We start from the raw sequence: 144,179 nt of genomic DNA on the forward strand, positions 1-144,179 counted from the left end.
AAACTGCTTTCTCCTCATCAGACTCTACTCAGTGCCACCAAGAGACGTGATCTCAATCCCTTGGATGTGAACATGGCATCTCTGCACTGAGAAAAGGATGAAATGCAGTATGGTTTTGCCTAAGTTTAACATATTTTGGCTTCCCAGTTAACACTGCACCTGGATTTATGCCATACTGAAGTTACAAAACGTGTAGACATTACTCACAAGAGGCAAGGCCAATGCTTTAAAATAACCTCAAAGTTACTGGCAGCACAAAGCCTATTTTTCCAACAAAAATGACTTTGCTAAACACGCTTGTGTTAGGTGAATTTGGAGACCATGCATGAAAGTCACAGAGGCCTCTCAAGTTTTGACTCCACGATGAAATGCATTTCTCTTCCTCCTTTGGCTTCAGTATGTAGTTTCCCTTGTGACCTGGCTGGAAAATGTGTGGTTGCTGGAGATGCTGTTGGACTTCCTCGTGAAGGCCAGTCGTTTCTTCTTCTTCCTCCATGGCAGGCACAGGAGCGTGAGTGTAGAGAGGAAGATCTGTCGGAAGTTTGCAGACACCAGGTTGTAGAGGATGGGGTTGATTGCCGAACTGACGTAGAAGAGGACGTTTGTCAGCATGTAGAAGTAGTGGTAGAAGTTGAAAAGAAAACTGCAAGGGCAGATGAAAGATAAAAATCTAAACAGAGTGTAGAGAACTGAAATAATTCAAAGTCACAAGGGTGAGAAAAACGTGACCTAGCCTTTCTTGGCTGGGGACATGATCTCACCAATGGCGCACGAGCCACCAGGAAAACATCTTTGTTTTCAACTGGGACTGGCCAAACGTAGGTCAAATGCCTCTACGAAGGTCCTACCTCAATCACTGGCTGTTAGAAACTTATTTATGCTCTGGGTCCGGACGTGATATTTACCTCATGTGTTCATTTTGTCTTCAAAAATAGTGTTCTGGAAACTGAGAAGCCAGATGGAAATTTGCTTCCGTGTCATGCATATACATTAGCTTGACTTTTCTGGCTGCAGTTCTGGTCTACAGAGCCTGCAGAAGAGCCAAGATCCAGTAACAGATGCAGCTCTCTCCTCCCCCCGGCAGTGAGAGCTTCATCAGCTCATTCAATGGGTCCCTGGGTTGGGATTTGTCTGTAATCTGGGATAACATTCTCTATTCTGAGGGCAAGCTGATGATAGCATAGTTTGAAACATATCCTGACCATCACAATATAATGTCTTCAACTAGAACTGGTTGTAAATGCTTAGGTTTTTTTTTTTTTTCTTATGGAAATACCTTTCCTTGGGACAACTGAGCTCAACAGCTCTGAGCTGGTAAAGCATTTATAAACAACATGGGTCTCATTTTCAGGAAGATGTTCCCCAGAATAATTTATCTCAGTGGAAATTGCAGACCTTTTTGTTAGTCTGAGTACTGTCTAACAAAAGATAAATAGACGTGTGCTGGAGTGCATCACCAATCCCTCCACACCCCCTCAGCACTGCCAAGTACCGCGTGGCCCATCCAGCTCTTACAAGCAGAGTTTCTCTGTGTAGTTGTGAAGAATCAATATAGCAAAATTTTCTCTTCTTCATGGGCAGGCACATGCATTTATAAATGAAGACATTAAGCTGCTGCAAGCTCTTGATTAGCCACCATACTGATAGTTCACCATTCATAATATGCCTGTAAACTCAATGTTTTCCTAGAATTGCTTGTGGCTTTTAAAAGAAGAAGAAAATAAAAAAATGACTGCAACCACGATGCATAAATTCACACTAACTGCAGACAGACTTCTCTACCCCTCTTGCTCAAAGCAAATGCAGTCTTTACATAATTGATTGCTGCTTTAAGTGCTTTTCATATAGGAAAGCAAACAAGAAACAACAGTTTGTCCCAGTGTGTGCCTAGAGCTCTGTTTTCATGACTGAAAATAGGTTTTGTCTTTTACTACGGATGGATGTAGACTTCCATTCAGTAGACTGCTATATCATAAATTACTATTTTGTGCGCTTGGAGTTTATGAAATTCTGATGTCTCACAGTTGCTCTGCTTTTTTGGTATTGTAGATTTTTTTTTCTTTTCCTGTTCATTGCAGGAAACAGACTTGGTCCCAGAGAGAAGAGGGATGTAAGACCATGGGAGAAAAGACACATTTTTCACTGACCGCATCTCATGGTGTCTCAGGGTACCAAGGTGTATATCCCCAGAAAACTTCAGTGATTAATTGCGTATTTAAAATGAATAATTAGTTCCGTGGCTGCTTTGCTGAGGAACCTGGCCTGATGCAGCAGAAAGGCTGCACGGAGCTGCTTGTGTGCCCTTGCACATCTGTGAACAGCACACGTGTATTCAGCGTAGGTGTGCGGTTAACCCTAAATGCTCTGAGTGGCAACTACTAGTATTTAATTTTGATCCACTCCCTGCAAAACCCAGGAAATAACCTGCCCCAGACTCAGCAAGCAGTGCAGTTATTTCCCCGCCTGTGTAATCTCTCCTATCACTACGGAAATGTAGCATCATGGAGCTAAACTGTGTGTTGACAGGAGCTGCTCCATCTTAGGGCCGGTGATCGATATCCCTGCCATGGAGACAGCAATCCACTTTGGATGTATAACCCCCCGCCCCCCGTCCAAATGTCGTGGCATCAAGGGCCGTCAGAGGTGAATATCCATCGCCGTTGTTAATGGGGGCAAGCCTGTGCTCGCAGCCACAGAAGAAGGAGGGGCTGGTGATGCATTTCGGTTCGAGCTAATGCTTCCTTCACCCACACCTCAGGGATTTCGAAGATAAAACTAGGAATCTTAATTTGGCTGGCAATCATGGTAAGAAATCCAAAAGAAAAAAACCCACAAACCAGCAATTAGGAGGTTGAGGCTTTAACCCCTTGCATGGAGAAGGCTCCCAGATCCCCACCTCCAACCCCAAATCCCCCGGTGCCCCGGCAGCCCCAGCTCCAGCCTGACCCCGCACCCCGTCCTGGCATGGGGGGAGCTCGTCCCCCGCGTCGTGACTCACTCTGTCCAGTGACTGGAGGGGACATAGCAAAACATGAGGCGCCGTATGTGATAAGGGAGCCAACAGACCACGAAGGCAATCACCACAGCACCTGCAAGGTATGAAAAAAGCCCATTACTTTTCATGAGCAATTCATCGGGGTGAAAAAGGGACCTGTCTGCGTGGTGTTCATCACCATAAACTGTTTTCCTAAAGCCCCGCTTTGTTCTTCTATTGCCGTTGTGCGAAGAACTAGTAACCCCGAGGGACAACCAGCCTGCAAACGTCTGTAAAAACAAGCATAAGAGAAATAATAAAAACCAGTAATAGGCACAGGGACAGTGCCATTATGAACAAAAGAAGGTACGATACAGGTAAGGACTGCTGATGCCTAATTCAGACACTGGCTTAAACAAAACTGTATTTGCATCTGTCCTTGTGTTTCATGCCCTTGTGGCACTGGGTATTTTGTCCAAAGTACTCGCAGAGACAGTTAGTGTGTGTTTTTCATCCAGGTAGACAGGGAGCCAGGGACAGTGTAATCCCATTAGTTTGTTACACGGAGCCACTGGCCGCAGTCCCCACGGTGCTGGGAATCATTAAACAGCTTCAGGAGCTGCTTTTTGGTGGCAGGGCTCGTCAATATTGTATATATGTGCAATACCCGAGACAGTGATTACAAGACGCTTGGGTCTGGACATTGCCATAATAAAAATGATTAATTAAAGGGTAAGCAGAGAAAGACGATACCTTTTTTTCCTTTCCAGATTCCTGCTGAGGGACATCAAACAATGGAAAATAAAATGCAACAACTCTGAAGGTTAAAAGTGCTGTTGGTGGAGTGTGTTTGTCAATCTATATTAAAAAGTTGATATATCAGGCAATCAAAGGAAAGCTTTGTTTCCTCTTGTAATATGCGTTTCAACCTCTGTATGAAATGACAGGATTCTGGCAGAATCCTAGCAGGAAATAAAGAAATCTCAGTTAAAACATAACACAATAAAAGACAAGAAGAAAATGAAGGCTAAATAAAATAATTACGTTAATTTTTTATCCCAAATTTGCTCTACAGAGAATAAGGGCCGCATCACTCTTGTCCTTTATGTGACCTGTAAAGGGCTAGGAAGCAGCAAAGCTCTCTTACAGGCTACACACCACCAGTGCAATGAGGATTTGGCACGTGGAGGCGAAGGCTGCTTTTCCTTCTGCCTTGGGACTGAAAATATTTATGCGAATATGTCCCAAACCCAGACGCTGTCATCCCACAGGGACTATGCCATAGCCTACAGAGGAGATATGCAGAAGACGTGTTTCCCTTGAAAAACGCGGTCCGGGAGGAGCAAGTCTGGCTGTGGTTGCATCTCCCCATCGCCGTTACTCAGCCAAGAAGCACAGGGAAGGCTTCAGTAACACAGTGGAGAGGGAAGTGTCTGTGCCCTATTTTTGTGGGTGTCATCACTAGCAGAGTCACTGCCTAATTTGTACAGAAATTAAATAATTCCTGGTGTCCAGCTCTGTACTCACAGCCTTACTTCAACTCCATGGGCTATCTCTTTTATTAAACACATAACTAACAATGGAGATGGTTATATTCTTTTAGCATCAGCCTGCACGATGTGTGAGAGCATCTTCCAGGAATGCTGCAAAAGCCATTTATTCAGTAAAGTTTTAGGCAGCTGAAGGGATACATTTTGGAAAGAAGGCTAGAGGGTCTGTTTTCATTCTTTTGTCCAAGTGAATTCATTATTTCAATCTGAATATTTTTGGCTGTTATATGGTCATTGTGATCACAGATGTAAATCATCACTAAATGGCCTGCAGCTCTTCAGATGCCATCAAGTGAATGAATCTGACCTGCATCTGATCCTGCCCTGAGGAGCTTTGCTGGGACTTTGATGGGGAGAGCCCAGAAATGCCATGTGGCACCGGAGAAGCGGGGAGGTCCACCAGGAAGCTCGGAGGGAGCGCTGAACGCCTGCCTTCCTCTTTCACAATTCTGGGTGCCTGCTTTTGGCCACCTCCAGAAATTAATTTCTCTGATGAAGGACCTTTGGTCCGCCCTGCATGGAGCAGTTGACCTATGACTCCCCAGGAGCTCCCTCCCAGGGGCCACAGGAGAAGCAGTACTCTCCAGCCTCTCCCCCTCCATCCATCAGCCTTGGGCTAACAGGAATGAGCCAACGTCACAGCTCCAGTCCATCTGCTTTCCCAGCGCCTGTACAGGATTAGATGGATTTTCAGGCTGTGAAAGCAGCTTCCCAAATGGCTCCCAACACAAGTTCATTTGTGCACATCATAATTTTTGGAGAAACCTCCATGTACTGGCACTTCCCAGCTGCTTACCCCTGCGTGCAGCTCTTTAAGAACGGCAGGATCTGGATTCTTTCTACAACTGATTTTATGAGTCTCACACATCTGCCTGTTAAATTTACCAACACGTTAAATGCAAGTGGTTTTCTCCTGGTAAAGGATCTCTGCTTCTGTTGCTCAGACAATGCTGCACCAAATAATATGGAGGCAGGGATCTATAGCAGCAAAGATACATGTTCAGAGAAATATCTGCTTAACCTCGGCAAATGAATAGTCAATTCTAAGTAATCTGTGGCAATTCTGTAAAATCAGATGCAATCACTCTGCAATTAAAACTCTATTAAACACATAGCTAAGTGCATTGGAGACACTTATGGTCTGATTTTGAAATCCCAGCTGGGTAGCACGCTGCGCGGTTCTGTGCCAGCAGCCTCTGCCACGCAGATTAGGAGACCCTGAGCTGTATTTGTCACCCTTAATCTGTATGTTTCAATTTTACCATACAAGGGATCAAGCAGATTTAGGGTGGCAATCCTGCCCTGTTGGGTCCCCTCCCCAGGGATGAATTTGAAATGCAGGAACATGTTAGCTTTCATCTAACGCAGCGTGAAAGTGCCCTTTTCTGCCTGATACCTGGTGCCTTTGCTGCTCTCTTGTGCCTCCCCGGGCACACGCTTATCAAAACAGATGAGTTGTAAAACAAAAGATGGGCAAAGTGGCTGCCAAAATGATTTATGATTATGGTTACTGGCTCCTAGGACCTGTTCTCCATCATCTTGAGGCTTCACACAGGGGTTTCTTTGGTGGAGTAAGATGGAGCAGGTCAGCCTGGTGGAGCTGAGCACTGCCTGGGGAAGGATTCAACCCAGTGTGTGGTGGGGGTGACTGTCCGGAATGGTGTTTGTGAGGCTGGAGATTTCCTGCCTCTATTTTTTTAACGAAAAATAAACCAGTCCTATCCCTCACTTCTAATTAATTCAGTGTGGTTTTAATAGGAGCAGGGCTGCTCCATGAAATTCTGGTATTTCCCCCATTTAAGCAAACGAGGTGCCAAACCTTCAGGCCCAGAGCTGGGGACGAGAGAGGAGACCCAAGCAAGCTGACCCTGGCATGCCGGTGATGCTGGGGAATGATCCTTCCACTGAACTGCATCTTCATTTCCCTTCTAAATCAAACTCCCAATTTAAAAGTTTATTAAAACCTGAATTATCGCATCCTGTGTCTATTTTGTCTTATAATGGCTCTATTCTCTGTCCATTTGAACCGCATCCCAAGGAAGAAGGGGAGAGGGGAAAGAGAAGCAGTGGAGAGATGAGCCCTTGTTTGTTTATTGCGCAGGAAGTCCTGCAGAGGGAAATATAAATTTTGAGTGACATCTTTTTCATTGTGCAAAAGAAGATTTAAACTGTGCCAGTCTTGATTTTCAGACTAAACTAGATGTGGAAACAATCCTGGAAGTTAAATCATATTAGATCGCACTGAGTATTTTATTTTACCTTGTGTGTATCCTGTGGCTGAGGCTGGGAGACAGCCCTTCTCTAGGGCCAACATCTCAAAAAACTCACGTTGGGTTAGCGTGAGCATGGAGCGATACATCACGTGTAAGAAGTCCCTGGTGGGTGCTCGGTGGCCAGCTTGGCTGAGCGTGGGAGCCACGCTTGGGAGGGATTTTCAGCCCCCCCATCCCTCTTCTGGGGCCATCTGAGGCTCAGTGTGGCTCAGAGCACTGGGACGGCCATGGGTAATGAGCTGCTGCTGCCAACTCACACGGGGCCCCAGGGATCTGCTGCGGTGCAAAGCACTTGGATGGTGTTTTTCTCCTTGCTTTAGCTCTTCCATTCCCTCCGGGGTCATGCTGAGTCACAGCCCTGCGGCTCTGGGGTGGCCCTCGGCAAGGGTATCTCTCTGTCCTGCCCTCCTTTCTCTCCAGGAGAGGGAGAAAAGAGATGCTGCTCCCTCTTTTAACCACCTCCGCTGTTGCTAAGGCCTCCAGAGAAGCTCAGGTCCATCCTTCCTTGATAGTTTTGTTCAGACTCTTTTGGCCAATTTATTTCTTTTTCTCTGCATTTCAGGGGAGCTGAAACGCGTACAGCTGGGGAACAGCATGTTGTAGTTTTGGAGCAAAGGCAGGAGCTTCTTTGGGTCTGTACTGACCCATCTGAACAACATCTCTCAGCCTTTTCTGCATTTCAGCTCATCAGCAGCCGTGTGTCTCCAACGCTGCCCAAGGAATGCACGCTCCAGCTGGTACAGAGTAACGTATATGACATTGTTATGGGGCTCATGTCAGGGATTTGCATTAATGTGGGTATCTGGAGAAACAGTCCTTGTGTATTCAAAGCTCCTGGGTTTTACATACTTACTTAGTGGATGCCATTACAAGAGAATGTCTCGCAAAGGGGAGCAAGTGTCACCGTGCTGTTTGATATGAGAGATGGAAAAAGCTGGGCCAAGTATAGATGTAGCTGGCACTGCCTAGTTAAACCTCGAGACGCTGTTTATATTAATATGATGCACTACCTGACAGGTCGTAGGCAGTATTTATACCAGTGGGCCCCAAACTAGGGATGATGGCAGCTGCAAGTGTGAGTATGAGCCTAGTAAAATTAAAACTGCTTATGCTGGTATTTGGGTCACAAGGCTGCAGAATAAAAGATATCCATAAGAGTCGATAACAACCAACAGAGATTGGGTACCACCAGTATGCACCAGTAGTACTCAGGAGAGCGAAGAAGGAGAAACTGGGAATAGCAATGGGCCTGGGGAGCCCTCAGCTCCTTTAGACACCACTGAAAACACGCAGCATTTGCTGGATGCAATCCCCCTGTGCTCTTGCACATGTTACTGAGCAGTGTAAACATTAGATTTCACTACTTAATTTCCATTCCCAGCAGCCAGAGATCTGCTGTTTATCTTTCTGTATAATTTTCTATCATTTTCCTTCTTTTTTTCCTACTGGCGGAGGATTGTCTCTTTTTGTGTCTCTTTTTTGGATTATGGGGTAGAAGATGCTATCTTGCTTGAAAGGAGCCATGCTCCCCTAAATACTTCATTAATGGCGTCAAGACAGCAGAGTGAAGAGAAAAAACTTTTGGCATGCAAACCCGATGTATTTTACTCAGACTGTATTCTCCAGTCCTGATTTTCAATGGCTTCAGCTGACAGATTTGAAAATGAGATGTGAATTCCTGCCCCTGCTCACACTGGTGATTAAATCGTCCACTGGCACTGGTCTCATCCATAAGGAGCAAGGCAGAAAATGCAGGTTAAAGCCAGCCAAAGAATAGGCTCCAACGAGCAGCATGTCACTGCTGACCCAGTGCAAACTGGGGTCTCTTCCTAGTTTCCTTCTAAGGTAATTAATTTTTTTGGAAATTAAAGAAGTTGCTCGATTCCATTAAAACTTCATTCATGCCATGTCCCCCCCCAGGGATGTCTGGGTGTTTGGAGGAGAAAGAAGAAGAAAGAAAGAAAATTTCCCCTTTGAAGGATAGATAAGGGCTCCTGTCTTCTCCTCACCAGGTTCAAGGCTCTTTCTATTTGGTAAGATCAGGTATAACCCAAACTGGCATCCTCTGCAGCCCCTTTCTTCTTTCCCCTCCACTTTTGAGTTTCACGTGCCCTTTGTTCCTCCCAGAATGGTTTCGGCTCTCCAGGGGACCCTGGGGCTGTATTTACTGCATGCTTCTGCAGTGACTAAGACCCTGGCCAGACTTCGTGTTTAAAAACGCATCAGTTAGCTTTTTAAACACTCACATGGACAGGGTTTAACACCTGGAAAATCTGCTTGCTGGACTTGACCAGCCTTAGGGTTGTCTTCAGAGATGCAGCCGCGAGAGCCTGAATCCCAGCAGAAATGCCTCGCCAGCCTGAGCTGCGGTGCCAGCGAAGGGACGTGTCTTGGGAGAGGAGAAACCAGAGCCTCCCTCGCCAGCCTGAGCCGCGGTGCCAGCGAAGGGACGTGTCTTGGGAGAGGAGAAACCAGAGCCTCCCTCCCCTGAGAGGTGCAGCCGCGGTCCCTTTTTGCTCCTCAGAAGGTGTTTATAGAGCGCTGCGATACTGCTCTCTTTATGTCACTTGGTAGGCTGTAAAATAAACCTACGTGTACAAACATCTCTGGGAAATATATACAACTTACATAGGTAATTTATCCTCTCGAATTTCAGCGTGACACTTCAGCTGTTAAACTCAGCTTCCACTCCCGCTTAATGTCGCAGGGGTTTTGCTGAACTCCACTTGGCGTTGCTCAGACGTTTTATTAGGGATACAAACTGCCATGAATTTAGCTCCTTTCTTGCAAAAGAAATGATTCACGGACAAATCTGATTTCCTTAGAATGTAGGAATTACGCAATACAACTGTTTAAGGAGCAGATTTTCAGACTGATGCTCTTCTGTGTATTGTGGCTGCAAAGTATTTGCTATTTGTTATTCCTGTTTGTGGGATGGTTACACTAAATCTCATAGCAATATTCTCCTCCTGAAACGGATAGCTCAGACTTGGAACATCGGTGAGGAGAAATGAATGAGCCCTTTGAAACATTTATTTAGAAAGGGAACTGTTAATGCACAAATTAATGAAATGCAGGCTGCATGGATACTTCATTAATACTTGACCTTTGTCTAGTATTACTTGAAGAAATGCAGAGACTCCCAAAATCATAATGTAAAAATTCTTAGATGTTCAGTAAAAAAATATGGTTTGACTTCATCTCCTAAAAAGCATCTTACTGAGGCATCACCCAGCCAGCTGTGGGAGACTGAAGGATATTCTTTTAATTGGTTAAACCTCTCTAAGTGCTTTATAATTGCTTTCACTAAGCAGCTTCTGCAACGGAGCAAGTGCTACCTGGAACTGATCACATTTTAATAGGCTTAGCCAACGTCCACCCAGGGACATGCAAAGCCTCCTCTTGATGTCCATCAATTTGTCTCAACATCGTTATCAGAGCTCAGCTGTGCTGTTCAATAACTCCTGCTTTCCATCCCAGCGGGAGCCGATCTGACAGGCAATCGGGGAGGTGTTGAGGGCTGCTCGGAGGAGAATGGGCTGCAGGCTGCTGTACTGATGGGGACAATTAGCCCATGTCATAAAACCGTCCCCTTTCGAGGAGACATTTTGGCCAAACAGTGTTTTCAGCCTGAGCCAAGCTCAAATATGCCCTCAATTTTGAGCAGCTGTTTGGAAATGTGAGACTGAGATGGGGAAGATTTATATTGCTTCCCTCTGTCTGGATGCAGAATGCAATGGTCTGGGCAGCGTACGTGAGGTTTTACCTGCTGAAGGCTGCTAATTCTGAAGGGTGTGTGTGTGCACATGTGTGTGCACATGTGTGTATGTGTTAAAGATTTATTTAGGAAGTTATCAAATGATTGGCCTATCAGGCTATGCCATGAGAGAATATTCACCCTTCCGTGAAGCATCACACAGCGCCCAGGAGACTCAGCTTCCCAGCACTACAATATCGCCAAGGAATAATAACAAAAAATGGAGGTGGTTTATAAGTGGAGAAATGGAAGGAATATTGGATGGATGAAGGAGGGTATGAAATCTCTTGGCGGGAGGTATTTTTAGCAGCAGCACTGGTGCAGACGTTGCCCTGTTATCCTCACAAAAGACCTGGGAAGCTGCCAGCGCCTCGAGCTCTCTGAATTTGGATCCTCACACCTGGTGAACGCTGACAGCAGAGAGGGAATTACAACCAGAAATCACATGCTTAATGAATTAACGAGCTGGCTCCCAGGCAGCAGGGCTGATGCATTTCTTGATCCTGATCTCCCTAATTATTTTGTACATGACCAAAGTCAGACACAGCCAAGAAAATACATAAATGCTGCCAAAGAGGAGGAAAATGATGTTGTAGATGTTTTGAATGGAGCTGCTAGCCTGACCACTTTTAGCTCCTATTTCAGTGTAAATAAATATATAATCTCAGTAGGTCTGGAGGAAGGAAGGAAGGTGTTTCCTGCTCTGATCTCCTCCAACAGCTCTGCACACCACGAACTGCAAAAATTTCTTTTCTGAGCACTAGTTTTCCAAGTCCTGAAACATTTCACCCTTAAAACAAAATCAAGCTCTCTGTACTTCAGGCCAAAGTTCACTTTTGGAGATGGAAAATACTTTGACCCCCATGAAGCTCTGATTTTGTGCCAACAGTTTTATTAGAGGACAAGTGTAATTTTTCTTTTATCATTCTCTTCCATAAACTGGCCTAGACTGCGTACATTGTTTTGACTTCCATGGCTCGCAGGATAAATCGTGTGCATCCTTGTTTATTTTTTGCTGCTTTTCAGACAGCTGAGAGGCCTGGTTTATGAAAAAAATAAAAGTTGCGAGGAACAGGTGACAAAAGTAAATGTGAATCAAGCACCTCCAGTAATCAAGTGCATCAGAAAAATGAAATGAAGCGGGATTTCACTCACACTTGCTAGATAAAAAAAGCCTTTCTGCATGATGCGGTGAATCACAGACAAAACTGACGGTGGATTTCGTATTTGCTGGATCTTCCTCGGTCCAGAAAAGGAGCAAGCGGCCGCTCACTCATTGCCTTCCCAGCAGGGAAGGGAGCTTGGTCCTGCTGCCAGGGCGGCACCGCGGAGCTGCATGTTACCTCTGTGCATCGCTGCCCACGGGGCCCCACGGTGCCACACCTGACCCACTTTTACACCATTTCAGGCTCCAGACTGAAGCCCTTGCTTTTGCTAACTTTTCTCAGTTTTTGCAGTACATAACAAAAGCAAAAATTTGCCTGGAGAAGAAGAAGAAGAAGAAGAAGAAAGTTCAGCTTATTGTTCAAAGAAAGAAGGGCTGTTTTTCAGTGCCTCGGAGGAAACGTGGACCCGTTGGTGAGGGATGCTCTTCCACCACCACCCAGCAATGCCCAGGGAACGGCAGGTGTAAATTTAGGTCTCTCTGTTATTACTCATGAAAAGCTCTCTCCTCTGTACATTAAAAGAGTATACAATGCTAAAAGGAGAGAGAGAGGTGTGGGGTGTTGTGGCGCAAGTGAGGAAAGGCAGCTTCTCACTTAATGGCAGTAGGCAGAAGCCTTAAGAAATGGAAGAAGATAGTGGGGAACCGAGGGACTTGCATGGCCCCGTCCTTGCAGGCTCAGTGCTGAAGCATGGCTCACTTCTTATCCCCAGGTGGATGATGGTTAACCGGGGTGCAGAGAGAGTAAATAACCACAGTCTGACAAGATAGATAGACAGATAGATTTTAGACTGGATATTAGGAAAGATTTCCTCACGGAAAGGGTGGTCAAGCATTGGAACAGGCTGCCCAGGGAGGTGGGGGAGTCACCATCCCTGGAAGCGTTCAAAAAACGGGTAGATGTGGCACTTGGGGACATGGTTTAGTCTAGTCTACCCTTGATTGGTTTAGTGTGGACTTGGTAGTGTAGGTTAATGGTTGGACTGGATGATCTTAAAGGTCTTTTCCAACCTAAATGATTCTATTCTATTCTATTCTATTCTATTCTATTCTATTCTATTCTATTCCATTCCATTCCATTCCATTCCATTCCATTCCATTCCATTCTATTCCATTCTATTCTATTCTATTCTATTCTATTCTATTCTATTCTATTCTATTCTATTCTATTCTATTCTATTCCATTCCATTCCATTCCATTCCATTCCATTCCATTCCATTCCATTCTATTCTATTCCATTCCATTCCATTCCATTCCATTCCATTCCATTCCATTCTATTCCATTCTATTCTATTCTATTCTATTCTATTCTATTCTATTCTATTCTATTCTATTCTATTCTATTCTATTCTATTCTATTCTATTCTATTCTATTCTATTCTATTCTAAATTACAGGGAATTTAATGTCTTCTGGGGTTTTCTCTCATTTTTCTCAGTAGACACTTCCCAGCACAGTGTTCGAAGCTGGGGTGCATGCGGCAGCCTGCCTACGGCATGGGCATAGCGTGTTGCGGGGGACACATCCCTTGTGAAAAACAGCTGGAAAAACCTCATGGAGGTTCACGGTGCCTTCTTTAGGGATTTCTTTCCTTGTTGAAAATGTGGCTGTGGACAGAGCACTTCAGCTGCCAAGAGCTTTGCCATGAAAAGCACTGGTCAGAAAGTTTTCTGCTAACTAACTCTCACCATCTAATGTGCACGAGGACTCTCACAGTATATAGCCAGTACCGGCATACATTAATGGATTTTTCTGGGTACTATTTTTGAAGAGCTTTTGCTTTATCATCTGTCAGTTGAAGCTACCAGTTTCTTTGGTCTTTTTCACAGCTTGTTTAATTAAGCCATCCAGTATTTTGCAGTACAGCTCAATTCCTGGGTGCAGGATCTTTTATTTAACCTTTGAATGAACCAAAGCTCTGCAGAAAAAGAAAAGGAATAAAGCGATATATGCAAGGCTTAAGTTGCTGTTGACTGAATCATTAAAATGCTGGGCTAGTTTTGCTTTTTCAGAGTCTCTGTGTGTGAGCAGGTCTTTTCTTTAGCTCCACATATTGACAAGCAGAAGCAAAAGAAAAGGATTATTTGTGGTTACCCTAAATGTGGTTGTTTGGAAGAACAACAACAACAAAAAAATTGAATATCTCTGTCTTCATCCATGGAGATCAAAGTTCTGTCTAGTTTCTCCATGAAGTTATGAATACTCACCTGAGCAGCTCATAAAGGGCCACTTGTGCTCACAGCTATCGATGTTGTTTGAGACATTGCATGTGCAAATACGAACCCTTTATTGCATGTGTAATGCACATGGATGAAGGTATTTTCCAGAACTTTGGAATTTGACTGAAATATGTTTAGATAGCCAGCCTTCAAGGGGCTGCAAAATTTAGTTAAAATCATATAAGAAGCAGCATTTTAAAAAAAATTTCTGCTGCATACTAATTTGGCTTGGGGCAAAAAAAAAATGTCTTTTTTTAAAATATATTGTGATTAGCTGGGTCAGAATCTGGAGAACATTGGGTGCAATATCTGGTGGGAGAAAGTAAAGTGCAACCCATGGAAGGGTGCACACGTGTCCCTTGGGAACTCTGCTGACCTTATAGTGAGACATTTGGCCCCCAGGAAAGGCAATAAATCGGAGTCACCTTACTCCAGAGCTGAACACTTGACCTGAGGAGACGTTATGTGCAGGACAGGAATAGGGGAATTCTCTCACCATAGACAACACAGCGATCGCCCCTGCCACTGTCTCGCTTCAGGTTTTCAAGTGTGCAGTGGAGTTATTTCTGGGATATTATAAAACATCAGGTGTATGGGATTACACGAGGAATGTTTTGCTATCAAAAGAGTGTTGCTATTATCAGAGTTTTGAAGAGAAGAAACATTAAGAAGAGTCTGAATTGATAAAAAGTATTTTGTTTTTAATCTGAGTCATTTGGCCTTTTTTTTTTCTAACAGAGAGGAAAATTGAAATCTGAATTAAAGCTGTGATTGATCATGAGAAACTCTTTTCTCCTGCATGTGTATCTTCAGGGGAAAATTGATTTTCCACACACCTCTAATGAAGCAAAGAGCACCTTCAGAGCAGCTCCTGCTTTTACCTTGGGAACAGGGGAAGGAAACCACCAACACCAGGTTTCCAAAGTCTCTGCTTGTAACAGCCGAGAGGAATGTGCACATCTAATTTACCATGGGCAATGCCAGTGGGGCTGTGTACCCTGTGCTATCATCTGCTGATCTGCTCAAACCCAATCCCACAAAACGAGTTTGGTTTTAAAACTACATCAGTCCTCTGGGTCACAATCAGAGCCTAAAACCAGTATCAGCCAAAAGAGAGGTGTTCAGGCTGGAGCTGGCCAGAAATAGAAAAAGAAATAGGAAAACTTGATGTTACCAAGTTGTTTCTATTTCACAGAACAGGAAATATATTTTTTCCTTAAATTTGAAATTTTCATGTATCAGCTTCTCCCCCATTGAGCACAATTAATTAAATAATACTCAAATATCTCTTTAGCTTCCTTTCTCTATATGATTTTTTTTTTTCTTATCCTTTAAGGGAAGATTAGGACTCAGAAAAGTGACTCTGGGAGAAAAAGAAAATAGATGGTAAAATTCCCTAGAAAACTCTTGGTGACTCAGCAAGAAATAGATGAAGAAGGAAAGAGACCAAGAAGACAAACAAGTTTATTTTCCAAAGTTTGGCACTTTGAGACAAGAATTGGACAATTTTGGCAAATGTCAAGGCATTTGGGGGCAATTTTGGATTTCTGAAAGGAGATTATTTTCATTTAAAATATGTTTGGGGTGAAAGCGTTTACCAGTTGCATCCTATTACTCTTCAAATCATATTTACTTAGACACCTCTAGCCAGTTCCATGCCAAAATATGTCAATACTTACGTAGGACCCTCACACCGTGCTTCAAGGCTTGCACGCGGCTGGGCTCCATGGACATACTGAGCATCGTCTGCTGCCCGCCAATGGTGCAGACCTGGTTTTCCTGGGCAGCCTGCTTGAACATGACCATGAGCTGGTTGGCGATGATGGTGTTGAGCACAGAGATGACGACCATGGGGAACACAAAGGAGATGAAAGTGTTGACCTGCGGGGGAGAGATGTGGCACAGTCAAGGGATGAGAAGGATCAGTGGAGCAGGAGATTGTGTTTTATTTCTCATGGCAACAGAGAAACAGCCGGCAGTGGAAATCTTCTCCCTTCTCTTACTGTGCTGGCTTTGGCTTTTGAAGGCTTATTGCACAGAGGGAAAACTCAGCCACCACTGACATACATTCATTCACATGGGTCAACACTCAAAAAAGGCAAATTCATTCACATCCAGTTATGTTGTCTTCCCCTTTTCAGTGCAGTTCATTGCCAGAAATGTCTCCACCGAAACATACCATTGATCTTTTCATCTTGTGAACAGCAGGATGCTTCTTAGCTTTCATTGTGTATAGCGTGACTTCTAAATAACACTGTGTTAGTGTAATTTTTCTTTATTATGAGTGCTCCTTGGGATCTTTTTGACTTTCTTTTTTGTGTTCTGCCCTTTCCTTGTAGATTTAATAACAGCGTTTTGTTATCTCATAATCAAATTATCCAATAAACCTTGTGCCTTAAAGGATTAAAATTGATCAGAATAAACAAGTGGAAGTTGTAATGTTTTTAGTACAAATTATTTGATTACTACAGTTTTGATAAAATTAAATGGAGGATCAAATTAAGCAGTGATTGAATCAAGTGGAAGTCACTGTTTGTGCCAAATAATAGCAGGAAGGCTTTGTGAGGGCCTTCTGCGCTGTCTAGAAACTCCGCTGGAGCTGAGCTTAACAAAAGGCAGCCCAGGGAAGCAGGGGCATGCGTAGGATTTGCCTGCGTGTTTGTGGCAAGGCTGCCGTGGTGGGATGGCGAGCTGCCGTGCTAACCCTCCGGGCAGCACGGAGGGGCTGCGTGCCCATGGGGCTCGTCCTCTCCACTGTACGGCTCAGGAGGAGGCTCAGCACATCACTGAGATGAGCATGGGACAAATAAAAGACCCCTCCAAGTTTTAAAATTTCAAAATATTAACAAGAACTAAACTGTTTGCTCCAAATCAATGTGGAAGCAATTTTATTCAAAGTGATAAAATGACAAAACCGATAAAACTACTAAAACCGATAGGGAACTTTGCCCTGAGGTAGGGTTACAAGGCATGCTAACTTCTTCCCCAGATAGCCACATATCTTGCACCTCAGTGCTCTAAAATACAGAAGCAACCCTGCACCCCAAGCCAACCACACGTCCCTCTGCAGACTGCAAAACCAGGAAAGCCTCATCTACAAACGAGTGCTCCGTCTGCTCGGTCAAGACATCCCCTCTCCACCCACCCGCGCAGCACCATCACCTCAGTGTACGAGCATCTGCTGTACACCCAGTATCCAGTGCAGATGTGTGGTCTCTTTGCTCTGTAGGGATTCAGAAATGCCAGAGATGAGTGGGAAGATGGAGAAAGAATCCAACCACACCCCCAGGATGCTACAGGGGTTCCATAAAAGGAATAAATAAGAAGTACATAAGCATATGGGGAGCAGGTGCACTGGCACTCAGAGGTACTTAAGTATCTTTGTTCATAAATTTCAGAAAGATGCAACTCCTCTTTTGGTGAAGACAGGCAGTGTCGTTGTTAACAAAGTTTTCTTTAGATGGATCAAGTCTCTATACAGCTATGTGCTCTAGAGCTCAAGGTGTTTAGCAAAAGTACCAGCTGGGTACCCACATGGTGAGAACATCATCTCTCATTTATGCTGGTAATAATAATAGTGCTCCTCTGTGGACTGAGGAAATTTCTAGATATACGCCACCACTACCAGCTGTTAATGGCCTCTTTTGTTAAATATATATAGCTGTTTTCTAAGCTTCTAAAAGATAACACATCTCACAGCCTCCTGCATGTAAAGAAGACTTATCTTTTGGAGTCGCCTCAAGATGCAAAGAACGATCATTAAGCAGTAGGGACCAAGTTCTCATCTGGTACGAAATGACACGGTTTCACCGCGAGAGTAATTTGTGCTTGTAAAGAACCTGCTTCATTTATTTAAACTTCACAATGCAGCTGGGCTGCGTTGGTGCGCACAGGGGTGAAATGGTCTGCTCGGACTTACTGGGTCAGACTAAGAAATGACCCCTCTAGTTCCCCACTCCTAGTTCTATGGCGTTAGGTGCTGAATGTCCTTCTTTCCTACTGCTGATCAATGCCTGCACATCAGCAAAGGGAAACGCTTACCTCTGGAAATGCTTCACTGTCATCTGAGCTTCAGAGTTTATTGGCTTTCATTCGAAAGCTTTGCCCTAGAGCCTAATATAATTACACAGAATGCAAAAAGTCTTTTCTGATCCTTCTTTAAAGCCTTGATTCATTCCGTAATTGTATTGTGAAGTCTTTAAAGAGCTTGGGAAATTGTCTAGAATAGCATTGACTTTCCCTTTATGAATTGTTATGGTAAAAGTGTGAAAATTGCATGCTTTCTGTGAAAGGCTCTATTTAAAGATCTTTTTTCCATGTCTTGATTTGTACCAAAACTCTCATATAGTTAAAAAAAAAAATCAATATTTTCCCCAGAGGCAGAAGGTTTTAATTTGTGGGAAGAATTATTTGCAAACACAAACTCTTGAGGACAATAAAGGCTAGAAAAGCTAATCCCCCTCTTGTAAGCCCTCTGTATTCAGGGTTTTTCCTGGCGAGCTGCTTGCTGGGTTATGTGAGTCCAGACCCAGTGCACTGTGCACGTCGGTGCAGTAACACTTCATTTCCAGGTGACTTTTCACACTGCTGGAGCTGATGCCTCCAACACCTTTTCAAAGCCACTGGAAAGTTTCCCACCTACTTCAAGAGGAGCTGGTCTGGGATCCCAGGACTATACATTCAAAGGTCTTCAGGAGGAGGAGGACGTGTATAGATGTTTAATGGGATCTTTTACAGCACTGAATCTCCTAACATCAGTGGGACTAAAGTGGCTACGGCTGTCAGTGAACACCTATGGGAGCCTTCGAGTCCTTACACACCTTTACAGACCACTCTGGCCCAGGGAAGGAGGCTTTAGACAGTGTCCAGGTTCATTTTTGACCTGAAAGTCTCTGACTTTATGTTGGCTCCCCATGGAAAGGACAGCTTATGTGATACTGGATCTAAACTAGTTCTGCATTCAGGGTTGTTTGGATGCACAAGCAGAGTGGTCTGGCCATATCTCTGCTATCACCGAGCGTGGTTCAGTCTGATTCTCCTCTCCATTAAAACTGATTTGTTTGTATCAGTGTAAACCTGCCAGATCTGAGGCTTCTGCTCAGCGCTGTGACGGGCGGTGAAGTGCAGCATGAGCATGGTGCAGAAGGACAAATCTGTGCGTGGAAAGGCTTAGCACTGGCTGCTCTCTAGTGTAAAAAAACCTGTCGTGGTTTAGCCCCAGCCAGCAACTAAGCACCACGCAGCCGCTCGCTCACTCCCCCTACCCCGATGGGATGGGGGAGAGAATTGGAGGAGTAAGAGTGAGAAACACTCCTGGGCTGAGATAAGAACAGTTTAATAATTGAAATAAAGTAAAATAGTAATGCTAATAGTAACAGTATAATAATGATAATAATAATAATGATACACGAAGCAAGTGATGCACAATGCAATTGCTCACCACCCGCCGACCGATACCCAGACAGTTCCCGAGCAGCGATCGCTGCTCCCCGGCCAACCCCCCCCAGTTTATATACTGAGCATGACGTCATATGGTATGGAATAGCCCTTTGGTCAGTTTGGATCAACTATTCTGGCTGTGCCCCCTCCCAGTTTCTTGTGCACCTGGCAGAGCATGGGAAGCTGAAAAAGTCCTTGACTAGCATAAGCAGTACTCAGCAACAACTAAAAACATCAGCCTGTTATCAACATTCTTCTCCTACTAAATCCAAAACACAGCACTATGCCTGCTGTTAGGAAGAAAATTAACTCTATCCCAGCCGAAACCAGGACAAAACCCAACACCACAAACCCTGTGACTGTGTGGTAAATCCTCACGGAAAAAGAAAAAAAAAAAGAAAATCCAGTACTACAATGTTTGCCACTGGCAGGAGAGAATGAAACACTAACCCACTTCCATGCTGCTGTCACTCCTGTAATCAGCACAGTCTTAAAAGCCATTCAGAAACCAGGCTGGCAGCATCTGTGGGATGGGATTAGTCCTCAGGACCAAATCGTGTTTTGTCTCGTACAGAACAACAACTTTCCCTTCCAGCACCGCCTGAGCAGTAACACTCAGAGACCCGAATCGCTCTTCTCTGGCTGCGCTGTGCAGGACAGTGACGATGCGGATGCCGTCTGAGGGTGAGCTGCCAGCAGAAATCTGTGCCTAGACCCTGCCCCCGTGAAGGCACACCTGAGATATCTGATCACTTGAGGGATGCAAGAACATGGCAGAGATGCCCGCTCTGGCTCAGCCAGTCCTCAGAGGCACAACGCCTGCATGGTCCCCCAAGGCAGTGACGCTGACCTTCCCAGCCCCATCTTGGTGGCCGTGGGGGTCCTGCCCTGTCCAGGCACAGAGCCTTCCTCACTCTCTAACAATGATGCAATTTTCATCCCAGCTTTCTCTTAGCCTTCTATTGCCAAAGGTGATTTTAATTCCAGCTGAAATATGAAGCATTAAAATTATGCAGGGCTTTGCAGGACACAGAAGACAGAGAAAATCTGGGGATGGGGCTTCATAAGCTCATGAGAAGACAAATGGAAATTTATGGAAATTAAGTCACACTTCTGGAGGGGGAAAAAACCACAGTTATCAGCCTCTCTCGGTCAGCTCAACAAAAATCAGACTTTGCGTGAGACTAGAGAATTCAGCATGATGTGAGTTTTCTTCTTCCTTCCAAACAGGAGTGTGAGAGTGACACGGGGGAAAGGACCAGAAAAATCAAGTGACAAAAAAGCAGAAGCCAGTTCTTAGGATTGTGACTCTTCCTAAATCTTTTCTATGGAAAACTGCTCCCCTGGCTCTGCTGAGCTTCATGCTGACATGATTTGCTTTTGCCAAGTTGTCCCTCAAATTATTTTGCTGCCGTGGTTTCCCTGGGTTACCACTAAAAGCAGACATCAGCTCGCTCGCAAGGGTGGTGGAGAAGGTGAGCATATAACTTCACGTAGGGACTCTCCAGAGGGCTTCAACGAGCCCTGTAAATCAGAAGTTTTGCAAAGGTTTATTCTTTTGTGCTCTATGGTGACTTCTGGAGGAACACGGACTCAGAAGCCACTTTGGAATAAGATGGTTTTTCCATCCCTCCTACAAGCGCAGACTTTTGTCTTGTAGGTATCTGGAGGGGAGGAGGGGAAATATTACACGTTGCAGGCATTTACAGGTCACCTGCGCTCCCAGCAAAACTCAATCACCTGAGCCACCTACAGCTGACTGTTCTCATGGTCCACCAGCGTGTGGCTTTGGAGGGCTACAGAACTGTTAATGCGTGTTTGTAGACCCTTTACGAGGTCTTGGAGCACTTAAGTGGCTAAAAGTAAAAAATTAGGCTAAAGACTCTTCCTGGAGATACAGTAGCAAGTTAAATACCTCCACTGAAATTATTTGTAATAAAAGAAGCCAAGAACCAGAACTATTAATAATATTTTCAGTGAAAGAGTTTTGATGAGAAAATGTTCCTTTACTGAGGTCGTAAAAGATTTTTGAACTTGCGTCTTGTGTTTTCCCACAAGCCAGCCTTTTTTCTAAATAAGTAAATAAAGTCCCACAAAGCAAATGAAGGGTGAAATGCCAGTCGCAGCAGCAGCACGGCATGGTGCACCGCACCAGTGCATCCCATGAAGCAGCAGCCAAGATCCCCTGCCAACAGGATGAAGGCCCCCAGAGTGGATGTGGGGGGCAGCTGAGATTTAGGGACAATTTTAGCTCTGGGTTACGACAGCGGTTTTGTGGCAGAGACCAGAGATGTTCCCTCATTGCCTTATAAATGAGGTGACAGCAGAGCCAATTCTTGGTCTCCGTCAGCGCCACATCTCCGGAGACACGGCCCCTTCCAGCAGCGAGGAGATCTAGAGGAGATCTCAGGAGGAGATTTGTCTTTGCTGGTTTCCTGGAAGTGATGATGGAGAGGATGGAGGATGCAGGGTATCGTTTGATTCGTGGTCTTGAGCAAATCAATTAAACCACATAGCTGGGATTTAACAATCTACCACATTCTGGTTCATCTCATTTCCAATGGAAATGAAAAGTAAATTATCCTCCCCCTGACTGTGGAGGCAGTATTGTTAGCATATGTCAATCAGAAAAGCACGTTCTGCTACATCAACATTCGGCTGCCAAAAAATCTTATTTGACTGAATGTACTTTACAAAATTACCAGTTATCTCACTCAGTGGCCGGAATTAGCATTTTTTTAACCATTCAGTGGATAGTTTCAGCCTTTAATAAGCACAGTGCTGCATTCCTGGATATGGCAACCCATGGAAGACAAAGCAGGAAGGGGAAAGGCGCATGGTGTTGGCATGCCAAAAGGAGCATTTGGCAATGGCACTCGTGTTTGATGTTCACAGGATGTATCTGATGAAAAATCCAAAGGTTTTTTTTTTTTTTCCCCCCAGTAAATAAATTACCATCTAATTAAACCCCATCTTTGCATAGCTTTCCAGATTTTCATGCTGAGTATCTGGTGGTTATCAGCTAAATGCCATTCCTTAGATACAACAGGACAGGAGAGGTCTGTGTTTACAAGTGATGGAGCAAAATAACAACTGCTTTTGTATCCAGTACCTGGTCCAGGGACGAATGTGGAAGCTGAAAAACTGCAGCCTAGGAAGGGAATTTAAGTCTTCTGGAAATTTCTAAGGAATTTTATTAATTTCAGAGTGTATTAGCACTAGATTTTAGTAGAAAATCTTTCCAATCTTTCCCCTCTCTGATCATTCATTTAATACATATCTAAATTAAATCTGCAGATTCAAGGAGGAAGCTTAAAAGAGTATGGAAGTAAGAGAATAAACTAAGGAATCTGAAATGCTCGAGCAGGTATCCAGCACTAGTGGGGACCTGTACTGCAGGATCCGGGCGCCGGTCCTTATCTCAGTTAAGTGCATCCTGGTGTGGGAACGCAAATCCTGGATAAATAGGAATAGGGCCAAGTGCTGAAGCCTGTGTGTAGATCTGGAGCTCTAACAGTGTCCTTGAGCAGGAGCTTGATCTTTACACGTTGCTGGTTTTAACTCCGGCAGGTTTGCCTGTCATGTTTTATTTCTGGTGGCTGCTATCTCAAGCAGCCCTGACAGCGTGATACGGTGCGACACAGCCGTCACCCTTGGACGGAGGCTGTGCGGTGACGCGGGCGGGTAGCGCTGGCTGCCCTGTGTAGGCTCACTTGGTGGCTGCGTGCGGGTATGGTCGGATCCTGCATCCCTGCAGGGTCCCCTCGCACCACCAGACAGCGGCGACACAAAACACACTGCCGTGGGACTTTGTCAGCTGGGTGAGATGACCCTCCCCTTGCCTTGTAACCAGGAACAGCATGTAAATATCTGATGGAGATCCACGTGATGGGACATTATATCGCATCATTAACTTAATGAATAACTGAAGAAAAGATACCAAAACCCAACTAATGTTTTCTCTTTAAAAGATTCTGAGAAATAACCTCAAAAGCCTCTGGTTGTTGTCACACTGTAAGCCCTGTACCTCTTCTATCCAGCTATAGGAGAGTATGGATTCCATACATCTTATCCGGTGACAGAGTGCGATGGTGTGAATTGCTCTAATCTCATCCCAAACAGCTCCTGTGTTCATCTCCGGGAGCTGTAACACTAGCCCAGAGAGATTGGGAAGCACCTTCACTCTGCCCCAGCAAGGCCTTTTCAAAAGTGTTAAATATCAAACCCAGACATTTCAAATAAAGGCTACGGTGATCTGAAACATTGCTCAAAGGGACAGGTATCTGATGTCAAAATGTTACGATCAGCTGCAAATTACAGTAGCAAACCTTGAAGCTAGGACAGAGCTGCGTGGGGACAGGGATGGATGGCAGTCACAAGCAGCTAAGCCTCTGGGAGTTGGGGCAGTGATGCGGGCGTGAGCCCGATCTAAACACTGAGATGAGCAAGATGTGAAATATGTGTCTTTCAGGGGAAAAGAAAATGAAGAAAAGCCTCAAATGCAGGTACATCTTGCCCAATCCACCTCTGATTAAATAACTCAGCGGGTTTTGCTGACCTCAGTTGGCATCAGCTGCAGGAGCTCAAATTGGCCAAATCTCTGTGTTTTAGACCTCTGCAGGAGTCCCAGTTTTCTTCTTGTTTTGGATAGGGTCTGGGAAGAGGGGACTACAGGTACTGTTGCTTAGGTGAAGAAAGAGAGCACACAAGTCTGAAGATAAACTATCAGATGGATCTGATGGATGCTCCAAATGACCAGACTAGGTCTTGTCCCCATGATGCTACTGCCCTGCAGCCCTTAATGTCAATGAGGTTGGTACTCAATTAATTGCATGGCAAGGACACGTGAGTCTCTGTTACCGACACATCCATTTACTGGCCTTATTCACTAAAGGAAAACCCCTCAAAAGACAACTCAGAGGACAACACAAAAGACTTGTGCATGAGCTCTGGCTGCTTGCTTCTATTAAGATGTTTCAGGTTTTGTATTGGCAGATACTTGTAACAGAAGAAAATGTATTTTACTACAAGGCTTATGGTGACGGCATGCACTATTTGCAGTCTGTGCTGTGCTTCGAGATCTACAAGGTGCAAGTACCTGCAGCCTACTGCAAAAGAGGACTTGTTTGGTACAAGGTGGTAATGCACAGGAACCACTCACCGGCTCGCGGTCCTCCCCTCTCTCTGTGCTGGCTGGATGCCTCTGACGTTGTCTCCAACTGGCTAACACCAGACGAACTCTTCCCAAGGGCTTAATTTAGCTCTAGCATCGAGACCAGATCTGCTTAAACTCTGTTTTCATTAGCATTTTGTGTTTGCTCCAGAGTAGCGACGTTTTCCTGGTAACATGCCTTCTCTCTTTAGGTCCAAGACCATCATGAGAGAATGACCAGGCAGTGTGGATTAAGATATTAAGAATAACCAACGTGTAACATTTTCAAGCCTGTGTGTGGTCCCACACTGATGAACTATAATGAGAATGCAGAGCAGCTAATGATCTTGAGAAGTTAAGTTAATCACATACTCTGCAGGAGTTAATCAGATACAGAACAGATGGAAATAAATTGCATACTGACAAAAAAAATCCATCATATCTCTATGACAAAAACATTCCACCGGCTTTCCCATTCATAAATCTCCCTCCATGGAGAAATCATTTGTTCTTAAAAAACAACATCTGATGCAGAACAACTTAAATGGGTCTCTTGCTCATGATGGGTTGGCAAAGATGTCAGAGCACTGAATAATGGTGGCATTTCTGAGCTTGACTGGGTACCTGAAGAGATAATTTAACCTTATTTCTATGCATAGTTACAACCCTGTGGCCTAAAGTATTTTCAGATTTATCATAAGTAATAGCAAAAAGGTATGATTCATACATAACTGCTCGATATAAAGCTTATTCCTAATTGTACACAAGGGTAATACCTAAGTATCAAGCTCCCTGGGGACCTCAGAGCTCTTCATTACCTTGCTAAATGCCAGGAAAACACCTTCATTAGAACTATTCATAAGAGAAAACATCATCCTCTCCTGATTTTTGGGACACCACTCTCAAACCTGAATGGTTCTTCTGATTCCAGCTGCCAAAGAGAGAAAAGGTGTGAAATTCAGGAAATCCTGGAAATAATAGACTGGATAATGGGAAAATGGGAAGCTTTTAAGGTTTGCCACTGTGTGTTGCAGAATGCCTTGTACATCATGGATATCCAGCTTGATAAAACTGAAGGATAAGAGAATGTTTATTTAGAAAAACGAAAGAGTAGAACAGTTACCAAAGAAACAAACCAAAAAACCTCAAACCCTCACTAGGATTACACTTGATGAAGATGACGTAGATGGGTTTGGGGGACTTGTACATCTCACTTCAGTTAATCTAGGGCCTCCTGCCAGTGATTTAAGAGGTTATGTGGAAGCTAAAATGGAAGGGGTTTGACCCAGGATGGTTGCTGCCTCCCTGTTACCGGTGAGGGAGGAAGGAAGAAGTGACAGGGCAGCAGTGATGATCCTCCATCACGCCATTATTAACCTGAAAGCTTCGAATCTTCTCCCCTTCCTCCTACAAGAAAACTTCCTTTGTAGTTTCCTGAGATTGGGTACATTGAGCTACAATGTAAATTAATTCAATTTACCCAATTTTGCTTGCAATCAAGAATAATGACAATTTGTATGCTTTCAGTTTACTGGCCTCAGCTTTGCTCCTCAGATCTAGTATATCCATAGCACTATTTAGGGCAATATTCTTGGTTGAACAAAAACTCAGTGAATAATGCTCTTGATTTTCCCTTTGAATATGCGGGTCTTTGTTACTATTTCCCCCTCACCCTCCCCAGCAGCTGTATTCTACTGAAGGGGAAATAATACTTCGGCTTCAAATGACAGGTTGGAAATATGCTTTAAATAATTTACCAGTGCAGTTGGATTTCAGTTCTCATTATCTGCTGGTATTTTGGTTCCTACTTGTTTTCACCAAAGTAATATTGCCCATTGCTTATCACAATAAATATCATTTTCTCCAGTTCTGCTGCTTGTCAGCTCTCTAGATAATTTAATAAATGTTCATACGGTGCCTAGTGCTCCTGATGTCTGAGTAATCCTACTCCAGATTTTGCAGTTATTTTGTGTCTATCCTCTTGCCTATCTTCTTTTTCACCACGCATTGCACAAGCCTTGGGGGCTCACGTGGTGGACATTCATCCGAAGAAAGTGCCTCCATGGCTTGGTGCTTCCCCTGGTGCGGGCTGATGCTCTCTGTTGAGGGGAGCTAATGATATCTTTGTTAAAACCAAGAAAATCATCCTCTTTCCTGTGCTGTTAGCCACGACTGCAAGCGCTTAGTACATCTGACGCTCCTGCTCCCGCTGCTCTCCTGTGCAGGGGTGGCAGCCACCGCAGCCTTAATGAGAATGCAGACTACACGCATGTCTTAGGGGTGTATCGCCATGCAAATAAATCACAGCAGCTGATTTCGTGAGCTGATACCTGGATCTTTGCTTCTCTAACATCTGCTTGTTATTCCGTACTTCTTCAATTCGTGCTTGGGATAGTTGTTGTAATGAATGAGCCTATTATGCTTGGATATTCTCTCACAGAGCACGTCAAAAAAAAGTATCAAACCATGGTGACAGTCAATTATCCCCCAACTTTTCTTGTTCTGGTAATACTGAGTCATTTCAGTCCTGATAATCAAAATGGATGGCTTTTGCCTACATGGGTATGAAGTCACTTACAGGGAGCAGACCAGCGTGGGGATTTCTAGTCAGTGTTTTAGGAGGAAAATAAAGCAAAAGGCATATGCATGGGAGTATAATAAGCAAAGATTTCTAACTGCGACGAGCAGTAAAGAGTAAAGTGGAGTTTGCTTGCTTTCTTCCCACACTTTCTTGGCAATGTATCATAGACGGATCATGACAGAGAAAAATGTGGGTCTGCTCTGCTCACGTGGTGACTGTCAAACTTCAGTTTTACACTCGGCACATGGCAACACCGCAGCCAAGGACGGCCATGCAGGAGCGGGGTGCTGGGCTCCCCTCTGCCGCCAGTGTCCAAGCTGGGTCTGGGCAGGGGGGTCCCATGCCAGGGCCAGAGAGGGGGTGTGCAAAGCAGCAGTGACCCCCCTGTCCTGCTCTTCGAGGGGGAAAAATGGGGATGCAACCAGCAGCTGAATGACAGGCGAGCACATACCCATTAGAGCAAGAGCGCAGGGTAATTAATAAATCAGCTCCATCCCCCAGGACGATACTGAAGATTTAAGATAGAGGCTTTGCTATAAACCAAGCCAGCAGCTAAAGCCCTCAGTCTGATGCCTGAGGCACGCACACTACAGAAGGATTTAAAGGAGAGTTAATTGAAAAAAACAAATGGAAAGAACAAATAATTCTCCTGCTGAGAAACACATTGGACCTGAAACTGTTTTTGCATGTTCTGCCAGGTGAGGTGGAGGTAGCTGAGGGTAAGGGGTGCTATAGGTGTCTGAGAGACAAGTGAGATCATGGCAAAGAATGATTTACCTGATGAATTATGTTTCAGGATCAAATTTTCTGAAGCTATTTGTAATATTTCACATGCTGAAAAGTCACATTAATATAGTTGGTAAAATAACAGCTTGTCTGCTTAAAATAATTAGTAGTTGACAAATGGGTTGAATCTTAAATCCATGAGGAGCTTTGGTTAGCACTAATAAATGTTGATTAAGGCAGCAATTAAAATCTAACAATCTCTCTGGGGGTCTGAACTTTAAAGCTGAGGTTTGGAACATTCCTCAATTTACAGAGAAAATGCTACAGTGCCTCCCCAAGTTGCATTATTAAGCTGTGGCAGTGTGGATCTTTTGTCTTTTTTTTTTTTTTTTTTTTCCATTTTACACACATTAATTGCAGCCTAAAGTAGTGCCCCACAGCCAGGGGCAGCAACCAGCACCTATCCTAGTCTAACATCCAATCAACATAAAAACCTTGGTACAGCGGTGACATTTAGCGGTGTGAGGTTTTAGCTTTCTCTCGAGTAAGTTAATGCTGTAAGACGCTCTTGAAGTCACTATTTCCATGGCAGTCCTTCCCAGGAGGCAGTACCTGTCCCTCTTCTCATCAGGCTTTGAAGTGGGCTGGAGAGATCTCCATCTCTCCTTCAAGATGTTCTCCTGCTTCGGAAAAGTAGCTGACCTCTCGAAAAGAAGCAAGGTCAAGTAGTGCTGAGTGCGCGCTCATCTCCTGAATCTCTCTCCTGCTGCTCTGAGAGACCTGACTTGCATCTATTAATCAGGATGATTGGATGAGCTACCAAAAAAAAACTGTTGACTAGGTAGTGTCTTGAGGAAGACTAAAATTACCTCCCTCTGCTGTGCTTGAGCAGTGTGACCAAGGCAAATCAAGAAGCACATTTTTGTTTATAGACTTGTTTTACTGATTTGTCATCATGGGACTATTCATGAAGGTCTCAGATTCTTTATGATCTTACTAAACCTGAGAAAATTTCAGTCGCTTCCCTGCAGTTTTCTATTTCTGAAGGAGGAAAGCACATTTGTATTTCACAGAGCACCTCTTTTATGCTGGCCAAATCCTTTTGTTTTTTCACTCTCGCTGTGGGCAAGGCATAAATCTAACACAAAACCAGATTTGTCTTTCTTCCTTTATCACACACTAGCCGTGTGTCCTCCATCAATTACATTTCCTCCCCCAGCTCGTAAGCTGAATGCCAGCAGGACAAAAATTGGAATACAATATGAATTGGGAGCAACTTGGTCCTCTCATACTCCCAGTGTGAATGGGAGTGCATCGGTACGTCTGCCTTTGTCGGGCAGCTTTAATTGCCAGATGGGTCATTACATTGTTATATTACAGTCTGTTTTTTCAGGTCTGTTCCTGCTGACTTTGGGAGCAGCTGAAACAAAGTCCTTTTCCTGTAGGGTACTTGCAGTGGCTCTTATTGAGTAAATAGACCAGCAGAAAATTTGTACACATCGTAGCCACCATGCTCAAATCCAGAGACCGCTCCTGGGGGAAAGCTGGGTGGTCAGAAGGGAGCTGTGTCCCCTTCACCTCCCAGGGCTCTGCTCAGGACAGTGGCTGCTGCTTGGTCCTCTCCCTGGCCCCAGCATCCTCAGCTGCAAAGGAGATCTTGGCTGCACGTGAAACAGCCTCCATCCTGGACAGCTTCTCGTTCTGGGAAGGACCTTTAATAATCTGCATAATTTCTAGGTGTTTTCTCAGCCCAGCCTGTGTGATCTGAGTGTGGCTGTTGGTTTCTCCACAGCACTGCACATTCCGCAGTACATTTGCTGAGACCATCCATTGCTAAGGGTATTTACAGCAAGAAAGAGATGGATAGCTGAAGATGTGAAGAGCTGGAGGAGGAAAGGGAAGAAATCTGTTCAGAGGGTAGGAATAAAAAAAGCCCATTCACTCTCAGTCGATGTGTGTATCACTTTTTTTTTTCTTTTTCTCTGTGTTGTAAGGATGAAATACAAATGGCTCAGATAAATACAGAAAGGGACAAAAATGAAAGCATGATAGCTGGCGATGCTTGAAGCTAATTTTTTTTCAAAGGCGGCATGAGAACCGGGTGCAATTGTGCATTTACAGCTGAGTGAGCAATTCCCACGCCTGAAGCTTTAAGACAGGTCACTCTCCATGCAAAGATGGATGCAAGGGTTGAACCAGCCAGGAACTGCAGCCGCAGCAGGGCCTGAGAGGCCGGCGATGAGCGTTGTTTCGGCTAGCTTGGTGCTGCAATAGTGGGGCTTTTGGGGAAAAGAGCAGCTGCTGCAAGAGGTTCCCGGGTGGACACAGTCATCCTGGACATACCCATCCACAGCCAACACCACCTTCCACAAATAGGGCTATTAAAGCTGGCTGAGATGGGTCTACCTGTGCTGCAATGGGTGCTCAGGGCTGCTGTGGAGACATCACCTTGGGGCTCGAAAGATTATTCTATGGGAAACCATGAGCTCCCTAAGAGACAGCGGGGTGATTATTCATGCACAGACTTCCAGACTACTTAAAATGGCCTATTTAATATTTTTACAGTAATACTATGCACTCTGCTGCTCTTACTGTAGAATTACAGGTGTCAACCTGAGGATGTGGGGGAGGCATGTTTTTGGAGAAAGGCCATTTTGCCAGACAGATGATACAAACAGAGGGGCTGCAGAGGGACCTGGCATCTCCAAGGAGCTCAGAGGATCTACAGGTTTCAGAGTGCTGACCTGCCGCCTCACAAAACCATGAAGGCAAATCAGCAGGTAAATACGCATATAGGAGGGACAGTACGGAAGTACATGTTGGCTCAAGTGACAGGCAAGGAAAGGTGATAGCAGAGAGAAAAATCCTAAATCTAGCGGAGATAGAGAGGCAAGTGGATATGAGAGCCATCCTTGGCTGGTGACTATGTCTCTGTGGGCTAATTAAAACCCACTGCATTGAACAGGTCACATCCCAATGAGCTGCAGGTCCACAGCCTAACTGGACAGCTGGAAGGCCACCGTAACCGCAAATCCGCACGGTCTTTCTGAAAATATTTCCAAGGCAAAACATATCAAGAAGGTCATGACGCTCTACTGCAAACCATAGCAAAGACAAGTCCTGACTGCATTTCCATTTCTCACAATTGATTTTCTTTTTTTTTTTTTTAAAGTGCAAAATGAACATGTTGGACCAAATGCTATTGGCTAAGACTGCAAATGAGACTAATAGGCCAAATGTCAGATTTGTTTCTGGTGTAGCTGCTGAGGAGTCATTACTGAATACAGTCTTTATGTAACCTACTTTGCTTTAAGGCGTAATCCAGCTACCGGATGACTGGCATGAGGAAGATGTTTTGTCTGTGGATTGGCTTCTTTTCTGTTATAAATTTCTTTGCACCTTACCCCAAAGCATCTGGCTGTAGCCAGCATTTGAGATTGGCTAAAAGTCTGATGGATGAGGCAAGTCAGAGGTGCTGGGTTAATTAATTCTTTGGATTCTGTGTGGAGCCATGGCTGCCTGCAAAGATATAAATTGCTATTCCTTAAATTAAGATTCTGATTGGAGGTTTAGAAAAATCTCTAACTATTTCCCCATGGCAGTTCAAACTCCTGTATAGCAATTTGCAGCCTGTTAACAGTAGGCTGGTTTTTCAGATTTACCTTTCTCAAAACCGTAAGGTCAGGGGATAAATGGCTGAAAACCTTGACCTAGAAGCTAGAGTAGAAATCAGCTTCCAACATCCTGGCTTCTGCAATGCAAGAATCAGGAGCTAAATCTCTGCAGATACCCAGTAACTCATGGTCCTGTTCAAGGATCTGAGTGTGGCTGCGGAGTCTGCTGGTAACATTTTCTGCTCACAGAGGTTGCAGCTGAAGTTGCTGGCACCTGCTTACACTGGCCTTTGCTATGCATTAACTAAAATAATTTCCTTTTTAAGCACAAGAATTTCAGTGCAAAAATTGCTGCTTTTATCCCTAAGGCAGGCTTCCTAGACACAAGACTCAATCTCAGGTAGAAAACATTCCTCTCCAAACAGGAATGGAGGCAGTCCTTGCAGAAGAGGAGGTGATTGAGCAAGATGAAATAAACACAGTGTCATGAATATGACCAGGATTTCCCTGTTAATTACTTAACTGGTTAATTAAGGGGCTATTTTTTTATTAAAATTAATTCTAATCTTTGTAAAATACATGGTTTAAAAAGGGGATAGTACAGACATGTTTATCACTGATGCCCTAAGATGTTAATTTCCCACTGTTATGACTTGTAATCAAGATTAATTTTCTCTGACTTATCCTCCAAAGGAAAGACTTTACACCAGTTTTGACATTTAAATTACCTTAGATTTGCAAGTCCAATATTGTCATAAATATTCATAGCCAAGAATTGAGTATTTAGTCTTTAATTTTTTAAATTTTTAATTCACTACTAAAAACTAGTTTCAGAACAAGCACAGATAAATGAAGCACCTTTTATACGGATCACTGGCAGCATCTGGCTTTGCTACCCCAATAGTGAACCGACACATTACGTTTCTGTTTGGTGCTGCTGTTGAACATCCCATACACCAAAAATTTGATGGTGAAACCATCCTTTGATTGTTTTCCTTACGTCTATTTGCAACAAAGCTACTTTTACACAGAAGTTATTGGACAGCACTGCCATTGTTTTAGCATGTGTCATTTCCATTACTGCACGAAACGAGGAAAGGTCGGTGCAAGCCACAAAAGCACATCTCCAGGCAGCCGGCAGCTGCCGGCACGAACTGCTGCCGTGTGCTGTAGCTGGCATCACTGTGTCTGGTCTCTCCTCTCGGGCAGGCAGAGCATTTAGGCTTTCGCAGTTATACAAACAGCAGATGCTTGACTTGCCCTGGATGCCGTCCCTATGTACACAAACCCCAGCTTGGCAAGGGCGAGATGCCTGCTGAAAAGAGATGCCCAGGGATTTGTGGAAAAAATGCCTTTTTGGCGCTTCCTGGCTTTTACCCTGTGAGCTCACTTGTATGTACTGACCCTTCCCTGGCCCCCAGCTTGTGCCCAGGGTGCTGGTGGGTCAGCCTAACTGCACTGCCCACAGAGCAGGCTCTGGGCTGAGGCAGGAGCTCCATACCCTCCAGCAGTAACGGCGAGGTGCGCTCTCGCCGCTCTTCTCCAGCCACCCCGTTCATTCTGTCTCTTTGGCACCATTTCAGGGACTGAGGAGAAAGCCGCGTTGCTTCACATGGGGACTGGCAGCCTCCCAGGGGTGATGTGCCAAACTCCATCCATCTTCCCTGTGCAGAGTTTCAGCTGCTGGCAGAAACCCAGGTGAGAAGCAGAAGTGAGATGCTCCAGCCCCTGCCCTTGGTGGTGTGGGTCTCTCTGGTGGTCAATTTCTGTCTCAAGATGTTTTAAAGATACTCCATTTTTCTCCAGGTTTTTGTGAGAACATGGGTCGATGTGGGATGGAAAGAAGGACAGGATCAGCCCATACGTCGAGAGAGGGCTGGCTCTGCTCAGAGCTTCACAGCCGAAAGCCAATGGATCCTTCCAGGCAAGTACCTGCACAAGTCAGTCTCAATAAAGGGCAAATTGGCTTTCTAATGAAATGTTCTCCTCATTTCAGTGACTGATGACTTCTTCGATTTTTTTATATCTGATACCTTCCAAATACAGTTAATTTCTCCAGTCTTTTTTCTCCCTTCAACAGTAAGGCAGGGACAGAGAACCAGCAGTATTACTGTCCACTCCTCAAAAACATTACTATTTGCAAAAAAAGTCTACTACAACCCCAAGATTCAGAGTGACCCCTCCTACCCTTAACCCAAGGAATGTGTTTTAAGGATAAGCAGCTACTTCTGAGACAAGCCACTGTCAATGCTTTAACTAATACAGGATGGAATATGACACATATTGCTTTTATGGCACACTAGGATAGCCCCCTGCTCACACCCACCCCAAGGACTATAGGTACGTCTCCTGCTGCCAGGCACCCACGGGTGTTAGTGTCCTATCTTCTTGTGTCAGCATCTTTGCACCACAGGGACCAAACTGACTCACGCTTGCTAACCTCTTAACGGGCAAGATATACTCAGATTGATTTTCTGATATATACGTGAGGTGTCTGCTCCTCCCTGAGATCAAAGGACATGCTGGCGCAGGAAGTCACCAAGATCTTTTGTTTGCTTGCTTGTTTTTCAGTTCAGTTCAGTTCATTATTTTAATAAAAGATATTTTCTCTGCCTACAAAATCATGCCTCACAATGGATGACAGAAGCAGTCCTAGTATTATTTATCTCTTCCAGTTGAAAAGAAACTGCTTGCAATGAGGGCCCAAACTATTAGAGGGGTGGACTATTCACTTGAGATCTGAGTGTGGCCTTAGAAAATGAACCCTCCAAGTTTTGAAGATGTGAGGAGGGTCGTAAAAGATCTGGGATTCCACATTTGGGTCTGTCTCTGCCAAAAATACAGAAAAATGTAATTATTTGGTGGGCTGATGTTCCCTCTGGTCAACACCTAGGACTAAATTGAATGCTAGGATGATAAATTTAAGTCCTTCCAGATTCACTTTCCATGAAGGACCAAGTCATGAGAAGGATGAGCATCAAAACTGGTAAAGATGAAGCTCTTCAGCTCTGAATTTTGAGAAACTCCACTTGAACCACAGTGGTTAGAGAAGACACGTAAGAAATCTCGGACTCTGTTCTCCCAAATAACTCATTGCAATGTAGGAAGAGATGCTCCTGTGTCAGTCTGGCAGAAAAAAAATGACAACAGCCTGAAACTTCTTGATTTCTGATTCAGTAAAAACTGAGAGTCTTTTAAGTGACAAGTTCTCATAAATAATTCCATCTAATGGAAGATACTTCGGTAATTGCGATATTTTAATTTCAGCCCTTTAAGTGCAGAGAATTCTCATTAGCACTCACTATTCAGGTACTGCAATGAATTTTCATGGCGAGAGAATAGCGTACTTAGCTCTGAAATGGTGGAAGTACATTGAATTTATTCAGCATTTTATGGACAAAGACATTAAGTGATTCATTAAGCAAAACTGTCCATTCCCTTCTGGGTAGAAGAAAGTTTTTATTATTCCTGTTTTTAAGGTAAATAAATGGAGGCAGAAAATAACTAGATCTGATCTAAACCTCTTCACAAGCATTTTCACAATTACTTTCTCTGTTTTCTAACAAGATTTATTTTTAAATGAAACCTCCAAGTGACCCTGGGAAGTCTGACTTTCCATACCTCAGTCTAATTCCCATGTAATATTGCTTTGACTAAAGGCAATAAAAACATCCACAGGGGAGCGGAAATGCCAGGCTGCTAGACTGAGTACACAGATATTATAAATGAATAAAGCAAAATTTAGATTTCAGGAAAAAAGCATACCACTTCACAAATGCAGAGAGAATCTGGCCCGCTAGTGACATTCATGGTTGTTTAAAGGACTTTGCAGTACCTTGGAGAAGTGACTCTTCTAATTGCCTTATGTTGCTAACTCTGAAAACAAGTCATGGAAATTAAAACATCCATGTCCACAATTATTCCACCGGCACTGAAAGTGCTGAAGGAGGAGGAGGGATATTAAAGCAGGGTGGGCAACAATGAAGGTGAGTGCTTGTTTTACACCAAACTCTGATCTCTGTTGTGAAGCAATGGGTCATAATGTCTCGGGCAAGGGGAGCTCAGCAAGGGTGGCGTGGTGGGCAAAGCATCACTTGGCTTTGTTTAAGATCCAAATTAAACATCCTCAAGACCCAACTCCCTGCTGGGCTGTTGTTTACGATCAACATGTGAGTGATGGAGAAGAGGGCACTCACCAAAGCAGAGCCAGATCGCAGCCAGCCCGGAGGATTTGCGGTGCGTCGCTTTATCACTGCTGTGAATGTTTGCCTTTGGGGATGTTTTAGACATGCTGCTTCTCCTTGCTTACACAGACAGAGCGCCGCGGCTGGGTCCCCCAGATCCAGACATCTCCACATGCAGGTGCATTTCTCCTGCCTTCTCTTATTGCCTTCCTTGACCACCTGAATCTTGCAGGGTTTGCTGCTGGTTACCTTCATTTCTTTCTCATCAGATCCAACTCTATTTGATATTGTCCTTTTTATTTGTTCGTATAGCAACTTTCCATCCCCAGCCCCAATCATGCTGCAATCCCCCTCTGAGGCTATCCAGCCTGTTTTTGAAAATACCTCTCTTCTCCATTACTTACAGCTCTTATTCACTTCACCTTCTGTTTCCTGCACTGCTTAATTTGGAAAAGCATAGCTCCAATGACAGGGTTATGCCAACTTTGACCGCTTTATCAGCTTCACAGCTCATACGAGGGAGCTGAGAAGTGTAGGTCACTCCTCACTCACCCCAGACCCATGGGCAGTACATCGAGGTCTCTGCAACTCGTTGCTACAAGCGGCCAAGGCTGTTGGCTCTGCAATAGCTCTTTCAGGGTAATTTTCAAACAACCTTCTCTGATCTTTTCTCCTTTTGCATGAAGAAATGGCTTTTCTTATAAACGTGTGCATGTGATACCAGGACCAGCTTTAATTCTAAAGGTAGAGTTCAAACCTAATTCGAGTGCATCAAAATGTTTCACAGGCAAGGACGTGTCTGAGGCTCGTTGAAAAGGCATTCAGAAGTTCTGCTCTGCTGCACAGCTGTTGGTAAAGCAGGGATCGTACAGATGAAAAAAAGGATTTGTCTGACCTTTAATGATACAGTCAGTCTCACAACCTAAGAACAAAAATAAAGTGCCTGAACCAAACATAAAGAGGGAGAGGCACCAGCCACTTGAGTGCTATTTGGATTATTATATTTAGAGCCTATTAGAGAACTTATTAAATACTCTTCTCCCAGCGTCTCCCTGGCATATAAATGGCACAGACAAGGAAAAACATTTGATCTTTAGCACTGAAGGAACATGAGCAGACTGAAAAAAGACACACTGGAAGACAGATACTTTAAACAAAATGAATCAAGAGAGAATGCCAAGAAGATTGCACCTCACTTTTAGGGGACAATTTATGTCTATGTTTACTTATTTATTATGCATTAATTAAAATGCTTAACAGAAATGGAACCTGGCTCAGTGTTGATAAAGCCAAATCAGACATGCTTTGGCTCAGTGCAGTGAGACAGTGAAAGCTGTATGAAAAATATAACCAGAAAGATCTGTTAGGAGCATTTAAAAGCTCTGTGCATTTAAGGACATATTACACACTGTCATAAGGTAATGAAAAGTACAGAGAGTGAGTAGATGCAGGAATACAAGTTATAAAGACGACTGAAAAATGTCTTTGTCCTGTAAGGAGTTTCTAATAGTTGAAGCGGTCCTAACTGCCATGATTAAGAGAAAGAGCAAATCTTGTGCCCCTTGAAGCTTGTTATAGCTGTGTTGCCACCTGTGAGTAGCTGCTATACACACCCTCGCTGCAAAAGGCCCCCTCCTGCAGAACGAAGCCTCTAAACCAAGTGGTAACACGCTGTGCTCCTACTTCTGGAGATCCCTGATTCAAGCTCCAGCAACTCACACAGGTCACCCAGGTGAAGGCTGATGCAAAAAGATGGGGAGATATGAACCTGAAGGTACAGGATTCTGCCCTTGCTGAAGTATACAGCAGTTATAGACAGCTAACCTTCTTCTGAGAATGGTGAATCTGATGAAAAATGAATTTCTGGAAGGAAACCAAAAGCTACTTGAGGATTCATGTTATAATTCAATAAACAGTATTGACAAAAAAAGGGGGGGAAATGTTGAACTATTTCAGTGTTTTCAAATAAACACTTGTCTTCTCTCTGGAAACACTAACACATTTCATTTCAAAATATTAAGTAAAAAAACATGCTGAACTTCTGTTTTATTTCAGAATTGTCCTAAGCTAAAAAAGAAAGCAGACAAAGATGGGTTATAAGCCAAAAATTAAGAAAGGTGTTTCACCTCAGCTCAAACTAGATGTTTTATTTGCAAAGTGCTGTAGGTCAACCCCAAATTAATTGCTTTTTAAATCTCATCCCTGATAAATTTCTTAATTCTTTCTTCTCAGTTTGACCCGAACACATTTTTTTTCCTTTGAAAATTAGTTATTTCACTGTGAAACTACAAAGTTCATCATTCTCCCAAGTGCAGGAGGAACGCCTCCAGTGGAAAGCGAGGATGAAGGAGAAATAGTGTCTCTGGCCCATAAGCAGGGGGAGCAGGAATGCAGCTCTTGCCATGGCAGATGCATCTCCACAGTCTTTGACTCCATTTTTCCTGTGATAAGCACTAAAGACTAAGAACAGTAGGGAGGATCAGCCTCTCCTGCCGCTGCAGTCCAGAGAGAACACACCAGTATCTGGGGAAAGCCAGGGCAGAGCTGTCTCACCCTCTTCTGCACCCCAGGGCTATCTCTGTATCCTGCAGCAATGCTCTGCTGGGCAATTTCATTAGAATTAGGCAGAAACATCTCCAGAAGCACATCTATGCAAGTGACAGCTGACTCCTTGGTAATGACAGCTTTAGAGACAATTATGACAGGCAATTATTTAGTAAGAACTGGCATTTTTCATGAAAATAATTATATTGATGAAGGACAAGGATATTTTAGCTTAGAGTCTCCAGCTTTTCAGCCAAGCCCATCTTGACGGTTGACAGTCCTGACTACATTACCCTGACTAACCAGCTCTAGACCGTTCATACTCATGGCAAGCCTTGTTTGATGTACCATCAAAATCTAATCAATGAAATCAGGCCAGCATCCCCATAAACACAAATACAGTGCCCACTTCAGGCAGAAAACCTACCATCAGACTTCAGAACATCATCAGGCATTGCAGGTGGATGTCATGGGTCTTCATAGCCCTGCACATTCATTCCCCTCCAGCTTTTCATGCCTTCTTTTTACGCAACATGCCATGGAGGTCATCCACCTGTCCTGATCTCATTCTGGAGCCTGCTTATCCAATATCTTTCCAGGCTCCTAATATCAAAGTTCAAGATTTCTCCCAAAACATCAGTGCTTTTGTGAGGTTCAGATTTTGAGTGTGAAGGTTGTGACAAGAAGACAACCTTGTTTTCAAAGGTGAACCAACAGTGCCTTCAGAGTATTTTGGCCACAAAAAAAAAAAAAAAAAAAATCTAGTATTGGAAGGAAGAAAGTTCATCTGGACTGAAGCAAAGGAGGAGGAAACAGTCTGTCTTGGTGAGGGATCCTGAATAGCCTCGGCTGTATTAGGCCCCATAGTTTATACAGAATAAAACTAAGGATCATTACACTGCCATGTCATTTGCATGCTACTTTAAAAAAAACTCATGCCATGTTACTTTAGCATTTCCTGGTGATTTAGTAACATTTTACAGCTCTTTACAAAACCTTTTCTACATTATAATTCATTGGGGAATTTCATCTAATTTGGTGCATGTGAGAAATGAGTGGGTGGAAGTGGGACATCTATATCCAACTAGGTTCAAACCAGCTTTTGGGACTGGTCTGTGCTGCAGCTGGACAGGCAGTTCCTTTAGCTCCGAACATACTCATTCACTGCCCTTTCCACTTAGTTTATTTATCTAACACAAGGTGTTTGTAAATTGTGATTAATGGCAAAAACATGCTGCTCTGTTTGCAGACTCTGTCAATCGATGAATGACAGAAGCACAGAGATCTCCCAATTTCTAAATGAAGTCGCTACGTTGGATCATGAAAGCAGCAAGTTCATCAAACCAGAGGTGGTGATGGCTCATCTTTATGTCAGGAAGCAGCAATGGAGCTTCACTCAAGTATTTTTATTCTTTCCTGAGTTCCAGCAGACCAAAAAAATAAAGGCCACTGGAAGATTGGTGTGCAAATGGGGTTTTTTTTCTAGCCAGCTGCTGGAAAAGCACCAGTTATCTCCAGCAGATGACTGCCTGGCTCCAAAAGTTCAGGAGGTAGCCTCTGTAGTTAAAACACAGCTGGTGAACATGAAAAGCAGTCACAAGGAAAACCACAAGATGAATCACAAGCCTATGGTACATGGAAAGAGTGGGCTGGTCTGGGCTTGCTCTGCCATGAGCAATGTGCAGCCTCAACCAAAGGCCTCCAACTATCCGGACCAGCTCCCTTGTCTGTAAGGCAGGGAAGGATGTGATATGTGCCTGGAGCAGTCTTTATTTCTCGGCTGAGAAGCATTTTGAGCAAATCCCCAACAGGTATAAACTGTGGCACCACAGGTATGTGAACTGACCTCAGCAGAGCAATACCAGTTTTTCCAAGCTGATAATCCATCTTGCAGTGGGCCCTGAGTACACTAAACACCGTGCCACCCATGTGCAAAGGACTGGGACCAGGCCACAGTGCCTAAAATTTCAACACACTTCTAATGCTTAGAGATGGGAAGAGGCACCAACCCAACCTTTTGCTGCAATCCTCCTTTCTTAGCATGTCTCCAGCCACAGCTGCTTGCCACCCAGCTCAGGGAAGACTTCTTAGGAAATTATTAAGGTTATTAGAAAAAGCTTATGAATGCTTAGTCATTAGCATCTCTGATGCTCATCACCATTTTAAGACCTCACTGTCCTGCACAGATTAGGCTCTCCTCCCTTTGGGGGAAGGCAAGGCTCACACAGCCATGGCACAGAGTGTCTGATTTGAGTCATGCAACAATGAACCCTTCCGGCTGCTGAAGATGTAAGGATATTGGTCTGAAGGATATTGGAAGGCTATGGTTCTCGACTTCAAAAAAACCTCGGATGGCCAAAACTCATCAAGGATGGCCAGGAGAAAAGATAAAAATGAAGAGGATATGCGGGACCCCAAGAGGTCCTGGTGAATCCTCATTCCCTGGCTACACAAGGCCGCACTGAGGTCTGGGCAGACTTAGGATCTGCTCAGGGTAGAGCTCAGCACCAGGCAGGAACCACCCAGTCCCAGCATGGGCAGCCCTCACAATTTCTTCTCTCTTTAGCTTCTTTTTCAGCCTCCCCTCCCTATTGCTTCTGATTTTTCATCTTTGGCCTCACGCTCTGCTTTGGGCCTAGGATAAAATATTTGGAGCTGCTACAATCAGAGTTCCGGGGAAGGTCCTGCGGGGTTGGAGGACACAGGTGGGAGCCTGTGACGTGCCCAGGGAAGCCTGGCCAGGGACACTTCTCCCCATGTCCTCTCCCAGATGTCTCCTGGTGGCATCAACACACAATGACATAACACAATGACATAAATAAGCCAGATAGTGCTGTCATGACTTGCACTTTCCCTCTTCATGCTTGTTGAGCAACTCTTGCTGTTTTGATGGATCTCTCTCTGCAGGGAGTATCAAATATTTTCATTCTCCAGGTATCATCTGGGCTGAGATTAGTCATTCTTGACACAGGCATTTTCCAGCTAACAGATTAAGTTTCTCCTACTGGGCACAAAATATTTGGATGTTGTCTTGCAAGATTTAATGAATTGTTTGAAGTCTGCTGTGCACTGAGGCTCCTTTACTCCTGCAAGGAAGGGCTGTTGGTGCAGCTCAGAAGAGATGGAAGGAAAGCTAACTGGGAATTGCCGGTGTTGGTGAGCTGCTGCCCTCCTGCCAGTCCCTCTCCTGAGGTGGAAGATGGAGCTAGATCCAAAACAGGAGAAAAGTGGCAAATGTGAGCACAGCATTAACGCCCAAAGGCTCACACAGCCACTGGGAACTGCTGGGGCCAAGGGTTTATGCAGCAGTCCTCATGCTTTGAAAAATGATTTCCTCCCCTTCCTTTTGGCCAGAGCAGTGATTGCTGTTCGTTGGTTTAGACAGTGAAAGAGTGGGATATTTTGGAAAGAAAGAAAATAATAATAATATCTGGGAACATTTCCATTTCCCTCAAATCTTGCTTAACTTGATTTAAGGTTTTATTAAGGACACGGAATTGTTGACAATAAAATTATTTCTCTGTGCTGGGAGAGGTAAAGCAGATTGTTACACACAAAGAGAAGGGAGCTGACTGCTCTCATAAATAAGTCAATGTGTTACTCTTGCTAGACTGGAAATGGAATGACAGCTCTTCCAGATGCTGATGCTCTACTTCTCTGTGACCTTCGGTAAACTTAAATTTGCTAAAAATACCCTACAAAAGCACACGTGCTTCAGGGCTACAGAGACAGCTGGAGCAGGGGAGATTTTAAATGATCAGATTCCAGCTCCCCACCTCAAAACCCAGCCACGTTGAGTATTGCACCTCTGCTCCCTTTTAACATGCCCAGATCTCCACTGATCATCTCCGCCGTGCCCGATGTGCTTTGTGTCCAGGGAGCGGGGAAGGGCAATGGAGCCTGAGGCTGCTGAGCCCCCCAAGGTTGCTGTGGGTGTGTGCCTGCTGCATGCTGGCTGTTTGAGGAGCAAATCATGGCATATGAAGGGAGAAAAGGGCCGCTGAGCCTGCTGCATTATTTAGGGAGAAGATTATTTCAGATTATGTTTCTAATAGGGTTGTCTGCATACACACCCCGTCTCACTCTCCTCCCTCCCCTGCCTTGACACACCAAAGGGGCAGGCGCATGGCCGTGATAAAACTTGCAATGAAAATTAAAGGGAACAGGAGATGGAAGCATATTAAATTCCAAAGCAGAGCTTCGTTTTGGGATGAAAGTTCCCTCATTCCTCAAAATGCAGCTCATGTGCTGCCAGCAACTACCCCAGCAGCCAGCAAGGGCATGTCACCATCCCCCCTGAGACCCAACGGAGGAAACAAATCAAGTGTCATCAAGACCCAGGCTTTTTCTCCCCTTTATTTGCAATTTGATGTCTGAGATGCGCAAGGAAAGAGAAAACATCAATATGACAGGGTGATTAATGCTTATCTTTACTCACACAGAGAATAAGTCACCAATCAGCCACTCTGTCCCTATCTCCTTATTTAAAATGCAAACTAACATGAATGAAACAATAACATTTTAATTAGATGGAAATAGAAAAGCTACAGGAGAATAATATTGTTGCAGCAGTCTGAGGTTCCCAAGCCACATGTGATTACTTTGACAGATAACACCACTAAAGGAGAGTTAAACAGCACAGTTTCCACAACACTTTTTGTACCGCTCCGTGTCTCTTCCCATTTAAGGTGTTAGAAACCCGGGACAACTAGGGTGGGAAAACTTGCCTTCCAGCACAGCAAGGACAGCCTTCTGGGGAGCGGACCCAGCCCACACTCCAACCCTTCCTGCCACATTACCTGTCTTGCATTAAAACAGAAGAAAAATAAACCCCACAGCTCTAAACCAGGCGATGCCCACAAAGTGTTACAGGACATGAACCATGATGCAAACCTGGCTGTGCAGGAACACGGCCTGACATGGAGCCGTGGTGGTGGAAAGAGGAGCTGGGTCACATTGCCAGGGTGGCTTGTGTCCCTGACCAGGGCATGGTGAGGAAGAGAGAGAGCAGCAGCGGCTACCCATGGCTTGGAGGTGGTCACCCCAATCAATGAAGTTTCTGCATATATGAAGCTGGCATTAAAAAAAAAAAAAGAAAGAAAAAAAAGAAAAAAAAAAAAAAGAAAGGAAAAACTGCAAGTGACGTGACCCATGAACCTTTTCACAAATATAAGGAATATAAGGATGCACTCTAACTAAAAAAGGTAACGAAAGACTGCCCTAGTCAGCTCTGATGCTAACTTGCACTCTGGCGTGGTCCAGGGATCAATCCCTCTGCAGCTCGTTCCACCAGGGTCACTACAGCTGCAAGCCCAAATTTTGGAGAGAGGCACAGCCCGGACCACACAGCGTATCGCGGCTTTCGAGACGAGGCTCCTTGCCAACACAAAATGTGTCACCGTGAATCATCCACGCACCGGCTTCAAAGTACAAAACTGTTCCCTGAATCATGGTAAAAAGCACAAATGTTCTGCTCTGAAAAAGGAAATTCACTGACTCCTTCTTGAGCCAAAAATAGGGGGAAAGGTTATATAATTCAGTTACTTTGAATAATAAGCATTTCAAAATTATCTAAACAGCACTAATTACAGGAAAATCTCTGTTTATTTAATCGGTCCGTTTTTGCTATGGGATTGATGCTGGTGCTCCAGGCAAGCTTGTCTCATTCCCCTTAAAACAATTTAAACACAAAACTTCACCCAACACCTGGGAGAGGCTGGCAGGGCAGCAGCCTCACTTCATATCCACGTTACTGCCTTAACCACGTGCTCCTAAAAAACATCCCGGTTTTGTTGAAGGCTACGTTGTCAGGAGGAGAAGCTGGAAGCATTTTGTGATTAATTCTTGGAACAAGCTGGTTCCTTAGGGGTGACCAACTCCCATTTCGTTGCTGATTTGCCCCGTTTCCAGTCCAATCAGCTTGGCTGGAGCCAGATTCCTGACAAGTTGCAGCTAGAATTATAAATGAAAAAGCCATGCTTATTTTCAGCTGAATTTCTTGTCTCCTTGGATAACAACTCTGCTTTCCTCAGCAGTCTTTGCAATTCATTCTTTGTGACTGGACACAAAAGCCGTGTTTTCTATGAGATCGCTTATCTCCAGCAAAGCTTCAATGGAATATCGAACAAGGGTATGAAAACTCTCTTAAAACGACCGCTGTCCCTGCCTGGAATTCATTTTTCATGGCTTCTTCCTTGATGTTTGCTGGTAATAATTTTCATCAGGTTCATTCCCAGAAAGGGTGGGGGATTTTCTGCCCATCAGCCTCCCAAGACGCTGGGCACAGCCCTTCACCACCAGTGAAGAGGTCTTTGATTGCCAACCCCATTATTGGGGGATTCCCAGGAATCTCCCTGTCAATTCACCGCGGGTCCATGATTTGTGCCAATAGATATGTTGGTGTAACACACATGCACAATAAAAGCAGCCTTGGCAAGCCGATACGGGGTTGATGCTGGAGGCATCGGGCTCACCCATCTCCAAGGAAGGAAACCAACTTCGCCCTGCTGCGACACCAACCCTGCGTTTGGGACCCGTGTCTGTTTAGAAGTGAAAGCAGCCAGGCAGAAAGACCCATTCTCCACCTGAGTGGTTTCTCCACTTCTGAGACACTGACCTAAAGGCCCCAGACATGGGCTAGCTCTTGGTAGAAGAGCAGCACGGCTCCTAAGGGGATGCTGGGTCTGAAGAGGAGTAGCCAGTCGGTCATGCAGTACAAGCGGGTTTTGCAAACGTGCTTGTGTGAGATTTGTAGGATGGAAATAGAGGGAAATCTGCTAACTATTAAGGTTTTCCTTTAATGTAAGGGCACTGGGGTGTGGACCAGCTGCCCAGTGAGGAAAGAAGCCCGTTGCTGAAAAGGAATTAATGCCTAGAAGATTTTCAGCTGCGCTTCAATTTTGTATTAACAGTACCCACAGGCCACAAGTCAAAGTAATCTCTACAGCTGGATCGATACGCATGGCCTTAAAAACAAGCTGCTCTCTGTTGTCATGAGGATGGCTCAGGAAAGGCGTTAGTACAAATCCGCATGGAAAATCAGGGATTGCACCCTGTCAGACACAGCCCCAGCAAAAGCCACCCATCACAGCCACGCTGCTCCAGCCCCGTAAAACTGGGAAATAGGAAAAGTCATGCAAATCACCCAGACCAGCTCCTTCTCCTGAAAAATCACCTGGTTTTTTTTTTTTTTTTCACTGAGTTTGAAGGCATGGCTCTGATTTACAGCACCAAGGGAGAGCGGTCCCTGTCTCTTCCAAAAAGAGCTGAATTCAGCTTGGAGGCAGGGCAGGGGCACCGGCTGAGCGAGGGCGAGCAGATGCAAGGAAGTCGGTCTGTTCGCTGGCGTACGGCTTCTGTGCAAAGCTACAGCTGCAGTTGTAGAGTTTGAGTCAACAGTTGCTTTAACAGAAAACCAGTTTTGTTTTGCAGACACAAAGGTCTCTTCTATCACTACCCAGCAGGAGGTACATAAAAGTCTCATTTCTTGCCCTGTTTCTGCCCTTGTCTCTTTGCTTCAACTTTTTACAGACTGCCAGTGGGTTCTTTATTGCTTTAGGGTTTTTTTGCTTTAATTGAAATTGAGTAAATTACGTTTTTCCCTAAATAATTGATGAGTTTAACAAAGTTTTCCATTATTTCACAGAGAAGAAACCAGCAACCTTCAAAGCAGAAAACAGAAACATTATTTGTACTTCTTTTGTGCAAGGGCAAAGAGACATAACCTCACAATGAGGGGGGCAGCCCTTGAGGGCCCTTAAAAGCAACTTTTGCCTGGGCAGTATTTAAGGGATGGAATTTAGCACAGCGCTACATAATGCGAGAAAACGTCTAGAGTATGCCCTGCAATTTTCCTTTTCCCAAACACACTTGTTTCAAAGGAATGAAGACACAAGCCAGCTTTATTTCTGGCTCTAACATCACAATATATGTGGTAGTCTTTCCTGAAACATCTCGATTGATAAAAGGGGGGAAAGAGGGAAAAGAGAAGCGTTCATGGAAGTGGAAGACCTTCTGCATCATCTCCCTGCAATACAGCCATTCCCTGCAGATCACATCTCTCTAACCCTTTTTAGAGGAACTCAGGCTAGACAGGGAGTGACAGGGGTTGGAGACCTCATTTGCTGGAAGAGACAGAGCTGGCAAGCAGTAATGCGCACTTGGCATCTCATTCTTGAAATAAATAGCTCCTGCCATGCTTCATCTTCCTTCTCTTTTCCTAGAGGACCCCTAGCATTAATATCACTAGTGAACCAGATGCCTGTGCCTTCTAAAAGGAGCAGAGTAGCTCCCTGTGATACAGCTCAGCTACTCTATCCTAAAGCCATATCAATGCTTGTAACCCGAAATACTCCTCTTGCTTCCAGCACCTCCTTTAGCCCCCAACCGTTCCCTAACGCAGTGGGGAGCCATCCTAGAGAGGGTGAATTTAAAGAGGGGGTTGCTAAGGGATTGCACCAAGCTGAAACCTTGGTGAAACGGGGCAAGACTCTGGGAAGGACTGGTAGGACCTGATCGGATTTGGGAGGAGCAGGGAGGGGGCAGGTAATTGGGGTGGGTTTGTGTTTGGGAGCTGAGCTTGGGCAGCTGGGTGCTGGGAGCTGCTGCCTCTTTGAGTTTTGTTATTATTACCAACTCTCTGCTCTAGCCCCTTTTAAAAGTCCATTTCTTTGGATAACGGTGGTTTTGTTTTCACTGGAAGCACTGCCCTGAAACACGTTGTCAGTGAGACACTTGTGCTCTGGCTTGGTGACAAACCGAGGGAAAATGCATCCATAATGGAGCTCTTGTCGGAAATTCTCTGAGCTTTTTGCTGCTCCCGAGCAGACCGTGTTTAGCAGTGAGCTAGAAGGTCTAATAGGCTTCTGCCATTTTCTTTGACTCTCAGAAAAAATGGCTATTGTAGTTGCTAGTGCCCTATCTTCAAACGAAACCCCTTTCTCACTAGACACTAAAGAATAAATTATTTGCTTGGCTCCAGGATGCTCTTGGAAAACAACCAGCAGATCAGGCAGTGTTTTTGGACTTGCTGCCATTGCATTGACCTGTCTCCAGTTAAAGCTAGGCTGCTTCTTCCTTTCCAATACCCCAACGCCGCCCTCAAGCAATAGCTGCCCTTAGGAGGTCTCACAGCGGCATGACTCCCTCTTAGAGAAAAGCGGGGAGAGGTTTTCCTTCCCCTTTGCAACAAGAGGCAATCTCTTAGCAAGCAACAAGTATGCCAGTGACAGAGTATCAGTACAATGCCACAGGGAATGAGTAGCATCACTCCGGTGATTATTTACACTGTGAGCTCTTTGGCACATAGAATCATAGGACCATTTAGGTTGGAAAAGACCCTTAAGATCATTGAGTCCAACCGTTAACCCAGATTGCCAAGTCCACCACTAAAACCATGTCCCTAAGCACCACATCTACATGTCTTTTTAATACATCCATGCATCATCCTTCAATGTTGTTTGTGCAAGACCGAGTGTATGAGGTCCAGGGGCTCGGGGTCCCAATATACACAGCAGTGGCTGTTTAGCTGCAATAGCCAAGGAGCAGGTTAGACTCTGAGTTTTGTGTCTTTCCTTTATGCATCTCAGAACTGCACCTTGATGGCAACCTACAGAGCAGATGCCAAAACAAGTCTCAACACAAGTCGCAGAGTCAACGTACTGCAAAAGGCCCTTTGCATTATTCAGTGTGGTGGAGCCCAAAGCAGCTTCTTTGCAGAGCTGGCGTGTGAGCCTGATCCATGGTGAAAAGCAAAACAAAGCTGATTCCTGTCCTGATGACTAATGGGTTTGGCCACATTTCACAATGTGATGTTGGTCGCATTTCTCCTCCATGAAAAGTGAACTTGGAGAGTGGCCTGGGCAGGGCATTCAGTTCTCCAGAGGATGGGAGGGACAGAGAAGGACCCAGACAGAAGATCAGACACAAGCCTATTAATGAAGTCCATAATGAGGCGCTGAGCCCACGGCATTACACCTGACAAATTCATCACATGAAGATACAAAGGAATAAACCAGTTCCAGATAATTGCAGGGCATGAGAATATGTTCAGTGTTATCTTAAACTTGGTGAGATTAATTTTCCTGACAGCTTGTTTAAAAGGAAAGTGGGCTATATAATTAAAAGAAACAAAACCCTCACAGATGGCCTCTTGCATGACCAGCCAAGGTTACTTTTCGAGGTTCTTGCCTATCTGAATGTCAGCATTTCCCAGAGTTTTTCATGCCTCCAGCACTTTCCTTTGGCCGTGGAGCCACGAGCAGGCTTTCACGCACTGATTTTTGCAAAATGGCAGTCCTAGATGTAGATTTCTTGATTCAAACATTCTTAACACTTGCCTATAAAGCACCAAGCACAAATCAGCACCATATAAAACAGAGTAATAGAAAAGCCAGGCTGTTAATCTTCATAATGTGCCTCTCAGCGGGGATTTCACTTGAATGTTATTTGCATTAAATATGAAACTGAGTGCTGGATATGAGTTATAAATAAATTAAAGGCCATATTTAAGTCAAACAGTGTCCCACTGTTGACTGCAGACTCAAGCGTGAGAGCTGTTAACAGTGGACCGTACAGATTTTGTCAGCTGCCTGACTTGCTGGAGGAAATGGTGGTGGCAAGTTCCATCATTGGCACCCTGAAAAACTCATTTTAGGGGGCAATTAACCCCCTTAGTGGGGTTTGTAGTGTCAGCCCAAACTCTAGTAGCACTGGCCGTATTGTGGACACTTTGGCTTGGGCAGAACAGAATAACGTTTACTGGAGCTGATGTTTAGCAAAATACCTCAAGTGCATCAGTCTTTTTATTTGGTGTATAGATATCTTAATTATAGCAACATAGTCAGCTTTGATCTTCTGGCAATAAGGAAAAAAAGTTTGTGCTAAACTGCACTGAGATTAATTCATCATCAGTATTTTAGGCAAATAACTGAAGAAAACTGCTCCTGGCCTCAGAGCATATGAAGTGATAGGTGGGTTCAACTGCATAAAAGTCAAAGAGCTGAAGCTTTTGATGATGAAAATTAAAATCCCTGGAGTAAACACAGGGTGTTCCAGCGGCAGGACCGTGGCTCCTGTGACACAAGCCCTTCGGGGAAGAGCTTTGAGGCTGAGCTCTCCTCCCTCTCCCTGGTACCTCTTGCCTGCGGCTGAGCTCAGAGGAGCAGCGAGGGTGCGAGCACAGCTGGTGGCATGGGCACAGGGGCTCAGCTCATGCAACACAGACTGTACCTGCTTTCTACCTGACCCCTCAGCATTCAGTGGCCTGAATTCAGGGGGAGATTTGGGCAGTGGGAGTTGGGGTTTTGGTCCTGGGAAACACTTACCCATCACCCTGAGAAATATTGTGCTCCCTGCAAACCTTGCTGCGGCAGCACAGCTGCCAGCACTGTGATTTTTATAGTCAGGCAGTTTGCAAACTATTAAGAAATGGGAGTTGTGCTGGCCCCCTTGCTCCGTGGTATTGGAAGATATTGCCTGATTTGGACCCTGGGCTGGAGCAAGGCAAGGTGGGAATGACCATCTAGAACTGAGTGCAGGAGAGAAGGGTTTGGGGTTATTCTGATTTGCTTCAAACTTGGTAATAACCACCAGGAATAGCTGTGGAGCTATTCCACCAGAGAACAGTGCGGCAGCATGGATGTGAAACATCCCTCCACACAAGGACACAAATTAGACCACAAATATTTGGAGGAAGGTACGCAATCAATGCAACATCACACCACATTTCTGTCCCCTCCTGACTGCCTGGTGCTTCCCAGCCCACTAATCCATTTCTAACCCCCTGAGTAGCTTTCAGACCCTGCTAGCTTATTTTTAACCAACCTGCTACAAAACCACAAACCCCCATCCCTTTGCTTTCCTCTCCCTCTCCCCGCACTCTGCTTATTGATTTTCTTCACGATGACCGTGCAGGCATGAGGCTGTACCTGTACCTCCTCTGGTACTGCTGAGGACAGGACCAAAGAAAATTCAATTAGACTTTCAGGGGAGAAAAAAGAACGTATCCTAAAGGGGCAGTGAACTTATCAGTTACTTTATTGCTGCTTTTCCCCAACGTCTTTCTCTGCCGCAGCTCCTTCTGCCTCTTGGTGCCTCAGGTACTACAGGATTTGTTTCCTGGCACAGCTTGGTCTCCAAGCTGGACTAGGACTGCCAGGCTGGCCGTGTGCCCTGCTCTGCTGGGCTGCTGCACTGTGATATGCTTTCTGACCAAATTCCTGCATAACTTTTTGCCTTTTTGAAGGATTTTCCATCCCGCAACTCTCCTGCACTGGCTGGGAAGCACCTGTGAGCTGCCAAAGCGGTGTGAAGGAGACCAAGCTTGGGGCAGAGTTTGTCCCTTGGGTTAGCGACTACAGTCTATTAAGTGTTTGGGGCACACACATCACCCCATCATTGTATCTTCAGGGCAAATATCTATTTACTAGTCTGAACCCGTGTTTTCCCTTTCTCCTACAGTGTTTTATCACACTTCACATACTTGGAGTTAAGGAACAAGTATGACAATGTCATAAGCCCATGACTGACAGTGATAAAAAAACCGAAATGTGGGCTTTGGGGAGGGAAACTCATTCCTGTGAGTTTCTCTTTTGAATGAAACGAGTACATTAAAATGTATAAATTGTCCCCGTGAGGATAAAATGTAAGGTCTTTGCAGGAGGAATCAATAGAGTGATGCGAGCAATGAGCTAAACTTTCCCAGTGACTGTGTGAGTTGCATTTTTATAAGATGGTTTTGAAAAAATTGTAGAGTAAGAGGAAAAAGCAGGTTAATTTGGTATTGAACATACTCATATAGTTATGGACTTATTAAAGTTCTCCAAGGGAACAAGGTGATATGACAGTCCTACCAAGTACTGAGACCACATTTATTTGGTTCAGCGCTGCAGACCTGCATTGTTCTTCATTACGTTACAATTAATAGGATGTGGCATTGCAATGACTGTATTAACTAGCTCCTTGGAGTCCTGATCAAAAACAGGGGTCTGCTGAGCTAAATGCCATCCTGCATCAAAGTGTTCATAGCTGATAAGCAGCACATCTTTGCTCCACAGGTCTGGGTGAAGCTGGTAAGTTGGTAGACCCCTTTCTTCAAGGTTAAAAGAGGAAGGAAATGAGATGGTTAAGGGATGAGATTGCTTCTCCTGCAGCTAGACATCACACAAAGCCTTGAGCAGCAGAGCTGAGGCAGCAGGTGAGCATCTGTAAGCTGAGCCTGCAAGGGCAGGAGAGGACCCATCAGCAGGGCTGAGTTGCCCAGGAAGAGAAGGCAACCAGCACATCCATTGCATGGCAGAAACCAGAGCAAACAGACTGCAGCTTTCTCCTGGAGTCCCACTGCCTGCTCAGAAAAAAGAGGTCCGTGCATTGGCTCTGTAAGCCAGTGTCTATCAGAGAAGACAACTTTGTGGTAGCCCTTTCTCTGGCAGTGGAAACCATCCTGCAGGCTCCAAAAGTCAGGCAAGTGCTCCAGGCAAAGGGACAGCAGGTTTTCATTGGCCCCAAAGAAAAAGTACCTGGACAACTTCTGATATTTTAGCATATGACAGTTCCAAACACACCTGGTGTCAGTGGGAAGCAGGGCTTGTTGGCACATCCAGAGTGTTGCACTGAAGCGTGATCTCTCCTGGCGTCATTCAGCAAGCGGGAACGCATGGAAAGATTAAACCAGATCCACCCTGAGTCCCTGAAATGACGGTCCTCAGACAGCTTCCAGGATCCCAGAAGTCTCCTGGTGGGCATACCACATGCTAAGGGACTGTTTGCTAATCTCCTTCATTTCCTCTGGAGGAGGAACAAATCTCTTGAAGCAAGGTAAGCCATTCGCTTCAAGAGTGCAAGTTGGCTGTAACAGAATTGGCCCTAAATTTATTCTGTATTATCTAGAGGGAGTAATAATTGGCAGGAAAGTCCCAGAAGGTATTTTCAAAGAGAAGGGAAAATGCTGAAATCAGGCTACATACCCAGAACTGACTAGGCTGCCTGTTCCTCTTTTATATATTTAGGAATTCGCTTGGCAAAGAGACACCTGGAAGGTTTTATACAGGGAGATTTACTGCACAGGGTTCAGCATCTGGGAAGATGTATATCCACAGGTTGGGTGTAAATCATGGGGGGGAGCTGGCGGGCAGGGATGCTGCCTGCGAGGATGGCGGGAGCTGCTCTGCCCGAGCCACGCGGCCACGAGCAATGCCACCAAACCCAGGGCACGTCCTCCACTTAGCTTGTCACTCTCTGTGTGCCTTTATAGTTCAGACGTACTCCCGGGTTTTTCATGAGCACTTTGCATAAAAGCAATGCTTTTTACTCCCTTTCAGATACTGAAGACTTTGTGAAAGTTTATGTTTTTTCCTTTTTTTCCTTTTTCCATTTCGACTAGGAAAATCTCATCTCTTTGATTTCTGTCCTCAACCGACAATTGTCTCTAGTCCCTAAGAACTTAAAAGCTTCAGAGAAACCTCGCTGAACTTTCTCTCAAAAAAACCCAGTTCAGTTAAAAAGACCTTGTTCATTCTTTTTTTTTTTTTTTTCCCCAGGAGAAAAAGAGCCCCCATGAAGCCATGCCTGGCAGTACACTTTCTGCGCTGAGAATTATTGAAGTGAAAAAGTCACAGGAGACAAGAAGCAAATCTCACATGCTTGATCCATCTGTGGGTGCCCGGCTCCTCCAGCCCATCAGATGTACCTTCTCCAAAGATCAAGGATGAGAGCAGCACTCCCGGGTGAGGTCCAGCCCTGCCCCACAGCATCCTCTGGCCCGGCAGGAGCAGGGAGGAGCCACAGGTTTCTGGTAGCCCAGGGAGGGAGGAGGAGGGTGGACTTCAATACACAGGTGTGCCAGGAGGGCACTTGGGCATAGGGATATAAAATTGTCTCACCGCTATTTCCCTCCCATCCATGGAAAACTTATCAACAGATACTTTGAATGCAGGAAAACACTGGGAATGAACCAGCAGCTCAGAAATTTCTGCTACCCAGACAGGGTTAGTTCTCCATCACCTTTTCTAAACCAGCCCCAAGCACTTGTTTCCTGAATAACTCATCAGCTCAACTGATTTATCACCTGCTTTTTTTTTTAATCCCACACCTAAGATGTTTTGAAATTGAATAGAAGAAATGGCATCCATGGGAGGCAAAATGTGGGGGCTGATGTTATTGGAGCATGATGAGTTAGCTGGCCCTCTCCCCCGAGAGCTTCATTTAAGGGAAAAAAACCCCAAACCCTTCCAAGTGATCACACCCTCACACAAAATGACAGAACGGAGCTATTCAGCCCAGCCTGGGCAGGGGATGGCACGGGCGCTTGGTGCCCACAGCCAGGCAGAGGAGCAGCGCGTGGCCCCGTGCCCATGTCTCACTCAGTTCCCTTTCCGTGGCAGGGCTCATGCAAGCGCGGTTGTTCTGTCCCTTGCCCTCCAAGGCACGTCCTGCCCTGCTCCAGGCTGCAGCCCTGCAGGGTTCACTCCTCATTCACTGCCAAGGAGCAGCCCTTGCGCTTGGTGCCATCTGCACCCCAGGAAGCGAGGCAGAAGCGATGCCCAGCCGTGCTTGAGGAGCTCCATGCTCCCTCCACCATCGTCAGGAGGGGAGCTGACGGGAGCTGCGGGGCCACCGGCCGTCGTGATGCCAGACTGGCATTAACGCTGATGCAAAGCGCTCTTGGCTTGCATTGCAAAGAGGTCTGGGACTAGTGAGGATGCCATTTTGTAAATTAATTTTAAAAATATCAATTCAAATTCCATAATAAAGGCAGCAAAATTTGTCACCTGGGGAAGGGCAGCTCTTCATGAAACCAGGAGACCAGCTCACCCAGGTCCCCTGCTTGGACGTTTTCTTGCAGAGGGTGATGGAAGCCAGGAGCTGAGACTGGACTGCTCTCAGATGGTCACACCAGACAAGCAACCGCAGGGTGCTCATGTGGGCATAGAAGTAGGGAAAAGGCTGGGAAAGCTCAGAATTTATAATCTGCTTTTCTCTACCATGCCAGACTGAGGGTGCTGACACCCCTGTGAGAGGGACACAGGGTACGGAGATATAGGGAGGACGGGTGTTGGAAGCATCTCCAGCTTCACATGGTGCACGTGGCTTATACTGGAGAGTAACCAGACTGACTGGGAATATAATAACTCATCTTCATCTGCTTAATGCGGGGGAAAGATGGGATGTCAGCACTGCAGCTGTTGGGTTTGGCATCTGATGATACCTGCTTTAGGGCTGGGTGGCCACAACACTCAGACTTTCCCACCTTCTCAGCTCTGGATCCCACCACACTCCCCAGCCTCTCCAGACACCTTTGCTCACCCGCTGCCCCATGCCCCTCAGCAAGGGGGAATTTCCCCATAGGGAAAATGTGGTGGTGACACTGTCAAAGCCCAAATCCCATTGTGTGGCCCATGCATCCTGTGGTGGGATGCTGCCCATCACGCGCGCCTCGGGCAGGACACAGAAGCATTTCTAAATGTCGGGAAGCAAAAGTGCCATCTGTGCGTCTCAAGCAGATGCTGCACAGAGAAGATAGTAAAAGCCTTTAAGGGAAAGGAGGGGGGAAGTAAGGAGAAGACAATTAAATAGCTGTTTTAAATGATCTGGAAGAAGATTAAAGGCAGCTGCAGGTTTGTTTGTTTTTTTTTTTTTCTCTAGGAAGAGGAACGACTAGATTACATTTGTCTCTTCTGCCTTTACAAACTGCTGTTAAGAGGAAAACCTAAGAGCTAAATTGATCAGCCACATTTCCTTGTTCTTTTATTATCCCTCCAGCTGACATCTTGGGAAGGGGGAGGGAAAAAGAAATCAAGTGAATTTAAATCAATTGGGGAAGAAAAGAGAAGAAATTATGTAAGAACTGGCAAAACCCAGCAGGCCAAGTGGTTATATTAAGCAATGAACACAAGAACTTATTTAATTTAGATCTAGCTGCAAGACGGACCACAGTGTAAGCAGGCTGGGATTAGGCAAGCTGGGCTGTCATTGTGCGTATGCTGAATTAAAGCCCTGGGTTCTCTGCATAGTCTGTGGCAAAAAGGCAGCTTTTTAGGGATGCTTATGCCACCACGGATGGGCTACCCTGCTGGGGCAGGTGTCTCTCTCCATCACTCTGGGGACTGATCCAGACACACCTAAACACCAACATCTTCATTTTCTTGCCTACCCAAGGGGCTGGCAGCACCGTGACCTGATGGGACACCTTTGGTGGGACACAGTTCTCCCACAGAGGTGCCAATCTCTTGTGCCGCCGGAGGGGTTAGCGGCACCCGGGCGTGGGCTTCTCTGGTGGGCAGAGATCCTCTGTGTGTGTGTAGCCAAAATAGTTTTATGAGCAGGCACAATGGGTGGGTTTATCGCTGCATGGAACTGTAGTGAGTGATTTAAAACAGTACTGTTATTAAAAGCCATAGTAGGAATTTGGCTGTGCCCTAAGGAAAAGAAACCAACTTCAATTCCCCCAGTCAACATGAGTATAAACGCAGGATTCCTGAACTGAAGCCATTGACTAATCCTGGATATGATTTGCTAGCAATCCTGGAGAAAATTCAGCCATTTGGTTTTATGGGTTGCTATTTTCATGTACAAGGAGAGATGCTTGTCCTGTTTATTTACACGGCACCACAGATCTGCTGGTGAGCAGAGCCCTGCCGTCCACAGCACTGACCATTTGCCATCGCAGCAGAAAGCTCATCGCACCATGCCGCCAAGGTGCTCCTCACCAGAAGAAAGTGTAAGGGAGGGTTTGCAACATCATGCATGGAATTAATAACTTTGTTGGTCTCTCAGACAAATGGGAATTGAATAGATGTCCTTGGAAGAGTGTGCAGAGAGCGTAGTAAAGGATGCCAAGAGGCCAGGCTGCACCTTGTGTCTCCCAGCTCCGATGCCTGGTCCTTCCTTCAGACCTGAGGCTCTTCGGCACATTCCTTCGAAGGCATCACAAGAAGAAATGTAGGAAGAAATAAAGCAGAGGACTTCCTTGGGCAAGCGGTTGTTTCATGTGCAGAGTTATTTACTATAAAGTCATCTAACTATGAGCAGACCTCATAAAACATAATGAGCAAGGGATCTGGAGGGATAGGCGAGCTGCAGCCACGCAAGGGTGGGCTGATGCAGAGCAGAACTGGAGCAGCTGTCCACCCAAACCCGTGAGGAGGTCCAGAGAAGTTCCCAGTTGCGCTTCCCAGGAAGTTGCCCTATCAAATGAGCAACTTGGAGCTGATGGAGCTGTGACAGTTTATGGAGGCTCAGGGCCTGCTGCCATGTGTTTTAATAAATGGGTTCACACCAGCTGTCCATGCAAATAAAACATTAGCATGTGTCAGACACTATCTACCCAAGCACTTGCCATAACTTAGGGGACATTTTGCACTAGAGCCATCCAAGCACAGACTGTGCCATGCCAGCGGGACAGCACGCTGCTCTCTCTCCCGTGTTACAGGGTGGCAGAGAGCTGCCCACATGTGCCCAATCCAGGCTCAATTAAAATCCTGAGATTTTAGGTCGAGGAGTTGCCTGACTCTGTGTGCTGGGACTGATGGTGCACCGGGATTGTAGGGATTTCTTTCAACTTCCCCTCTTTCCCCAGGTCTACTAAGGACCTCTCCAGAAAAGAGGTACAAAGGTAAGAAAGTAAGAAGCAATAAAGGAAAATTTATTTGCACAGCCATCTGGCCGTTAAAATTAAGATGGTTTTGAAAGACAGGGCTGAGAGTGTACGGTGCTAATGGCATGCAGGGCAGCGCCTGGTGGGATGAGAGTCTCAGCGGGGTCCGGTTTTGGGGGAGCTGGCCCCAGAGCCAACAGCAAGGCTGTGAAGTAGCCAGAGCCACAGGTGCCAACCCGCAAGTGAACAGAGGAAGCACTTCATTCTGCCTCGGAGCTCTCTTATCTGTTGCTGCCACAATGAGTAGCTTTTAAACCTCCTCCAGCTGAAGTGGCATGAAAACATTAATTTACTTGTATTGGGATGGCTTTAAGAGGTGTTTAATTTATGTGGAAAAAACCCTAAAATTGGCTGCAGTGTGTTTTAGAGGATGTCTGCCAGTTAAAGTGCAAACTAGACCTAAATGATGTGGCTATAATGGACCTTTTCCTGCTACCAGATCCCAGGCTGATGCCAATATTCAAACCAGACGTCCCCGACTAACAGAAGTAACAGGCAAGCTTGGCGATGAAGGATATATAACAAACCAGATTCACAGGCTGATTTAAGCAGCTGCAAGGATAGCGATAAACAAAGCTGGGAAATGGTACTGCTCTCCAGGACTAAGTATCAGAGGCCGCACAGAGCTTACGTCTCAGCGGCACGAGGCGAGATGTGCGGTGCCCGGCGTGCTGATCATGGTGACACGTGGTGACACCCTGCAGAACCTCTCACTTACTGCTCTTCCTGCTTATCAGTGCTGCGCTGAGCGATCGGTAATTACTAGAAGAATATCAGTAATTACTTCTTACAGTTGTTGTGGAGCTTGAGTGGTACAAGTTAAGTAATACGAGCAAGAATCAAATATGCCGGGTGCTGTTTGAATAGTTACTTTTTTTTTCTTATTATAGGGAAACCTGGTTGTTCACACACGGTCTAGTTTCACTCCAGAATGCCCATTTAAACTTAAATATTCAAAGCAAATAGAGAGGAACTTTTTCAAAATCAGAGATGTTAAATTAATACACTCAAATATTCATCCCGGGAAGCTTGTTCCCGTGCAGGGAGGAGCATTCTCCTGCAATGATCCCAGCAGAACCATAGCTCACACTGGGCTCTGAGTCTATAAATGGTTACAATTGCTCTGTTCTGGGACTGGCTTTCAACCAGTCAACAAATAAAACCTCTTGGGGAACTAATGGCTTCCAAAAAAAAAATCCCAATTTGCTTCAGACAGTTTGCCAGACAGGAAGAGGAGTGAGATATGCTGAGTGATTTATTACAAGTGATTTGCCAGCTCGAGCAAGTGCATCACTGCTCTGCTTAATTTAAAGACAAAAAATGAACGGAGAGAGATGCAAAGACCTGCTCGAAAGCAGCTTGAATCCACTGCGAAAGACCAGGGCTCCAGATTTCTGACGGGCAAGACCTTTGCGCGTCACTCTCCACATTACCGCTGCCTTTTTTTTTTTCCACGGGTCTTCCATTATTTGTCTTTTTTTAAACCTCTGCACAGCTTACGACGTGAGAATGCCCACTCACACGCTGTGCAATGGTTTCCATTAATGCACTTCAAACCTGACTTGCAGCTGCTTTGCTTATTCACTCTGGAGCCGTCCCCAGCCCAGGGCCCTGCATCACGTCGTGTGCTGCTTCCCAGTGCTCAGAGGAACGGAGCGAAGCCATTAAACAACCTTCCTGTCTTAGCAAATCTACTTTTGTAGCCAGATCCTCTGAGAAGGAACAGTATGGTGGGGTTTGTTTGGGTTTTTTTCCCCCACCAACAGCTGCCTCCTTTTTACTTTTAAATTAATTCACAAGTGAAATAAAAAAAAAAAATACGTGACGAAAAGCCCCCGGGTGAACTTCACATACTGTGCATTCATGTCTGCCTACTTCTTACTTGGGTAACAGGATCAGGTATAGCCTGAATAATAGCAAGACTGTAAAATCTGTTGAAAATTGTTTAAACTGTAATCTCCAAAGACACCGCGAGGAAATAATCCTCTCTTTTTAGCCCTATCACGGTAACAATGAGCACCAGTTTAATCCTAAGAGGAAGATGAGTGGAAATAACGCATTTCAGCCACATTGTTCTCGGATCAGGTGGCTCACGTCTCCTTAGAGAGCAGAGGATTTGGGTTAAGTACACCGGGCTGCCACTGACAAAATCTACAAAGCACCTACAGGAGAAATACAGCCCCCACCACGTCAAGATGAAGGTTAGGGATCAAGACAAAATGCAGAGGGAATCCAGTGCTTCTGTGAGGGGTGGATTTTCGTTTACTGCAGTGGTCCAGGGGGAAACTCGGAGAGACATGTCTAAACATCTACAGGCTCTGGGCTTAAATCTAACTGCATGTACCCTCGCCTGCTTTTAGCGGGAGGAATTATTCTGATTTGTTTCCATTTAAGTTCCCTCCCTTTAACTGTGGGAACATCTCAAAGGCTTTACCACACATGCGGTTTTAAATTCTAGTTGGTCGCTGATTAAACCCACCCGAAATTCATGTTCAAAATAAAAGATTGAGAAGCTATCGCATGTGAGCCTGGCAGCAAAGGGACGATGGAGATTGGTGTCTTGCTCTTTCTGTCTCTCCTTCCACGTCTCTTACATTTTTCAAGCCTGATGCTCCAGTAAACAAATGCCTCAGCCCCTCAGAGCACTGGAGCACAGCAAGTGTTGATGCTGAAATCCTTTCCACGCATGGGCATATTGGATTAAGCAGTATGTGGAGACCAGCAAAGCCTTTCTGAAGTCAGGAGGAGTCTACTAGTTAAACCAGCTACAGATTTCCCCCCAAACAGCAAAAAATACCAGCCTCTGGCTTTGAAGATGCAGTTCCTTTTCGGATGCCTGTGCTGTACCTTGTTCCCAAAACTTTCTGAAATTAGGGTCTGTCACTACGCAGAGGAAATGAGCTCCGGATCAACCCGAGAAACAGGGAGAGGGGGAGAGATGGTTTTATTTCCCTCGATCTTGCTGGCCGTTTTCCAGCAGAAGGAAAGGAGATGCCAAAGATGCAGAGAAAGGGTGGAGATTTGTGGGTTTTCTGGCGATGCGCTGCCACATTTAGGGAGGACCCGAGCATCCCCGGGCCAAGCTGGCGGCTGCACGGCAGAGCGGGGCCCGGCTGCCCCGGGGTCTGCGGCTCCCGGGGCTCCCGGCCTGGGACACCCTGAGCTCCGGGCACTGGCTGCACCGGGAGAGGAGCTCCGGGGGGCTCGCAGCGGCCCGGGGCTGGATTAACCACGGTGCAGGATTCACCCCGGTGCACGGGCTCAGCCCGGCGCTGTGGGGCAGGAGGGGGGGCGGGGTGGGGCACAACAAGCCGAGCCGAGACACCCCCCCACCCCAAATCCTGCCTGCCCGCACCCCAGGCTGGGCTGCCCCGTCAGGGCTGCCCAGGACCCCCCCTCTCCGAACCAGTCCCCCCCCTCCTGCCCCGCCCATCTCAGCAAAGTTTGGCCATCCGAGCCCGGGAGGGAGGCAGCTGCCCGGCCCCGGGGCCGCCGGGTTGCTCACAGGATGCTCACGGGATGCTCACGGGATGCTCACGGGATGCTCACCTGGATGACCGTCTTCAGCGTGGAGGCGTCCACGATGGTGGTGCAGATGAGGGAGTCGGGATTCTGGTCCTTGCCGTAGATCTCCCCCATCGTGAAGATCATGGGGATGGCGAGGAGGAAGGAGGCGATCCAGATGCAGCTGATGAACTTCTTGGTGCGGCTGCGGGACATGATGCTCTTGGCTTTGAAGGGGTGGCAGATGGCCATGTAGCGCTCCACGCTGAGGCTGGCGATGTTGAGCGCCGTGGCGTAGGTGCAGGCGTCCCGGAGGAAGTAGTAGCCCTTGCAGACAGCCCCCCCGAAAGCCCAGGGGTGATGGACCCAGATGAAGTTGTAGAGCTCGATGGGCATGCAGAGGAGGAAGATGAGGAGGTCAGAGAAGGCGAGGCTGGCCAGGTGGTAGTGCACGGTGCTCTGCAGGTTCTGCAGCGACTTCTTGCGCACCAGCGTGTACGCCGTGATGGAGTTGCCCACGGTGCCCACCAAGAAAAGAGCCAAGTAGATGACGGTCACCATCACCTTGGAGTAGATGTCTGTGTTGACGTCCAGGTCCTCCTCGTCGGGCCCTTTGGGGAGCAGGTCGGAGCGGTTGGAGGCATTGGCGTAGCCGCTGGGGGAGAGGTGGAGGGGCCCGCCCGGCACGGCCGTGGCCGTGGCCGTGGAGTTCGGGTGCATCCCCGGGGCCGGGCCGGCCCCGCCGGGGCCGCAGCACCGCCCGGCTCGGACCCGCCGCCGCGCCCCGACGTGCCGCTGCCCCCGGCGTGGAAACTTGGCTCGTTTTAATGCGGCGGGGAGGAGGCGCCTGCCGCTCCCGGGCTGCCGTGCGTGTGCGTGTGCGTGTGCGAGACACGCACCCCCCTCCCCCGTCCCCCGTCCCCCCCCCCAAACCCCGGAGCAGCCTCGGCTGTGAGCAGCCCGCAGCTCCGGCTCGCTCCTCCCTGCAGCTGCCCGGCGGCCAGATGTGCCCCGGCAGGGCAGGAGCCTCCCTGCACACACAGACACACGCACGCACACCCGCAGACCCGCACACACACCCGCAGACCCGCACACACACGCACACAGACCCGCAGACCCGCACACAGACCCGCACGCACACCCACACACAGACCCACACACCCACCCGCAGACCCGCACACACACCCGCACACACACCCACACACACACCCCCACACACGCAGGCAGACCCGCACACACGCAGGCACACCCGCAGACCCGCACACACACCCGCACACCCGCACACCCGCGCACACACCCGCACACCCGCCTGCCTCGCCGGGAGCCGCCGCTCCAGCCGCGACCGCGCACCCCGGCCGGCTCTGCCGGCGCTGGCGCTGCCTCCCCCGGCCCCGGGGGCGGCCCCTCGGGCGGCCCCCCCGCCCCGCTCCCCGCCGCCGAGGTGGGTTTTGCAACCCCAGCTCGGTCCCCAAACCGGGGTCCGGGGAGGAGACGGGGGGAGCACGTCCCGGGCGGGGCTGCAGAGCCCCTCCCGTTTGGGACCCCCAGCCCTTGCAGGGCCAGACGCAGAGGCACGGCTGTAAGCTGGGGGCTGGTAGGGTCCGAGCACAGCCACCCCCCACCTTCCCCCTTCGCCCGGGGAGAGGAGAGGCACCAGGGGTGCTCCATCACCCTTGGACATCCGTATGTCCCGCTAGTCCCTAAATACTCACCCACCCGCTGCTGCTGTGAGGAGAAACGCATGTAAAGGAGGGGAAAAAACCACCTAAAAATATCTACCTCTGCCCTGACCTGCCTGGGGCACCCTCAGCTCCACGGCGCAGCAAAGCGAGCTGCTTTGCTTTGGTCCCCATCAGTCCCTTTTCCCTTATCCCCATATCCGGGGGCTGTGGGCATGCCATGGTGATGCTGAAGGTGACAAGGGGATCCCCCGCAGGAAAGGGCCCCCCAAGGATGAGCAGGCTGTGTGGGGTTCCCCTTTCAGGCCCGGGGCACTGAGCCAGCCAGCTGCCCAGTAAAACTCCACTGAGCTGTTTGTCCACTCAGTTACGTTATGAAATTCCTGTTAGCCGAGAGGAGTTTGTCAGGGGTGGTGTTCCCAGCTGGTCTCACCCATTGTTCCTGGTTCTTGGACAGGTTCTTGGGATGGATCAAGAATATTTATCCCAAAGAAGGAAAGTGGAACGTGAAATAAGTGGTGAGTTGTACCGATGTCTGAAGGAGAGCCCCAGCGGGGATGCAAGCCTTCTCCTGGGTGCCCAGTGTCCCTGTTCCTCAAACCCCACGTTGTGGGGAGCTTATGGCCCCATGGTCCAAGGACAACCCATGCTCCTGGACTAAAGCACTTCTCCCACAGAGGCAGCAAGTGAGTTCCTTTGGGATCTTTGTCTATAATGAAGAGTTACTGTCTCTTCCTGGTCCTGTAACTTCATTTTGGTGTTTTGGAAAGCAATTGCTGTCCGCACAAGCAAGATACCCATCTACTGGTCTAATTTTACAGTGTGGATGTGTGCAGGCTTATGTCAATAGCTGTCTCTAGAAATGCTGTTTTGGGTTCTGTTGCCTCATGTTTCTGCACACAGGCCATGCACAAGCACGGCTGCTAACAAGGAGAGCATTGCATCTCCCTGCTCTGTCCCAGCAGCTGCTCCCGAGTCCTCCATGTGCTGCCTCCTCCACTTTCTCGCCACGCCAAATACTGGCAGGGAATATCAAGAGACATAGTTAAAAAATAATTCTAATTACACACTGAAATGTCAGCTATACCTGGAATCAATGTGGCTGCTGATTTACAGTCAACAATTTTAACAGGTTGGTGCAGCCTGTACCAGCCAAATCTCTCCTTTCATAAAAGTGCATCAGGAGAGTACCGATGGCCCAATGAACAGGTTGAGTGCTCCCATCATTAAAGGCCTCAGTGGCATATTTCTATGAGCTAATTTATTTAATAAATTCCATTAATTCCTTGGCAAGTTTGTCTCAGCCACACGTGAAGCATTCTCACCAGCATGGGTAGATAGCTCTGCCCTATTCTTTTTCTTATAGATCTGGGTTTGAGCAAAGGTCTTCTCTTCTGGGATGCAGCAGCCTCGCCATTCCCCATGCAGAAGTGCAGGTCATTTCTTCTAAAGGAGAAAGTAGAAGTCTTGCCTCTGTCCATAAGGAAAGAGGGGTCAACCTCTCCACTCTCTTTTTAGAAAGATTGTTGTCCAGGCAGGTTCTACCTTTTGTCCTCAGATTGCTTTTACAGAGCTGGACACCTACTGCTGGTCCAGAGCCAACCCTGACCTCGGAGCAGGCGGAGATTTGGCCCCGCAAAAGGAGGACATCGACCCCATTCCTGCCTCGTGGTGTAGCACGTCTCTCCAGCACCCCTTTACTCTCCCCATTGCTAACCCGTGGCCTGGGGGCACGTGTGAAGTCCTTTTCTTGGTATGGGATAGTGAAATGAATGACAAAAGTCTCTCTTCTTGCCTGCGCTTCTGCTCTCTGCAAGGTTTTAATCCATATTCCCCGTCAAGCAAAAGCAGAGCCGGAGATGCACCGCTCTCTTCTTGTGCGCCAAAGCTTCCAACTTAAATCCCCGCTGTTTGTTTCTGAACTAGCCGACCTTTTAGCTAAGCTGGGCTCGTTTTAATATATTTTGTATGTGTGTGTCTGTGGCTTAAAAAGGAAAAGAATCATGGAAACCAAGAGATGCCTTATCTCAAATGTTACAGCAAGGCATTTACTTAAAATCTTGCAGGAAAATGTCACCCAAAGTCCTCCTCTATTAAAAGTGCCTGGACTTTGAGCTGAGGGTCCCACAGTGCCCAAGATGCGAGGCCCATGGGTTGCCTCACTCCCTTTTGTGTTGACCCAAGTGTTTTTCATCTTTGCTTTTTCCAGTTGCAATTGAGGACCACTAGGAATTTTTCATATTAATCCTACTCCCATCTGATTCTGCCAGGTGGGATTTTTTCTGAAGGGCATGGAAAGCAACAGAGAAACCTCTGCAAGAGGTGGGTGCTAAGAGACGGCATCAACCTCTTTCTCGCTCAGGTCTGAGCACCCACCCCAAATACCTGTTAAAGCAGGTTCCCACGTCAGGTAACACTGGGCTGATTGAAGCCTTTAAAATCAGTTCCCAACGGACTCACTATAGACAGGCTCTCCCTAAGTCAGGGCTGTCTGAGGTGGGTTAGGAAGGTAAAATCCTGGGGTGTACAGGGCTTTTTTAAGGATGCTGTGCTTGAAAAACAGGGAAGTGAGGGAGAAAGGGTTGACAGAAAAAGGGACATATATCAGCTTTGTAGGTAACTATATTGACTGTATCATTACTTACAGGCATGGAATTGCATGCCCTCCTACACTCAACGTATTGCAAAGTCAAGTATTGCTAGTTCAGACAAGCAATAAAGGATTCCCAACAGCTGCATGTTATTTACTACCTTTGGCTGAATGGATTTCAGAAGAGTATTTTAAATCAAAACAGTTGATATATGGGATATTTATCGCCTCTGATTTTCGTAAGAGAGGAACCTGCTGAGCCTCCACAGTGTGAGCACATTGGTGTGTGGGTTGGCAAAGCGGACAGACCATACCCAGAGCAGAGCAATGATCACATACCCCAGCATTTGTGTCCCTGGGCAGGTTTAAAAAAAAAAAAAAAATAAAGGCAACCCAAAAAGCAGAACAAACTGGGTATGATGATATTGGTAAAAGAATTACCCTGAAGAAGGGTCAATCTCTGGAAAGGGACAGCTGGGAAACGTGGTCCCCAGACAGGTCCTATCTTCTGTGTGCTGCACGTTCAAATTCAGTCCTTTACTTTGGCAAAACTCCTTTAAAGCTAATGGATGTACTGGCTGACAGAGCCTGTAATATTTGTCTCAGAGACACTGATACATTAACTGGACACACATTGGAGATACCAACTGCTTTAGTTTAACTATAACAGTAGTTTTTGGGTCCCCCAAGTTGTTACTGCAACAAGCCCAAATCAGATTCCTCATGACAATAAAGGAACTTTTATTTTCATATATGCATTATAAGTGTCCAAGACATAGGCATTTGTGCTCGCACTGCACGCAGGGTTTCCCTTTGGAAATCCTCTGTTTTATTCCAGGAACAAATATGAAGAGAAGGGACAGAGGAGTCCAAAGGGAGAGTTTGCACTTGCTGCAGCTGGGAGCCTCCGCCGCAGCCCCAAGCACATTGCTGGCACCCTCAGAGCCCATGCAGACAGGCGGTTACTCTATTTCTAAAAGATTTAATCTGCTTTTGCAGCCCTGGCTCTCCGGAGCCGCAGCGGCTCTGCCAGCGGCCCTTCCAACAGCTCCGCTCAGCGGTGCCGGCTCGGAGCACAGCCCTCGCTGCCGGGGAACACTCCAGCTCCAGCTCCCAGCTCAGCACCATCCCTTCCCCCTGTACGCTGCACCAACATTTTCCAGAAAATCTCAGGAGGCACAGATTAACCTCATATTCTCATACCCCCAAATAATTTCTGTTGTTTTTCAAAACTTCAGTGTGCCTAGCAATTTTAAAATGCAAATGGAAAAGCTGCACAGTAAAAATCCCTGGCAGCCAAACACTCTTCACAGTCTTTTCCCAGTGACCTTCCCATAAGTTTGAAATGCTCCCAAATCCTTACTAAATGCCTTGGATTTCAGGAAACTCACAAAGCACCAGGCATGCTTTGTGCTCTTTCCTAGTGTGAGTGTTTTTATTAAATGCTGGAAATACCATGGGCTGGTAGGGCTTTCTCCTTGGCCATATGTCACCGAACATGACATTTGTTCGGACACTCCTCTGCCTTGGTCCCTTACACCCAGAAAGGCCCTTTCCTTACGCCGGGGAGACCAGGGCTGCAGGAGGCAGCAGGGTCAGCGCCAGAGAGGTTCCCAGTGGAAATTTTCCTGGGATGCCCCACATAAGCTTCAAGTCACTCTGTGCCACTTCAGCAGACTCAAAAACTCGGCACTTCATGTCTTCCAAAGCACACTGTGACCTGCTGTAAATACATATTATTTGTACTCTGCAATCTAGCTCGTTCCTGCTATTCTTCCCTTTAAGAGCCCACATCCTCCCATTTTTCAGAGCACCGGCACCCTGGATTTGCCTGAGCCTGGGCTCCTCCCGAGCCCACGCTGGCATCCCTCTCGCTGTGCGAGGAGAGGATGCTAACACTGGGCTGCAGCCTCTACGAGTGATGAGAAGGTTCCTCCAGATTATCACCAGGAGGGGGAATGAGAGGCTGCAGAGGACATTTAGTCCCTGAGCCCTATCCCTGCCGTTACAGGCAGGGGCGTCGCGCCTGGGCACAGCCTGACCTCAGCATCGAGGAGTCCCACCTCTGTCCTGCTGCTCCCTCGGTAACGTTCCTGCAGGACCTGCTGCTCCGATGGCGAATGTGAGCCTAAGAGGAAGGGTTTATTTGCAGCCCTGTGGGCCAGGGAGCTGTCAGGAATGCTTCTCTGTGGGCTCGCCTGGGGACATTTCTTTCCTAAGGCAGTTGCTGAGTTGTCCTGCAGACCCTAGCGTGGCTCACAGCCCCGTGCACGCTGGCCCAACCTAACATCCCTGAACCGCAATCTCACAGCACAAGCTTTGCTGGTTTTCTTCCTCCTCTTGGCCAGACTTACTCAGGTGATTTCTCAGTTAGAGCATCTTGGCCCAGAGATGACAAAAATAGGTTTAACCCTCTTAGAGTGGGCCGAGAATCCCTGGAGTGGGATTTTTCTTTTCCTTCTTCTGTTACTGCTCAGTGGTTGTTGCAACCACCCCAAGGGAAAGGGCTCCCATGCCGAGATGACACCCCCTGCCGCAGGCTGCAACGTAGAGCAGCCCTGGGACTGCTCTAAATTAAATTGTAAGAAAACAGCCAAAGGGGGCAGGAGATGAAAAAAGAAAAAAAAAATCTACAAAAAATGATCAGGGAGGCTAATTCAGTTCAGCCTGCAGTAGAGAGGGAGCTCATTCGGTGCTTTTCAGTGTGATACTGGGGCTTGATTGCAGTTGCATTCAGTGCCTGAGATTTTTTGTAAATCTGATCAGAGCTGTCTGGGGAACTGCAGGTACTGAAGAGATTTGAAAAAAAAAACCAAAACCCCACCAAACCAGCTTGTGTGAAATAAATCTTTGGTTGATTTAGTGGAAAGATGTTTACCGAGAAGGAGAACTCTCTGGAAAATAGCTATCTTTCTAAACTTTCTCATAAATCACAAACAAACTGTTCTGACTCCAAGAGCAAGTATTTCCAACTGTTTCATTGTTAAAAAAGATTTTTATTTTTTTTCATCTTCAGGAAACAAAGTCTGCCTTTGTAGCGTGTGCTCCTTTTTGCTTCTAGAGAGTCCCCCACTCTGCTTGTTCTGTCTAAACTGCAAATATCTTTTCAAAACCTAATGCCAAAGCAAAGGGGTGATCCTATGGTATCTTTGCTAGAATTGATCATTTGCTCCTCAGGGCATGCTGCTGTAGCTGTGAGACAGGGGAAGGCTTCTCTTGTGGAAGACTGTAGCCGATGGTACAAAGAAAACACGGTACAAGCTTTTTCTCAGGTTCTTCTAGAATACTTTCTAAAGAAAACAATCCACCTCTTGTCTTGAAATAAAGAGCCCTTCACTGGTGCAAAGGACATTTAAAATAACAGCTTGTTTCTAGCTTAGACTTTGCGGCATTTAAAGAGTCTTCAAGAGGAGCCTTATCCAACCGGCCGTCCCACGTCGCCCAATATCACTGCAAAGCCACAGGGAAGGATTAGGCTTAATGCAGTGCACAGGGTTGCTTGGGGAGGAGGGGAAGGGAAATTCATGAATGTATTTCATCCCAAAATGTACTCTGTTAACAGTAATTAATTACTGTGTTTACATTTCTCCAAAACATGGAAATGTGGAGATCTCATACACACTGGGAGAGATTTTAAAGGGGAGCATAGCGGAGCAGTATGGTTATAACGGAAGAAATCTTGAGTGCGTATTACAGCGAGACACCCAATCGATGTATATGCAAGGCATATTCCCACCTCATGTATCTATGCAAGAATACAGGCTGCATTTTTTTCTCTTTTGCTCACAAAGCCCATGTACGGATGTCGAAACCAAAATTGGTTCTTTTTTAGTGCAGTACATGACTTTAGAGCAAAACAAAAAAAGCTGCCCACCCAGCCTTGAATCCAGGGCTGAATGCTGGAGGAAAAAGTCTAGAAAATGACTTGGGAAGAAGGGTGCATTCATACAAGAAATTGCTAAACAGCAGCAAAGCCACACTGATGACAGGGATGCGAAATAGGTTAGAAAAATTAGATGGAGTCCTTCTTGCTCAGTAATGATCATTTCATCAAAGAAAGTCATATTTCACTATGTGGTGAACACAGAAGTAATAATGATGATAACTGCCACGAAAGTGGCTGCAAGATGAACTGGCAGAGAGCTGAACAGAGTTCAATTAACAAAAAGATTTCTTTATATGATTTGATTCTCCAGAATTTGCTCTGATTCTTCAGCCAATCCTTCAGCAAATTTTGCAGCCTGTAGTCAGCTTGGCACGGATGTTGTGCAAGGTGATGGTGCAGAAAGACACTTACACTCTTTGCCTTTTCAGGAGCTACACCGACAAGACAACCGGCTCGACCTCAATGAAAGGATAAATGTTCCTCTGCCAGCGAGGAGCAAGGAGAAACAGAACCTATGAAATTCAAGAATTAAAATCCAAACCCCATGCTGAACTCAGAGTGTCAGGTTCTGTCCCCATTTTGTTTGCACAAGTTATAATTTTAGAGGGCAGAAGTACACATGCAACACTTTCTTTCACCTCTACAATTTAACTTGTAAAGCAAGGCCAATGTTTGGAGATGCTTCTCCAGTGTTTGGGACATATAATAATATGTGGCAAAATGTGGGGTTTGTACCATAAATGTCAGGAGCTACTTACAAAGATTTTTAGGAGTTCTTCATCTGTTGTCTCCAAACAGCTTGTCTCCAGGGGTGTCTCATTTGGGTGTCTCGCTGGAGAAACAGAAGTACCTGAGATGTTTCAACAGTGGATCACAACTGAGAAAATAAACTAACAGCATTTTGTGAGCCTCTGAAACAACTGGCAAATGAGCTGAGCAAACAGGAAGTCCTAAGTGCATCTTTGTGAGGACTTATTTGGATGCATTAGGAAGCTATGCACTTCCCACTTGCTTGTATGTATGCCTTAACGGAGGTCTTCACCTTCCAGAAGCCCCTCCAAGTTGCTTAGAAATATGCCATTGCCGTCTCCTAGGCTGTCTGCTTTCCTTGATAAGAATGCAAACACATTTTATTATGAGCCTAATATACCAGATAGAATAAGAAATTGATAGTTTGCCATATAAAGAGATTTGAGAATATGCTTGAAATAGGGCAGACTTACGAGAAATAAAATACACATCCTGTTGCAATATGAGGAGACCGCTTTATCCATTCATCTTTTATTGGAATAAAAGGGCATTTGTAGGTATTGAGTTAGCCACATGACATGTTTCAGGCTGAGTTCTGAGCAGCATAAAAAGAAACTTTTCAAACAAATGCGTGCTTACTTCAAGATTTAAAAGGGATTATGTTAAGAGACAATTTTGCATATTTAAGCAGAACTGGTTTAGAACAGATTTAGGACAGCAGATAGAGACAGCAGGTGTGCAAATCCCACCCTCACCAACCAACTGTCCCTCCACAAAACCCAGCTGCAGGGGTCCTGTCACAGCTAGTCACTTCCCTCCCGCTGCCCATGGTGGGAACTGATCCAAGACATTTAGCACAAAACTCTGCTTTAGCTTCTGCAATGGCAGCTCACTGCTTTATCTTGGCTTTGTCCAACCTCTGAGAATGGTAGAAAGAGCTGAAGATGCGGAGCCCAGGTGGCCACTTTTGTTTGAGGGATGAATCCTAATCCTTTTCTGTGGCTTCTGAATTTAATCACAGAGGATTTGGGAGACAGTGATGCTCGTAATCCAGGAGAGGTCCAGTAGTCTCATGTTCAGTTACTGATGGGTTGAGTTTCTTCTTCTAGTGCTAGAAGTCAGCTAGAGAGGTTGGAGGAAGATTTCTCTACAGATTCTTAATTTGCCTAATTGCCAACTTCCTCACAAGTGTGGTGCTCATGGAGGACGCAGAAGGCAAGAAGCTATTTTCACTCTTCATTTAACTCTTCTAAGCCATTAGCAACTGAGAAATTGTGATTAGTGCTGCGATAACTGTAAAACAGTTATCCAGTGAATAATTCTTCACTGACAAGCCTCTGCCCACCTTCCCACCAGCCTCACCATGTGATAGCCTACTATCATAACTCCTCTGGGGACCATTTATTTCACAGAGACAGTCTTTTTCTTCCTCTCCTGCCTAGTAAGGAGCTGCTCTGCTCAGCTCCATGGCAAAGAGCAGCTGCTGATGGAGATGCCCCTTCCAGACCCAGGGTGTGTGTGCATCCAGGGTATGCTCACAGATGGGGCTTCTCCCACTCCCACATCAGAGAGCCATGGGGTATGTTCCTGCTGGCTCCAAGGAGCTAATAAAGCTGGAAACAAAGAAATGTGTCCCTAAATTCCTGGAGATCCACTGCCCAGGAGATGCGGGGTGATCCAAGTGGTGGTTCTGGGTTATGAAGGATGAAGTTTTCCCATGAGCAGAAGTGTCCTCGCTTGCCTTAGCCAGCTCCAGCTGAATCAGGGGGGCATTCCCCCCAAATGAGGACTTCCCTCCAGCATCTGGTGATCTGGACAAGCACTCTTGTCCTCCGCTCTCTGCCAAAATCGACGAACAGCAATGCAGAATCAATGCACTGCAATGTGCAGTGTTTCACCCATATTGTGTCTCATCAGGAGGAGACGGGAGGAGCAGATCCAGACCTGCTGCAACGCCTTGTCCTTGATCCCAGTGGATGGGCTGGCCTGGGCTCACCAGGAGCACAGTTGTCCAGAAGCACTGGTATTGAACATCGTTAGATTGTATTGGAGAGGAACTGCTAATGACGATAATAATCATCATCATTCTCGTTATCTTATTCTATCATGCAGACAGAGCCCCAAAATGCGCTGATAATAACAGGAACCGCCTGTAAGCATCTTTGATTTTCTCTTTGGGAAATCACAAGTTTTGCTGCTGTTCTTGAAAGACATCACACGAAACTCATTATGAGGCAAGTTAGGTTCAAATATTGCCAATTCATGGAAAGGGGATGGAGACAGCCTCATTGAGTGGCTTGTCTCCGTCGTGTCCAGGATCAGCGGCCAGGCTCCACAGGTGAGCCCTGTGCTTCCTCCCCGACTGCTCAGACCTGCTCCAGAAATCAGGAATTTCTGATTTTTGCCACCTCCCAGCTGATTCCGGGACCTAACTGACAGGCTGGATTTGGATATCACCACCAATGTGTTTCAACCTTCCCATGCCACCACCCAAATCAAAATGAGTGGAAAACCAGCAGGGCCAAAGTCCATCCCCTTCCTCTAACTCAATGTACATGTGTCTTACTATCTTAAGCTAATTATTACAGCTTGTGTTTACGTGTTTTTTGCCAACCTAGAAAATAGCAGCAAATCCTCATGCTCGGTTTTGGCTTTGAGCAAACACCTCAAACACAACCTCCCTTGAAACGATCCGGTTTCTGCAGCCCTTGGGTTTGCTGATATGATGGCAGTGATGCAGTGATGTTTGGTCCTGTATGGCTTAAATGGTGTTAAGTGATTTTATGACGGCTTTCCTGTGGCTCCAACAGCACCCCCCCATTCTGGAGTGCAATTTCTACCCTGGCATAGACGAGTGAAGTAATTTTTGTGTGATTATATGCAAGGAAATGCTCTTGCTTTGGAATAAAGCAAGGAGAGAGCTAGCAGCTCCGTTTGCAATAAACCTGCAGGTGACCTGCTATTATGGCTCCGAGCCACTGTTACTAGCATCAGGCTCAGCACCAGCAGTGCAATAAGGCATATAATTATGGATGGTATGAAAAATATATGTAAATACTATGCAAAATACAGTTTGGCCAACACATGTGAATTTGGGTCCATGAGAGGAGCCTTTACTTTCCCTCCCCATTTCCCTCCGCTGAAGATTTTCTTCTGCAAAAAGAAGATATAAATCCCTATGTTTATAATAGATTCTGAGCATGGGGTGAGAGGATGTTAATTGTTTAAATTAAACACAGTAACTTCTGCTATTCAGACAGGAACCCGCTCCCTTGAGATGCTCTTTCGTAGGTGTGTGTAGTCGGGACCATCTTTGTAGCAGCCAAAAGCAATGTTGAATCTGCTACGACACGACCACGGAGCTGGAGCTGAAGTTTGTTAGCTCACAGGTTTTGTTTTGGGGTCCCAGTTCAGCCTGTGGTGAGGTGATCTGTGTCCATTCCCAGAAACTCCAAGGCAGATTCATGGTACAGGGATTAAACTTTTCTGAAGTACTTTGCTATAATTACATGCTTCTTTTTAAAACAAGTGCCTGAATAATTCTAGAAATCGGCTTGAACTAGAAAAAACTTCACCTATAACTACAATTTGCTAGGAAAAAGGGAAAAAAAGGAAGAGCTCCAGCAAGAGCAACTAGTGTGAGCAAAAAGAGGGTTGGGAGAGAGGAATTAAGCGTGAATATTTATCACCAATAACTTACATTTACGTTACCCTCACAGAAGGGAGAATCCTGAAAATAAAATCCATTAACAAACGGGGATAAATATTAAACTTGCGTTTCTGTTCACTTTCACTTCGACTGTGCAAATAATTAAACACATTTAAAAAGATTTAGATTTTCTAGATACTTAAAAGTTTATGTAGGCACTGCTGGATTTGACTGAAGTTGATGAACAAGTTTGAATATTATGTACACATATGTATCTTAGTGAGCCTTGTGACCAGCCTAAAAAGCAAGACATTTTTGAACAGCAGACTAGAAATGGGATCCATACAATATTCTCATGTTTGCTCTGGAAATATGAGCAAAAAAAAGGTTTCCTGGGAACCGCAGGAAGGATTTGACCTAACCGATACATCTGACCAAGAAAGGAGCTGATGGCTGCAGCAACTCCATGTCCATGTGAGGAATTTTCTGTGGGACAGGAGCTTTGTTTCGGTGAAAAAAAAAAAAAAAAAAAAAAAGCCTGAAAATCTTCAGATAGGAGCAAACAAGACTTAAAATGAGGAGATACAGCCTCAGCCACAGATGCACAGATCTGGTGTAAATTGAAACAGAGGTGGAAACCCAAAGTATCTTTCTTTAACCTGGAAACATGACCTCTAAAATCACCATTTCTCTGTGTGTGTGTGTGTGCCTGTTGATTTACTCTCATTGGCCCCCACTAACAGCTGAACCATTGCAATAAACTCTCCTTTTGTGCATCTCAGATACGTAACCACAAAGTCGGGACAAAACATGCCATGTCCAGACCCACAGATCACTGAAACTTACTGCTAACATCTCAGGAAGATGCAGATAATGCAGTGAGGGCCCCTCCTTAGATGCTTCTAACATTATTAGGGCGTTTTTATAAAACCGATGAACAATAGTAAGACAGACTCATGGGCCTGTCCGTGCTGCACACACAGAAACAATCGGTAGGAAGGGAAAAAAAAAAAATCTGCATAACAGATGGTGTCCCTGTGCTTGCCATTTGTAAATGAATAAAAATACCCCCAGGCTCGCAAAATCTCTTGCTTTGCTGCTCTGTCTGCCGACTGACACTTATTTGAAGCTAACATGAAGATTTTATAATCAGCCTTGAAGAGGAGAACAGAGAGAAAGGCTGAGCGAGCGAAGGGGTCGGCTTGACAAATACCTGCAAAACACCTCCCTGTGCTTATTCCTGCCCTGGTCCAGACCCCATGCACAGCCAGAGATGGACCCAGCACCCAGGAAAACGGCACTGGGTTATCTTCTTGCTTCTGCGGCTCCCGGTGCTGGCAGAGCCTCTGGGATGCTTTAGCCTGTCTGCACGGCAGCCCAGAGGGCTGGGAACTGCGGGGTTGGGCACTGGTAGAAATGCAGCTACTGCAGCTTCACATTTGGGACCTCTGCAGCGCTGTTCCAGGATCTGCCCAGGCTTTCCCAGCTCTCCACTGCCCTCTCAGCTGTCCCTTGCTACTGGGCATTGCCTCCTGTATGTAGAGAAGGGCAGGAGGACAACAGCCCGTTTCCAAAGCAGAAGCTGAGTTTGCTGCGTGATGATGAGAAGCTGCATGGGAATGTGCAGGGGGTATAACCTGTGATGAAGCAGCAGTGGGAGAACACAGCCTTCCCCAGCAGACAAGACACATTTTCCTTGCAGAATGCTGGAGAAAAGGAGCCCAGGACCAGCCAGGCTGTTTCTGTTTAACCAAAGCCTTCGCTCCAATCTGACACATTTCTGTGTTGATTCGTTTGAGAATTCAAGTGCGACCTGGGGCTGGAGGCATGGCAGCTGCTAAAAGGCTTGTGAAGTTGTGACTGTCGAGCTGGAGGGTTTTGAGAGCCCATGGGGGTCTCCTGACCTGTGGGCTGCAACCCCCAGGGGCTGCTCAGCTTTGTCCCTGCCCTTCCCATGGCTGAAAGGAGATGAAACCATGGGGGGAGAGAGCCAGGGCAGGAGCAGGCGCTATCCCCAGCCTGGGGCAGATGTGTACGATAACTCCAAGAAAGCAAAGACGTGTTTGTGCTCTGATTTCAGTGACTCTGGCTCCCCAGCGCTGGCTGCCCCTGGGCCATGGTGGCAGTGCCATCACCCAGCTCAGGGACCTGGTGTCCACCTGAATACTCATCCTATGCAAAGAACTAATGGATCAGCTAGACCCAGTGCATGGCAGCAAGGACTGTTTGGAGCCATGCACTGCTTTTTATTTGGTGATTAGATGAATTTAACCCATCCATGGCATTGCACCATAAAAAGATGTCCTGGGGTGGCTGTGCAGTGCTGTGTGCTCAGGCAGACTCGGCACAGGGAAAGACACAGGTCCACTGAGGCTTTGTCCACCATTTCTGGAGATGGGAAGATGTGACAACATCAGGATTGACCACTGTGTTGATGCTATTTAATTTTCAGACTTGTTAAAGTGGTTACAAACTTGAAACTTTGTCTGACTCATGACTAAAAGCAACATATGATTACTATAGCATTTGAACCAAAGTATCAGTAAAAAAGAAAAGCAGCATATGAGACAACATATGGTAAATATGTATTTAGAAGCACAGAAAGTAGACAAACTCATTTGGGTCAAGATTTAATCAGATAATGTTTGGTTTAGACTCAGCACTAATGCTACTTAGGAAGCATATTACATTGGAATCAGCATTTAAAACTCTGTTAAAGGCAAATGAAAATAAAAGTGAAGAGAAAAAAGGAAAAGGGGCAAATTTATGGCATGGCAAATTTATATGTTTTTGGCAACCAGAAGATCAAGTCTAATTAATCTGTACACGCCCACTTTGTCCACATGGCTTGCAGAAAGGACTAGCCTGGGTATGTGTATGTATGTAATGCAGATAATAACTAATTTCCTTTTGATTTCTTCACCTTAATTCATTAGTTTCCAAATTGCAACTAGACCTACAAATATTATCTTAGACTCTGAAGAAGCTCCTGAAATGGAGAAGAAGGAAGGCTATGATAATACTGGAACCCCTTCATATTTTAATGAAAGTCCTTGTGGTTCAAGAGGTCCTGTGGGTTTTTAAGCATAATATTTTCCCCCAAAGCCAATGAATCACAAAGCACAATGAGTACTGTCATGGTTTGGGGTAGTGCTTTAAGAGCCCTGTGGCCCTGTAGATGTGATATCATCTGATGTTTCTCCAGTGCCAATTCCATCACCAATTTCCCAATTCCATCACTATGTGTCCTTTGACAGTCTCCATGAGCATACACATATTGTCGTTCCAGCATGCAAAACACATTGGCCACATTCAGATCTCTCTTACTCAGGTGAAGACAATGGAGCAACACCACTATCTGTAGGATGTGAACCAAATCAGGATCCATCCACAGTCTTTTCCTCAGTCAAATAGCTATAGCTTCAAGCCATGAATAATACAAGACATGTGGGATACAAACATGAGCATGCACGAGACTCGTGGTACGTATAAACTCGGCATCCTGATGGATGGGGTGATTCAGCTCTGTTCTCCACCACTTCTTTCCCCCAGGACCAGTGCATCACAGAAGGCCCACCGTGGTATCCAGAGCTGCAGCTCTAACTTGCCACAACATGAGTCCAGCCACCAGCAGAGCCTCTCATGCCTGCTTTCCACCACCTCCTGCTTGAAACAGTATATACTTCGTGAATTTTCATTATTCTTCCTTTTGACCTCAGCCAGGATGTGATGAAATATTCACAAAATCTCTCCCCCATTTAGTACAGGGTGCCCTGCCCAGCTTGCATTAACAGGTATGATTTCATTCATTTAGCAAGAACTGAAGTGAGAACAAAAGGACACGGTAAAGATCACAGGAGAGGGCATGGAGTGCACAGTAGTTAAAGCCTAGGACAAGTGATTTCTGAGCAGGTATGTCTGTCTTTGAGGGTCAGGTTTAAGTTAGGATCAGACATCTGATGGGGTCTCTGAATTTCCTACATATTCATGACTTTACACACGAGAAAAGTTGTCAGTTTTTATCCTTAGAAATGAAATGAGAACAGTTTGAGGTTTACTCCTCTTTTAACAAAGGCACCAGGTGGCTGGCAAAGAAGCTGTATTACTTAATTAGCAGAAAGCAGAGCAGAAGGCTGTCTGTGAACGAGCGCTAACGCAGCGGAGCTCTCGCTGAAGGAAGCCAAGCAGATGAAGCTGCGGGATGGAGCCCCTCCAAGTGCTGATAGGAGAAAGGAAGAGGGGCCAAGCCGGTGAGAAAACCCTGGCACCTCTTCCAGGCAGTCACAGAGACCTTAAACATTCCTTTCTTACAACTGTGAAACCATCTCCTGTCAAGACACATGCTTTGCCTCAGCCTCTATGTTATCTTTCCTAACAAGGGCTGCTGTCAATAGGACAGTGATTGTAGCAACCCCCGCAGGAACCATAACCCATTAAAACATATGGCTCTGCTCCTATACATCTGCTTGGATATGGTAGCATCAGTTCTCACACAAGATCCTCAGCAAAGATGGAGATGTGCAGTGGTGGTTCACAGGTACCTATGGCTTTGGAGGAAAAAATTCCACTCTCCTGGTTTTTGGACCATCTCTCCTAATTCCAACAGATTATGCCGTTAGTGAGGGTAGGAGAGGCAATAAGCTAATGCATTAGCCTTTCAGGCTTAGAGGGATTTACTACCCTCCTTTTCCTTATATCGCAGAGATGCAACATGGTTTGACATGGATATTGAGAACCAACCCTGGGTCTGTGTGCAAGAAGCTTTTCCTGAGTCCTGGGAGTAATGAGCGTGTCCCTCCATTTCAAAAAGACAAATGAAAAGAAAAGACTTCTGCGGGGCTTGGAACTTCTGTTCTCAAGATTACCAACAAGTATTAAAAAGTATATGGCTTTGCTGTCTGCCCAGGAGATCAGCCAAATGAGAAAGGAGCATCTCCAATTTTAACCAAAGAGAGGACTCAGATAAAGGATCACAAAGCTCTCAGACACCGCGTGTTGCCTCAGATAGTGCTGTGCATAGCCACAAGCCAATAAAACCATTTAGTAGAACATTTTCCCTCTCCTTCTTGGTGGGGATTCAGGTGAGTCCCGGCAGCACCAGTGATGACTTCCGTTTGCATCAATAGCATGGGAAGTTCGAACACAGTGCTCAGGGCTTCACTTTTGCTGAACACATCAGAAAGGACAAGCTTTTCCCAAGCAATTACAACCCCCATGAGCTCCGCGGGAGAGCCAGAAGCTGAAGTTATCCCACGATTTCTCCTATTTTTGCTCAAGTAAGGGTTGCAGCACGCAATGTCTAGCTGCAAAGCTTTCCCTTGCCGGGCAGGTTGGGTGTCTCCCTCCCTGCAGACCCCTTGGTGCTCTCTGCTCTCTGCTGCCAGCTTAGCAGCCATCTTCTGTTTATCCCCCTGCCTGTACGTCTGCTGTGCTCACCCTTCAGAGCTGGCACCTCAGATGGGGTAATCCTCTTTTGGTGCCTTTAATTAAAAGGTCACCTTTGAAACGCAAGTGAGAGGAGCCCGGTGGTCCTTTCTGCTTTTCTCACAAAATAAGTTAGACATGGAGTTACGACTGGGAAATTCAGCATCCCTCAGCAACAATGGTAATTAATCGTCATTTCACTTTAAAGGACTCTCTCATTCACCCATGACAGCAGCAGCGAGGAAAAGGCAAAAAAACGAGGAACTGTGAATGACGATCTTAATACAACAATGTTATTGTCAAGTCAATGAAGCCTTGAGAACAAGTTAACAGACTTGAAACACAAACAGAAAAAAAATGGAAAGAGAGGAAAGCTACATCTTCATGGCAGTCTGGTTCTGCTGCCAGTCTGAACTGGCATGGTCAAAAGGAGGAAAGACTGGGAATATTCTTCTTGCATTTTAAACCACGTAATGGTGTTTGGGGGCAGGTGACTTTGAAAGTCGCTCTCTTTTTAAATGTTCGAGGACCAGGTGAGCTGGCTTTGTAGGTGAACACAATGTAGACCATACATCCTTCAGCAAAAAGTCTCGGTTACTCTTCCCCTCCCCATGTGCCACCAACGACGAGGTCTCACCCGTGAAGTCGTGGCCCGAGGCACAGCAGGTCAGCAAGGAGCCTTTCCTGCTGCAACAGCGGGATGGCGGAGAACAGCGATGCTTACAGCCTCTGCTTAGCAGAAATAAAACAGGCAGAGCAGGACTGATAACGAATATGGCAAAATGAGTAGTTAATGCCAGAGGGACAATTTCATAATGCCTCTGGTAATTTGTTGCTGCTCGCTAGTTTTCCCTCACTGCTATTTCACAATGCCGGCTGATTAAATTTTGCTGTCTGGTATTGAGTCTAAATAATAATTAATAAGTTATGAGGAGGTCTTCTAATGAAGCACACTCTGTTCCTGTGATTCACTCAGTGCAAAGCGTTGGGATTACTGCCCACCATTTTCCAGAAATTCAGATAGCGGTTGGTGAGTGTCTGTAGCTGCCACCCCTGTGCCATTCGGCTGGCTTGGAGCTACTGAGGGCTGTGGGGGAGGGGACCCCAACCATCACTCCGGCTCCCGCAGCACCGGGGATCGCAGCCAGCTCAGGAGATGAGGTGACTGATGAAGTCCCCAGGGAGAATACAGAAATGAAAGCCCACCATCTGTGCTGGAAGCATTCAGCCTGTCCCACCTTACCCAGCTTTTCTTAGGTTTTCCTTTTCTGCTTAAGGCACAGCTCCAGCAGAATGAAGCACTGGGAAAGACAATTTGAAATATTTCAGGTCCTGGGGTGAGCTTTAGCTCTCCCGGCTCCCATGCCTGATGGAGGAAGACAGCAACTCTGCCCAGAAATGGTGCAAAAATGTACCTTGGTTTTGCCTGGTTGAGTCAGCGGGAACTCCACCGCACCTCGCTCCCCTCACACTCCGGGTAGGGGTGATGTTTAAAACAATTCACTTTGATACAAAGTGCGTAGCCAGTTCACAAAAGCAGCTCTGAATTCCCCAGACTGAAATGCACTCAAGCAACTTTTGTGCAACTTTAGCTCTGATGATCCATGATCAGACGGGTAATGCAAAGTGCCTGTTTCTCCTCCAGACTGGAAGGCAGCTATTTTCTCAGCTGAAGTGGCGTTTGTGTATCCAATATGCATGAAGAGCTGTTTAAGTATCAGCTGCCAGAGCCTGCCAAACAAGAAATAGATTTGCCTTCTACATTCAAGTGAATTTTTATTTTTGTCAGTCTCGCCTCTCTTATAACATGTCCCCCTGTGAAATGCATTGAACGGAGATAACCAGGCATAATGTATCCTTGGGGATTTGCAGTGGCAAGAAAACAATCTTGATACTCACAATGAAAAATGTCAAGTAGTTTTATGCTACTTATAGTATCAAATGATGATGGGTTTTATATTCTGGCTATGGAGAGTATGCTTTGGAAAAAGCTAGACTATGCAAATTTATGTACGTGTGTGTATATTAACTGCAACCACTGATCAGATCAAGAAAGCAATGAGAAATCACAAACAAGCCTCATCATTTTCCCTGCACACCCCAGGACTTCTTTTCTTTCTGTGGGTTTTTTTTCCCTTCTGATTACAGTGATGATACTACCCAAATTAGCAGCTGAGAACACAGCTCACACCACCATAGGCAAACACATAGGAAAACCTTTGCAGGATCAGGTGCGATGGCAGCGAGACAAGTGCCACCAAGAACTGGTAAGGTGCTGTCACAGCCAGGAGGACAGAACACATGGGATTTGGGGAATCTCCTCTGTTCCCTGCAGCTACAGGATTTCCTAAATATGTTATTCTTTGTTTCTTTTTTCTTTGTAGACCATAATCTGACCGCAGCTTGGAATTCAGAGCACCTCTGAAGAGCCCATGCATAGGGAGGACACAGTGAGAGGAAGGTTTACCCACCAAAGGGGATTAATTGGGAGAAAAGCAGTTGATGAACACTGGATCAATAGGAACTTAAGGGTATGAATGAGTAAGAATGAGACAACAGCATCTCTCTCTCAGCTCCTGGTTTCGCCATGTGTTTTCTGGTATCTGGCATCTTCTTCAGCAGGAATAGTGCTTAAAAAAACCCAGGTTAGTAAAATGAAGCCCATTTTCCAAATATGTATTACTGGCCTGGAGGAATGACTTGTGTTAACTCTGTCCCTCTCACGATAACTTTTTAAAAGACAAGGAAAACTTTTCAGTTCCCAGGAGATTTGCGCAGTCACTGCAATTTGGGGGTGGTGGTGTCAGAAATGGACCTGAGCAGTGAGCCCCAGACCCTGCAGAGCCCATACACGCCGGCAGGATTGAACTCAGCCAGATTGCTCAGGCAGCGAGCAATGAGATCTAAGATCTACCCCTGCTCGTGTTTTAATTCCGACCTAATGCTCCTAAAATTAAGCAAATGCACAAACGTTTGCATTATCTGATCTGAATTCAAAACTGAACCTGTCAAGGTTTGGCAGCATTTGGGTCTGATAGTTTGCACTTAATCTACCTAATCTTCATGTTACATTGAGTAAAAATTTAGCTTTGAACTCACTTTGATCTTTTCCAAGGCAACTTCCAGTCTGGGTCCATTTAATGTCATCGTCCAGTCTTTTAACACCTAGTTAGCCAGCGGGATAGCAAGAGGATGCAGTTTTAGGCTCTTCCTATTGTCGATGGCTCTACCAGGATGGGGCTGCGCGAGATGCATTTACCCACAGAGACACTTGCGACTGCACCGTCTGAACTTCATGCCTTTAGGTTTGTAAAGGAAAAGGCAGTGAGAAGGAGAACATTTGAGAGCAGAGAAAGGTAAGGAAAGCCCATAATGTTTCTGTTGTCAGAGCAGTGCACAGAGAAAAGGTTAACATGAATGATTTCTCTCTGGTGTCTTCTTAATTGCCTGCTTTCAGTTATACCCTTCGATCAGCTGCAGGTAGGAAAGGATATATTTTCACCACTTCTAACAGCTGTTTAGGAGTTTTAATTACATCTGGCACATTAAAAGAAGCCTAAATCAAATTTGGCGTGGGGGAGGTTAAATGTTGCTCTTTTAAAACTAGGTATTGTGTTTAGATTTGTCTCTATAAACAGGATATTACGGAAGCAAACGTGGCGCTGCTCGGTGAGCGCTTCCTGCTTAATCCGTTTCAGCATTTCCATGCTCTCAGTTGGTTTCTACACTGATTACATTTCCATTATCTTTAATTCATAACTTGATCTTTCATTTAAAGTGTTTCTTTCTTCCTCTATATGTGTGTATGTATATTCCTGCTCATGGTTCTTGCAATGCACAATGTAAAGCAGAAACCTAATGCCAGAGGGAAAGCAAGGCGGATTTTTGCAGCGTGAAGTTTCCGAAAGAGGCTGACATTTGAGGAAGGATTCAGGTGCCTGAACATACGACGTGTGCTGCTTTGGACCTCCCGCCCCATGGTATCTGAGATGTCCCCAGAAGGGCTGGAAGACATCACAGAACACCTGTGGGACACCCAAGCCCTCGTGGGGACTGTGACCCCCAAGGTTGGCTTAATAGAGCACACAGAAAATCACGTTGTCATGGCAATTATTCCTGCTGTTGAGAAAATCCAGGGGGTGATGAAAACCTCCCATCTGTCATTTCTTTCAGTGATTTCAGGAAGGTGAAGGCGAAAGCTAGCGGCCTCCTTTGTGCTGTGAGGGGCAGATGCTTGGGGAGGGTCATCCCCCACCGCAGGCTACAGGAGGGATGCTCTGCGCTCCGGGACCAGCGGCACTGGCCCCCCAGCCGGGGGGGTATAAGCTGCTCAGACCTGGTTTTAATCTACTGACAGGATTTGTATAAGAATTCCCTGAAAGCTGGTAACTAAAGCTCTCAAGAGGTATAGGATTTGCTGTGATCCTGGGCAGGATAAGCTAAGACGATGTTTCTTGAAAAACCAAAGCTGGCATAGATGCAGGCAGGAACCCTCAAATCCACAGAAGCCCTGTTTTAGGCTGAAAACACCCAAAAAGATGTGCTTTAAAAGAACTGAGCCTTCAGGTCTGGGATGTTGTGCTTTCTCCTGAGTTGCAGAGACATAAAGGGAATTTGTCTGGTTTAATACAGCATTGGGGATTGCTCCATTAAAGGTTGAGCCTTGCAGCTATGGAGAGGTGGCAGGAAGGGATGGGGATGGGGATGGGGATGGGAGAGACCCCCAGGGCAGCTGCTTGGAAGAAGAGGGTTAAAAAAGCACCTCCTAAAGCTGCTGCTTGAAACTCATCTGTCCCCATCTCCTAACTCACTAACTACGTTCCCTATCCACGTAGGAAAACCATTTTCCTAGCTTTGGGTTTCACTGTGGTGAGCTCCATCACTTTGGGAATGAGGAGCCAGAAAAAAGAAAGAATAAACTTTATAACATGCAGCTGCCTCCTGGCACCAGGCAGCGTTTGCAGCGGGATCTTTCTTGAACCTGTTGAGCCTTTGGTTTATTTCTCCCGCTAAAATGAAAAGTGTGGGCGATGCCAGGAAGGAAGGCGTTGAAGAGGAAATGTGCAAATTGAAAGGGGGGAAAAAAACCCCCCAACTGCCAAACTGAAATAGCAGCAGTCTGGAAAGTGGATCCATTGAGCCCTTTATCTGTGAGTCAGATCACAACGTACCCAGTCCTGGTGCCTTTCCTAGTGCTTCCCCTGAGAGCCCACAAATGCAAAAATAATTCTGTAAATACAAATATTTGCAAATGCTTCTTGGAAGTAACTTCCTCCCCCCCTCCGCCCTGCCAAAGAAACAGAAACGGAATTCAACAACTATTATGTAGGAAGTGAGCATAAAACTCAATCGGATGCATTAACCTCCTTTGCAATTGTTTTAATGCACATTCCTGAAGAATAAAACAATTTTTCACAACCTGAAGAGGAGCTAGCTGTGGGCAAAAGCTGAAGCGCACACAGCCTGTGCCGCTCATTTCTCACCGTCCTGGCGTGACCCAGATTCCCACATCCCACATTCCCAGGGATGAGACCGAACATGACCAGGAAAGGCAATGCCTGTGCCACGATTAGGGAGGGTTTTGTGTTGCTGGCCTCATTCTGGGCTTTTATTTGCCCTGACTGGGCTCAGATGGGCCACGTGTAACTCGTAGACTGTTTTCTGCTGCTGGAGAAAATGGACCAGGTAGGTACGGCTACAGCCCTCTGGGTAACAGGGCAAAGTGGTCAGAAAAAACAGCCTCTCAAGCTGCCTACCTGCAAGCTCAGACCCATCTAATATTAAGCTTATTTACAGGTAAATTCCCTAAGAAAGCCTGAAACTCTTCATATTTTTATAAAGGCCACTCTCATCCCACTGGTAGGATGAGGAAAAGGGAAAATGTGACCAGGATTTGCATTTTGTCGCTTGCAAAAGGAATAATTTGATGATCTAAATTTATTTATATTCCTACACTAATAGCAGCTGTTGAAGCCTGAGTAATTGCTCTGGCCGATGTGTGTGGGCTGTGGCAACGGCTTCACAGGATAGGACAAGGGGTAATGGTTTTAAATTAAAAGAAGGTAGATTCAGACTAGATATAAGGAAGAAATTTTTTATGCTGAGGGTGGTGAAGCACTGGCACAGGTTGCCCAGAGAGGTGGTAGATGCCCCATCCCTGGAGACATTCAAGGTCAGGCTGGGCACAGCTCTGAGCACCCTGATCTGGTTGAAGATGTCCCTGCTCACTGCAGGGGGGTTGGACTAGATGACATTTAAAGGTCTCTTCCAACCCAAACTGTTCCATGATTCTGTGATTCTGTAACGCAGCTCCGGGACAGGCAGGGCAGAGCCCGCTGGTGGTAGCAAGGAGCATTTGGGAAACCTGCTGCAAATTCTCCCATTGCCTGTGCGTTTGGCATCCATGAAAATGATGGTGGAAAAGACATCAAGGAAGAAAAGCTGAGGTTATTATCAAATAGCAATGGTATCAGTCTGATTAATCTGCTGCCTAATAACAGCCTGCCTGGCTAGAGGGGCTCAGCTGCGATTGGGGACAAGAAAATGTGCAAAACAGGGATGGCTGCGGCTGCTGCTTCTGCCAGCTGCCGGCACAGGCTCCATATAAACCATGGGATGGGATGGGGTGGAATGGGATAGCACCAGTGCTCTGCACTCCAGGGTAGAAAAGGCACCTGCCGGCACTGTGAAATGGCTTGGGTTATTTCACATCAGCATTAGATCTCTGCGATGTAGAAATCTGCATGTGAACCAGTCAGCTCCATAGTCAGTGAAAAAAAAAAGGGCATTCCTAGGATGCTGGTCATCTCATCCTATGGCAGAAATTCATTTTGATGCCAGGCTTTGCCTGAGACGAGTCATGCCCCGGGAATACCCACTGCTCTGCCGGCTCCGAGGAGGGCAGGCTGGCGCTGCAGGCACCCATGGCTTAGACTTCAGCAAGAGACATGAATCTGGTCACACTTAGCCTTCTATGAACTGCAAATTCCTGGTTTAGGCACAAAATAATTTTTCATTTAGATATTTATGAAACTGAGAAAAAAATGCAAAATGAAAATTTAGAAATCTTATTAATTTTGATGAAAATGAGTTGCATGTTTCCAGATTTTCAGCTCACTGAAGCCTGAAGATGAATATTTTTTTCCATGCAGAATGAAAAATCCTTACAATTGTTATGGGATAGGAAAAAAAAAAAAAATCTTGCTCCCTTTTACTGTTAATGAGGCATGAAAAATAACAAATCTTCACTTTCCAAGCCCCTCTGCTTATTCTGTACTTAGGGCTTTTCTCCTGTCTCCTGCTTCCCCTCATCACTAATAGTCATAAAAATGCTAAGTATTTTACAAAGGCAGAAATGAGACGCGCCTTCTAGATACTCAACATATTTGCAACTTCAGGCAAAGAGGCATTCGCAGATCCGAAGCTCCGCTAATGAGAGCAACCTTGTGCTTAGTGGGAATGTTAATCAATTAGACACGCAGAGCATTAATGATGTTTCTTTTGACTAATTAGATTAGCAAAACATGAGTACAGCCACTTTCCCGCCCCCCCTCCCCCCTTTCAGCTCTCCAGCTTGTGCCTCCCAAGGAGCATCACCCATCTGGCTCTGGGGTGCTCCGAAGGGAGGTATTTCCCCAGGCGGGGAGCAGCTGGGTCGTGCTCTACCCGCAGCCCCCCCTGCCCACCCTGGGGCTGGACAGGAGAGCATTGCAGGAGCGATGTGGGCAGATTTCTACTTCTCCCTATAACTTTTAAATTTTTGAGGCTGTGGGCAGAGGTTTAGCAGCTCGTCAGCCTGCTCTGGGCTGCAGAAGGGACTCCCCCGAGCCCCAGCACCCAGAGAGCTGGAGCACGTTGTTTAGATGAATCTCAGGGAGGACCAGATGCTCTCCCGCTTCTCGAGCATTCGCAGGACTCACAAGGAACGTAAAACCCAACTGGGCATTCCTGTGAGCCATCCCACGCGGAGCTGCTGAGATCTCAAACGATAATGATAATAACAGGGCTATGAAAAAATGAGATGAGGCTTATCTCTAAGAGCAGAGCATCGTTCGACTTAGAGCAAAACAAGAAGCAGGTAAGATGCCAGAAACGCTCATGAGTCCAGAATAATACTGACCTACAAGGTGTGGGATCCCTGAAAAACATTGATAAACCATCCTGATTCTTCATCAATTTTCTTCTTGGTTATCTGATTTACGCAGATGCAGGTAACATGCTGCTTAGTGCCCGGCTCCCCAGCGTAGAGAGAAAATGAAAGAAATATGCTGCAATGTTTTAATGAGGCAATACTCCTAGAGCAGATCCAAATGAAGTGTTAAAAGTATTGCACAAACCCCAAATAATCTTCCCAGCTTGCTGGCTGGCAATTGTGGATTACCATGTGTAAAAAGAGGAAAATAAAGTTTTAACATATTGTTAAAGAAGATTAACCACACATCAGAAAGCCCCTGGTTGGCTTCCTTTAGCAGCTTGGGCTGTTTTTTAGGAGAAGCTACTCTTCTGCAGAGGGAGCAGCAAGTCTTTAAAAAGCAAGTTAGATGGACAACCCCTAATTAATCCTGACTGATGTAAAAAGCACAAACTTAACGGTGCCCAACAACCTTTTGCCCCGAGTCTAAACGTTTCAGCGTAATTCACCGCATTTCCATGCAATGCCAGCTCTCCGCTAGCAATGGCAAAGGGGCACAATTTAACCTGACTCGACTGCTGCCTCAGCGAGCGGTGCAGCCGGCGAGTGCCACGACCTGCACTTGAGCTGCTACCGACCCACTGCTCAGTGAAGGAAGTTAATTGCCCACCCTAGAGAAGTTAATAATCCACTTTCTTTGGTGCATCGAGCTCGACCCTATTGCTGCTTTTTTTTTCCCCCCAGAGCAAAACAAAAATTACTGTCTGCATCTCCCAAGGCAAATCCACTGCCAATCCATCCTTAGGAATGAAGGCATGCAAAGATGATGGGTAATTTACTTTTCCTACTAAAAACGTTTTTCATAGCTATTGCTTAGGTGACAACCACTGGGCAGGTTTTATCTGCAATGCCATAAAGGCTCGGATACCTCATGATTTTTAATTCTTACCTCTGCTGAAGTGGAAGCCTTTACCTGTGATTTCATTGACTTTCAAAGCGTTGCTCCACTTGGAACAGTTTTGTATTTTTAAACCAGATTGCTAGAATAGTAAAAAAAAAAAAAAAAAAAATCACATTTTTCTTATTAGTTTGAACCAGGGCACATTAGTATGTCAAACATTCATGTCTAGAGCTACAGTTTCTATAGTTACTGGTGCATTAGTTTTTCACTGAACTACTGCAATATTAATTTTATAGTAGCTCTGCTTTCCCCTTACTAGAAGGGTAGGTCTGTAATGAGAGCTTTTGGTGGACTCATCCCGTTGTACATACTTCCAGGAGGTTTCTCAGGACCCTGTAGTAACTGACAGAGTGTTACTTGGTAATGAAGCAGGCAAGATGTAACGCAACTGAAATTCTGAATTTAACATGAGATTTAGTCTTCTATGTATCTCTAGGAAATTGGATGGAGGATCCCTGGCTGGAGAAGAAACACAGTGCCTCATTCGAAGCAGCAGAATGGTCTCACTTTCATCTTCTAAAATTGCTTTGTGCAGGTCAATATGAAAACTTGCAGGGAACACGAGAAAATTTTGGCATTTATTCTGCTACAGAGGAAATTACTTTGGCCCCAGAAAAATGCCAGCACATTCTGCTCCCTTGAATCCCCTCGAACTGTTCGCTAGAAATCCAGTGCCATTCCCACAGCGGAGCCACAGCCACCCCCCACAGCTCCTGGTCACCACCAGGCTGGTAAAACACGCATTTCCTTTGATCTGCCACTCTTCTTTATTGCTGTTTGGTTTTAAAGCAAGCCAGAGAAGTTATTAATTACGAGCCTGATCCAGAGCCCACTGGGCTCAGTGAAAGGTTTTCCACTGAGTTCAGCTGGACCAGAGCACCCTGGGGTTATTGCTGTGCTCCAAAACAAGCGTCCTTTGTAACCGCAGGAAAACGCAGGTAGGCTTTTCTGCACAGCCAAACCAAAGAGGAATCTCCTGTGGGGATGTAAAGGTTTCATCCTCCTGTAGTTCAATTATTTTTTCACTTCTGTCCCTCACTCTGTGTCGCTTAGCTGACTTCAGTCAATACAATTTCTATCCCAAGTAAGAGGAGAGTCAGACCCGAGAAGTCTAATACTGCATGGGCAGAATAACACCGCTTGGTCTTGGCTAACCAAGGAAAAATTTTGCTATGGGGAGAAGCAGCCAGGAAATCCCCCATGAATTCCTCTTTGCATCACTCAGACTGCTCTGCTGCTGCCACGTACCCCCTCTGCCAGCTTGTAGCAAGGCAGAGATGTCTTCACTGTTTCCCTGTCCCAGCCTTTACTCCCCTTCACGGTCAGTTATTAGCTCTTTGCAAGTCACGTTTTCCAAAAAGCCCAGCAGCTCCACAGCCCAAAGCTTTACCAGTGAAGGGGAAGGAGCTGCACAGCTCCAGCCTCTGACCCAGGGCATGCTCCAGCACTGGGGGGGGGGGGGCTGGCACACCCTTAGCTACCCCGTCGCCCCCCAAACCTTCACTTTTGACTTGAGCTTAGTGACAACACAGCAACAGTGGTGCGGGAAGGCAAAGGGGGATCTGCACGGGTTACCCTCCAAACGGTAGATCATCTTTTGGGGTTAAATGCAAAGGTGGGTCTGGATGGCTGAGCCATGCGCTGCCGAGAAGGGACGGTGCTGTTTTGGGAAGTGGAGTTGGGGGATTTATCTTCACCTCACTCAGAGCGAGGTGAAAGGCTCGGGCTAATAGCGACCGCAGTGAGCACATTCGGGGGGAAGAAGAAAATCAAGAAGGGAAAATAGAAAGAGAGAAACTGTCTTTTGACAACAGCTCAGAGCTCTCCATCCCTGCTTGGGAAGAGGAGACTTCAAATAAGAATTTATCAACTTTCATAAAAATAATACAGCTGGTCTGTTTGGACCCTCCCCTGCTGCATCACTTTCTGATTACAAATGGTACCTATTTTCCCTGGAAGGATCTGTTTCTAGATGCTAAAAGTGGATCTTATATATTTGCAGTTTTGCTGGTGCAAATCTGGAATCCAGTGCACAGCTCTGCCTTTCTCCTTTCTCTAAAGCACCAAGACCTTGCTCTCAACCAGCGCACATTGATGCTGGGCTGAGCCTCCGCCGGCGCTGAAGCAAGCCCCGCTCCACCGTCTCCATTGCCATCTAGCGGCACCGGGGCCACGGTCCCCACCCACACCCCACGCAAAATCCTGACTCACAGTGATGGGGAAAAGGGCCTGGGCCCCCCTGGGAAAAAAAAAACGGGGGGTTCTTTCTTTTGATGCAATCAAAACATGCCAAGCGGTTGTGGGTGTTTTTCCTTCCTGAATTATATTAATCGCAGTATAAAAAGTGAATTACTGGTATTTGCTCCTGTTCCCATCTATGGCAAGAACGAAGGAAGGGAGCAGGGGAAGCCGAGTGGGTGCCGCTGCCAGGACGGGGAGGCACCGGGGCTCTTTGCACACCCGGGTGTAGAAGAGAGGCCATGGCCAGGGTAAGACGCTCTGCAAAGCCGTCTGTGTATCACACTCAAAGCTTTTATTTACTGTCATTTTAAAACCTCCAGGAAGCTTCCAAACAAACTCTTCGCTAAAGAAAAATGGCACGTTGACAGCCTGGGTTTTTGTCTACAGTAAATAACATTCAGTTCTTCCTGCTTGGACTCCCTTCTGGGTGCTCATTTGTTTTACTTCCCTGTGGCTTTTCCTCAATACCAACCACTGTTTGTTCGTATTCTTTAACAGCATGAATCACCCCTTAAGCAAACCATAGGTGACACCGGACTTCGACCTCATCTACGTATTGTAGGTCTGTGAGAAACTCCATGGCTTTAACAGGGTTGGTCTGGGGAGAGGGCAGCAAAGGTGCCACCTCGCCCTCTTCATTCTTCTTCCCCAGCAACCAAAAACCTCATTTTGCCTTCAAAAGCAATTATCCTCCATCTCAGGAGGAGAGGGTAAGTCAGTAGGAGACACCACCCCACAGGGTCTCCATGTCACCTGCTGTCCCACCAGTCAGACAACGCTGCCTGCAGCTCCTGTGTCCACGAGGGGCTTTATTAACACTACGACTTAAGCACAAACCTAACTCCAAACTCTCCTCCTTGGAGATGCCACGGAGATGTGCGGTGAAGCCTGGACCCCCATGGGGTGGCCCTGACCCTGGTAGCGGGAGGCTCTGTGGCACGGGCTTCCCAGGCAGCGCGGATCCAGCCCACCCCTGCCGAGAACAGCAGCTGGGAAAGGGCGACAACTGATGAAAAACACGCACACAAGTACCTGTGAAATACTGATTATATTTCTATGCTTTTATAGCAACATAATACTTCATATGAGACTGGGAAACATACTTTCAAATATTTTAAGTAAGTTACCTGTACACCTACATAACCTCTTTATGGAACAGGAATGCCTTGGTGCTGCTTACTTAAGTCCATGACTTATCAGTCCCACAGCAACATAATAAATGCCCAGAATCCCACGAGCTTTTGCTCTGGAAACAACACACTCAGATAAAGCTCATTTTATAAACACTAGAATTGCATTGCAATATCCATATATATATATATATTTTAAGAAAAACTTCTACCTTTCATAAAGACATCATACATAAAATATGTCCCAAAATACATTCATGCATTTTCCCCATCTAAGATCCCTGCTTGTACCCAAAGTGTCTGTAAGCTGGGCAGGGCAATTGCTGGGCAACACCTGGAGACAGACTCATGTTTGCAGGTGGCTCCAAACCCAGGTGGAGGTTGCGAAGAAGCCTTTGGTGTTTGGGTTAGTTCCTGCGTCAGTGGGTCTAATCCTGCCTCCCTGGAAAACCAGGGCTCTCCTGCATGCTGTGCCCCATCAAAGCTGCGCCAGCTGCCCGTGTTCAAGCAGCCAAAAGCCACCCTCCATCTCACCCTTAGCACTTCTGATTTTTCCAGCAGTTACTGGAGATGCTCAAGTCTCTCCCAGCACTGGACACAGGCTGGGAAACAAGGGCTTTGGAAGTAGGAAGGTCACTACCTGGCTTTGGTGGAAGGGGATCTGTGAATGGAAGTAGCTGCTCTCTCGACTGCCATTGACCTGAAGATCGACCACGCTCCCAGCACCGCCATCCCTGTCTGCAACAGGAATGGCTTCGCCTCCACGCTGAGGGTCGGTCCTTTGTTAATGAAGGAAACAAATGTCCATCCCGTGTCCATTTATGAAAACATACACAAAATATACAAAAACATCTACAAAGTAATTCTAAGTAGCAGCCGGCACAAAAGAAGTGCCAGTTTTGCAGCTCAGTAATGTAGGTCCTGTTCCCGTGAACACGGTTTATACAGTGTAGGACGCCAGGGGCCGGCCACAGTCCTCCCCTGGAGCTGTACCTGGATCGTGTGGCTGTGCAAATACAGGCAGACTACGCACTAACCTTGCCTGATCTGGGTTGAGAGGGAAGCCAGACATACGCCCGTCCAAATTCCACTTTTCCCTCTCAGAAAGGTCCTGGTCAATATTGCAGGTGCACAGTCAAAGGTCATTTTGGGAATGCCACCCTCACTACTTGCAAGCAGGCCAGTTACAAGTCAGCACCCCCTTTCCACAAGGCAGTCTGTCTTTAGGGCATGCTATCCCTTAAGCTAGTGGTCTACAGCCAAACTAAATTCATTCTGACTTTTCTCATTTACCCAAACTCAATGTCTTCACAAAGCAACCCAAGAGAAGCATTGCATAGATCTGTATCTTATGTCTTCCCGCACCCAACAAACAGCGAGAAGGAAGTTCAAGTTTTGCACAGTACATTATAGAAGGCATCACCTTTAAATAACACAAGAAAAAAAAAAAATGAAGTGTCACCACGGTGTAAACCCTGCAATGAAATGAGGCAGTGAATGTACAGTGCTCGGCAGCTCTCAGGGATGGCTGCCTGTAGTGTACTGATGAATTTGCTAGACAAATCTCCTCTCAAACCTATGAATATGAACTTGCATAATTAGATAACCTGCTCCTGAACAAAAGGAGTGATGCTATGTGTCACAGGAAGGAGGACGACACTGTCGGGTCCGTCTGCTTTGCACACAGTAGTTTAAGGGCCAGTCATCCTCTTTGCAATGCAGACTGCAGAACAGCAGGACTCTTTTCAGGCTTCAGAAGTCTCAACAGAAGTTTTGCTACAGTTGGCTTTACAATTGAGATATTAGGGACCAGACCCTCTGGTGGTTTAAACCCCACATGCTCCATTGGAGTTACTGGTGCTTATTTCCACGAGTAGAGAACGTGGTCCTTGTTTGTCACAGACACAGAATAAAGCTATGGTAGCCCTTTCTTTAAATAAAATTAAATAACTGCATATGGCATCAGCGCACAATTTTAAATGTGCTTCTGCTGTTAAGAAAATAGCAAGCACACCAGTGGTTAATTAAATTATTTCTCTTGAACTAAAAAAGTGATAATGTTAATAGTAACTTAAAACCCCCTAGGGATCGCATAATGTCTTTTCATCGTATTTCTGAGACTGAGAAAGTCACTTCCTCGCGCACAGCGCTATATATCCTCTTGAGCCGTCAGGGAAGGTTTGTGTTCCTGGAGGTTACAGTTGCCATTTTCAGATGCATCCGAGTTGCCCGGAGCCAACTCTGGTGGTGGGGGTTTGTAGAGTAAATAGGCGACTATAAAGAAGGTCGTCCCAAGCACCTGCAGCCACAAAGACATCCCATTACTCTCTGCTCCCCCCAAAACCAGGCGCCTAGCCCTCATCTGGGATGAGATGTGCTGACCAAGCCTCGGGCAGGAGATGATGCTGAAGGCCAGCCTGGGCAGCAGACCACTGCACAGAGCCAGAGGGGGTAAAAATCTGGATTTAGCCAGCGCCACAGCAATGGGATAGTGAGAATTTGGAAAGCTGTTCAGCCCCACACCGGACACCTGGAGCACAGTGCTGTATGGACCAACACCGCCTGAGCCATTTGCTGGAAAGCTTTTGAAAGCCTCTTTATCACAGCAACTGCTAAACACCACCATCTAAGGCAAGTGCTTGTTTGGGAGCAGTTAAAATGATGGTTTTCAGCTAATAAATAAGAAACACACAGCTAACCTCTCATTTTCTAGCAGTGACCAGGAAATAGTTTACAGCCTGGCCACAATGCCATCCCTCACCCTCACCAACACACTGTAGTTATATATTTTACTCCACTTCTAGCAAAAAATCACATCAGTAACTGTTGGAAGAAGGAGAGATATTTCATATGGTGCAACAGAAGCTGTAAGCCTAGAAAGTAATGGGAATTTAAGAGAATGACGGTGCCTGGAGCACCATCACCTGGTGAGAAGCAAATGGAGCTTTTGCCTTCCCTGAGAACATTTCTTGTGCGAAGATCTAATTTGGGGGGGGGGGGGGGGGGAGCGGGGAGCATATCAGGACAACCCAATTTTACAAAATTCTCTCCCAGAGCAAAATGCTGTCTCCTAAAGAGCTACTTGCTTTATCAGAGAGTGAAGTTAACAGGCAGTATCACCTTGTAGACCAGTCCAGTGATGAGGGTGTATCGGCTCATGGCTGAGTTCTGGTAAACGTAGCAAGAACCTTGCTCGCCACACTGGTCCTGCCAGAGCAGGCAGGATTTATCAATCATGGACCCAAAGGCGATGGGGCCAGGGATGCTTCCTGTGAGAAGAGAGAGTGGACCTTCAGTTTAGGCAGCACCTACGCACCAGCCTTGCAAGACGCGAGGTGCTTGCAGAAAAGCATCGGAATCTGCTGCTACTGTGATTAAGCAAACTCATCCTGCAACATCTACAGCTGTGCCCAGAGCCACAAGGTACCCAAGATACACTGAATTTCAAGATCTGAGAGTCCAGTGGGTCTTTTGACCATCCTGACGTATATGTTGCACAAGAGCCAAGAGACAAACACAGGAGCTTCAATGCCTCTGCTCCTTTTTTCTTAAAATAAGGACACGTTGCCCAGACATGGCTCTTTGACTTCACCTGTGATGTGTTATAGAATCCTTCATTCAGTTTGCAAGCCATATGCGAAGGAATTAGATTCTTCTGAATGACAGCAAACAAGAGAAAACATCCTCCTTTCAACAGCCTGTGTCCTACCCCCTACTTTTCCAACCCAACGCGTTTTATTCTTAGGCAAGAGCTTGGCACACGCTCCACAAAGCCAATGGACCATATCGACGCCCAAATTCACTCTGTTCCATACCTAGCGTTCGTACTACAATCCACTGGATCCCGAGTGCGAATGACCTTTGCCTGTCGGAGACACACCTGGGGAACAAAAGAGTGTTTTAAACAAAAGATTGTTTAAAAATGCTGCCAGGCTGCATGGCACCTCCCCGCCCCACAATGCCACGCACTTGGGTCCGGCACGTTTGGGACCTCCATCCGCTCTGGAGATCAAGGTTCACCCCAGTGCAACGTCCCCCCACCACTGCAGCAAACTGGGACACACACATGCATGCCCCATGTCAGAGGATAGAGTTGCCAATGCTAAAGTTTTCTTTCCCAGCTAGACAGGGAAGGGAATTAATCCCGATGTCTCCGGGCTGCCAGTAACAAGGTGGTTCCCATCACACCTTCCCCGCGGCTTGAACCAGCAGGATAAAGCGGAGAGGCGGATTCTTGCAGCGCTGGTGGAGGACAAGGCGATCCTGTGCTTACCGCAGAGTGGCGGTCAGGGCAGGAACGCTGCTCAGGAAGGTGAAGAGGATCACCACGAACATGAAGCACAGGAGCAGGGACTTTCTCACACAAGAGGAGGTGCATTTCCCTGCCTCTGCGCTGCCAGGGCCGGGCAGGAGGGTTTTCTCGATGCAGCTACACTCACGATAGACCTGGGAAAGAAAGGCTGGTGGGCGCTTTGCCAAGGAGAGCACGTTGATTAGTCAAAGCTTTCAAAAGAAAGAAACTCAGGGAGGGCAGAAACCAGCTGGTTTTGCTCCCGGAGCAGAGCAAAGCAGAAATCAAGCTGCATTCTTGACACACCTCTGTTTCAAAACAGGTTATTAAATAAGAGAAATTAACTTTGCCAGGCAGTCCTTGAATGCTGAATGTCATCACTACCCTTCTTAAGCCTTTGCCTGTCTCCAGGAGCAACATGCTGGAAGGATGAGAAGGTGCACCATGTTCATTGAAGACCCAAAATAAGCATTGGGACAGGAATTAGGTGACTACCATGCTCCCTGCCTGCCTGGGTGATTTACCACAGATTTCAGCACAGTTTGACCCGGAATGAGGCAAAACCAGTTGGACACATTGAGAGAAGGAAAGCAGGGTGACCTCAGGGTACCTTCTGTCTTCATCCCAGGTGGTGCCTGAGAGCATCCATCCTGCACAGGGCTTTTATGCTCATTTGCAGCAAAACTCAAGCCTGTGGACACTTGTGCAGAGCCAGCTAAATCACTCCAAAGAAGATGGGCCACCACCTTGTTAATACACAGTGCTTTCAGACATACCTTCTTGCCATTCCTGAGGTTTTTAGCCACTTTTTTGCACCCGGCGTGGCAGGGAGAGTAATACATAATGTCATCGCTCCCACAGACAGGGCTGTAGGTCTCCTGCAGACAGCCACACTCAGCATTGCAGGCTGCTGTCAGGTTTAGGCGGCCACCAGGCAAAGCACTGAGGGAAACAGAGGAGCAGTCAGTTGGGGGGGACACTGAACAGCACTTTCCAGGAGGAAACGGTCAGAGCAAGAGGAGAGGAGGGGGCGGTAGGAGATGCAGTGGATCCCCAAGTAGCATAAAGTCAGGCTTAGGAAGGGTTTCATCCCACCCAATTTTAACCATGAACAGGAATCGTGTCCTGGAGCTGTCTCTCCCACAGCTACCAAGGGAGTTTAAGTGACCAGCTCATAGGGAGACACCTCCACTTGAAGAGGAGATTCCCACTTTTAGTCCAGTTTATCCCACTGGATAGAGATGGGGACCTTGTGAAGTAAACTGAAGAGTGGAGTAGCTCACACTCTGGTGCTGCTGAAATCCCTCCCTTGCTAAAGAGGGAGCCTCTTCCATAAAACTCCCAACTAGACACAAAAATTAGGACATCTATATTCCGGGTCTCAGTATCTGCCTGTAAGACTGACTGGACACCATCTTCCATCACCAACATATTCACAGATGGCTACCACCAGCACCATGTATTTGGGGTTATCATTCTACTCTGACCACGGCCATGCAGCACAAGACAGACAGGATGATTGTTATTACCTTCCCTCGTACATCTGGGTTACTCCTGCCATCGGCATGTTAGGGCAGTGAATAAAAAAAACGAATATAGCCAGCAGACTCGACACTGTGCAAAGTAAACACAATTTGATGATTCCTGAACAGCGGAGTTTAAATTTATTCACAAGGAAACCTCCCAGGAATGTGCCTACCCCTCCAGCTGGCACGACCAGGTAACCTGAAAAAAAGGGAAAAAACCCCACGAGCAAGTTTAGAAATGTCAGCAACGAGTTTTCGTGTCTGAATACATTAACTGCAGAGTGTTTGCATGAGAATAACCCCTTAGTTGCTGTGTGGCTTCTTGGTGGGAGTTCAGTGGACTTTCCTACAGTAGGTGGTCCTCCGTAACAGCTCAGATAACACGGCGTGAGCCTGGTAAGGCAGCTTTTCCTATCCAGAGATCTTAAAACAGACTCTTGAGGAGAGCATCATGAGTATTGATGCTTGTTGGACACCACTTCCCCGGTCTACAATACAGCAGCTAAGTGAGGACCTTCCCAGTTTTGGGATGCTGACAAAATATGTCCCTCAGCTCAGGCATCCCTTGTTAAAGGAAACATTTAGTTAATGTTTCCTGGTAATGCACTAGAAGAAACAGACTCCAATTATTTTGCCTTCCTCTAGAGGGTAACAGATGGCTACAGAAGTGACACATTTCTTCCTGATGCCAGTAGACACAGCTCTAAAACCACACTTGGTACAGATGTGCTGACGGGAAACAACCCTATCTAATAGCTGAAGACAATAACCGCTCTGTAAATGAACTCCAAAGTGTGTTTGTCTCCATTCTAAATGAGCTACAGTGCTCTTGTATTTGTAGGCAAAATAGGAAAACATTGCAAAAACCTGGTTTCCTTACCAAAAAAGGTAGCAGCTTCAGAGGCACTTAAACTAAACTGAGACTCCAGGAACTTGGGTCCAAACGTGGACATTCCAGCAATGAGGGTGGCTTCAGTCGCTCCCGCTAAGCAGAGGAAGATGAAGGTGGGGTTCTTCAGAAGCAGCAGTACTGATCTGGGAAGGACAAATATACTGGAATTGAATCACTGTAGCACATTTGCATTTCAGGTCTGTCCCCTATCTTCAAGTCAGAAGGACCACACATAAGACAAGGCAGCATCCCATCACAGAGTATCTCTTCAAAAGGAAAAAAAAAACCAAAAAAACCCCAGGGAGCTAGTTGGAGTTTGAAAGAGCAGTGAGCTTCTCCACTTACGACTGTCAAGTCCTACCAGCCAAGGAAGGATGCTGAGGATACCCTCACCTCTCCCTATGTACCTGCACAGAGTAGATGTTGCTGCTTTGTGGAGATAGTCTCCACTGCAGGTGGGGATCAACAAATTTGCCCTCAAACTCTGCCTTGTCTCTCATGTGCCAACCTGCTCTGGCTCTTGTTCCTACTGGGTGTTGTCCTGACTATCTTCAGGCGCCTAACAGACATGCTTACCCTGGCCATCTTTTACAGCTCCATTGGCTACAGCCAACCACCAAGGGAATCTGAGGAGCATCAACCAAACACCTAAAACAGGAGGGAATAATCTGGGATTCTTCTCTGTGGATCTCATGAGGGCACCAGATAGGTCTATTTATTTCATGTGCATGTTCAAAACGGGGACTGGATACCAGCAGTGTGTGTGTGTGATATAATTCACACTCGGGGTGCCCACAACTTCTATATGGATGACTTCAGTGGTAATTTTCCAACATTTAGGGTCAGGCTGAGTATTTTCCATTCCTAAATAGGGCAATACTGAGAGGACACTACTCCTCACCAAATCTCAGTCGTTTCAAGGTTTTATCAGTCCCTGATGGCAGTTATCTTGAGACCTCCAACTCAACCAAGAGCAAGGAACAAAGTTGTATTACATCCTCACATATGCACATGCTAATCATGTGCACCCATGTCCTCATAAGAATAACAATCTCTGATAACCATGGATGTTTTGCAGCTCAGGGGAAATACCAGGCAAGCCTTTCTATATGGAGGAAACACCTCCAAGACACCTTATATCCCACTGGAAAACAGAAAGCAATCTTTCTCCCACAATCTAAGCACAGTTTTACTTTAAGCTTAATGTATAAGTTGAGCAAATACATTTTATTTTCGACCCACCGGGATTTAGTAGGAGCCACAGATATGCCTGAAAAATTGCCATGTGTCATTTATATGCAGAAAGATGATCCGGCAACAATTCCATCTCCGAGACACAGAAACACCCTCGGGCACATGGGATGGTCTCAATTATCTCTCACTATCTCGGATATTGGACTAAGAGAGTTGACGCTGCTTTGCAGGGGGTGTTTTGTAATGAGCTTGAAATTCTGCCGCATGACTTTCCCCAAGCCTAGCCCAGACCAGTACCACAGATCACCCCATTTCTGAGAAAGGCACAAACCCATCATGCCGCAGCAATGGCAGTGACTGGGATGCCGTGGGATTCGCACTAAATTGAAAGGCACAGTCACCTACCACCTACTGCTTTGGAGGAAATGTGAAATCAGAGAAAACCTACTGTAGTACAACCGAGGGAGTGACGTGCTCAGGCTCAGCATCAGATTTATGCAACTTTACCCACATAAAGCAGAGAATTTCATTATACCAAAAGAACACAGAAGCAGCACACATTTTCACACCTTGATTACAGGGGGCTTTATACTAAGCACTGTCTAGCTGTTAGGATTAGTTTAATTTACTAATTTCCACGAATGATCTTTTTGACTGTGCTTTACTTGGAAGCACAAAGCCTAATCTCTTAGCGAGAAAACACTTGTGGACCTTGTGGCTGATGCAGAAAATGTACAAAGCCTTCAGCTTTTTACAGTTCAAGAGAAAAAAGAGGAGTTGTCCCCTGGCACTAGCGTGACTTCATGCCTGTTGGCTAAAAGTGACAGGTTAGACTTGCAGGTAGGAAAATGCCGAGGAGCTCCTTTCAGCGCTAAGAGTAAGGATTTACTCACGTAATTCAATCTGTTTGTAGACAGAAGATGTAGTTGTGAGGCGCTACGGCACATAAAACCTTACCAAAGTCAACACAGACCTTTTCGTTGCTATCAGTAGGACTTTAAACACACCCAGAAACCACCTAACTCTTGAATAGTCTTCACTGTCCTCAGTTCTTGCAGCCAAAGGAATTTCAGGAGGCTCAGCGCTGCTAAGAGAAGAATCCCACCATCTATTAAAGCCTGATCCTGCAAGTCTTCCCTGATATGGGCACATATAGGTACTCTTTCCTCATGTAATGGTCCTGCTGAGTAGGTTGGGACCACCTGTACAATCAGAGCCCGCTCCTCTGAGAAACACTTGCCTGCCCAGGACACCCCAGACTGTAACAGAGTACAGCCACAAGCTAATGAGTCATTAACCATAGATGGATATTTATGCAATCTTAGAGTGAATGGGGACTTTTCCAGCACAAAATGACACCTATTGTCACCACCACCAAGGGAACGGAGGACAGTATGTATGTCTTGCAGGAATGTAAACCAACCTCATTTACAACATACGGAAGCTGTAGTAAAGCCACGAGACAAACTGAAGCCCCACCCTGCCACCTAATCCAAGAGGGATGAGTGAAATATTGACCGTAGCTTCTCGTGTTGAAGATCAGGGCTTGACAGACCAGTGAGTGACCCTCACAAACTCTGTCCTGTAGCTCGCTAGGACAAAGCCTCCTCTCCTGGCACAGCTCTACCTGTCTTCCGTTTGAATCCCTCTGCACTGACAGCAGGGGTTATTTCATGAGAGCAATCATATGGAACCAGAGAAAGGAAAATGCTATTTTATCAGACTTTTGCAACCCAAGAATTAAGACAGAAGTCTCTTCAGGGCAGAGGATTAAGCTGTATGGGCTGCATTCCTGTAAGCTCCTGCTCTTAGGCAGCACTGTGAATACAGCAGTTCATTAAGCTCCTCTAGAAAGGACCTGATGGCATGGAATAGTATTTTATTTCATCAGTATTTCTGCTTATCTTTCTGAGACTCTTACTGTCCATACTGTGAGAAAATGTGTAGCATCTGATCCCTTACTAAACAAAAGCAACAGTGTCCCTTGGCCTCATTCTCCAGCCTGGTCCACATGTCCCCAAGAGTTGCATGCACAGATGTGATCTCCTCTTTAATGCAAGTTTCCAGAATAGCAACCCTTTAAGGCACTTCCCTTTTAATAATCAAAAGCAGGGAACACAAAAGTCTGTTGGGTTTTTGCTTTCAAACGAAAACCACACTAAGGTCTGGACTGATCTGAATTATTTGATACGAGTTGCCCACCTTCCCACCTTCGGGTATTTGTTCTTCAGGAACGAGGGGTGAAAGACAACAGTCCTGGAGGATGACTGCCTCCGCACCTGCTGTCAGACAGCCTTCCCTGAGAAACAGTGGGAGCTTTGCTCCAGATAAGCACAAAAAGCATCAACCACTGAATTTCATCCCTGTCTGCTACCCTGTTTGTGTTGGGTTTAATCATAACCTTATCATTATTTAAATGCAGGTTTTGAATTTAATTTCCGTGTGGAGAACAAAATGTGGCCTCGGAAAATGGCACCCAGTCAAGAATGCCATTTAATAACAGTATTGAAATCTGTTCAGCGTAATATTCTTCATAAAACTGCCTTAGCCCCTGGTAAACTTCCTATGAAGTCTCCAAGAATTTCAGACCAATGCGAGTAGTTGCATTGACGCAACACAGAGCGACTGCTGCTGAAAACTCCCGTGCTGAGCACCTGCTTCAATCCTCCTCTGCCAGCCCAAACACCACAACTAAAGTTCAGAATTGCTGGCAGCGGCACGGGGTTTGGCAACACTGAATGTTTGCCTTTGCATGGGGCAGCCATCGCGCATGGATGCAAACTCCTCCCTAAGAATGGTCCTGGGAGAAATACAAAAAAGAAAAATCCTGCCCTTATTGACTGCAAGCTCCGAAAGGAATTGATACCCAGATATCCCTGCAACATCCAGAGCTTGCACACCAGCTACACCCAAGCTGTAAGTAAAGCAGCACCTCTCCCCCTTCCCTCCATTTAAATACAACTCAACACACGCATACAAAAAAAATCAAAAAGATTTCAAAGATCCATAGCAAATGTTTCCAGGTTAAAAGACCACATTTCATTTTGGCCACTCGCTTGTTCCCACACAGGATCCCTTTAAACCGTTTCCTACCAAACCTCCTTTGGCGCGAGCGTGCTCGCCCACACTACGGAGCCAAGCAGCGGCCCTGTGATTAAGCACGCAGGGGTTAACGGAACGGAAAGCTACAGTGCAAGGTGTCTTGTTCCCTGGATTTGGAATGGAGCTATAAAAGTCGGGGGGTTTGTTTCCTCTCTTTTCTCATTAAAAGGACAAAACAGGGATCTAACACAAGCAAAAATAGAGGAAAGGAAGACAAGCCCCGAGGGGGCGGAGAGGAGACAATGTTGGACAACACCCAATTGGGCCAGGTGAGGCCAGACAGGAGCAGACAGGAAGAAATAATGCCGCTGGGGAGAGGGAATGAGGTGGCAATGCCTGTGCACCTCCTGTCACCTACAGGCTGGCACGAAGCCACTCTCGGTGAAACTCAATACGTTGCATATGACTGCAGGTGGATTTTCATACGTGGATGTGAGCTTCTGAAAACCAGAGACAGGACCAGCCACGTGTCCCCTGCTCCACCATGCGACCCCCAGCACAATTTCCAGTTCAGCCCATTTGCCAAGAGCCCCCAGCTGCTGACGGGACCAGGCGCTTTGCAACCTCCTCTGTGAGGAAGTGCCATCGCTACGTTTGAAGATGGGCAAAACCTTTTAGCTAGCATCGCAGAAAGCAAGCTCAGTTTGGGGCCATTGCTCTCGCTTCTGGGGAGGACTCCCTGAACCGCAGGTGGGGGGTCGTTTTCTCACCGAGGCAGATCTTTAACTGTTTTCCCAAAGTCTGGATCCGACGCTTTTTTGTGGCTCCCATCCTTTAGCTGATGAGCCTCCGACACCCTCATAACGATATACCGCTGGGATCCTGAAAACGAGAGGCAAATGGGAACAAGGAGCATATGAGACATGGGATACAGATGCTACCAAAGCAGGATTTGCAGGGGGAAAACACAAGACAACCACCTCCCTCTGCCAGCGGCTGCAAGGGAGGAGCAGGTAAACAGGCAGCTGGGAAGCCACAGGGGTGAAATCCATGTAGGAATTACAATTTAAATACTGGAAGCTCTTCCTCTACCCCTGTGTCCCCAGCTACACGCGTGCATGAGGATGGAAGCCCCAAGGCAAGCGTGAGCACCGTGCAGTCCCACACCCAATTCCCTTGAGCCACGGCGGAGCCGCGTACCTGGGAGGCGCTGGGGGTACCCCAGGATGGGGATGGAGATGAGGAGGGAGGCTGCTCCGGCCCCGAGGAAGCCGATCCACCATGCCCCCACCCACAGCGTGTTCTCCGGGGTGATGCCGATCCTGTAAGAAACGAAGCCGAAAGGACACAAGGGAGAGAGGCGGCGGTTTGAAACGGAGCGGGAGAGCTCGGCATGCCTCTCGCTGGAGCTGGCAGGGTTGGGGGGCATAAGGGGGACGTCAGCAAAGGAAACCAAGCTCTGGCTTCTCCCACGGTGATCTGCTGGGGATGCCACGTCCACCATCCCTCCTGCCACACCAGCGCGCTGCCTGCCTTACCGGAGAGCACAACACTTAACCAGCCCCAGAAACGACATCATTTAATTGTCCTTTAATCTCTGGCTTGCACATTCACCTCTCCCCACTTCATTTGTGCTTTGGGGGTTGTTATGATCCTTGTTCCACCCGAGAGCCACCCCGTGCAAGAAAACTGGTGGAATTACCCCATTCTGTCCCCCAGAAACCTGCTCCCCCTTTTTTAACCCATTCGTCTGCCAAAGAGCCTGGAAGGAGATAAGAATAAATTACAAATACTAGGAAGCAAGGAGGGACTAAGCACCCTGGCTGGATTACCAGAAGGATGAACAGCACTGCCGCTAGCATTGCCTCATCAGGGAACTCATTCAAAAAATTCACCTGCTGCCTGTGGCCTCATTAGCGCAGGCAGCGCAGCGTGAGGAAGGATTTAAGCCGACAGGTTTGTCAGCAATTTTCTTCCAGTGACAGCATTAATGCGAGCCACCCTTCCAGCCTCAGCACCCCTGCAGAAACACCGCTGAACACCATGGGCACGTTTCCACCCAGCCACCAGGTCATTTCTCCAGATTATTATTATTATTATTTTTTACCCCAAAAGGAAAAATAGAGCATAAAGAAAAAGGAACAAGATTATTTTTTAGCCACTTACTCTCTGCCAATTTCAGTATAAATATTTAGAAACATTCCTCCTACCAGATAACCCGCTGCAGGCCCAAGGATTGCAGCAGTGTAGAAAACAGCTGAAAGGGAAAACAAGCTGTGTTAGACAAACAGCAGCGTTTCAGGCAGGGATGCTGCGGAGCACTGCCGGAGCGCAGCATCCCCCGCAGCCCCATCCCCTCCTGGATCCGGGACGCTCAGCCTCCGACCGCCTCGCACCCCACTCCCTAAGCCACCGAGAGGCAAAGGCAGTCTTGACAAGTCTTCATCTCACACTTATGTCCCAGGGAAACTTTTGCATCCAGCCTGGGAATTTTTATAGCATGGGGCAGGCAAAATTGGTTCAGTGGAAAACCGTATTTAGGTAGTACTGTTTTATTATTTAGCAGGGATGTAGCTGACCCCGCTGCCACACGGCGACTGCCGGCGCGATGAGCAGCGGCGTTGTCTCCCCGCTGGCAATACACAACGTCTGTGCTAAACGCGGCACCGCTGACACTTATTTCGGTCTGCTGCCACGGAAAGATCATCAACTTACTGACGATCTCCTTGCGATCTCCTTCTCTCCCTGCACAGCCTTCTGATACAGCAGCAGGGGCAGACTGCTAAATTTTGAACTTGCTAAAAGGTCAGCCCTTTCAGTGATTTTACCCAACAGGACTGCAAGTATTTGGCAATTGCTAAGTGATCAGCGATAACGGAGGAGAGGAGCGAGCTGAACCTCTTCCCTCGGTGAAGCTTGGCTGCGCTTTGCACCAGCAGTATCTGAGCAGCCCAGCGACTGTCCCTGCTGTGCTGTGGCACTAAAGAGGTGACGTCCCCTTGCACGGATGGGGTTGTTTGCCAGAGATGCTAATGCCACACATGCTCTGGGGCACGCTGGAGGGCTCTCCCCAGCTGGCCCCGTGCCGGGAGCAGAAGGCACCTCCTGATCTGCCAGGACATGCGTCGCAGGAGTGAAAATACCCAGCTGCACTTACAGTTCCTGCCTGTAAATAATCAAAACATCCCCAACAGCTGCCACTTCCCTCCAATTACCACCTCGCCCATTATCAGGAACAAAAGACCGGGAGCACCTCTCGTGAAATTGCTCAGGGCGGCCTGTTTTGTGCCAAGGCAGATGGACCAGCTCTCCCTCCCATCACCCAGCTCTTGGGTTCCAGCTGCCCCTCTGGCTTGACTCACCAATGTACACAGGGGAGTAGTTAGTCTTGACGTTTTCATCTAAATAGGTGACGCCGAGCGTGTAGAGTGGCGTGGCTCCCATCCCATGCAGGAACTGCCCCAGCATGAAGACGAACCTGTAGCTGGAGAGGCTGGAGGCAGCCTGGGTGCAGGGCAGGCTCTGGTTCCCCCCGCAGATGCCCACCTCCACTGCCGAACGCGCCTCATACCGTCCCGTGGTGAAGTGGGGCAAGGCGAAGATCAGGGAGCCCAAGCCCATGACCAGCACGCCCCACCCCAGCCATCGTGGTTTGTGGCCATTCCCCCCAAAATAGCTGACAAAGGTCAAGCAGACGCACGCCGCGATGTCGTAGGAGCTGGCGATCAGCCCGCTCTGGTAGCTGTGGAGGTCGAAGCGCCGCTCGATGGAGGTGATGACTGTGTTGATGAAGCCGTTCACTGTCATGCCTTGCAGGAAGGAGGCCACGCAGAGGAAGAACAAGACGCCCTTGGATGTGTTAAAGAGCTGTAAGCACCCAGGGGTGAACCCCCCCCAACCACACGCCAGTTCCTCCCCTTCGGCCGACACGTATTTAATCCCTTCATTGAGTTGGGTCTCCTCCTCTCCCGGGGTGGTGGAGCAGAGGGGTTCGGCGCACGAGTCGGAGGGGCTGGGCACGCCAGAAGATGCCATGCCGTTGCTCAGCAGGGTGCCGCACGGCTCCCGCCCGCTCGGGGGGCTGAAGGTCTGGCCGGCCTTGCTGGGAGGAGGAGATGGGTGGGAGAAGTCAAGCGTCTGAGTGAAACAAAAGCCATTCTCTCCAGTTGAATTCTGGGGCATTGCCATGAACGGGAACGCAGAGCCGAGCAGCAGGTCAAGGTGGGGCTGGTGGCCAGGGTGGCTTTGTGGGGCGGCGAGGACCTGCCTGTCCGGGAGATGCAATTTTCAACGCTTACACCAGCAGGGAGATGGTGAAGGTCTGAGCCAAGACCATTCTGATCTGTGAAGAGAGAATTTTTACACATGCCTTTATAAAAGGCTATGCTCAAACCCCTCAAATATTGTTCCTTTTTTTTTTTTTAATAAGTATTAGCATTTCACTGTGCAGTTCAGCTGGATGTGTGCCCTCCACCATGGTGGGTGTTGGTACCTCAGGTATTGGGGCACCATTAATATTACAGAAAAAACCCAAAACATTCAAGAGCATTAAAAAAAAAAAAAAGTGCACCTCCTAGTACAGCCTCTTATCCCTCCTCTTGACGAGACCCCGGTTAGACACCAGGCCCTCACTCCGCCAGCCGCAACCTCTGCCCCTCTCCTTCCCCCTGCAGAGAACGGTGAGCACCGCTACAAGTTTCCCACTGTTAAAAGTCCTTTGGTCTCTCTTTCACACTCTGCCAATAACAGTTTATAATTATCCTGAAAAGTTTCCACAGTCAGACTGATTTTATTCCAAGCCCTCAGATCTGTTTACAACTACTCAGTAAAATCCTTTCTATAACTAATTAGACTACATGCCATTTCAGAGCGAGCTGGAGGGCAGAGGCAGCTGACTCTAACCTGATTACCGATGCAGACTGCCGCCTTTCAACCGGTTCCTGTGCATCGCAGCACCTGATCCTGCTGGCAACCAAGAGTATTTTTTCAGCCTTGGCTGAACTATAAATATGAAAACAATAAGGTTCTCCCTTGAATGCTGGTCTTAAATATACAACATATGCTAGGCAAGAACTGTTTTATTAGAGAGCATCTTCAAAGCATCTTGTTTCCCAATATTTTTTGTCAATATCTGTTTGAGAGGTTCCTATAAAAACGTTCCTCTTGAGATCACAATAAGCCTCATCAGCAGGGAACGGGAAAAACAGGCATTTGTTTCCCCAGTAAAATGAACCATGTTCAGATTGCTGTAACCTGGGAATACTGCAGCCTTTGGTGAATAAATTAATATTCATCTGTGTGTTGCTGCAAAAACTTCATGACATTTCTTGCTAGATAATGGCGTGCACGAGCACCGACGTGCTTCCCTGTACCGGCAGTTCTTGCAGGCACTGGGGCAGGAGGACTTGGCAGAACGTGATGCTTCGAGCAGCATCAAGGTCCTGCTCCCACCCCAGAAGGACAGAGGACAGACCACTTAGTGCAAGAAAACTTTCAACATCCAGGTCAGTCATGCTACAGCAGGTCTGGTCCTCAAGGTAAGTTAAACAAATGAGATCCACCTTTCATTTGCAAATAATTCTATCTTAATTACGCTGTCTGGGGAGCAGAGTACACAGAATATTTCAGGGTCCAGCATTCAGTAGGAATTTGATGACAGTGCAGGGCAGGGCGTGCTTGGCAGCCAGGAGGGCGCTGCTTTTCAGGTCCACACTAGACTCCTCCAGGTAACTTCTACTTTAGCTGGCTGGGTACAGTGCAGGATAACTTTGATGTGTAACATGTAAATGCAAAACCTAAGTGCAGGTGTTGAAATTTTGCTGCAGAGACAGACTGTTGTAATGCGCTGGCACAAAAAGATAATGCCTTGGATGTACGACTATGTGTTTTCACTTTTTCCTCCCTCCAATGCCCTTATGACTTACAGCTCTAAATATATTTTCTCATCTTTGGATGCAATAATGGAAACAATAAATAAGCATGCTTTAGCACTCTAATTATTAAAGTCAGAAGTGATTATTAGGTACCAGATCAGGCTCCAAGGGTCAGAACTGGTCATATTACCCCGGTGTAAATCAAAAGTACCTCCTGCATGGCAGCCAGCTGACGTCAGCTGCACGTTTCCTATATCAAACATAAATCTGACGTTACATTTACTGCACTTGTGAAGAAGGTTGCTTGGCTAGGGACTGATTTCGCTGTCACTCATTTCAGTAGATTAAAAAAGCCCATCTCTGTTAGTTAGCTGATGCAACCAAGAGCTCCCAAACTGGCACACCTTCACCCTGGAGGAAACGCTCCTACTGCCTCTTTACCAGCACTGGGGTATCTCCTTTGATACATCATGAATATATATTGGTATTTCCATATTTCATAAGTCAGGAAAGTGATTACAGCTTATCATTCAAGTTTCTTCTCCTTGAAGTAGCAGGAGTCCGGGCCACTGGACCCAGGTGACCGCATCATCCTCCCCTTTGACTTTGGTTACCCTTCGTCCTACTCAGCAGTGAACATTTCCAAGAAAGCAACCAGTCTTTCCTCCAAGCAGCAGATGTTTCTGCACACACAGAAGCCTTCTCTGCTCCCAAAGCCACGTCCTGGCCATCTCCTGATGGACCTGGACGAACAACTTGCACTCAGGAGCTGTGCGCAGGAACCCTGCTCCTGCTCAGCTGTCCACTGAGCTGCTTTTTCTCTCTCAAAGTATTTATAAACTGGCAGTGACACATTCACTGGGAATATTAGCTTTCATAGGAGCCATATGCCACTTTAAAGGACAAAATACGATCTTTAGGGAAAAAACCCCAACCAACTTCACGCACTTCCTAATCATTCTTATTCATCTGAGCCATCCATTTATCGCTTCCCATTCATCTCTGTTTTTAATGACTCAGCTGGTGATTTCTTGCTTACATTGAATCAGTCCCAATGCTATTATCTCCCAGCTATAGAATTACTCATTTTGCTGCAAGATTTTAACTCAAATTTTTTCAGCTGTACAGCTGGTTGCAGACTGCCTACATTACCAAGTCAACACAAGAAAAGTAGCAAGGCAACGAAAGCATACGATTTGTATTTCGTGATGAAATTTGTAAAGACTCCCCCCTAATATTTAGCATTAAATCAATAGTAGAACTTACAAGCTTTTCACCAGGTGATCATTTAAAAAGTCACAGGACCAATTAAAAACATTTTGCATCTCTGCCAAAGACTGCGATTAGATTAATGTTACAAATTAACTCAAACTGACATGCAAAATAATCCCATTTGCTGAAGCATGCCCAATAATAGTTAATCTTCCCTTTCACTCTATGGTTTTTGACTTTTATAGGGTATTATTGTGGCAAGTAACATCTATTCATAACTTCTGCTTTCCACAGCTGAGCACAGTTTATGGTTTATGGCCAGACTTAATCATTTTTTCAATTCTACGGCATACATCGAGATATTTGCTAAGGAACAGGAATGGGGAATTAAAAAAGGTCAGAAAATGTATTGCAAACTAGGGAGGAGCAGCCCCAGGCGATGCTCGGTGGCTGCGCAAGGCAGTCTCAGTTATTCTCCCTGACGTGCGAGTGAGCCTGGCTTTACTAAACAGATACTTTGACTTTGGGAAAGTTCACATCCAAGTACCAAGCTCATGTTACTCCAGAAGGGCCAAATTCATCTGGGTTTGTACATTTAATTTCTCTTGGTAACACATACTGAATTTCTCTCAGATAGCTTGGCTTCAGAGGATTATCAGTATTACTTCTGTTGTAGTTGATGAACACCATATGGATCAAGTGTAATCCACTCGAGGGTTTAGGAACGGGGAAACCTCGCAGAAATGAGACAAATCCACATCCTGGTCCTGTGAATGGGGCTTCTCCTCAGGGCACCGATTCAGTTAAAAGAAAGTGCAGGGTGATCGGGTTGTTCATGTGCAACATTGAATTTTTTTTCTGGCAGCTGAGGAACTTTCTCAGCTTACACAAAGTGTGACCCTTGCATTTTTCAGCATGCTTTTAGAAAGCATCACTTTGGTTCAGCAATACAGAGGATGTGCTATTGCTGGGAGCAGCACGGGGACCAGCCTGGAGCCTTTTGTAAGCAATTCCTACAGGAACAGCATCATCCTGCACACATGGGAACGTTTCAGGAATGAGAAACGCACCTGAAGAGCAGCCAGCGGACCATATATCCAACACTGTGCTCACCGTCAGCGCTGCAGGGACAGCTGAAGTGCAGGGGAGGAGGTATCTAGAAGAGAGGGCGATAAGAATACCCTGGCCCACCCCTCCTATCAGACACGTGTTTTTACATGATTAGTCCCACCAGAGTCTGAAGCATGGATGACAGCAGTAGAAGCTGGCTTTAAATTATCATATGAGCAAGGACACATTTATAATTAAATAAATTCCAAATAGTAAAGCTTAGCACTCTCAAATCCTTTGTACGTTTTCCAAGCACTTTCCACTCACTGGCAAATTAATGCAATAATATGCGAGAAATCAGGAAGGTGGCTTGGATAATTTTCAATTAGCTGCTTGAAAATGCTTTGAAGATAAATCTAGCCAGATTTTCTGAGCTTACTTATTTGTTCCAGCTTATCTGTGCAGATACAATTGGCTGCAGCTGCCTTAGACCATCTTTAAAAACTTGCAGTGCCAATGCACAAAGCAGATTTAACCGTGCCACTATATTCTGCCACGGCAAAGATTAGCCAGACAAAAGGTTCTTTTATGCTAGAATACCTAACTCCCTCTCCTTAATGTCACTCTTGCTTTAATATCTTTCTCCTGCCCACAAGTCTGATCAATGACGAGAAGGTTTTCACGCTGGCGCCGTACTGTGCTCTCCAGCCACCGTTATTGCCCATGGAGCCGGATGTCTCCGTGGCTCTTCCAATGCAGATACACCACCAGCATTTTCCCAATATCAAGCTCTGCCCACAGCATGGCATTCTTTTCCATCATTCAGATTCTTACAACCCATTTAAGGATGTTTAATATTCAGGATAAAGTTTCTGCATGAGCCATTAGCTTTTCCCAATGATTACCGGTTAGTTCCTATAGATATCCCCTCTTTGTTTCCATGCAGATGATGCAGATTCAGGCAAACCCTCTATAAGAAGTGAAACAAAAAGGGCAAAACCCAAATGAAGAATGTGAGACACAATTCTTTGCTGCTTCTAAAGATAGAAGCAATAAAAATGCAAAAAATGCAACATCCTATGTTACACAATGCAAGGATGCTGAGTACAGGATAAATAGAATAGAATAATGATGACATCTACCATGGTTTGCAGGAACTTACTCTTTTTCATTCTCCTGGTTTGATTAGTATGAAAAAGGCCAAGCCAGAGGAAACGATACCATGAAACTTTGTGGAAGCCATACCACAAAAAGAAGGATTTGGCACAAATAATACGAGGCCCTTCTGTTGTAGGTGGCATGTTAGTATTATACAGAATTGCTGCATCCTCCTCATAAAGAGGACAATGGTCATTGCTGGAGTAGCAAAGCCTCCAAAAGGCTTTCCACAGGCTCTTCTCTTACATCGCTGCTGGGTAACAGCCTTTTCATTGAGATATCTCCTTCCTCTGGCTTTTTCTTCCCCCTCTCTGAATGATCCATTCATGTATTGCACCAGGCTGCACTCCTCTTGCAGAACATCAGGAATCTATTTTTGGCTTGATCATAAGAGCAAAAGCAGAAACACAATCGGGCTTGGAGCCAGAACGACTTATACCCTAACTCAGGCCACGACCCCCCTTTTTACTGTCCCCATTCAAAAAACCTAGATAAATTTGCACATTTCCACAATTGTTTTTTCCCTTAAAACACCCACCATGCCTGTGCTACTGCAGACTGGGAGCAAGTTGCTGCCAGAAGTGGGTTTCACATGAACCCTCGCTGTTGAAGAACCATCCCTTCATGGTGTCTTAATGCCTTTTTCCCTTTCAAATGGATCAAATAGATCAAAACCTGGAGATTAAATGCAAATCATAAATCCCCAATTTCTGCTGCAGCATGGGAAGAAATCACTGTGAAATCCTGAGGCATTACGCAGTGCTGTAAAGGGCGAGAAGATCTGGCATGGGACATAGGCTCCATGCCGGCTCTTTTACACGCTGTGGACAAAGGGGGTTGGAGGTCAACATCCAAATCACCTGGTACTTCACTTTTTCCTGAGACAAGCTACCTTCCAACCCCTATTCTCCAGAGTAAGTGGACTTTTGGGGAAAAATCATGTACCAAGAGGTCATATTGCTCTACTGGACAGTCTTCAGCTTGACTTTTCTATGACAAGTTCTCGAGCTCAGTCCTGCGTTGGTGGGCTAGATGCCCACCCATTCCTCTCTCAAACCAGAAAACACAGAGATGAAGAGAGCACATTAGAAGAGCTAAATGCATCATGGAAGAAGAAATATGCTGATCACCAGCATCCCCTGTAACATCCATCGTCCTCAGTGAGCACAAGAGCACACGAGTCCGTGAGATGGGCAGAGGGTGGAAACGCTGCGCCAAGTGGGAGCACGAGACGAACAGAAATTACAGGAAAGATTCAGCTGAGGGAAGAGTATTTCCCACACAAGCCCACTTTTTTTTCCAGATCAGCAAGTAACAGCTTCCCGAAACAGCCCCCGGAGCACAAGCTCACTGGTGCACACCGCTTATCCTGGATCTTGTTTAACGTTCAGCGATGCTCTCTAATCCTCTTAGGTATTAGTCTTGAGATTCCTGCCAAGCACGGGAACAGCACAGCCTCCCAGACAGCACTTAAATGAACTCACTGCTTGAAATGGGCCATTTTGCAAAATACAGCAGAACTCCAGCTGTTCATTTTTTGCTTAACCTCAGATTAGCACCTAGGAAGTCACTACGGCATGCAAAATGCAAAGTTAAATAACCCCAATTTCTATGTCTCAGGTGACTCCCTAGGCAGTCATTCTGCATTCAGACTGGGATTCCTCTCTCTTAATTACTTGTTTAAAGTTAAGTACCTAATTTCAGTTAGACTTTCCTATTGTCTCTCTGTTGTCCACTGCAAGGAGGTCATCATATGCAGGTTATCCAGAACCCTCAAGCCATGTCTCCACAATCACTATTTTGTGTGTTACTACATCACCCATTACTGCAGATATGATCTGGAGCAGGAACGGGCACATAATCATATTTCTGTTGGATTAGCCAAGCATATTACCCTGAGCTTATTCTGACCTCATGTTGGCTACCACAACACAAACAATATTTGATCTAGCACAAAGCCAGATGGTGAAAAATTAACCCTTTCAGCACAAATCTGACACAGCACAAGGGAGTTTAGACAAGATCAGTGTGTAGGCTCACGTAGCTGTAGGACTTCCCACTTGGCATTTGCAGCCTCTAAGTTTCCTGACACGAAGCGCTCCCTATCCACCCTCCAAAGATAAGCTAAACAAAAGCATCATACTTCATCGTATATCATCCACTTAGAATAAACACAATGTCACCTTGCAGTTAATTTGCATTCCATCATGCAACACCCTAGATCTTGACACACTGTGGTGATTTCTTTGGAGAGGGCACATCCCTATTGTGTAATTGAAAGGAAATGATGATCACTTTCAAAGGAATGACTTCTCTTCATTCTCTCACTCAAAATCCCAAACCAATACCATAACCACAAACTACAGCTACAAACAACTACGAGATAAGGGGTAGGAATCCAGACCCAAAGGGGAATGGGACAGAGCACAAGATCAGCACGCTGGGAATGTGCAGGGCTGCTGACCACTGCCACCAAGGGTGGGCAGAAGAAGCCAACCTGAAATGACACCTTCCTTAGAAACCTCAGAGCTGTCTCAATGGTGAGTCCTCGTGCTGCAAATTCCTACAGTGCCCACAGCAAATATCTAATGTAGAAAGCACTGAAAATCTCAAGGATGGCCATAAAGCACAACAGGTTGCGAACGGGCAGATATACCTTGGCTATGCTGTCCTCAGCTGCCTGCTGCTTCCATGGCTGGCTGCATCTAAATAAAAAATCCCTGCTGATCAGACGAGGTGAGACTCCACTGATTCCTTTGAGAGGTGCTGGTGGAAAAATGCTGAGCAATACCTTTCTGCACTAACGGGCCTCTCTGAGAAACCCAGCACAGTATTAAAGAGCAATCCCATACAAACACACACCAATATACATACTCACGTATAGAGGAAAGGTGCGTACGCACTCCCTGCAAGCACCACGTGGTCTGCAAGTTGCCCCTCTTGCAGGCTGGCACATCTTTCATCTGACAACGCTCAATCAGGTCAGTAATTCATTCTTACTGCCAGGGAGCAAATTGTTGCCAAATGGTGTTTCTTCCTGAGATAAAGGAATAAACAGGCATATAATGTTCCCATTGTCAACCCAAAACATCTGCTGGAATTCAGAGGGGTTTGCTGTCCATGCGCAATGTGGAGACGGCTTCTACTTTGTACCCTCCCTTTTTCTCACGCACGAGGAATTGCAGCCTGAGACAGCAGCTGTTGGATTTACTCGGAAATCTGAAAATTGCCTTCAAGGGATTCCTGCTTCCACACAGCAGCGTAGTGGGGTTTTCATTTCTGACTCAGGAACTTTTTAATTTTCCTTGCTTAAGGACCTGCTTGCATCCTACAGCCCCCACCAAGGTGCTACGAGAAATGGGCACAGCAGGATAACCCAGATCTTGGTTATCAGCTTGAACGACGTCACCGTGGACTGATGTTCATCAGTGTTCCCCAAGACATGATGGGCCTGATCCTGCCATTGCTGCTTACCCGTGAGCAGTGTCTGCTCACACAAGGCATTCAAGCAGGGTTCCCAAGGTCTCTCGCAGACAGTAAGAGGTAATTCAAGGGAATAAAAATTGGCTGGTTTGCGGTGGTAGGCAAGGAAGTTTGTTATTGCCTCTTGAAAAAAGGCAGTATTTTAAGTTTTAAATTATTTTAAAACAAGAATATTGAATACAGATAATCAGCATACCACAGGCTGGGTACCTACTTTTCACTCCTTTTAATTCAGTTTCTTTGGTGTCTTAAAATACTCTTTTCAAGGTTTTCTGCCAAATAAGAGGAAAATAGGCAACACTAAAGGGATCACAGGTTGATCAGGGTTATAGGAGGACTCCAGAAAAGGCTGATTCTGTTGTAACCAAGACCCACATCTAGCTTGAAGGGTCTAAAACATCCGTGAGATTGAATCCGCTCCAGCAGTACAAAGACGACCATAAAGCTGCTTTGAAAGCGCTGTGAGGAAATCCCTTTTTTTGGGGAATTCTTATGCTAACATAAAGCTCCATGGCATCTGCCCTGTCCCCGATTATGCCGAAGCGCCGCAGGATCAGATCGGTCACGGAGGGAAGGCGTAAGCAAGCCCTGCCAGCTAAGGCAAAGTAGAGCAGCCTTGCAGCTGCTCCGACTTGCGGCCAGAACAAGGGCTGAGCTTCTGTTTTCTATGGCGTGTTCAAAGCCAAAGAAATCTTGAACTAGACGTGAAAATCTGATTTATCTGGAGTATGTTAAGTTAAAAAGATGGATGCAGTTTTCCAAGAAGAGGCTATGAGGGAACAGAAGACCTAACAGAGCCCATGTCCTTCAAATGTTTTGGAGACTTTTTATTTCTGTGCCATGGATTGGTATAATTTATCAGAATTCTAGAATCAAAATGTATTTTTTTACCTCTTAATGACATCTAGAAAAATAAACTCCCATCTCACAGCATACCCAAAGCACTTCAATTCACAGATATGAAACCACAGCTATAAAATGCCAAAAAGTACTTTTTCTTGGATTTTTTTCAGCCAGAACATTGCAAAATCAAAGTATTTTTTTGGGAAAAACAGTGCTTGGCCTTGCTTTCTCAACATGAAAATGACCCCTTCACTCCTTCAAACCACTGGATGACGGTTAAACAGAGCTTGTCAGCATTTCATTTTCTTTCTGGAAGCAACCAAGCCAAGCTCTGAGAATTCACATGACTGAAGATCATTGATGCCACCCAGCAACACACCTTCTCCATTAACAACAGCAACCAAATTCAGTTTTAGTGTAACTATACATGGCAGTGGAATACCACAAGAGAAGAAACAGGGCTAGTGCCTTTGCTGCTCCAGGAATTTAAAAAACTGCTGGAAAGGCTCAGCACTTGCTGAACAAGAATAGACAGAGTATTTCCCACCACTAACATATTCCCATTGCTCATAAACTCATTTACAATCTAGAAGTGCAATGACATCATTTTTTACACCAGCAATATAGTAATAGCCCAGAGTTAAGGGTACTTCTGCCTGAAGAGAGATTTAAGGTTAGAATAACATTACTTTGTTAATATTAAACACTTTACTACTTCACCTCACGCTCTCCACTGTACTAACGAGAGGTCTGACGCAAAATCTATTAAAGTTAGTGGCCCTCTCTAAGCACTCGTCTACAATCACTCATCACAGCTACTGAAGTAGGATGGATGCTTTTGTCCAGGATTCATAAACCAGATGAAGTCTTTGACCTCTTTCAGAGCATTTTTTTCCCAGAAGGTGTTTGCAGAAAATCTTTTGTTCCCAAATCCCCCAGTTCAGCATCACCACTCGTACGCCGGGAGGTCACTCAAGGCCAAGATGGAACAAAACTAATTACATAGCAGGGAGGCCTAGCGATAAATCGATTTTGAAAATGGAAAGGAGAGTGGCTCCAGGACGGGAGCAGCTCTTGCATCTAGAGATCCCCGAGCTGGAGAGGGCTGGGATAGCTGGGGAGCCTGCCAAAACGCAGGCGCAGGGAGAGCCGTGCTGCCACCGACCCTGTGGGCAAAGCCCCTGATGCTGCCTGTGATGTGGCCTGGGCTATTACTGCTCCCAAATTCTGCTCCTCTACACAAGGATCAGCCCCTCACTGGGCCAAGATAACGTGTTTTTAAATATAGTAGGAAAGCACAGCACATTTCAGGGTGCCCATCGAAATCAAGACCAGAACGTCAATGCATTTCAGGGAATCCCACATGCGAAGCACCCTGTGCATGGTTAACAACTCCCACACATTGCTTTAACTCGGCGACCTCGGTTTATTAAGCATAAAATCCAAAAGGGGAACCTTTCCCCTGAAATCGTATTCAGCGTCTCACTAACCCACCAGCAACAAGCCATCAGCTCTGCTAATTGTTTGCAGAGTCTTGCAAAGCATTTCCACCGTTCACCATTGCATTAATGGGATTCTGCGAGACACAAACGTCCCAGGCTCTGAATAATTAACTTACGGGCAGCAGCTCAAGGAACCAGGTGAGAAAAACAAGAAACCCAAACGGGAAAGCAGAATATTTGGCAATCTGGCATACAAGCAACCCTCACCTGGGGCTTGTGACCAACCCTGTAGGCAAAGCAGGTTTCTGGGCTCGGTAGACTCAATTAAGATTAAGGAAAGCAAACCAACTGCTTAGTGATGCTTTTTGGGGGTGAACTGAGCAAAAGAAGCAGCGTAAAGCAAGGCCGTAATTCACTTTTTGTGCTACCGCAGGGTGTAAAGCCCCAAATTGGAGAGCAGGATCCTCCCCAGCATGCTGCAAAGACACAAAAAAAAGATTAAAGCTGCCTCAAGGAGCCTGCAATCGGAAATCATGAGGCACTGAGCAGCTGGATGCTGATCTCCCTAAGCCAGTGGATATTTCTTTTGTTAGTGGCTGATCCCATCTTCCCCCTTGCCTGTAAATCTCTGCTCTCTCTAAAGATTTCAACCAAGTACTTGCTCAGGTAGTTCCTGGTTTAGCTGGCCAAGAATATCTAACCCTCGCAGGAATTGCTGCTTCCCAGCTCATTTGTCATCCCACAGTCACGCTTAATGTCTTTGCCGCTATCACTTGGTGGGTTGGATCCACACGTGCAGGGGAAATGAAGGCGGTATCAGCGGAGCGGCTATTTCACCCGGCTTCAGAAGACGCTGTCACGCCTGAGCACCCGCGTCGCACGCCAGCGCGGTTTCGGCCGAGCCACGGCAGGCAGGTGGCTGTAGTCTGTCCCTCCCAGCCTGGGGCTGCTGCTTCAGTTTCTCATCATTTTCGGTAGCCTGCAGGCTAGACCTCTTTGCATATAAATAGCTACCACTTTTTTTTTTTTTTCTCTTTTCATTATTTGACTAACCCTCCACATGTTTCATCCTTTTCTCACATTTACAACAGCTCAAAGCATACGTCTCCAAAGATCTCTTTTCTGTTCATTCCCCCTCAAATGCTATTTTAACGCGTGTTTTCACAACCAAGTGGCACTACAGAAAGTAGGAGCCCAGAAATCAAAAAAAAGGAGGTGCCAGACTGGGACAACTTCACGTTAGTGGCGTGTTGCCTGGCAAAACCAAACAGCCTATGAAATGGTAATAAAACATTAACGCAACACACTCATGTGATTAATGCCCACTCGCGCCTTTTGAGCTCTCGGAACTGAAAAACGGGGTTTTATTATAACAACGCTTTTGATTCCTGTCATCTGAACAAATAGGTTAGTAAAAGTAATGTAGGTCAGGCGACGAAAGTGCTCCGATTTCGGCTCAGCACGCTGCCTGTGACTTCCTTCGCTAACTTCAGCTACCACCCTCCTGCAACGAGGACCGCTTTATCGTTAACATACTTTTTATTGGTTGTAAGGATCATTTTGCCACGCCACCTCACTAGCTTTTCTGAGTTTCCACCTTTTCTCCGCAGCTTTTTCATTCCCCATCGAAAGGCGAGGTTTTGATAAAAGGAAAAAAAAAAGAACCCGAAACCCCGGTGAATCAGTTCCAACAAATTTCGGTTACCAGACGGTAAGCCCGGGGCTGAAGCATCACCGGAGATCACTCGCAAATGGAAAATCTCACCGAGTTTGGTTATTGCGGCGACTTTTTTTCCCCTGTGTTGCAACAAGCCGGGCTCTTCCCGAGGCGGACCGGGAGCTCCGGCCGTCCAAGCACCGATCCCACGCAAAAGCCGCACGCCGGGGCTGGAGCGCTGCCCGCCGCCGGGCCCCGTACTGCTCACCCCGGCCCCGGGGCCGCCGCCAGCCCCATCTCGGGGCTCTTCATCCCGCGGCGGGGAGCGGCGGATGACCCGCGCCCCTCCCCGCCTCGCCGGGGCTCCCCGCTCCGCTCCCGCCGACACCGGCGGCACCGCCCGGTAGGTGCTGGCGGCGCGGGGGGGTCCGCCCGGGCAGCCCCCACCCCGCGGGGCCCGGCCCGCGCCCCTCCATCCCTCCCGCGCCCCCCGCCCCGGCCCCGGTACCGGTACCGGTGCCCGCCGCCGCCGCTGCCCTCTCGCCGCCGCCCCCGCGCTCCCCGGCCCCCGCCACGGGAGGGCGGGCGCCTCGCCCTGACGGACGGGTGCTTCCTCCAATCGGCGGCGGCTGCCGGAGGCGACCCGGCCAATGGGGGGAAACTGAGGGCAAAGCGAAAGCGTGGGTGAGGCAGGCGGGGAGGGGGGAGGTGATGGGGATGGGGAGGGGCAGGGATGGGGAGGGGAGGGGAGGGGAGGGGAGGGGATGGGATGGGATGGTAGCGGGGAGAGGGACGGTGACAGATGGGAGCAGGGGAGGGGGAGAGGAAGGGCAGAAGGAGGATCCCACGTTGGGGGGCGGGGGGGGGGAAGGAAAGGGGGAGAGGGGCAGCAAGGGGAGAGGGATGGGGGAGCGCAAAGAAAGGAGGTAAGGAGAGGGCAGGGGTAGGAGCAGGTGCATCTTATGGAAAATGCCCAATTTCCCCTCCTGCTGCGCACCTGGGGCCTCGCAGCCGCCAGGCAGGGCTCGGGCTCCCCCCCACCCTCCCCGGGGTATCCCAGCCTCCCCAGGGTATCCCAGCGTGCCTGCACCCCCCGGAAGCTCAGGGAGAAATTCTGGGATACATCCATGCGCCTGACCGAGGGGAGAAACTGTGCTAAAAGAAACCACATCCGTGGCTGTGGTGGCAGAGAGCAAAGGCAGGATTTAATCTTTACCTCCACCTATTGCAATGAGCTGGCCTCATATAAAAAGAAGAAAAAAGTGCAAGAGCAGATGCATGGGTATTATTTTATCCGGGGCATAAACACAGCTATCGTGGCGTTATCTTTATTGGCGCAGTGTAGCGCCAGGCGCTATCAAGCTGGGCACGGCTGGGTTAATGATTGCGGAGGAAGTGAGACTCGCCTCCAGAGCTGAAGGAGCCGTGCAGGAAAGCTGTGGGAACACACCGAATCCCTTTGATTTGCATTAACACACTTGTTTGGGCCTTTTTCTCTGCTATTTGGGGACTTGCTGTCACAGTGGTTGGTTTATAAGCACAGAGGGAACCCCTGTGCGGTTACATGGATGACTCCCTGGACCAGCACTCACACCTGAGAACTCCACACCCTCCGGGACGTAAATCACCTGGGCAGGAAGAATCTCAGTAGATGTGACGTGTGCATGCGTGAGGGTCTAACCACGCAGCTCTTGCATACCTACCGGTGCAGCTTTTGCAGCCCCCTTTGCATTTCTTATAAGAGCCGTTTCACATCACTTGGGAATTTGGCCTGTTTCTGCATGTTCAAAGATAAATAATTCAGGCACTGTATATTTAGCTCGTTAAAGTGCAATCAGTTCTCCATTATCCAGAGTGCGTGGGATAACATGGGTAATGGAAAACCCCAGCTAACGCTGCGCAAGGCAGCGAGGAGGGCAGAGATGTGGCCAGAGGTCCAGGATGCAGCTGCCACGCTGAGCCCTGCGGTACCCATCTCTGCTCCGTGCAGAGGCAGCGGTGCTGCAGCTTCCCCACGGCTGCTGCCGGAGCTCAGGGACCCACAGGTAACTGAGAGCTGGGGCGGGAGCTGAAGCAGAAGCAGACCCTGGAGCTCACCAAGGCTCATCCCAGGCTGCTTGCATCACTGCCTTGTCATCGTCCTCTGAAGCAGTGGCTCCAGGATGGAGCAGGAAAGCGCTGCCTTTTTGTCCCATCCTTGCTGTGCCCCACTGAGTTGGAGGTGGATGGGCTTCTTGCAGGTTTTGCGTTCACTTACTGGGCTCAGGCTCAGTTGGGAGCTACTGAATAAGCTTTTAAAGAAAAATGAAATGTGGGAGAGCCTGCTGTTTGTGACACACTGTGGTCAGGAGAACCAGGAAGCGCTGGCTCCATGGACACATGCTGATGGTGCTTTATCATATATGAATCCTTTCCTGTGCGCTGAAGTTAGAGCATTGTTTTGGCTGGTGCTGTACAATCACTGATGAGTTAGGTCCTGTTTCAACCGTTTATATTTTAAATAAACAGAGTGGAAAGAACAACAGATGTGCAAAGGTGAAGCGGTGCGTCAAAAGCATCCGAGCTGGGGAAACCCCCCCGCCCAGTTTCCTGTTAAACCGTGCCAAACTGCGTTCGTTGCTGGCTCCAGTTTCAGGGTGATGCATCCCTGCTCCTCTTCTCTGCTCACTTCTCCACATACGTTTTGGTCTATCCTGCCTTTGTCCTCAGAGATGCAGAGTAATTCTTTTCCTTAATTTTTAGTGACTTTTTTTTTGTACAGCATCTCAAAATATGTTACCTCTTGGGTGAGGGACATGTAAAGATATGGAGCTTGTCCTATGGATTTGCATGAGCTAATAGTAACTGTGATAATGTGTCCGAGGGAGAAGGTATGGCAAGGAAGGACAGAAGTCATCTGGAAGAAATCTGACTCCTACAAAAATCTTTAAAAGGTGCTGGGCAGTGGCATGGCAAATCAGTCGTGCCATCTCTGCTGATTCACTTGTAAATGAAGAGGAGTCCATCCCAGGGGCAAGTGTGGTTTAACTCTGTTTCAAAGCCTGCAGGGCTCAGCGCGAGCCGATGCACACCTTGCTGCGTGAGTGGCAGAACGCTCCTCCAGAGCTCAGCATCTTCCCAGGACCGGGCTCATCCAAAACGATCTCTGTAGCTAGTTTAGGGGCTAGGAGAAGCTGGAATTAATTTGCCAGAGCTGTAGAAAGGCATGAAACATGTGTGATGCAATGAAAGCTGGGGGGTAGCGGGGAGTAGAAGGGATGGGCAGGGTTTGGGCAGAGCCTGGATGAGCACAGAGAGAGCCCTGGCCTGGCGGGGGGAGCACGGGCAGGGTGGCAGGGACCCCAGCGTGAGGGTGCTGGGGGCTTGGCATGAGCTCAGGTCGCGCCTCGCTCGGTTTCTCTCCTGGCTCTGCAAACCTGCGGAGGGGAAGGATGCAACGGGAGCGAAGGTAAAGATGTATTGCAGAAGAATTAGGAAAGTACTCGCCAGAGCATAGTCCTTGTGCTGCTGCGAGCCACGGACACCTCCGCCAAAAGGAGGTGGGGAAGGCGATGGGGAGGCGCAGCCCTGTTCCCCGCACTGCCTGGGACGCGCATCAGCTTTCCTTGACAGCATCTGGCCTAAATCCTCCTCACCTCTGCTGGCCTCTCATCTCCAGACCATCTCCTTTTACCTGTCAAGCTCAGCCAGACCGGATACAGAGCTCTGCCAGCGGCTGACGCTGCTGGTGGCTTTTCTTTTCAAATTGAAGGGGACAAGTTTTTATCCTTGGCCGGAGCTTGGTGGTGGGCACAGAGGTTTCTGAAAGGATGGAGCCATCCTTGCCCCTGTCCATCATTAGAGCTGGGAATTATCAGGACAGTGACGGTAATAAACAATAAAAAGGAGACTGGTAATCGTATTAGTTGTATTCTTACTAACATTATCATCATTTTATTATTGTTGTTATAGGGGTTACTATCTCCTCAGGTCTGGGAGGCTCTGATCAGTTTAGTTTGACTGAAACCCTGACTTTATGGGTCATGTTAACACTTGCAGATTTACCTGCAATGATTTTAATTCAATATTTCACAGCAGGATGGATTTATGATGAGTTGTACCTCTGTCAGAAGCTTTGGGAGTGTCAGGAGCTCTGGCCTGCCATTTTTTGTAAATCTGCATAAATCATTAAAACTCTGGTTTTAATGAATGCAAATTTAGTGCCACAGAAGGGAAGTCAGTTGGCTGGAGGCAGCCTGAGAGCTGGAATCGCTCCGTCACCCGTTTCTTCAAGTTCAGTCCTGTAAGCCACGTGGGACCTGAGATGACCATGACAATCTTTGGGCTAAATTTGTGCAGACATAAACCTTATTAATGCCTGTCAAATGAAACTATCCTCATTTTTCCAAGATCCACAGAGCTGACTAGGAAAGGAGGGGAGTTGTTGTATATTCATCGTACAAAGTCCGATTCTGGGAACATTTACATTTTTAATATAGTTAAGTGTGCATGTATTTACAAGATTACGTTAACATAGTAAAAAACAACTTATTTAAAGATGTAATGTCTAATACAGATTTCTAGTGCCTGAATGATCATTTCCTAATATTGCTGTTATAAATTCTTCCATGATTCACATCTCCTGTTGCAGAACAAGCAACAAATCTCCGGGAAGGAAGTACAGAACTGCATTTTTTTTTCTGAAATAAGGGGTTTTTAGAGTTTTATTATAACTCTGAAATGAGCCAGAAATTAATTCACAGGAAACATAAAATAAATAATGAATAAGGATGGGATTTTTCAAGAGTGGTGGCTAGTGTTGGCTTGCAGTGGGAAATGTACTTCTGAAAATCCCCCCTGGGATTTTTACCAGACTTTGTGTTATCCTACCTCTGTAAGACCCTGTTGGTTTTGCAAACTGGAGCATCAGAATCCATCCTGCTCAGCACTGCGAGCTGCGTTTATTCTGACGAGAGCAAAGGATCCTGTAAATGAAAGGATGAGGTAGGAGGTTTAAAGCAAACTCTTATACAGCTCCTGATTAAACGGTGGCAACCATTGCCAGAGGGCATTGCAAAGCCGAAAGTGTAACTGTGTTTGAGGGAGGATTAGGCAAATTCATGGGCGACACATGCTCTAGCGGCTGTTAAACCCAATAATCTCTGTACAAACCTCTATTTTGGGACATCCCCGAGGTGCTGATGGCCAGCAGCCAGGGGAACGTCGTGAGAGGCAGCGATCCCTCGCTGCTTGTCCTGCTCTCGCCCTCTTTATAAACCCGCCAGCAACAGCACTGCGATACTGTACCTCCGCGTTATTGTGAAACGATATTAGGAACTTTGGTGCTGGGCGTGCACAAAGTGGGATGTGTTCATTTTAAAAGAGATAAGCAACAGCTGTAGCTTCACTTCAAAAGATTTCTGAAGGGTCTGAGCTTTTATTTCCTCAGGTCTTTTCTATTAGGTGATGCGCAGACACCACGGTCTTTTTTCCCTATGATAGAAATAGAAGTGATTTCTTGCACTCCAATCAAGTTTTATTTGAATGAAATATGACGTTGCACTGGGAAGAATGATGGAAAAGTCCAAAGATGGCATCATCTGAAGAGCAAACACATGGAAGCTCAGCGCAGCAGCGGTAGGTATGTTCCCATAGGGTCTGACAGTACGTGGCACCCGGCAGCTCTGAGTTAGCATCAAGGTCATTTCAGGCTTAGGAGTTAAAAGGGAAATTTTGACTGCGATGACGATAAGCACAATATTTTTGTAACTGTTGCTTTTTGGCTGCAAGCAGCCCAGATTAACAAACCAAACTATGGGAGTGTATGTTCTGGGTGTGGGTGAGGCAGTGCTGTTGCCATAAATACCCCTGGCCACGCTCAGGTCCGGCTCCGCTGCTCCGGGCAGGCTGTCAGCAGCTCGAGGGGCTCCTTTCTCTGTGCTGATGTGCTGCACCATGCACAGCAGCTCCTGGCCTGGACGTGGCAGTGCTACAGAAATGCAAACAGTGTGTAATAATAACAATCATTACACTCCAGATCATTACATGGGTCATGCCCAGCTCCAAAATTTAAATTTGTTGAGCATAATTAACCTGCTAGGTTCTTACTTAGGAGGGACTATAAATCGTCGCCTGTCTCCTGAGATGAGGGACGGAACAAGGGACACTCTGCACCTTACCTTCATGGGTTGCTAGACACGAAGCTCTGCTCCAGGATGAGGATCAGCCACCTCGGAGAGCTGCAGGAATCCCCCGGCTTAGAAAGGGAGTGAGGGCAGAGATGTACCCCAGTCCCACTTTTTCTCTGCTCAGTTCACTGGGGGGATAAAAGCTATGAGGAATAATCAGGGAGAAACATATAAAGCAAGAGCAAATCTTTCGTGAGCACGTGACAGCTCAGAATCATCTCTTGGTTCTGCCAAGTAGCAATGCAAGAGGGAGCATGGGGAAAATCACCTGTACTGTGGGCTTTGCTTCTTATCCACTTGCTGTGCTTTTGGCACCATGTGCGATGGGAATATTTACTCTTCATTTAGCAACAGCACAAAATCCACCGTACCAAGGAGGAGCCAACTGGGCTCTCGCAGGGCACGCGTGAGCCGGCAGCGTCTCAAGTAAGATCCCAGCAACGCATGCAGTGCGTGGGAAGCGGTGCAGAACGTTGGCACAAGGGTTTGGGCTCTGGCTCCGATCGAGTTGCCATGGTCAACACAGCGTGTTTGTACAGCAAGAGGTGATCATATTCATCAGAGCAACACCCTTCCTCTTTATGTGTGTTTTTGAAGTGTAATCACCATTGAACTACCCATTTAACACCACTTCTCTCTTGCTAGGAGCCTAGAGAAAGAGGCTATTTTCAGTCACCAAAAAAAAAAAAAGACTGATGAAAAAACAGCATTATAACTGAAGTCTGAGGCCTGAACTTTTAATGACTTTGTTTCATAATCTTTTTGAAGTTTCCTGTTGAACTAACTGAGTCTTATCAACTCTTTTCATTGTTGGCTTAAAATGCTGGTACCAAATGTTGCTCCAGATCTCACGTACTGTGCTATTCGCTCTGCCTAATCCTCCCTGCAGATTTTGGTAAATGTTGCCATTGCAGTGTAATGAAGTACAGACACTTATTGACAGTGATATCATCTACCCATATGATCTGGGAGATAGTCATGAGCGTCACGTGTTTGTGAATAATATATTCCAGCATGATATGTAGCACACTTAGTTAGCTGTATTGGAAAGATTTCCAGATAGCTATTGATTTTCCAGTTTTGTAATTAGTTCAGAGATTACAAACATAGAAAATATTGCTCCAGAAATAGATTTTTTTTTAATTGTTCATAGCACCAAAACTATGTTGTGACTGAAGCACATCACTTGCTTTCTGCAGAGAAAGACTTTGAACTTTGGAAAAATATTGCCCTGTGAACATGGAGAAGAAATAATGCATCTAATTCTATTGCTATCTCAGATAAGGCCTGGATCCCACTCACTCTGGCTGATTTTGAAAATCCATCTCTTGCAGGATCAAGGTCTACAGGAGAGATCAGACTCTGCATCCGTGAGGCTGGGTTGCGTCCCGGACGGGAGCTGCCGATGCAGGTCAGGATCAGAGCAGGCGTCAGCAGTCTCCTGCGGTGCAGACCCCTCCATCTGGGGATGCCCCAGCGTGCTGGGGCTGATGTTCACCCACCTAACAGTTTTCACTTAATTCATGCTCTGCGCTTACCATCACGCAACTGCATGTTGCCCCTCCAAACTGATCACAGCCCTGTGGAGCACATCCCACGTACTTCACCAGCACACGCACCCCTCTGCGCTCAGCTGGGAGCTCAAAATGCCCCTGAGGAGGAGGGAGACTCCTTTGCCCCCTTTCCAAATTCATGGAGCTGCTCTTAATCACCATCACAAGGGTCCACATGGATGCCGTGAGTCAACTACCGAAGGGCTCTGGCTGCAATCTACATTGACACAACGCTACCAAGCAAGCCTGTGTTTTGCTAGTCTGCTGCTGCATCCTGGTCTCTGCACTGATGCTTCATAAGTTTAAACTTTACACTCTTTATATTGCTGCTGGAGCTGCCTACTAGTGCAGTAAATGCCATGCATGCACACGTGTTACACTGGACTCGCCCCGACCCTGGCAGGGTTCACGTTTGACAGGTAGCTGCGCTCTCCTGAAGCAAGTCCCATCGACCACAGCTTGGACCACGCTCACACCCTTTTTCCTATCCTCCCCCTGCAGCAGCAGGAATTCAAGTCTCGGTCTCACATACTGGGGAGAGCTACAGGATACAGCTTTAACTTGGTGACTGCCACATGTTTCTCATCTGAAGCAACAGCACTTGCACATGCCATTTCCTTGTTCTAATTAAAAAGAAACTTAATCAGCTCCACTTTGCCTTGATGAGGTAGGCCTGACTTTGCACTTGGCATGCTGAAAGCCATTAGGCAGTGACAATTCGCAGCGTCTCCTGCAGTCGGCAGAGGCCAGAAGCTGGTCTCTGTGGTGCCCTCATCCCTCTGGTCCTCCATCATCGCAAGGGTGCGCCATGCCACCAGTTGCTTTGTAGCTCCTCTCCCCAGTCAGTGCTTTTTCTGGTTTTTAATTCTCTTCTAGGATGGTGAGGGGGAGATAAGAGAGGAAAGGGATATAAAGACTGGGAGCATAGCAAAGCAGATCAGATTTAACTGCAGTGGTCCTGAGTATTTGAGATTCCCCCCCCCCAACTTGCTTACCCAACATTTGGCATCTGAGGATCTCAGGGAGCAGCATGCCGTTGGCCAAGGGCAGTAACTTCTCCCACAAGTATCCATGGCCAGAAGCAGACATATGATTAACCATCTGATAGAGATACCCTATGGCTGCCCTGACCTTCATCCCCGCATGTCCCAGATCCACCCACGGACAGAGAGGGGGGTGAACCCCAGCCCTGGCCCCAGCTGTGGCAGGGGATGCTCGCACCCCGGCTGTGCTGTTTGCTCCTGTCACCCCAGGCTCTCCCCAGCAGCTAGAAGCTGCATTTGCACAAGCAAACGTGCCCTGGACCTGCCAGGTCTGGAATTTCTATGTTCCTTATTGCTTCCAGGCAACATTTTTACGGCAACATCCGTAATTATCAGCTGAAGAAAGATGTCTTTTCTTCTCTTTGGAAGGGATTTTGGGGCCTCCCTGGGAAGGCGCACGAGCCGGTCCGTGCTTTGTGCAGGGTGACTCAGCAGCCTCATTGCACACACAGGGTGGAGTGGCTGTTGCTTATGGAAAATAGGAGTAGTTACATCTAGTAAAACCCCAATATTCCTCTTCCAAAGAAGGTGTTGTTTCTCTCTAACAGGATAATGATAGATATTTTCTGTGAAGGCAAAGACAGGAGATCCTGAGAGAGGCAACAAGGGCACTGCAATTAGGGAGGTTATTAAAGTTATTTCATTTCAGTGCTCAACTGTGCCAACCATTAAACAAATCAGCTGAGTCACTTCCCTAAAAAAATCTTGCAAATTAGGAAGGTTGGGCAGACAGCAAAAACCCCCCAAAAGATAATTTCCAAGTTATGGGATTATATAGTCTGCCGTAGTCACACAGGCAGTCAGAGAACTTGGCTACTATGAGATTTCTTCCAGAATCAGTGAAACCTCAGGAAGGAAGAAGAGATGTTCATTTTTAAAAACCCCAAACCTTGTAATAACAAAAATAGTCAGAGTGAGCAACTTTTGATTTGGTTGAGAAAATGCTTCTGCAACTACGTAATTCCCCAACACACCCAGTCCCAGCAGAAGCTCAGGAAACATCCCAGGAGATGGGAAGTGCTGCAGTGAAAGTAAATTTAGTAAGACATTAATGAACCAGGAGTCCTCCCCGCCCCTTGCCTGCAGCAGCTCCCGAGGCGAGCAGCATCAGACCAAGACAGGGAGTCTCCTCCTGCACGTGCAAACATTGCACCAGCCCATTTTTAATCTTTGCAGGAAAATGGTGTTGCTGGGAGTATCCTTACCCAAGAATCCTATAGGAGAATTGTGTAAAAGGAAAAGAGAAGAAGATGCTGCTTTATTCTTTACCTCCCAAAGCAATTATTGGGGTCATTTGGCTTCCTAGGAAGTAGGATTTGGGTTGTGGATGAGAGGAGTGCATTGCAAGTGCTTTCCCCACCTCCCTCTGCTCTAGTACAGGTGGATATATATAAAAAAAAGTAATATTTCACCCCAAGAATGTATCTAGTCTTTGGGTAAGTGATTCCTCCTTGCATGAGGGCAGAGGGGCTGCCACCGCTGGGATGCCGGTATTGAGGGAAAGCACCGGGCAAGCATTAGTACCCCCTAAGGGTGCACTTTTAGGGTTAGGCAATAACTATGCATTTTGGGGGTTACCCACTCCCTTGCCGAGGTGGGAGGACTTGCAGGATGACCTGTGGGCATTTCTCACTTCTCATCTCCCCTCGGGATTCCTACCGGGATGAGGACGGGAGCAGCTGAGTTAGCCCAGTCTCACTCTCCCATCTAGTGGTAAAACAAGGAAAGGTGGTCCAGACAGAAAGAATTTTTAGCTTTCTGAGGCTTCCGGAGGGGCTATCATTGTGGGTTCAATTAAATCCATCTTCCCCAGCATGCTGGGGGCCAGGAATGTCATGGACCTGATCCGGAGGGAAACACAGCAAAATGCAAAGGTGGCTCGGAGTCCTTCCCTGGGTCCAGCGAGGTTTGGGGGGCTCTGCTCCAGGGATAAGCCACGAAGAAGAGAGATCTGCACACTGGTGAATACACCCCAGGTAAAACACTAACAGTCTGGATCTAAAAGCATGCACTTCCTGAGCAAATAATGTCTTTTAAACCACTTGTGATGGGTGGGAGGCGGAAAGCTGTAGAGCAGCGCGAGAGCCGTGTCTTCCCACAAGTAACCTCTTACCTTCAAATAGCCCTCGCTGCTGCTCCGGCCCTGCTGCAGACACGGCTCTGCAGCTTCCACCCAGCCCCATGGCCACACCGCTGCCTTCCCGGAAAGACCTCCACGGTCCCCCGAAACAGCGAGGGGAGGTGCAACCTGCAAAGGCTGATTGTACAGACATGATTAGGCACCCACAGATGTCGTGATCAGGAAATACGCTGTTGGAAATGTGAGCCAGGGGCTGCGCTCGCTCAGCGTGGCATGCAGAGCCTGAAATTTCAGCAATGCAACAGCCTTTAAAACCCTCTCCCTGATTAGAGGAGGCTGAAGCAGGGCAAGGTGGGTTACTTCGAGCTGTAAAGCTGCATTTTATTTCAGTCAGACCCACAGAGCTGGATGGGAAGGGTTTCACCTCTCCCACAAAACTTTAAGATGCTCAAGGTGATTCAGACCCAGGAAATCCCAATTTTTCAATGAGGAACTGGTGCAAAACCAGCTCAGTCAGTGACTGTCACTCCCTGGGCTGGAGAGGTGCAGGGCTCAGGTCCTGCTGTCCCAGATTCAGGATGCTGCGATTCCCACTCCAGTGTCCAGAACCCTGTTCCAGAGACCCAAGAGCTTGACCAGAACAGATGCACTCTTACAGAAGATTTATGTTCTCACATCAGATCGAAGAATCATGGCATTTCCTGGAAGGTTAGATGATGTTTCATTTTCAGCAAATAAGGTCAAAGCACAAGGGGGAGGAAAAAAAAGTAATCTCTTAGATCAGCTGTTTACAAACCCCGGAGGTACAAGTGCTCATCTCACATTGCTATTCATACAAAAATGCTTTCCTGGAGCAGCACGCTGCTAAATTTGGCTCTCCCAGGGTGTCACCCATGTAGTCTGCAGCACAAATAGCCTCAGCTGGAAAAAGGTAACTCAGATGAGTATGATGCTCACTCTCATACTGTCAGATTATAAAAAAATTAAAGACAGAAACAAGAAAAAAAAGGTGCTGAGCAGGTTTGGTAGGGCAGGAATCAGCCAGATAAGATGGAAATCTTCTGCCAGAAGGAATGCAGTGCCTTGGGTGGTTTCCCAAGCAGCACCCACACACTGCTGGAGGGGGGGGATGCAGGTTGGACTTGGCATGGGCAGGAGACGGTGATGGGGCCAGGCCACCTCGGGGGATGTGTGAGGCTGTGTTGGTCTGTGCTCACCGGGACAGGACATCATTGGGCTGTGCTCGGTGCAGCTGGGACCAGGGTGGGTGCTGGCTGAGGGTGCTGCACCCCCAGCACTGCTAGGGCACAGCTGAGCCAGCACATCCCTCAGATACTCTGCATGTCTGGAGAGGGCAGCCTTCGCCATGGATGGATGCGGCCAGGGAGGGCGAGAGGCATCCGCAACCAACCGGCCCCAGCAGCCGGAGCTGTGGCTTTTAAGAAAAGCTTAAAAGAGAAAGTTTAGGTGATGCCCAGTGTGGAAAAGGGAGTTGTGCAGATGAAAAAGGCACCTTTCTCTTATGAAGACACTGCTAGGGGTTAAACACTGTCCCATCGAGGACACCCTCGAGGATGTCCCAGCACGTGATTCACGTGTCTGAGCTGATGGGGCAAAAAGATTCCCTGGAGCAATGCTGGCCACCACTTGCTGCTCCAAAATCCGCTCTCCAGCATACTTGTAGGTATATATCAGGTTTCCCTTCTTACTGCAAGCTCATCTACATGCAGCACAGACCACCAGGCACTGCATGTGCCACAGCCTGGGGACCTGGGTGGGACATCCTGGGCTTGGATCTCTGGTGATGGCCCTGAAAACCCTCCCTGGAAAGCATGTTCCCTGCTACAGCAATAAAAAAAAAAGGTTAATGAAAAGACCTGCTGGAAATGTGGAAGCACAGTTAATGCTACTGCTGTGATGCTTCATTTGAGCTGCGAAGAGAAGATAAAGTTCTGCCTCCCACTAGAGGTGTCACCAGGGAAAATTATTCCTTCCTTCTCTAAATGGCATCACATTGTTTCTTCTTTTCAGCTTGCTGCCAACTTGGTGTCACAGTCTATTTTTTTTCATTAAAATAGTCTGGTTACCTGGCAGTGGTGATACCCTCCATCCAACCTCCCACCCCCCAGGCAAGATCAGTACAAAAGATATTAAAAAATAGGTTTACCTAGGGAAGAAGACTAAAAAAGGACTGCTCTTAGCATGTGAATAGCTAATGAAGACCCACTTAGCAGTCTCAGCATATTCATCAGCTTCAGCGGATGATCATTGATTGTGTGTCTGCAGCTACTTTATTCTTCTTTGCTCATTATACCCAGGTCAAATGAAACACACACAAAACCGTGGCAGAGATGAGAAGAGCTGATGGAGATGGCCGTAGTGGTGACCCTTCCCAACTGGAAAATTACCAGTTAGGATTTTTTATAGCCCATTACATGGAGCTATTTCATCTAGCAGCAAGAGGTAGGTCACTTCTAATCACCAAGGGCAAGATCCAGCTCATCACACCGTCCCACATCTCTCATTAACAAGAAATGAATCTGAACAGTCCTGCCTGGGATACCCCTTGGAGAAGCACCAGGCATGCATTTTGGGGGCTGTTCAGGATTCACGGCTACGCTAATGTGCTGGTATTGCCCAAAGGATGCTGGGCTGCCTGCACCAACCTGGGTGCAAAGGCTGTGGGTGAGGTTTGAAGAGGGTGGCAGGTCTGCTCGGCACCCAGCTCCTGGGAGCAGCTCTGGCAACGACTGCCACCCTCGCTGGTTGCTGCACCACTCTCCTCTGCCCAGAAGGACTTCTCCCTGTTAGCAAGGGATTTTTCAAACAGCTGTTAGAGTCCTGTGAAACTTAGTGAATAACATAAATAAACACGCTATAAGCTATATAAATATAGGGAATCCTCTAACAGGATTTTCTTCTTAAGCACCTTAGGACATCAATTTCTTCCTTTCCTGAAACCAAACTGGAGGGCTCAGGGACTGCAAGGTGAATGAAGTTTTAATACTGTATTTATTAATAACCTGGGAAAGAAGAAAGGGAACAAAAAAGTAAAAAAGAGTGAGCCAGCCGGATCCTGCCTCACCACAAGTACCCATGTCTTGATTGGTTTGCCACTAAATTTGTGGCAATGGATGAAGACTGGAGCGGGGTGCTGTAACGTGAAGCGCTGCTGCCAGAGGACTCTGCTGCAATCTGGATTATGTTGCTGTAAAATCCGCTCTATTTCTGCTTCTCTGATCCAGCCCTGAGACCTCAGTGACGGTGATTACTCCCAGACCCTTTGGTCTCCGCTCCTCTGTTCCTAACCCAGTAAACCATCCTCTTCTCACCAGTCCTGGGTCAGAGGAAAGTGTTATTAGACTACCTCTACTTTATGGTCTTTTAATTATTTCCACCTCCGTGATTACACTAATTAGCTAACTGGTTTCTAAGGGCTGTACAGTAGCTCACATTACACTTTCATTAATCACAGCGTTAGCTAGTCTTGTTAAGAGTCCCTGATTTTTTTGCATTACGATTTGAAATTATTCAATGCAAAAGTAATCTGAAGGGGGAAAAGAAGTCAATAGGAATAGACACTGTCTTCACCAGCAGCTTGGCTGAGAGCCTCTCTGATATATTTAGAAATGTTATGATCTACAAGAGCCCGCCAACCATTTACTTAGTGTCTATAAAAAAAGGTAAGTTTGAAGTTTCCAAATCACAATTATTAAAGGCTCTTTCTCTGATTTGAGGTAGTTGACTGACATGTTCAAATGGGATCAAAAATAAAACAACTGACAACACATCTCCTTCATCCTGATAGCTGTAACCAAGTGCTTGCCGCAGCTACGCCATCTCTTCATCACGTGGCAAACCCAGGACAGAGCAGAAATAAAGATCTAAGAGGAGGTTAAGTTTTCACTGCTGGAAAAACATTACTCTGACAGCTCTCGAGACCTTCCTATAAATCCTCATCTACAGAGACTATTTAATGTGCTAAAGGAATCCTTATATATAATCAAAATTAAGAGCAAAGGGGTCCACGTTGGACAGCTTAAATACATGCACAGGGGAATATTTGCCACTGTGGTTATGATGGAAAATAACAATAACCACCTACTTAACAGGAGAAATTCAAATGCAAATCAGGGGATCCTGCCAGCCTGCTGTGTACTGGGCAGGGGAAGGATGGCGGGTGAGAGGACAACTGCCCAGAGCCCTGCAAAATTGCCAGCAGAGAAGGCCAAGCTGGAGTCACTTGCAGGCAGCGCTGCCCGTCCGCTCGAGCCCTGCCCAGACACGAGCAGTTTGCTTTGCTTCCCCTTCCAAGTGCGATCCCAGAGCTTCCCTTTTCCCCCCACTGCAGCCACCCTGAGACTCTCTGTACAACATCGCTGCCTGCACCACCACCATCACAGAAAGTCTTCCAAGGAGAGGTGTGTGGGAAGGCACAGCTCTGTCCATCGGAATGCACCCCCCTCCCAAACCATTTGCAAGGCAACAGAGACACAAATTACAAAGACACCAAAAGCAGACTCTTAAAACATCAGACCTATTTCAGCTTCCGAGAGCTGAAAATTGATCATGCTCTCTCCTGCTGGAGATGCTATAGATGCACGTAACCAGCAATTCTCACTCCCTTTCCCCATTTCTGGCAATCCTGCACATCAGCCCTTCCGCAGGAAAGCAATCTTCACCTGCACAGCATCCTGCAGCCTGTTCAAGTCACGGTCCTCGCTGGCGGAGCGCACGCTGGCGGGCATGGGGAGGGCTGTGGCACCAGTGGCAATGAACCAGCCTGGAAAAGCAGTTCCCAAAGGAAAGGGTGCAGGCAACAAGCCAGGGCAAACACAGGAGGCTACTGAAGCTTCTACAAGGGAACCCTGGTAAAATAACAGCACTTAAATGCTGTTCCCCAGGCAGAAATCAGCACTTTGCTCAGCTGTTTGTGACCTTCACCAGCACCTTCAGCACAGGTGCTGCTGATACCTTCAGTGAGCACCTCTTTACCCGCAGTTATCCTGTGCTGGCTTTTGGAACAGGACAAACTTGGACCATCCTGCTTGCTCACGGTGAGGGCAGGATAACAGCACTGCACGAGGATTAACTAAACCAGACCTTGAGCAGAAGCTGCAGCATCTTACCTACTGCAGGATGATAACCATTGGCTCCTGCAGATTTTTTTTTATAGCAGCAACCTTTCTATTTAGTTATTTTGCATCTCTTCAATCTCCAACCAGTAGTCTTCATCTGCTGCAAAGCTGAGCTCTAAAGAAGGATGTCTGGTCCAGCTGCAGCACATGGCCCTTCTCCCATGCCTGGGCATGCCAGTCCGGGCTCTGCGTGATGATGAAGAGGGTGGCCAAGCCCCAGTTCAACGAGGTGCTTCAGTGCAGTGTAATTTTAGTGAGGACTAAGTAAAACTTTTTTGGCAGAAGTGACAAGGGTGGTGCTGCTCTTGCCTGCCAGGGCTAGCTTTGACAAGGAGAGAGAAGGAGGGAGCCTTCATTTCCTGAAACTAAGAGGCTGAAGAGCCCCCATGACAAGCAAACCATTAAAAAGAAAAAGTAACAATAATACTGAGGAAAATATTGCTTCGGGGAAAAATTTCTGCTTGGTTTTAGCACAGATGTTGATATTGCACACTCAGAAATGGCTGTGCGGAAACACATTGGCAGCGTGCTACTAGATGGTGCAGGAAAGTAAAGAGCTGCACTTGCAAGGGAGAAATTAAAGCATTTAAAAATTAAAAGACATTTTTGAAAGTGCCTTCTGAAAGGCATCTTCTTCTCTGATAGAGAAGTTATGAGTAAAGAGACTGAGCTTCCCCAAATCACAGACCCTTAAAGCTGGAGTCTGTGACTACCTTGAAGCACTTGTCCAACCCTTCACTTTTCTGCTTCTGCAGACGGAGCTCTGGCAGGAACCAGCCCCCGCCCCTGCAAATCCCCGTGGGAGCTCCTCTGCTCCGGGCGAAGCTGCGCCAGGCTCACCCCTGCCAACCAGCCTCGGCTGGCGGCTCCTGCCCACAGCTCCCCGCATCACCTCGTTTGCAAATGTGCATTCATGTGCTCAGGAGCAAATCTGGAGTGGGGGGATCTGCACCGTGCCAAATTTCCTTAGGGCAAGCCCTTCCCACGCTGGGAGCAGACGCTCATCCTGCCTGATGCCTGCACCGCTGGAGATGCTCTGCATGTAAATTCAAAAGAAAGCTTATCCATACAGCACCCTTAGTACTTCCACATGAAGATCCCGCAAAGCATAAGGGGATGCTTTTCAAATTAATGGATGTCATCATTTCAAAACCTGAAGCCCTTGGGAGGCAGGAGTCCTGAGACCCGTGGGGTGAGGGAGTCGCAGGCTGAGGCTGAGCAGAATTTCGCAGGCATCGTGCACCTGAAGGTGGCACACAGCAAGGCTCATGCACAGAGGTGATTGCTCTGCACTTTGCATATTCCCTCTGTGCACCGGGCTGGGATTTTTTCATCCATAATTCATATCTTGCTGCGGTGATTCTACGGAGGCGGTACAGGACCTCAGCACTGGTGATAACAAGGAAAAGAGAGAGATGCTTTTTGTCGCCAGACAGCAAACTGTAGAGCTTGGGTCCAACCAGCACCTCCTCTTTATCCCAATTGCCCCGTAGGCAAAGATGTGCACAGACAGTGAAATAAGAGCTGCGGCTGCGTTCAGGGAAGGACGAGCTGCCAGTGCGTGTACAGCCTGTGGAGGGGTGCAAGCAAAGCCTCCACTTCGCGGCAGGGCCAGCCCGGCTCAGAGCTGTGCATCCTGACAGACCTTTGCTCCTGGCTCGCTGGCAGCAAGGCTGAAGATGGCTACTGCAAACCCCACAGGAGCCCACGTTCAAACCCCTGTCTTGGCTCTGTTCGTAGGCAGCCGTGACCGTGCATGGCAGCCAGCAGCACAGGGCTGCTTATTCCTCCAACCCCGACCTGTTTTACACATGCAAATGCCATGGCTAACCAAGCTCAGCGCTAGATGCCCATGCGCCCTTAGCTTTTGGGGCCAGGTTGCCTTTTTTTTTTTCATCTGGCCCCTGCAGTGCTGAGGAGTGACAGTCTTCGCTGTCACTGCGGATCGGGAGGTCACTGTGCCGCTCCGGCCATATCACGGATAACGCAACAGCCTGTGCTCGCTCCCGGGGCTATAAAGCTTTCTCCTGTAACCTCGCTGCCTTTCCATAACATGCAGACCAAAAAAAAACCCAGTTTGTCAGAAACTAAAGTGTTTTGTGAGATTAAAATGTAAATGTTGCACTCAGCTTTTCGGCGGGGGTTTGATATTTTACTTGTGACTCTGCGAGGAAATAGGTTTTTTGATAACTCTGCGGAAATGCTGCTGCCCAGCCGCTGCTGCAAACAGCCAAAACCTTAATAAATAAATCCTCTGTCAGCCAGCTCTGAAAACCAACTTGCTGGTGGTTTGGAGAAATAGTGGGAATTTCAAAGCAGCCTTGCACAGGGGGACCCGTAATTACAGCAGCCTCTCCTATGCTGCCCGGCTTCCCCTGGGTGTGAGAGGAGAGGACTGCAGAATGTCCTGTTTGACACTGCTGGCAATAAACACTATCTATTAACTTTTTACTGTGTTTATTGACTTGAAAATTTGGGGAGAGGGCCGTATCAGGTGTCATGCTTTGTACTAAGTGTCACCCATGAATAGCAGACTGGGATATTGAAAAGGAGTGTGAAAATAATTCACATGAAATTCCTTCCTGGCTTGGCTCCGGGTTGCAGCCTCATCTCCGTAGGACACCTGCAAAAAGGTCTGGCTGAACCCAAAACTAGGTCCGTCCCAGGGCAATGCTTTTTCTTATCTTTCCATGATGGATCCAGGTCTCTTTTCCTCTGGACTCTGACCCTGCAGAAGCTTGCACCACACTCAGCACGCACCACCACGCATGGCTTTGGCTACGTGCTAACCAGTACGTGGCACCACGGTTTGTGAATTATTGGCACCTTGTTGATCCAGACTGCTATAAACACTCATGAACTTAAGGAAAAAAATAATCAGGAGGAGTTTGCTGACCTTCTGCTGGTGACCAAAGCGCTCAGCTACCCAGCAGTGTGGTCAGAAGTGAGTTGCCGGGATCTCTGCATCCCCGGTTAGCGCACGTTTAAATGGTTGAACCTTGGTATAAGAAGCTCTTGACTCACAGCTCTCAGCTGAAACTATGACCAACATAAATACTCACAGCTTTATTACCAAAAAGCCTCATGAGTTTAAATTAACTTTTCTTGCATAATACGTGTAATAACTTGAATACGACCGCTGCACAACTCGACCAGCAGCACTCAGAAATTATCAGTAAGTCAAGAATCACTCATAGGATTAATTTGGAAAATAATTTCAAACAATTGAGATCTATATGAAAATGAACAGACCACACGTTAATAGAGCTTGAGCCTGATCTGTAAACTTAGCTACTCACTTTTTATCCCTTAAGTAAACTGGGAAGAGTAATGTATTTATAGCCTCTTGATGTAAGTAGCCTTGCTGAAATATTGTATGTAATAAATATTCTGCTGTCTCCGAAAGCCTATAGGACAAAGCAGTACCAAGGTACTGCAAAGGCAAACTCTACGTGGCTAATGAGTGCTGGTGAGCTGCCAGCCAGCTGCAAACATTGTAAATGATAGAAAGCAATGAAAATATAGACTTACTGTTAATGTAGGATAGAGTTTTATTGACAGAACCACAATGCAAGGTCACTGGATAAGGTCTTTCAGCCTTTCAGCTTTGCATGGCACCTTTAAAAATCCCTTCCCACCATCACCTTGGGGTTTGGTCAGCTTTATCCCAGTGTTTCTTGTTTGTCAACTATTTTCTCCACTGTTTTTTTTTTTTCCGTTTCTGATGTAAAGATCATAAGGTCTTGGCCCTTTTTCCCTGACCCGTGCTGCCAGCATTGCTTTTTATGGAACTACAAATTACACAGTGCATCCGCATTAAAACAAAATGTGTTCATCACCATTTTTAAATAAGGATGTCATTTGTAAATGTTTTATTCATAATTAATGGAATTATTACTGGGTGCAGCCACATTCTTCATCCATGTACTGTAAGATATGTTGTAAAGTGCATTAGTAAAAAGCTTTATAGATGAGGATATGACAACCCGACTGTGAAGCGCATTATGTGATGTACTGTAGCTATTGTAACAATCTTTATGCAAGATTTTAAGCTATCAGTCAGCCAGGGGCTGATTGATAGTGTAAATGTTAATAATTAATAATAGGATAATGTTGATAACTAATTAATAGTAAATGATGAGTATGGATTTTTTTAGTTAGTATTATGCTAATATGCATTATTCACTGAATCATAAAATCATGTTAGAGATGAGAAAGTCTCTCTAGCTTTCTCTGCCTGTATCACTCAAGAGTCAATGCTGCTCTTGCCTAGCATTTCCGAAGCAGGTCTTTTCACCTGGTTTCCTCCACGAAATCTGTGGGCTAAGAAGTATATTTGAAAACAAATTCAGAGCTCTGAATACGTGCTTACCAGAGTGGTGTGTAAAGTCGTGGCCTTTGGGACACGAGTTCAACAAGCCTGCCTGCTGTAGGCACGGGAGACCCAGCATCTGAGGGACTCTCTGCTACTTTTACAAGGAAATAGGTTCAAATGAAGGAATTGCCACTGCAGATTTCTTTCACTTATGTGTGGCATCCTCCAGCAATTTAAAACCATCAGGTACGCTTACCTTTCACGTGGGTACGGGAAGGTCCTTGGGCTGATGAGCAACCGGTAATGCAGGTGGGGTGTAAAGATGGAGAAAGAGAACGTTCAGTGTAGAGCTGTAAAGGTGGCTCAATGGTGGTGTGATTTTTTTTCAGCTGCCATTATCTTTTTTTATATAAGCTAGACAGGATGAAAACGGGCATTACCTCATGCTGGGTGAAGTGAATGTCTGTTTGCCGCCAGGCACAGACTGCTCAGAGGACATGAAATGCCAATAGCAGCCTCAAAAATCAGGATTTAGAAATGGATACGGTGTAATGGCCCCTGGGACGCACTGGATTCAAATGTTCCCAGCAGGGAAATGTCCCCTTCTCCACCCCAGCAGCGGCTGTCTCCATCGCCCGTCTCACGGCTGCCCTCGCAGGACCAGATATATAATTTTGCCTTCTCCGGTTTCAAAGACTAAGATGCAGGAGAGCTCTTTCCTGGTACTAAGCTGTTTTGTAGATAACCTAAGCCAAAGGCATCAAATATACCGAGCTCGCTGGCATTTTCCTGTTGGCATGGTCTCCGACGAGGAGGGGTGCACTCCATGTACCCCTCGTAATGACATTTTGATTCCTTAAACCATGCTAATACCCACCCAGCTTTCTGGCAATGCATGAACACGGCTTATTGACTAGTGAGAGAGCAATGTTTAGGGAGAGCTAAAAAGTGCTAGTTAGTGCAGGAGTTCTCTTGTTAAGGAAATTAATATCTTGAGCTTTTTCTTAGAGACATGAGAGTCCTCGGAGCTGATCCACAGATTATCTTTTTTATCCCTCCTCCCTTCCCCACCTCCTGGATTTTCTGTTTGGCTTTTCAACGTTTTTATTTCAGATAAATCCGCAAGCACATTTTCGGGTGGATGTCACCAGGATCCACTTCCTCCTGGCCCACAGACAGTCTGTCTCTTATCTCACTTACATTAGTATCAATTATTTACAGCAGGAATGCTAAATCATGAAAATGAAGTTGCAGCAAAGCTCTGCCTTGGCTAAGTACCCCACATTGGTTGCAGCTTCCCGAGCCCCTGTGCTATTTGTCGTTGGACTTGCAGTGCAACAGCCATGAATTTATTGCACCTTTCACAGCCGCAGGTAAGAGCAGTGGCCAAGCACTCACAGCCCACGTTCTTCATAGGGGTAAAAATCATGCATGGAGTGCAATGGGCAACATGTCTACAGGGAAAGCTTTTCCACGGTGACTAGATTTTGGAGCAGCACAGCTCCTTTGTATGCTTGCCAGAAGGTTTCCTTTGCTTCTCTTTTCCCCCCCTTTGCACAGAGGCTTGCTGGCACCGCAAAGTGATCTTAGGAGGAAGGAGACCATCTGCCTGTCCATGCAGCCTGCAGGTGATGGAGCTGACACCCCAAAGCAGGGTGCAGCCAGCCTGCCTGGGGGCTTGCCGCTGTTTTGCTGCACCGCACCAGCATTGTTGCCATTTCCCTCCTCCTCCTTCCCACCAGTATAATCTCTCTTCCAGGAGACCATAATTTTAGAGGAAGAAGCTCCTCCCCACTCGTGGCAGCGAGTGCTGTGAGATTTGAACGGAGCTCTCACGCTGGCACGCAATCACTGATGAGCTCCTTAAATGACCGAGTGCATAAGGGATTTTTTGTTGATGAGTAGTATTTAAACATGAATAATTAAAATCTCAGTTAAATGGGGATGTTATACAGCTTAGGACAGTATAAATACAAGTGTCTAGGCTCTGTTCATATCTTTACTCTTTGGATCCAGAACAGCAGAAATACTTTACCTCTGTTGGTAAGTGCACCACTAAGTGAGGTGATGCTTACACCCTTGACCTTGGAACAGTGCCTACATTTAAATTTCCAGTAATTTTCAGTATTTTTCAGGTAAATCCCTGCTTGCACCAAAGAAGCTGCCTTTTCCTAGTTTTGGTTTGACTGCTTACCCAGCACATTCCCACTCTGCTAGATACAATTCAGGAAAGTGAAAAGAAAGCCTGAGAAAATAAAAAGAACAAATAAACCTTTGGAAACCTGGGTGTGGAGACTATTCAGAGAGTGAGGAGACCCCCTGAGTGCAGACCAGAGCCTGCAGATGCTGAGCAAGCTGGTCTTGACCCACCATGGGGTAGCAAGGATGTTACCTTGCGAGACCCGAGCTAGCCCTTACCTTGAAAAGCTCCAAGCCTACAACACAGCTCCTTAAAGGAAGCCTCCAACCACCAGTGACTAATTCAGCCCTGGGGGGGTGATTTTGGGCACCCTTTGAGCTTCTCTGGCAGTGTGCAGCGGCTGTGGTCCATGCTGTGGTCATGGCAAGGAGCTGAAGGGCAGGGTTTGCCTTGGCTGGAGGTTTCCGTCACTCAGTAGATGCTGCTGGAGATGGAAACCTTCAGTCAAGGCAAGTCCTGCCCCCAGCCCCGAATGAACTGGCTCAACCCTTAGTGCTTTGCTGTTGCCCATGCGTGTGATTTTGGGCAGATACGGGTGTCATTCGTGGGGAGAAGTGTGCAAGGGAGGATGGAGAAAAGGAAGGGTGCTTTAATTTGAACCTCCTGTGAGTGACTTCATTAGCCCTGACCCTGTTTGACCCTTTTACTGTTATATCAGCCTAACTGTTTATTTTCCTCATAAAACTAAAACTAGATCGATTGCCTTTGTCTCAAAGCCCTTTATGTGTCTTGGCGCCCAGGAACAGCCCTGCCGTTAGTAACACGCCTAATGCAAATTGAATCTTTGGGAAACAGGGACGGTTTGAAACAGACACCAAGCCGACCTCCCCATCTTCCTCCTTTTTCCTGCTTAACCTTCATCTATTCCGTTTAAAAAAGAAACTATATCTATTTATTTTCAATATAAATGTACAGTGCTATCTATATATATGTTCATGGTGTGTCTCTGTTGTATACGCATCTATACAATCAATAACTGTGTCTTGCTGAGGATTTAAATATTAGTCTTCAAAATCCAGGTCTAGAGCACCAGATTTATTTGTATGAAAATATACCCTTTCTTGCATAAGGAAGCATATTAATTGTAGATGCAAACCCATAAATCTTCTGGCTTAAGGTGAGATATTTGCTGGATTATAAATATGAATTGGAGATGAGGGTCCTGCTCTTCCTATTATTGCTATTATTATTACTTACTGGTTATTATTTTCTATATGATCAGTATCTTCAGGCGGGTCAAACATTACTGGGGAACGGGGAGCCAAGCCTTCAAAGGGTGCACACATGTTGAATTCATTAAAAGGTTTTCTATCCCAGCCTTGCTCTCCGCTGCATTTCACAGTCCGGTGAGTCATTAAGCACCCTGTTCAGGTCTCTTCCCCTCCTCTCCATCCTGCTTTTGGTGCCTCATTTCATTGTACTGCTTTTGCCAGATTGTATCAAGCTCCCTAATGTTTATTAATGATGTCCTGTGCATCCTATTGACAATGCACTATTGTTTCCGAGGTTCTACTTCAACACCAGTCTTGGAAAGCGGCCAAACCAGGAGCCACTGGGGACCCCAATATCACCCAGGGCTTTGTCACAGGTGACAATTTTCTTCTCTGCCATTTATTATGGCAGATCTGGGAACATCAGTAATAAGCCACAAGGGCTTGATCGTCCATGGAGCTGAGCACCCAGAATACCAATTGGAGGATTTGCTTCAGGCAGGATGTGACAACTTTGATGTGACAGCTGTGGACAGTCCTGACGCTGCTCAGCATCTCCCAGGGCAGGGCTGGTGGAGCCTCACCATACATCACCCAGAACTGAAGAAGTGAGTGTAACTAGTTGATTCAATGCAAACCGAGACAGGAGTACATTGCAGTGGATCTCCCAGACTTTACCAAGTGCTCCAGAGCCAGGAATGCCAATTAATGAGAGTTAAATTGAAGACTTTATTGACGACCTCAGGGCTTGCTGCATTTGCCGCTGTTTCCCTGCTGATTTCTGCTGCTCTGGCTGTGCCGGTTGCTCTGTGGTCCATCAAGGACCAAATGAAGCCAAATGCCAAATGCCAAATGCAAAGAGCTGGATGCTCACAAACATTAGTAGAAGCAAAAGTCAGGAAGCTGGGCTGGTGTGCAAGAGGAGTGATCCCTACATGCAGATCCGGAAGATGCAGCAAGGCAGCAGGCTGCTGACCAAAGGAAAGCACATAATGGGATCTGAAACTAAATTCATATAGCACCCTACCCTGAAATTAATAGGACCTTGTATGCCAGGACTGTAAAGTTAGGGCACTGTGCAAGGTCTGCTTTTTCGAATTAGACTCCTGTGTTTAAATAAATTAAGTGAGCTGTCAGTGTATTAAATGATTTAATGCCTTCTTCGGTTTTGCAGTGGAATCCTAATGAAAATACTCTTCAATATAAAATGCTGAATAAATTAAATGGTGAAGTGTTTTAATAAACGGTCTGTTGTTACGGTGAACCACATTAATGTAATGTTTGTCTCTATGGTAATGACGTTGCCCTGGCTTTAAAAGAGCTTCTGCTGGTTCAGGCTTTTTCTGACAAAACATAAGCATTGTGCTTAAGTTGTTCAGTTCAAAAGCATCTGCATGGTTCCTGGGCCAAAACCTGAAATCAATGGAAATCTTGTTGGCTGGCTAACATGGAGCTGGATTAAATGGCATTTCGAGCAGAGGGCTCTTGCAGACCAAATTGGAGCTGCTGAAGAAGTTGCTGCCTGATGCCCTCTGCCCTGAGCAGGAGATACAGAAGTGTGGGGGGTTAGCTACTGCAGTCAGCAGCTTCCTACAGTGCTGCCTCCTCCCCACTAATTAATAATCTGGATTATCAACTGCGGCTCTTGGGTGCTGGTCACAGCACCAAAGAAGTGGCAGGCCGTGGGGACAGCAGTGATGGCTTGAACCATGCCAGAGCTAAATCCAGCGCAGCTCAGGACCCAGAGTCCTTCGTGGTGCTCAGCATGGGCAGCTAGCCCCATGGTAGCAGGGATGAGATAAAGTTCCAGCCTCCCAGCTTCAAGGATGAGGCCCTAAACTTACAGCTGGATAGATTTTGCTATTGAAGAACCACAGCAAAATCACTAATAAGCTGTGGAGGGGCTTAAAAGTCTTTCTTTGTTGATCGCATTACAAGTTAAGATAATAAATTACATCCCTTTTATATCCTTATATAGGGTAAAGACCTGCTTTTAAAGGTAAAGACCTCACCAGAAGATAAAGTCCCTTATAT

General features: G+C 46.6%; 2 protein-coding genes across 2 annotated transcripts; both read right to left on the reverse strand.

The window, feature by feature from the left end:
- Window positions 1-393: 393 nt before the first annotated feature.
- On the reverse strand, window positions 394-61,054 carry NTSR1 (neurotensin receptor 1). Its single transcript, XM_075721394.1, has 4 exons — window positions 60,380-61,054; window positions 15,618-15,819; window positions 2,999-3,089; window positions 394-643 (listed from the first exon to the last, which is right to left on the reverse strand). Exons 1-4 carry the CDS (start codon window positions 61,052-61,054, stop codon window positions 394-396), a joined length of 1,218 nt encoding a protein of 405 aa, XP_075577509.1.
- Window positions 61,055-92,924: 31,870 nt separating this feature from the next.
- Window positions 92,925-105,908, reverse strand: SLCO4A1 (solute carrier organic anion transporter family member 4A1). Its single transcript, XM_009484664.2, has 11 exons — window positions 105,083-105,908; window positions 103,887-103,977; window positions 102,921-103,042; window positions 102,491-102,602; window positions 97,473-97,627; window positions 96,596-96,791; window positions 95,843-96,008; window positions 95,049-95,221; window positions 94,591-94,655; window positions 93,896-94,044; window positions 92,925-93,074 (listed from the first exon to the last, which is right to left on the reverse strand). Exons 1-11 carry the CDS (start codon window positions 105,906-105,908, stop codon window positions 92,925-92,927), a joined length of 2,205 nt encoding a protein of 734 aa, XP_009482939.1.
- Between the last annotated feature and the right edge of the window lie 38,271 nt (window positions 105,909-144,179).

This window comes from Pelecanus crispus, chromosome 14 (genome assembly GCF_030463565.1).
Source record: "Pelecanus crispus isolate bPelCri1 chromosome 14, bPelCri1.pri, whole genome shotgun sequence".
NCBI lineage: Eukaryota > Metazoa > Chordata > Aves > Pelecaniformes > Pelecanidae > Pelecanus > Pelecanus crispus.

What these genes read in the sequence shown, in the direction of transcription:
- NTSR1 (XM_075721394.1), bottom strand. Translation starts at nt 61,054, where the DNA reads ATGCACCCGAACTCCACGGCCACGGCCACGGCCGTGCCGGGCGGGCCC. An exon ending in GCACGGTGTGAGGGTCCTAC is followed by an intron (nt 3,090 to 15,617) that starts GTAAGTATTGAC and finishes CATACCTTGCAG; the next exon opens with GTGCTGTGGTGATTGCCTTC. An exon ending in CCCTCCAGTCACTGGACAGA is followed by an intron (nt 644 to 2,998) that starts GTGAGTCACGAC and finishes CTGCCCTTGCAG; the next exon opens with TTTTCTTTTCAACTTCTACC.
- SLCO4A1 (XM_009484664.2), bottom strand. Translation starts at nt 105,908, where the DNA reads ATGGCAATGCCCCAGAATTCAACTGGAGAGAATGGCTTTTGTTTCACT. An exon ending in ACAGTTAAAGATCTGCCTCG is followed by an intron (nt 97,628 to 102,490) that starts GTGAGAAAACGA and finishes TGTCCTTCCCAG; the next exon opens with ATCAGTACTGCTGCTTCTGA. An exon ending in ACCCAGATGTACGAGGGAAG is followed by an intron (nt 96,009 to 96,595) that starts GTAATAACAATC and finishes TGTTTCCCTCAG; the next exon opens with TGCTTTGCCTGGTGGCCGCC.